The sequence below is a fragment of the Cnephaeus nilssonii genome, assembly GCF_951640355.1.
Source record: "Cnephaeus nilssonii genome assembly, chromosome: 15".
NCBI lineage: Eukaryota > Metazoa > Chordata > Mammalia > Chiroptera > Vespertilionidae > Cnephaeus > Cnephaeus nilssonii.
In genome coordinates, this window is record NC_137086.1 from 58,424,086 (window position 1) to 58,567,852 (window position 143,767).

General features: G+C 50.6%; 1 long non-coding RNA gene across 6 annotated transcripts; it reads right to left on the bottom strand.

Annotated features, from left to right (window-relative positions):
- Nucleotides 1-660: 660 nt before the first annotated feature.
- Nucleotides 661-104,264, bottom strand: LOC307112028. 6 transcript variants are annotated; one of them, XR_013814659.1, is made up of 6 exons: nucleotides 103,701-104,264; nucleotides 102,231-102,414; nucleotides 70,397-70,493; nucleotides 67,819-67,860; nucleotides 36,708-46,575; nucleotides 31,746-36,457 (listed from the first exon to the last, which is right to left on the bottom strand). It is a non-coding gene; the product is annotated as an uncharacterized lncRNA (long non-coding RNA). The 6 variants fall into 6 exon arrangements; XR_013814658.1 differs by lacking the exons at nucleotides 31,746-36,457; nucleotides 36,708-46,575 and adding an exon at nucleotides 661-11,123; XR_013814660.1 differs by lacking the exon at nucleotides 31,746-36,457 and having other exon boundaries at nucleotides 36,503-44,038.
- Between the last annotated feature and the right edge of the window lie 39,503 nt (nucleotides 104,265-143,767).

Below are 143,767 nucleotides of genomic sequence, written 5' to 3' on the forward strand. Positions count from 1 at the left end.
CAGGTTCTTCCTGAGCCTTTTGTTTCTTACTGACCCCCGTGGAATCAGTATCCAGGAGGCAGCTTTGGGGGCAGAACTTGGGTTCCTTCAATAGACCAAGAGCTTCCTTCCTATTTGTTGGCAAAATAATAAATCACGTTGCTCGGGTTTAATCTGCAGGTAATTTTTTCTTTTTTTTCTTTATGAAATGTATAAAAGAATGAGCTCTCAGTGGGAAAAAAAGTGCACCATGAAGCTAAGCAAGAGTCCCTGGGGACCCTCCACTTTCTGTTCGGGTTTTCTGTGACCTGCTGGTCGTTTCCTTCCTCCATTTTTCTCCTGGGTTGTTCCCTTCCCTTCCCTTCCCTTCCCTTCCCTTCCCTTCCCTTCCCTTCCCTTCCCTTCCCTTCCCTTCCCTTCCCTTCCCTCCCTTCCCACCTCTCCCTCCCCTTCCCTTCCCTTCCCTTCCCTTCCCTTCCCTTCCCTTCCCTTCCCTTCCCTTCCCTTCCCTTCCCTTCCCTTCCCTTCCCTTCCCTTCCCTTCCCTTCCCTTCCCTTCCCTTCCCTTCCCTTCCCTTCCCTTCCCTTCCCTTCCCTTCCCTTCCCTTCCCTTCCCTTCCCTTCCCTTCCCTTCCCTTCCCTTCCCTTCCCTTCCTTTTCTTTTCTTTTCTTACCAGTTGATTAAAGTTCTTGCTGGAGCCTGGCTAACAATGCACAGTTTATGTAAACACATGAACGTCTCTGTACACGTGTGTGTGTTACAATATAATGTTGCACACATCTTCCACTCTGGTGCGTGTCGTTTATCTTAGCTTCCAGGGATTTCTGATTTTGAATCAGAAGTGTCACAGTTCAATGATGACCTCACTCTTTCTCTGTGTGCCTTTGTGATTTGTGTCTTGCTTGAGGCCTTGCCCACTGACTCCAAGGTCATAAACGTATTGTCCTACGTTTCCTTTAAAACCTTAGTCTTACTTCAGTGAATAGCCAATTGCCCGGCACAGTCGCTGATGACCCTCCCTCGGTGGAAGCGGACTAGAGGGGCCCATCTGCATCCTGTGTTCTGAAAATTACACAAGGTGACCTGCCAAGTTCAAGGTCACCTTGACCCAGAACCCAGGCTCTCCTTGGCGGCCGGCTTTTGGGCCTCCCCTCCCCACCAAGGTGGAGGTGGAGGGTAACGGAGTTAGTCCAGAGGCTGATCTTGGAACGAAGCTCTACTTTATCTCCAGTTGCTCTTTGCTAACTCACGTGAGCATTTTGCCAGAGATAATGCCAGCAGCTCCTTCTCTGGGTTACGAAGCCCGCTCCTCAGAGAGCAGGCCCTTGCCTTGCTTTTCTGGCATTTCTGAGAGTGACCGCTTTCTGCATGACCTTTTGTCATTGGTGGGTGCCCTCTGTGTCCCCGCCTGTTACCGGTGGAAGTGGAGTTCTTGCGATGTTGCAAGGAAAGGAATTTGCCGAGACTCGCACAGGAGGATGAGTGATCTTTAGTTCCATGAAATTAAACCTCTGGGTTTTCAATGCTGCATTTCCCTCCGTCCCGCTGTGGAAAAAGTCAAATCTTGTCTCCAGCAGGGCAAGAATTAAGGCCACTGCCTAGCCTTGCTCCATGTCAATATTCGGTCCAGTCCAGCATCCTGTACGTCAACTCCCCATGTTCCCCGGCCATTGGTTGCTTAAGGCCACATGGCTTTGAGGAAAGGACCGGTGAGTGCGGGTCACAGAGGAGCAAGTGGGCAAGAGAGAAGCAAGAGAGAGAATTCTTTGTCTGAGGAGTATAACGAGGATCTTAACCAATTAACCTGTCAGGATTTCGCATGCTTGCAGTGGCTCTACCCCCTCAGCCAATTACCTTTCCCCAGGTTAGACTGACAGGCAAGTGAAGTTACCCCGACTTCACTGAGCATGCATCCATCTCCCACTTTGTCCAATCCCCTCCCCCAATGGTCTGCAGGGCGTGGACTGGTGGTCCCCGGGGAGGGTGAAGTGAAGCTTACTGGTGGAGCTGCCCAAAGACCATGCCTACAATGGCTGGCCGCCCCTTTAGTAACATTAACTAGTTAATAATGATGGTACCACTCTCATAGGCCAGGCTCCCTGAAGGGAGACACACCCACCCATGGATAAAGTCACACCCCTTTCTGCGGTGGAAAACACGGCAGAAAACACATCTGATCTTAACGGAGCTTTAAAACAATGGCCTTCATCATTGCTCTCTGCCCCCTCTGAGATTATAACGTCAAGTCCCATGCAGTGTTCACAGCCGAGCCCAGGCTTTCATGTGGACACTCAGTATTGGATGCTGCATCCCTCTCTCCATGAGGGGGACAAGTCAATGCCGCACCCTCCTCCCTCGCCTGGGGGTTTTTAAAACCTGCATCCTCATGAAAAGCAAAGAGCCCCAGTTGCTTCAGAAAAACACATAAAAGGAAAACCCATTTTCAGCTCATGAAGCGGTAACTACAGGTCTAGAAACACAAAGTGGAAACTTTAAGATGCCACTCAGATCCTGACCTGTGAGTGGAAGAGACACCCTCTCCTTTTGGGTCAAAACAGAGCAGGTCATTTCTCCTTGAGGGCAAGGCCAGGCCCACGGAAATGACACGTGGCATGACATTTCTCCACGGAAACATTCTGGAAGGAGGACTGCCATCCCCTGAGGGTTCCATATGGCAAAATGAATAACAGGCCCGGCTCAGTGGTTGAGCATCACCTATGAACCGGGAGGTCACGGTTCCATTCTGGGTCAGGGCACATGCCCGGGTTGGGGTCTCAATCCCCACTGTGGTGCGTGCAGGAGGCAGCTGATCAGTGATTCTCTTTCATCATTGATGTTTCTATCTCTCTCTCCCTCTCTTTCCTCCCTGAAATCAATAAAAAGATAATTTTTAAAAAATGAATAACAGTCAGTGGGGTCAGAAGACAGGTGAGACTCCTCGCTCTGCCCTTCCTCTTGGGCGCCTGGAGAGAGTCCCTTTGCCTCTCTGGGCTGCCGTGTTCTTGTTTCTTGCAAAATGGAGAGGATCCTGTCTACAACCCTGTGTTTGGACAATGACACCAGGTAGCATGAAGACTTGTGACGACGGGAAGATTCGGAATTGCTAGCGGCCCCCTGGTTTGAGGGTCAGACCCCACCCACCCCTGCCCTGGCCGCTCCCTCGGCTCCCAGTGATCTGCCTCCTATGCTATAATATGGACCAGGTTCACCAACTTCACTTTTTAAAATAAAAGTTTGAGGTGTTAACACGATACAGCTTTTATAAGTTTTGAAAACTTGTAAAAAATGTTAGGAGGTAAGCCTAACATGCAGATTTCTGGGAGGAATGTCTCTCAGGGTGAATAGTTTTCTAAAACTGGGTCTGGGGGATATTTACCTCTGAGTTGGCACCTGGGCCCAGAGTCCAGTGAGCGGTGCGGGCGGGGTCCGCAGGGTCAGTGAGCGGTGCGGGCGGGATCCGCAGGGTCAGTGAGCGGTGTGGGTGGGGTCCGCAGGGTCAGTGCCCACACAGGCCCATGGAGGGAGCCACCCGGTAGGCCCGCCCTCCGCCTGGATCCCGTCTCCTCAGGCTTGATGGCCTCAGGAAGCCCAGTCTGATGTTTAGCTCATTAAAGTCGCCAAAACTTGCCCAAACTGTTCCTGCTGGGACCACTGGTCATGAGCTTGTGTGGCGTGGACCTGACTGGGGAGCACGGTTTTAAAGCCACTTCCGCGGTGACTTTGAAACGGAAAGGGGTCATTCTTAGACTCCTGGGAATCACAGGGTCGAGTGGGGCCGGGGACCCGAGGTACAGAGGACCCATGACAGGAGGGTCCTGCCTCCGGATAGAGGGATGGGGCACTGTGGGGAGGAAGCTTCTGGAAGTCCTCTGGGGCCATGCAAATGTCTTTGGCTAAACCAGTGGTAACAGGGCTTCAGTCCTGATGGGGCCCCAGCAAGTCTCCCATCTGAGCACCTGGGCAGGGACTTCACCTCCCACCCCGCTTCCTCTCGCTCTTGCATTCTGTTCCCCCTTCAGGGCCATGTGCAGTCGGACTCCTTCCCCCAAACCCCAGCAGCGCTAATCAAAGGAATTCCCTCCAGGATGGGGAGAAGCCGGCAATGGTGGCTGCAGCCAGCCTGAGGGGCACAGGCCTGTGGCCCAGGTGAGCTGCTCTCCATCAGGCTGGCCCCTCACCTGCACCGTGGGGTCACCAAGGCAGCCCGGCAGCTGTGCTAGGCATTCTACGTGAGAAGCCTGAGGTTAAACCGTTCCCCAAGGTGCTCTCCCAATGAACGTGGGATTGTGCTAAGATGTTACAGTAACCTCTGTTTTTCTGGGAAAGTGAACAGGTGCCCCTCGCTTCTGGGAAACCCCCTCGACAAGGGGGACCCAAAGTACTTAAATGGAGCACGTGGTTGTAGCATTTTCTGTGACTGTATTTCTAAAGCTGCATATCTCCTTCCTTTAGAAGCATGGCCCCAGGGTCAGAGCTAAGTGTTTTTTCAGGACCCCAGGCTTAGTGAGGAGGCTTTATGGATGCACCTCTACCTGGTGTTAAGTGTTATGCAAATGACCCCACCCACTGAGTTTTGGCCTTCACTGGGGCCAAAGGCCTGGCTTCCTTCAAGTTCAGAGATCAGCCTTTTCTCTCTTCGCCCTGTGCCTCCTGCTGCAGCTGGCATCTCCTGCCTCTGCGGGCCTTGAGCCACTCTCCCCTCGGCGGCTGAGTCCTGGGTTCTTGCCCTGTGTGAGGACAGGCTGCAGAGAAGGCCCTGGTTGTATTTGCATAAAACGCCACCGCTTTGTGGCGGGTGTGTCCTTCAGATTTATTTCAGAATAGTCATTTTCTATTTCCTTAGGGAATTGTGTTGCCAGCATGACCAGTTTATTGAAAGGATCCAATAAAAAAAAGCAGTGGGTGGTCTTTTAGATTTGGGTTATAATATAATCACATTATAATAGGGGGTGGCTCGGTTTAGTGGTTCAAAGCTTGGCCGGCTTGGTTTGAATCTCAGTGTTGCCATGACTAAGTCTGTGCACTTTTGGCCTTATTTAATTTAATTTTATTTTATTTTATTTTATTTTATTATTTAGAGAGAGGACGAGAGAGAGAAACATTGATGTGAGAGAGAAACATTGATAGGTTGTGCAACCTGACCAGGGATTGAACTCTTGACCTTTCAGTGTGCAGGACGGACGCTCCAACCAACTAAGCCACAGTGGCCAGAGCAGTCTTGGCTTCTTTAAACAATTTTCTGGGAGGAGAGGAGGAGGAGCAGAGGCGTGCATCTCTGCTGAGCCCCTGTCCAGCCCTCACATCAGGGTCTGCCACAGTTGAGGGGGCAGGGAGGCCTCCAGCTCCTCTCTGGAGAAGGGGAAAGGTGGTGACTGTCCCTAGAAAGCAGGGGACTTGGGAAGTGGTGGGGCCTCTGTCTCAGGGAACAAAGGGATTTAGAGATTCTGGCTCTTCCTCAGACCCATGCCGGTGCCAGATGTCTGCGGTGGTCAGTTACCGCTTGCCCCTCCCATTTCTCCTTTCCTTGACATAAAAGAAGCCTGAACTCTGTACGTTAAGATGGATTTGAGGTACCACTAGGTCTCCCATCTTTTCGATTGGCACCTTCTAGATCAATAAACCTGTCCATACTCCAAACTCTGATGTTTTGAGTTTTGGCCTTTGGAAATGTTGGGCACACGAACTTTGATTGGTGCCAACTGTGCCACCTGGGAAAGCATTTCCAAAATTGTTTTTCCTTTCTTTTTATCGAAGAATGTCCCAATAGCCCAGGCACAGTGGGCACCAGGGTGTTTTTGGTGCAGGCTTCTTAGATGGACTTTCTAGAGCAGCGGTAGTCACCAACCTTTCGGACCTCATGGACCACTAGTGGTCCATGGACCACTGGTTGGCGACCGCTGTTCTAGAGGGGCGCAGGGCGATGCTGGGTGCTGCGCTGCATCAGAGGGATGGATATCAGCGAGGCCCCCCTGTCCATCAGCACATTGTGGGTTTCCCAGCGGTGCAGACAGCACTTTCTCTTCTGTTGGGGAGCAGGCTTGGGCTGTGGTGGAGGTTATGCTTTCCTATGGTTCCCTATATTACCCCAAGAACCTACAATCACCCCCCCGCCCCAAAGAGGTCCTTATACCACAGGGCAAGAGGCAAACCTCTGTGAGACCTTGAAAGAAATACCCAGCAGCACTCTGTCTGCATTTAACAATCTCAATCAGCGTGAGAATTATTTTTAATTTAAGGAGAACCCCGAGTTGGATAGAGCCTGGCCTCATCCACTTAACATGGCTGTGCCACTGGCATCACACGCTTACATGTGGGTGTGGTGCCAGCAAACTAAATATGCCCAGACCCTCATCTGCCTGGACCCCTGAGGGAATGGGTGTCTCTTCTGGGAAGAAGCCTTCGAGCCCAGAGCTTGGCATGCTGCATCCCCTCGCCTGTTGCAGACGCTGATGGCACTCTGGGGCAGTTCCACTCCCCTGCCCTGCGCCCCTCAGGAGAGACACTGAGCAGAGCCTTGCTGTTGTAAGACAGACATGTAGCAGGTGTAAGAGAGCGGCCTGGGCTGGCGCAGACACTGAGTGTTGAATTTATTTATTGGTACCACATAACCAGATGGATACGATCGACAGCCAACCATATTCCCTGATGGCCACATTTTACACAGACCCAAGACGCCTCATAAGCTTGGGGCTCAGAGTCCTATCCCATTGGACAGTTGAGGACACTGAGACTGTGCAGGTCGAGTAAAGCTGATTCAGGTCCCACGCAGCTGCTCAGCCCGGCATGTACCCTCACATCCCACCTCTCAGACTTGCACGACCCCCTTCTGCCCCCAGCAGTCCTCTTTGTTTCTGAGGCAAGAAGAGGCATTTCTCAAGGGAAGAGGGACAGGGAGCAGGAGAGAGGAAATATCCCATCACCTCAATGCAAAGGGGCCAGGTCAGAGGGGTGAGGTCACCCTGTGCCCACCACAGGCCCTTCAGTGCCCAGAATCCTCCCAAAGCAACCTTCTGGCACCAGAAACAACCTCTGGGGAAGGGATAATGGGCTCTTCCCAGATGCCAGGAGCTGTGGGGTGGAATGCCCCCGGGGCATGCTGCTGAGCCAGCAGTCCCTTCAGGCTGCTATAACAAAGCACCTCAGGCAGCATGGTTTACACACAATATATGCTTACTTCTCACAGTAACTGAGAACCAGGCTGGCGAGCAGGGTGCCCGCGTGGTTCGGGTAAGAGCCGCCTTCTGGGTTGCCGGCTGCCATCTTCTTGCTGTGTCCTCACGTGGGAGAAGGGTTGAGAGGACTCTCTGGGGTCTCACCTACAAGGGCACTCATCCCATTGATGGGGGCCCCACCCTCATCACCTACTCACCCCCCAAAGGCCCCCCCCCATCACATGGGGGTTAGGATTTCAACATGTGAATCTGGGGGGACCCAAACATTTAGTCTGACAATGACAAGCAAAGAAAATAGTGGGCAGCGGTATTGATGCGGAAGAAAAGACAGCATGCCCCTCCCCTTAGGGCACTGCTCATCAGCTGAGCAGCCTCAGTGGGAAGACAAACCCGTGTCACCCGTCATCACATTGTCCAAGAGAAGTTGGAAAACACTTTTTTTAAAATGTGAAAGGCTAGCTCCTCATTTTTAAATCTTGGTAAGTCATTAAAAGACTTAAAATTCACGTGTGCCAAGCAAAACACACATCCAGACTGAATGTGGTCCCCAGGCCTTCATCTGTGACCTCTGGAAAGATCTAGAATCTCTTTCCTACTTGAAGGCATGTTCTGTAGGCAGAAACCTCATGTCCAAACAAGCAGCATGCCTGGAGACAGTGCCGCTGCCTGGCCGGTGGTGGAGTTGGCCACCACCCACCCTCGGCATTTCAGAGCCACCGCCTGCAGCCAGCGTCTGACATGCCATCACCGGGACTGAGCCTGGGTTAAACGGATTCACCTTGTCTGACTCTTGACACTCTGCTCGAAGTAAAATGCTCTGAGTCAGAGGATGAGACACTGGAGGAATCCCAGTAGGTGGGATGGAGTGGGAGGTCAGAGAAGTTGGGGTGCACACACCTGGAGGCTAATTTGGCCTATTCCATGGTTCCCATTCTGGCCCACCTGGTCCTCAAAGTTGGACTCAACACATGACCCCAAGTTCCCAGCAGGGCCTGAGAAAGGTCATTGGTCTGCAGAGACACTCCGGATGGGCCAGGGAGCAGGTTCCATGGAGCCCAAAGACCCCGTTTTCCCACTCCATGTGGCTGTGGCCACAAAACGATGCTTGCCCTCCCCTATCCCCACCGGTTTTGACATCAATTTCCAGCAAGTTCTGGAGTAGATAGTGTGTGCTCAGGTAGAAGCCGGACCACCGTCCTCAGCAGCCAGCTCAGGAGCCCCCCCACAGCGCCTACAACACTCAGCCCAACTCCCAGCACCCGGTCACTACCTGACAGCTGCCTATTTTTTGCCTCCACTTCCAAACAGGACCAACAGGGAAAGCTGAACTGTACCGTAACTAGTCACATAGGATGCCCAGCTTCCAGCGAGGCCATCACAGCTTCCCAGGCCATGGCCTCCCGTAGGGCCACCTGGAGCTGTCCCCTTGCCTCCCACACCCCTGCCTGCCCCCAAAAGCGATGCTGGCCGACACCCCTGCTACAGCAAACTCCTAATAAATGTCTTTGCTGGTTCTCATGTGAGGGATTTTGTTCGTTCCTACAGTTCACACATGTTCACATACAGTGTGTTTAAGAATTGGGGTTGCCCAGTCAGGCAGCAACAACTAGAGTCATGGATAAACACACACCGCTGCACATTGACCATGCAGAATAGACTCGGAGGAGCGTTCCCAAGGGATTGACTGGCTGGTCTGACGCCGGTGAAGGGCAAAGAGGCCCCAGATGTTTGCAATCATTGTGACCAAACATCATTAACCTGGAGACAGAGAGGCAGACAAAGCAAAATGCTGCCAAATTGGACAAGCTCGCGTCCTGGGCACCGACACCCACAGCCAATGTGGCAGTGAAGGGGCGGCTCCGAGCACCTGGGAAAGGAGCCCTCAGCAGCTGCGCATGATGAGGTGGGACCCACAGGGGAGCAGCCTTGTCACCTTCTCACGGAGCGAGTCACAGATATTTTTGAAGGCAAGAGGCATCTCATTTTTTGAATCTGAAAATGAACAAACTTTCCACCCTCAAGTCACCTGACCTACAAAAAGCCTGACTAACAGAGATGACACCTTGCCCAGCTGGCAAGGCTCAGTGGTTGAGCACAGACCTATGAGCTAGGAGGTCTCGGTTTGATTCCTGATCAGGGCACATTCCCGGGTTGCGGGCTCCATGCCCAGTAGGGGGCGTGAGGGAGGCAGCTGATTAATGATTCTCTCATCATTGATGTTTCTATCTCTTTCTCCCTTCCTCTCTGAAATCAATAAAAATACATTTTAAAAAAAGAGAGACCACCTTGGGAAGGGGACAGTGTTTTCTTGTATAGGAACAAAATGTCATGGTCGGTGAGCTTTGTGTACCGTATTACAATGGTATTTCGCAGGGAGGAGCCGTTGGAAATTAAAGTAGAAATGTATAATACTAATGAAAAAGGACTGGGGATGGAGCTGAAGCGAATTCCTGGCTCCCTCTCTCACCAGTCTTCGATATCTTAAAGGGCTCAGGGTAACAGCTGTTCTTTGTACACAGCCCCAGTGGGAGCTGCACTGAGGATGCTGCTTGGAGTTCGGCTAAACAGGAGGGAGGCCAGGAGGTGCCACGTTGAGACCCCATCCTGGCCCAGGCCCAGGAATGGGAATCAGCTAACATGTCTCCATTCATTTTGAAGGATATCGGCTGACGACTTAAACTGATGCCTCAGTTCCGCTCCTGGTAACCAGGCTGACTTCGTGGAATCTACCAGAAGAAAAGTGTCTGGAAGCAGCTCTCCCTGACATCACACCGTCTGTGCCGTCAGGTGACTCGGCCATTCCCATGGAGAGTGCTAGTTGTGAGTGGGTTGTCCATAAGTTGAACTTGCATCTGACAAGTCGAATTTGTCTGTTTGGGAAAGTGGAGCGGGTTACTATTTTTTTTCTTGAAGAGACTTCTGGGCTCCTGGCGACGCTCTGGTCCCCTTCCCGCTGGGCAGGCTTTCCCACATTGCACCCTGGGCTGACGAAGGCTGTTGCTCTCCGTGTGTCATGGTGGTCACAAGGCATCTATGCAACCATGCTTTTCTGTGACCATCTCAGGATGAAATCCTGTGGTTCGACTGCAGACCCAATAATGGGGCACCACAGTGTTGTCTCTCTGTGATGGGAATGGCATGCCAGTGACTGGGTCTGCTCTCCACCCGTCGGCGGAACTCTCTTCATCAGCATGAACTGCCCCCCTTAGCACATACTACCCTTGTGTATGCGCGCATGTGTGTACACATCTGCATTGTTGCTCTTTGTTCCTTGGCAGGTAATGACTGTCATGGACCGGCATTTCAGGTTAAAGGTGAAAAGCCACTTGATAAAGGCCGCCCTATCGAGTCAACTGACTAGGGGAGCTGGGATGGAGCCATGAAAAGAAGAGCGGGCAGGCCATCTGCGAGGCTTTTCCTGGAGGATGGGAAGAGAGACTCCCCTGCATTGGATGAGCCTGCCCCCTCTCTGGTTCCTAAACATCTTGTTTCTCATTTCTCCTTTGGTTCAGCTGTGACCAGGCTTAAGATGGCAGGAGCCCTTAGGCAGCCTCTTGCCTGTGATGGATGACTCAGTCGAAGGACCCAAGGTTGAGCTCTGCAAGTCGGTGTGGGTGCAGCTGTCAGACCCACACAATACTCATTAAGACCTTGACCGAAAACAGGTGCCTCTTCTCTTAGAAGCCTTCCTAAACCCACAGAAGAACCCAGGCCAGAACTGGGAGAAACACCATGGCGGAGAGGTATGGGTGCCTGTGCCCTCGCTGCTGGCCCTGTGTGCATTCTTCCTTATCCCTGTGCCCAGGGAGGAGCTCAGGCATCAGCAGATGACTTTAAAGTTCAGGCTTTAAAGTTCTATGGCTAAGAGTCTCTGGAGGATGGAGTCCAAGGCATCAGGAACCATCAGATCAGAGACAGCAAATGCATGACTGGTACCTCAGGGTCCACACAGCTCACACAGTTCGCCATTCGCTGAAGGTGGACAAACATGGGTGGAGAAAGAGACAGACTTTCATTAAGAGGAAATAGAAGGCAGGAAGGCCCTGCTGTGGATGGGGTCACTGTGTTGTCCTAATTAGCTAGTTTATTAATATTAATAAGAGGAAGAGAGCAAAGGGAAGCCAGCCATTATAGGCATGGTGGTCTGGGCAGCTTTACCAGGAAACTATAACTTCACTCTCCCCAGGGAACCACCGGTCCATTCACTGGGGAAGGGATCAAACAAAGGGGCACATGCGCAGTGAAGTTGGGGTGACCTGGGGAAGGTGCTTGCCTGTCCGTCTAGCCTGAGAAAGAGTCATGGGCTAGGAGGGTGGAGCCACTGCAAGTGCCTGAAATGTTGGAAGGGTAAAATCCCAAGCAAAGAGTTCCTCTCTCTCATCTCCCTGTTCCGCCTTTTTCCCTCTTGCTCCTTGACCTGCACTTGCCCCTGCGCTTTTGTGTCTTCTCTCTGTAGCCATGTGGCCCTAAGCAGCTGCCTGTCCGTGGCCATGTGACCCCACACGCAATGGACTGCAGCTGGGAGCACAAGCTGAGCCAGCCAGATGCTGGCCTGGACTTTAATGTGGAGCAGGAACTTGGGGCAGTGGCCTTATCCTGGCCCTGCTGAAGACACAGTGGGACTTCTTCCATGGCGAGATGGACAGAGATGGGACCTCGGAGGGAAACCCCTTAATTTTACATCATCCATAAAGCTTTCCACAAAACCCCATCCTTCTGCGGGGACCTCAGGAAATTCTTTTCCCCGAGGCCCCTGAAGAACTCCACTTCCACCGATAACAGCTGGGGCGGGGACAGGGCCATTTTGCTGCCCTCAGAGGCAGGCAGGCAGGAGAGCACTGAGGCCCTGCACTGCTTCCTGCGGACGCCTCCTCCCACTGCGGGTAGGAAGGTTCTGGGCTCTGACCACGGAGCTCTGAAAACAGGGAGCAGAGTGAATGTGCTGTCCAGGGACAGGGCAAGGCAAGCAGCTCGCTGGTCCACCCACAGCTGACGAGCACTGCCTTGGGGCTGGCCTGTCACTCGCCCTGCAGGTCAGTATTGCATGAAGGAGAACATCACAGTCCTGGGTGGCCCTTTGGTTTCTCCAAGTCTGAAAACCATTTGGAAATCGCACCAGCACGCCCAGCTGCCAACGTGGAGGAGGCCTGCCCCGGAGCCTGGTCCGCCCGGATGGGTGGTCCCTCCCGACCCTGCAGAGCCTGCCTGGAGGCCCCGGAGACCCCACGATGCTTTACATGAAAGCAAGGGCTGATGGTGTGTCCTGGGGGAGGGAATACCTGCTGGAGTGCAGGCCCTTTCTGTCCCCACTTGCCAAGGTGGCTGGGGATCCCTCGGCCCTGCCTGCTGACTGCCACATCCGTACCCATCAATTCAAAAGCCACACTTGAGCATCATCCACGTGCCAGCCTTGGACTAGGTCCCCACATACAAAGGCTGAACGACTGTCCGAGAGCTGAGCCACTGGCCCTATAGAGTGCAGAGACTGGACACACACACAAACGCATTGTTACATGGATGTGTGGCCAACATGCTTCTGGAACGCAGGGGAGGGGATCCCCTGCTGCTCCAGGTGTGAAAAGGCTGCTGTAGACCCTCCAGGTCTCATGATAACGTCTTGTGGGGGACTGCTTTCCATCACGGAGAGTCGGGGGGATCTCAGGTAGGCACATGTGTTCCATGGGGCCTTGACTTTTGTCAGATTCTCCAGAAAAACAGGCCAACAGGACACACACACACACACATACACACGCACACACACGCACACACACACACACACACACACACACACACAGTGATGATGGAAACCGAGTCCCAAGGACCGCAGTTGGCACGCTGGGGACTCAGGAGAGCTGCAGGTTCCGGTCCAAGTCCAAGTCTGAGAGCCAGGAGAGGTGACGGTGTGAGTCCCAGTGCAAAAGCCGCAGGCCCAGGTTCGGGAAGCACCGAGGCTTCTGCTTGAGTCTGGAGGCCAGAGGAGCCCAAGGCCCCAGCCGGAGGCAGGCAGGCAGGAGCAGCCCCTCTTACTCCAGAGAAGGTGGGCTTCTTATTCTACCAGGCCTTCATCTGATTGGACGTGGCCCATCCACATTAGGAAGTGCAATGTTTTCAATGTTAAACTCGTCCAAAAAGCACCCGTGCAGAAACACATGTGAGGAATGTTTGACAAACACCTGGGCACCCTGTGGCCTGTCCAGCTGACAGGAAATGAACCAGCACAGACCTTGAGCCGATCGATTCCCCATCCAGAGGCATTTCCCACAGGCACAGAGAGACCAGCTGGTGTCTGCCCGGCAGGACCTGGGCCCCGGCGGGTAGAAGGCTCTCCTTCCCAGACCTCCTCCCAGGTCCTTCTCCACCCTTGATCCCATTGGCTCCGCCCCCTTCCCCTGAATCTCGACCATGTGCACCCTTGATGCTGCAGTGAGTTGGGCTGAGCTGTTTTTACCTGCACCACCCCCTGCGAACACTGGCTCTTCCTCACCAGGCCGTCTCCTGCCGTGGGGTGACCACGCCCCACTCTCAGGCTTGTAACAATCGGGTTGAACACGGAGGCTGGTTTTCACCTGTGTGCATGCTGTTTTGTCACCAGCCACTCATTCCAGAGACGCTTTGCCATGGAGGCAGATCCTGACCTGCACAGCGGGGCACCTCTGGGGCCCTTCAGTGCAAGTTTGAAAGAGTTTAAAGGACGCACTTGAACTCCCTGCAGGCTGGCGTTTCCTGAAAGGCAAGGGTGGTTGGACATGGGGCTTAAATACAAATTCTAGCTGCTGAGCTTCTCCCTTCCTTAGCCTGGTGCATGCGACAGACCTAAACGCAAAGGTCAGTGAGTGATGATTTAAAGCAAAGCTCTGGCGGCAGCAGGCCTTGGGAAGCCTGCCTCGAGGAAATCTGTGGGAGGATGTGGCCATTGCTCTGCCTTCGCGCCAACAGGAGTATGACCCTGGTCTCAGGCTGCAGCAGGGAGGACCGCCTGCTGTCCACTGTGGGCTGGGGGACCCCTGCTGTCCACTGTGGGCTGGGGGACCCCTGCTGTCCACTGTGGGCTGGGGGACCCCTGCTGTCCACTGAGGGCTGGGGGACCGCCTGCTGTCCACTGAGGGCTGGGGGACCGCCTGCTGTCCACTGAGGGCTGGGGGAAGCGTCTGGCAGGACCCAATCTAACTGCTCATTTGTCAGGCGGGCACATGGGGACCAGGGACCTGGTTTTCTCAAAGCTACTCAGCCAAGCAGCAGGGAGCTGGCTTCACACACAGACAGACACACATTCCAGATGGATTAAAGGCCTAACTGAAAACGTAACCGTAAGAGAAATATATTTATGACCTCATGGTGGGGAAGGAAGGACTCCTTAAGCAAGACACGGAAAGCACAAACCCAGGGACAAAAGACTGGTAAACTCGACCACATTAAAATGAAGAACTTCTCTCCATCTTAAAAGAAAAGGAAAAGCGGATCTTAGCAATTCCTACCGAAGCCATGGGAGGCTCTCACAGGAAAGCAGGCAGTGTTCTCTCGGCGACGGGCAGTGTAGGCCCCTTGAAAACCTACAACCCCCGTAACAGGGCAGTGAGGCGTGAGCGTCCCTGTCACCCAGGGGAAACGAGGCCGAGATGCCAGCAGCCTGTCACCGTGGCCCTCTGTTGAACAACAGGACACTGTCCGTCACCTTCTCTGCAAATACCTCCCATTGATCGGCCAACTCCCTCTCCCTCCAGCCAGTGTGCCTGGCCATGTCACCCCATCAGACCCTTCAGGGGACTCCCCATACACCTCAGGTAGTGCCTGAACTTCTTCCCGGCCTGTGAGGCCCTGGGTGACCGGGGCCCGAACCTCTCATCACCTCTTAGCACCGGGCCCTTCTCTCGTGTTCTGGCAGGTGTCTCCTCACCAGGGGCATTCTCCCTTCCCCGCAGGCAGCGCAGCTCACGCCTAGCACCGCCTCCCAGAGAACCCCCTTGGGCCCCGGCACACATTCTCTCACCAAGGCCGTCATTCGATCTGTGCTTATTTGTTCCAGCCTGTCTGCTGGGATGGACTGAATTCTCTAACAGGGCAAATTGTTAATCAATTGTTCTTGACTGTACCTTAATGCCAGCAGAGGCTGGCACGTGGCACCCGCTCAGGTGAGATGCGTTGATTGAATATGGTGAGTCCATTCTGAAACTTGCGCCCCTAACGAGCTGTGTGGCCTCAGGCAGCTCAGTGCTGCTCTCGTAGCTTTAACATCCCAGCGAGCCACAGAGCCTCCGGCTCTGACATACACTCACCAGCTACTCAAAGAAAAAGAGCCCTACTGTGCACCGGTTACCGCATGGCCTCGCGTGCAGGGAGGGGTGAGGACGGGGGGAGAACAGCTGTGAGCAATGGCCCCTGCCTGTCCTCCGGAATGGGACCCTATCACGGACCTGCAGACACCTGGGAGGTGATCCAGCAAATATTTGTGTGTCCCCCGCCCCCACACGGCAGTTTGGGTTCAGAGTGTCCACCTCACAGACAAGCACTTCAAAGGAAAGTGGTGTCTGATCAGTGGGGTCAACAGCAGCGTCAGGTCCAATGACCTGTTTGCAAAGAAGACCCTGCAGCCTGTCAAGGAGAAGCCACCACATCAGCACCAGGGCAAGGCCGGGCCTGGGCTGAGTGGGAGCACGCTGGAGCGGGTGATCCGAGGAAGCAGAGCTGACGGGTGGAGGAAAGGCCTGAGGGTCGGGGCAAGGACCACAAGGGTCCAGGTCATGGGGGTGTTGATCTCAGCCAGGGATGGCGGGGACGAATCTCCTCTCTGCCCATCAAGGTGGAGCTGAGCAGGTGCCCTGGCTGGGCCATCGTGTCCTCTACCGGGCGTGTCCCTGCCTTTCTGATCAGACCCTCCAGCCGGGACGGAACTCAGGGTGGAGGCGGGTTCCGGACTTGGACACAGAGCTCTCGCTGACACCTTCCTTCAGTTCTATGTTGTGCTGAAAGGTGGGGAGGGTAGAAGACGGGGTGTCCAGAATACCGCCAGGGGACAGTGGCCACAGGCGATGGGGACCAGGACGGGATGCGGCTGGTGGGCAAGGCGGTGGCAGTGCCGGTGTGGGTCCGCCCCCACACAGGCCGGGTCTGGCTGGCTACAGGGAGGTGCCAGGGAGGGGGGGTCCTGGCTTCTTCAAAACGTTCTCTGTTGTGGGACAGCGCACATGCTGTAAAACGTGCCTCAGCGAGGAAGAGTGTGCAGTGTCTGTGAGCATCACACCCAGGGTGAAGCAGTAAAGCAGCCGACAGAGTCCTGGTTCCCTCCCCTCGCCCCCCGCCGGCCCCCCATGCCTCCTCTTCCCTCCGCTAGAGTAGTGCCTCCTGACTCACGTCAGCCATTCTCTTGCTTTTCCTTGTAAATTTTACTATACATGTATGATCTCTAAACAATAACAGTATGCTGCTGTTTTGAGAAAGTTCTAAGAAAGTGAGTAGCGAGCACAGACCCAGAGGGCAGCGATAGGACAGCCGTGGACAGCGGCCCGTGGACAGAGCCCCCCGCCCCCAGAGAGGCCGGGTGGGATGGAGGCGGTGGCAGAGGCGGGCTGCGGCCTCCCCGCTAAGTTACCCGCATCCTGGGAACGGGCCAGGCGGCAGCGTTCTGCCAGAGCACCAGCGCCAGCAGAGAAACCGCGCGACGGGGCCAGCGGGACCGTGGGAAGCAGCTCGTGCCCTGAGAACCCCCTCCTTCTCCTTCAGACACTTCTCCACCTTGCCTCCTGGTGACGGGGTACTGGGGCGTGGGGCTAAGGGAACCCCACACAGACACACCCAGAACCTTTTGGGCCAGGGGAGCAGCAGAGGACTAAGCGACCCTCTGAGGAGTCAGCCAGGCCCCTGGTACCTTCGGGCAGGGAGGCGTGAAGGGGCCAGAGCAGTTGGCAGGGGTGCGGGCTGAAGACAGCTCAGAGCAAGACGTGCTAATGTGCGATCAGTGCTTGTGTGAATATTTACTGACCACCTCCTATGGGCCAGGCACCCCCACCATTCGGTAATGCCTGTCACACACACATGTCTTCCGAGACTGAGCTTTGTGGGTCCTCGGTGAGGGGCTGGCTTGTCCCTGGGCCTGAGGACCAGGCAGCATGGGAGACCATGACAGGGAACAGCCCAGAGGAAGCAAGCCTTGGAGCGGGTGGTGGAGGCTGAGCGCGCGGCCATCCGGCCATCTTATCTGGAGGGGAAGGGGCGGCCTAAGTTCACCAAGGCTGGCTCCCCGTCACCTCCCACCCCGCCCATGTGTCGCTCTGGGTGGCGGTCCCAGCTCAGTGCAGGGACCCGGCTGGTGTGTGTGTTCCCGTCGAGGGGTCAGAGAGAACTTTTTGACATATTTCATCACGAGGCAGTTTTTCTTCAAATGGGACGTTAGTTTAGAACAAACCTTCTGGTTCTTTAGACAAAGCAGGACATTCTAAGAACAAGAACGTCGACAGCAGATGGTTGACATCTTTCTCAGGGGGAATGGTACCATTAGAGAGTGTATTCTTCCAGGATAATTTCCTCAGCTTGTTGTTATGCAAATATGACAGAGGGAAGAGATGAACATTAAATGAGTGCCTAGTGTTTGCGTTATATCTTTGACTCCTGCTGGATTAAGAAGAAAAGCATCATGGGAATCACCACGGCCCTGCCCTGGGGAATTCTCTGGCTGTGGCTGAGCCAGGAGGATAGCGCGGGCAGCACGGACGTCACCTGCTCAAGTCCAGGCCCTTCCTGCGGAGAGAAGGCTGGGCCACGGGGGCCCCTGCTCCAGGGTCTGTGGGGTCTGTGTGCTTCCCTCCCAGGGTGACCCGAGGAAGGAGCGGACCCGCAGGGCCCAGGATGGGCGCCCCGTCCTCACCAGGAGTGAGCGTGAAGATTCAATGGAGGAAAAGCCCTCGGCGGGCAGACACGAAACTCCCCCAGCTCCCCCAAGCGCCAAACAAACCCCAGCAAAAGGCAGAGCGTGTGAATCACTGGCATCTGCTTTCCCATGAGGCTGTGAGTCCAAACTGTCATAGTAACATGAGCGGTTCCCAGGTCTCCCCTCAAACGACGGATTTTACCTCCCAGCCATGAGGTGAGTCTCCAGGTGAATAATGTCATACAGCCGCCCGACGAATGTCAAAGACACTTGAAACCAGCTTGTGAGGCTGGATGCATCCTCCTCGATCGGCAGGGGAAAGTGACCAGCGTGGACAGTCCCGGAGGCCGGACGGGCCTGAGAGCCAGATGTGGCTTCTCTCAGGGACCCCGACGCCACCCCCAGGACTCAGGAATGGCACAAGATCATTCATTACATTAAAACTCCAACACTTTGTGACATGGCTTAGGTGATGAGCAAATATGGCTCACACCTCTACGTCCTTCTTCAGATTCTGGTTTTGGACCCTGGACACAAAATAAATAGAGGCCTTCGCAACCATTGGAGTTTAGTCGGGACGGGAGTTAGCATTTCCTGGGGTGGAGGAAAAAACACACAGACAAAAGTTGCACTAGAAACTGAAATTGGATTTTTAAAAATCAATGAAGTAACCAGGCTATTAAAATGGAAAATAAGTCTGATGTCATTCTGAAAAATAAAAGGGTTGAGTCACCTGCGGAGCCACTTAATTAAGCACAGGAAGTCAGGAGAGAGCTTGAGTGATTTTCCTGTTAATGTCAGTATTTCAAAACGAGCGAGGCATTAGGCTCAGAGCCGGCTTGTAATCAGAGAGCTAAATCGGTTCTTTTGCCCTCAGGACATCTTAATACATTTGAAGTTGATGAAGAGCAAAAAGAAATGTATTAAAAATGATCCCAACTGCACTCAAACAGGGAAAAAAGTGAGCTTTCTACTCCAGCTTCCTGGGGCAGTGTGTGACAAAGGCCCCGGCGGGCAGGGGGCCCTGAGGGGCAGGAAGGCTCTGCAGGGAGGGTGGGGCAGGGTGGGCCACCTTGCCGGGGCCCAGGGAGGCGTGCAGACGTATTGCCAGGCTCCCTTGGGACTGTAGTGGGTTTTACTTCCAGCCTGAGAAGGGTGGCAGCCAGGTTTGGTTTTTTTGTTAATCCTCACTCGAGGATATTTTTCCAGTGATTTTTAGAAAGAGTGAAAAGAACGGGGGGTGGGGGGGGGGGGGAGACAGAGAGAAACATTGATGTGAGAGAGACACATGGATTGGTTGCCTCATGAACACTCTCCAACCAGGGCCAGGGATTGAGCCTGCAACCAATACGTGCCCTTGGCTGGAATCGAACCCTGGACCCTTTAGTCCGTGGGCCAAGGCTCTATCCACTGAGCCAAACTGGCTAGGACCAGGTTTGGGTTTTAACAGAAATGATGCAACAGGACACACTAGGAACTCTGCACAGTGCCTTCTGCCTCCTCTGAGCCTGTGCGTGGTTGGTTCTTCGGGGCCTGCTGGCTGCCCAGTGGTGTTAGGCTGGGTTTTCCCCACCCAGAGCAGCGTGGGAATGCCCGCCCACTCAGGGAAGCCTGGGGACCATCAAGGTGCGTGTGGGAGATATGAGTCCGGGTCCTCTGAGTCACTTGTGAAGAGCCCCTGAGTCACTGCCAGATTCCAAATGACAGTAGACGTGACAAGAACCAGGGTCTGTCGCCTGAGACCCAGTGCTCAGTGCAGGATTCCCACCCACTCCCTCCATCCGGTTCTCAAAGAAAGATGTTTCCTTTTGGCTGTTAGGAATAACGGAGTTCACACTACATCTTTGATGTGGGTTGGTTGTTTTAAGGTTCATTATTATCATAAAAGTAAGATGCAAATTGACCATACTTTCACAACACCCACCAGCCAATCAGGAGTGAGTATGCAAATTAACCCAACAAAGATGGCAGGTTAATTTGCATATGCAGTCGCCAAGCGGCTGGGGGCGGGGCAGGGCGGGGTGCTTGCATCATCGCCGTGGCAACGATGCAGGCATTCTGCACTGCCCCAGCCACTCTGGGCCTCTGGGCAGCATGGGAAGGCAGAAAGGCGGCTCCAGCTGGAGCAAAGGTGGTGCCAGCAGCCAGGGGAAGGAAGGCCCATTCTTGCACAAATCTTCGTGCATCAGGCCTCTAGTTATTATATAATCTTGCTACTAGTGCAAACATTTGGAAACTTTAATGCCTCCCTCTGACTGGTTTGGGTTCAGTTGGTTAGAGGCTGGGCTTATTCAGAAGAGCTGAGCATCAAAACAGAGCATGCTCCAGCTCCATGCCTGCAGAGGGGGGTCCCAGACATGCCAGGAATGGCCTCTCTACCGCAAGTGCAGAGCCAGCTTTCCTGGGTCAAGAAGGCAGTCCCCCCCTGGCCAGTGCTCAGTGGTGAGAGCACCGGGCTGCAGACTGAAGGGTTATGGTTTCAATCCCTGATCAAGGGCATGAACCTTGGTTGCAGGTTCCTCAGCCCCAGTAGGGGTGCATTTGGGAGGCAACCGATTGATGTGTCTCTTTCACATTGATGTTTCTCTCTCTCTCCCCCCATTTCCCCTTCTACTCTCTCTAGAAATCAATGGGAAAATATCCTTGGGTGAGGATTAAAAAGAAAAAAGAAGAAGAAGACGGACCCTTCTGAAAAGCTGAGCTAGCTTAATTAGTGCTTAAACCAAAAACTAGCCACAGCCAGACAGCTCCAGATTGTAGGCAGTGCCCTCAACCTGAGGACAGACAATCAGGGGGTTATACATGGTGATGCTCCGGTCCAGCATCAGCCAAGAGAAGTGACTTCCCCACATGACCTTTCTTTATTCCCTCATCTCCAAATCCACAATGTGCCCTGGGGTCACTGAACTTTCTATGTTTTAATGTTTCTCCCTCTCCCCATCCCACTCCAAATGGGACTGCTCAGCAAACACCCAGCAAATAAATATTTGGTGTAAACACTTATTAACCAGTTACCCAACTGAGAGCCATGTGAGCTAATCCTAACCCTCTTAAGCATTTATCTGATGCCAACAGAGCACTGGGTCACAATTCTAGCGGCTTTGGGAAAAATAGGATGTAATTAATATGTTATGGGCAAAGGTAGAGTGTGACAGTTAGGTGCATCCCCGGAAATATTGATTGCTTTTACTTGAATAGGTGAGACCCTGGGGGTCATGGGTGGGGGTGGAGGGAGGTGGTAGCTTTAAGACCAAGGGACTAGAGCATGGGCTGCAGGTTCATGTCTGAGATGCTGTTTCCGCCACGTGGCCCAGGGCTGGGCTCCTCCCCTTTCTGAGCCTCAGTTTCCTCATCTGTTAAATGGGAACAATGATTGAACCTTTTTTGTAAGCTGGCATGGTCTGTGCAGAACTCTTTTTTGTTAATTTTTATTTTTTAAATTGATTTCAGAGAGGAAGGGAGAGGGAGAGAGAGATAGAAACATCAATGATGAGAGAGAATCATTGATCAGCTGCCTCCTGAACACCCCACACTGGGGATCGAGCCCACACCTGGGCATGTACCCTGATCAGAAATCAAACTGTGTGACCTTCTGGTTTATAGGCTGATGCTCAACCACGGAGCCATGCCGGCTGGGCTGTGCAGAACTCTTAGCAGCTACTGTATCAACATTTGTGTTTTAACGCAGGCTCTTGTTTTCAGATAGTGGGTTGAGAAGGCAAGAGGGGGAATATGGACTGAACTTTGATAGTAGTTAGTGACTTCTGTTCTGGCCTCATCTTTGCATGATTTCAAATATCGAGGGAAAGGGGATATCGTTGCAAGAAGGAAAACATGAGTCCAGGGCAGGCTGGGGACCGTGTAAATGTTCTCTGCAAATTATATCGTGCGCCACTCGGGATAGCAATCCTGACCGAGTGGGGAGCAGGGGCAGCAGGACCAACCACAGGGCACCTCCTCAGACCCTCTGCCCTGGTGGGTGGCATTGGCGTCAGGCACTGTGACTGCACTGTGGGAGCCACCCTCCTGCTGGATGCACACGCAGAGACAAGGCCTGGCTGTGACATGGAGTCAAAGGTCAAAGTTACTGTCAGTCAGTCACTGCAGGAGTGGATGGGAAGGGACTGAGACAGACTCAGGCAGCTGAAACTGGTGTCCCGGGAACAGCCACATCCAGCCCTCGATTCCTAATTCCCAGGAAGGCCTGTCCCCTGTCCCACATTCCCTCTGGTCCCCATTCATGTCCTCTTTGCTGGGTCCTCTGACTGAGGGGGTCCGGGTTCAAGCCCTGCCTCTGCCACTCACTGCCTGCCTCGGGGAGGGGGGTGCTGTGCCCACTTTCTCAGGGACTGTCTGAGGGTTGGCACGTTTCCGAGGGTGACAGGCCTGGACACGGAGACAGCTGTTTCCTTTCTCTCTCTCGATCATTGTCTGGCCTGACCCCTCCTCTGGGACTCTCCCCGTGTGACTGACCTTGGCCCCTTCTCCTATAGCCCTGCTGTGGGTAAGCATGCCTGACCCTGACCTGCTCCCCACACCTACCACCCAGTCCGAATGAATGCCTCTTCCACCAGCTGGCCCTGACCCCCTCTTGGCTTCCTGCCGCCTCCGCCTGGCACCAGCACTATATGCAGGGGGCTGAGACCAGGAGCAGGTTGCACTTGCCAGAGTCATTTTATGTCCCGATCAGCTGCATGAGGAGCAAGGGGGTGACATCACCAGGCTCCCACAGTCTCTGCCCCGGGGGGACCCTCCATGTTCCCCCTGGGAAAGCATGGCCCCTGCACACCCCAGCCTCAGCCCGGAGGATCTGGACCGCTGTGGCTGAGGCTTTGAGAGCAAGGCAGCAGTCGTCATCTGTGTGGGAAAGCTGAGGGAGCTTGGGCTGCTCCGCCAAAGATAGAGACCCAGCATTTTCCATCAGGCACCAGCTACTCCAATGCACAAGCACCCCGAAGAGGCCTGGAGAGGTGGTATTTAAGAACCTGTAGGGCCGAAACCGGTTTGGCTCAGTGGATAGAGCGTCAGCCTGCGGACTGAGAGGTCCCAGGTTCGATTACGGTCAAGGGCATGTACCTTGGTTGCGGGCACATCCCCAGTGGAGGGTGTGCAAGAGGCAGCTGATCGATGTTTCTAACTCTCTATCCCTCTCTCTTCCTCTCTGTAAAAAATCAATAAAATAAAATAAAAAATAAATAAAAAAGAACCTGTAGGGCCCTGGCGCTTGCTCTCAGTCCAGTGGGATCTGATAGTCTCCAGGAGGGGCGTGATTTAATACAACTTGTTACTGGGTGGTGTCTGCCCTCATCCATTCTGCTTCCTGTTGGCCCCAGTGTCCTTTTGGGATGCTTCTCCTCCTGTGTCCTGGGCAGGTGGGGGACTTGTCTCCAGAGCCACCCTCCATCCAGGAGTCTAGGAAGCAAATTCCTTTCTCTCCTTGGCCTGGGCCACTCAGAGGGGTATGTGACCTAACCTGGCTCAGAGGCCCTCACCCTGGGTGTGGCATCCACAGTGAGTGAGGCGGGGACAGAGGGTCAGCAGGTCCCAGTGGGACCTGGGACAGGCAGTCTCGGCCATTAGGAAGGGCTGTGCTTTCTGCTCTCCCAGCACTGGAGCAGCCCAGGTCCCCCTCCCAAGGCCCCTCATCACCTCCCACCGGGTTCTTTCTGAGCTGGCTGTCTCTCTTGCAGTGACGGAGTCCTAGCACCCCGGTCACTGCCTAGCCTGCAATGATCTGCCTTAGCACTCCATGGGGTCCAGGGGCGTGGCTGTCCGTGCCATCGGGGAACCAGGTGGGAAGTCCTAGCCTAAACGCATGCCAGATGGAGAGGAAAGTCATGGCCAATACCTGTAACTGGTGTGTGTGTGTGTGTGTGTGTGTGTGTGTGTGTGTGTGTAAGAGAGATTTTCTTTCTTACCAGCAAACGAATAGAATATAGTTTCCTTTGTGGCTATTCCTCAAAAAGGTGACTATTTTGTGCCTGGAGGACTGTCCCTCCTGGAGCGACACCCGGGGCCAGCAGCTCTGCACTTGCCAGAAATGCACTGGCATTCCACTTTGCCTGAGGGATGTCTGCAGTCACCACATCTGGTGGCACTGAGGACAGGTCCCTGAAGAACCAATGCTCACCCTCACCCAGTCACACGAAGTCCAGGGCCACCTCCGTGGCTGGGACTGTCACTCATACTGGTGTGGGATGAAGCTTTACAAAGGCCGGGGGTTGATCCCACCATGTTTTCTATGACTCATAATGATAGTATAACCTACACAGCTCTCTAAATCTTTCTTTTAAGAAAGCTTACTGCTCAGGGGCATTAAGTACATTGTGTGGTGCAATCACTGCCTCTATTTCCAAAACTTTTTCATCACCTCAAACAGAAACTCTGCCCATTAAACACTCAACCCCACTCCTCCTCCCCCAACCCCTGGTAACCACCATTCTGCTTTCTGTCCCTGTGAGTTCTCCTATTCTGGGGACCTCATCTAAGTGGTGTCAATAATCTTTGTCCTTTTGTGTCTGGCTCATTTATTTTTATTTAATTTTAAAATATTTATTTATTGTTACAGAGAGGGGGGGAAATGGGGGAAGAGAGAGAGAGGGGGGGCATTGATTTGTTGTTTTATTTATTTATACATTCATTGGTTAATTTTTGTATGTGCCCTGGCTGGGGATCAAACCTGCAACCTTGGTGTATTGGGACAACGCTCTAATCAGCTGATCTTTCCCGGCCAGGGCATGTCTGGTTCATTTCAATAAACACAGTGTTTTCAAAGTTCATCTATGTAGTAGCATGTGGCACTCCTTTATAAGGCTGAATAATTTCCCATTGTATATATTCATCACATTGTGTTATTTAGTCATTTGCTGATGGACACTTGAATTGTTTCCATCTTTTACTATTGTGGATAATGCTGTGATGAACACTGACATCCAAGTATCTATTTGAGTCCCTGATTTCAACTCTTTTGGGTATATATCTAGGAGTGAAATTGCTGAGTCATATGGTAATTCTATGTTTTGCTTTTTGAGGAACCACTGAACAGTTTTCCACAGCAGCTGCACCATCTTACATCCCCACCAGCACTGATCAGAACTCTCATTTCACCACTTCGTCTCCAACACTCATTTCCCATTTGTTAATCATTATTATTGCCATCCCGGGGGTGGTGGGGGTGGTGGTGGTGTAAAGTGGCATGTCATTATGGTTTTGATTTGCACTTCTCTAATAACTAATTATTTTGAACATCTTTTTATATGTTGTTGGTCAGTTATATATGCTCTTTAGAGAAATGTCTATTTAAATCCTTTGCACATTTTTAAATTGAGTTGTTTGTCTTTCTGTTGTTGAGTTGTAGAAGTAGTTTATGTATTCTGGATATTAAATCCTTATTAGATATATGATTTGCAAATATTTTCTCCCATTCCATAGATTTGTTTAACTTTCTTGATAATATCCCTTGGTGCACAAGTTTTTAATGTTGATGTCTAATTTATCTATTTTTTCTTTTGTTGCCTATGCCTTTGATGCCAAATCCAAGAGCCTATTGAAGTCATGAAAATTTACCCTTATGGTTTATTCTATAAGTTGTATGGTTTTAGCCTTTGTATTAAGGCCATTAATCTATTTTGAGTTAATTTTGTACATGGTTTGAGGTAGAGGTTCAATGTCACCTTTTGCATGTAGTTTTCCAGTTGTCCTAGCACCATTTATTGAAGAGACTGTTCTTTCCCCACTGGAACTTGGCACCCTTGTCTAAATCAATTCGCCATCGATGTATGAGATTACTTCCAGACTCTCATTTCTATTTCATTGACCCCTCTGTCTCTTCTTATGCCAGTATCACACTGCTTGGATTGCTGTAGGTTGGTAGTAAGTTTTGAAATAGAGAAGTGTAAGTTCTGTGCCTTCTTCTTTTTCAAGGTTGTTTTGGGTATTTGGGGCGCTCGAGCTTCATCTGAATTTGAGAATAGACTTTTTCATTCTGTATTATGTTGAATCTGTAGATTGCTTTGGGTAGAAGTGACATCTTGACAATTAAGTATACCTGCCTGTGAACACGAGATGTCTTTTCTTTCATTCAGGTCTTCTTTTATTTCCTTCAGTGATTTCTAAACTTTCTTGAACCTATTTGCGTCTATGACTTACATGATGTCTCAGGATAATGAGGCCCCTATGTTTCCTTTGCCCACTACACAAATTAGTGTCAAAGCCAATAGAAGATGCTGTCTCTTTCTTTTTTTGCAGGCCCCCTTAATTTCAGTATTTTCAGTTTTGGTAAGCAAACCCCAGTGTGAGCTACTGATAGCCTTCATGGTTTCCTTGATATCATATGCTCTTTCAGCCACCATCTTCACAGATGAAAATTTCTCACTCTTTTTGGTGTTTCCAGAGTTTTACCAGTCACCCTTCTCCCAGTTCTGTTATATTTCTGACCCAATAAGCAAACTTTGATTTCAACCAAGTTTTGTACTGCTCAACCTGTTTTAACCTGTGTGTGTGTGGGTGGAGGGAGGGGGAGGGAAGAAAGGGGGAGACCCAAATGTGTATTGAAAAAGAGACCCAGAATCCCTTATTCCATGAGTCCCATTCAAAACTGGAATGTTGACCACATCTCCAGATGTCATGGCAAGAGGTACTGGGTATCTGTGGCCTTGACCCCTGGGAGTCACAGTGAGGAGCCACAGAGTGAGCCAGGACACCCAAGGCAGGGGAGGGTGGGGGCTGGGGATGGGGGTCGGGAACCGAGGGGGAAATAGGGGAGGAGACCCCAAACTATGGCTTCGGGGTGCAGGTGCTTACACTCATAGTTCATAGTTAATGTCATCAGAAAACAGAGTTGAATTTTCATGAAGGGGTTCTAGGAGGAATCTGAAAATGAATACTAAGCTTTCAAGGAATTAGGATATGTTCATTTTAGGGGGGAAAATCCAGGACTTTCATTAGATTCTTGAAAAGTAGGAGCTGACCTGAGGGCTCACTTCCCACTTGTTGCTGGAAAGCTCCATGTGGACGTGGGGAATTCTTATGTGTACATGGGCCACAGGCTCTTAACTTGGACTCAAGTTGTCACCAGCATCCAAAAACTGTGTGTTTTATGGTTTTATTTTTGTGCATTTTTTTAGGTAATGGTGAGTCATTTTCATTGGATTCTCAGAGGTCACGACCCCAATAACTGAGGACTTGCCTTCTATACAACGCGCATAGTTGGGCCTTTACCACAAGCAGCTGTTTCCCAAAGCTCATGCTGATGAGCATATGTTAAAATAATCGCCTGTTTAGTAATCCACAAATAGTCAGCAATGTTGGCATGTTCCTTTCTGTTTGTCTCTTAATGGGCCTGCTTCTTGGCAATATTAGAAATTTTATGAAATATGAGAAATGTTACGTAAGCAGTTCATGTTACTTTTCTGATCTTTTCATTATATAAGAGCAAATAAACTATTTACACTACAAAAACAAAAGAAAGAACTGGAAAACAAGCTCCCCCGTTGAGAAGACCCAAAGCGAAACTATGGAGAGAGAGGTGGAGACTGCGCAAGGGAGGGAGGCCAAGCAGGGGAGAGGCAGGAGGCTTGATCCCCGAGGACGGTGCCGAGTCCCTGGGCTGCTGGAGGACCAGGTGGAGAACCCAGACTTTGAGACAAGGACAGAAGAAAAGGAATTCAATGGGGGAGCTTCAGACGTGGCTTTCAAAGCTCAGCCTCCTGGAGGGCCTCACCGGAACCCCAGCCTGGTCACAACCAGCCAGGCCAGCCTCTTCTGGGGGCTGACAGCACTCCGGCCACTGTCCTGGGCTCCCTTCAGACCAGGCACACCCCAGGCCAGTTTCAGCCCCAGAGAGGCCCACAGCATCTGTCTAGAGGGGTTGGCCTTCCTCTCTAGGCCTCCCCAAAGGCCGGGGACCCCTCCTTCCCGGCAAGTGACCCGGGAAAGACAGAGTGCCACATTGGTCACAAGAGCATGGTGATTAGCTGGCACTCTCCTCTGTGTGTTTGTGAAAGATAAGCTGTGCCAAACGTTCTTCCTCCACTAACTGGCCACGATGACACACGGACAGAGCTCCCTGGAGCTGGGATCTCCCTGACCTTCCAGATGCTCCGACTCCTGCTGCCTCAGCTCTGCAGTCAATGGGCCTGGGTGGCAGGCTCCCCGTCACTCACCCCACGTGCAGGGCTGCCCAGAGGGGAGGGTTAGGTCCCTGCTGAGACTTCCCCTTTCGCATAACTGCCAGGGGGCCGGGCACTTGTGGCAGAGGAATCTGCGGTGGCGGTGGCGGGAGCAGGCTTGACCTGAGTCGGGTGTCACTCAGCTCCCACAGAGGAGCGTCTTCTGTGGGCAGAAGAGGCCCGGACAGCGCACTGGCCCTGACTGAGGGCCCATCGCACCCAGCTGCTCTGCCTTTTCCTGACCAGCCTTGACCTGGGCCGCCCAAGGAAACAGCAGTTCCCTTTTTGACCAACTTGTTTGGGTCCATTTTGACCAGCTTGTTTGGGGAGTATGACAATCGACACCTGACCAGCGACATACCACTGAAACCATAAAATAAGCACGTCATCCTGTTTTCCTGTGGACAAGCTGCCCTCTTGTTGTCTCTGCTCTTCCACGATGGCATCTGTTGGCTGCTGAGTCACACGGCAGGTGACGCTCAGCCCACCCACCCGGGGGCTCTTAGGCCATTTGCAGCCTGTGGTTCCCCCATGACTCAGTAGAATTGGGACATCACTGAGCAGATGTGAAGGAGGTGACGCAGCCGTTAAAGGCATGTGTCAAGGGCAAGATCTGAATCTTTGAAGAGAACTCACAGCCAAGTTTATCCTGAAGCCGCTGAGTCATGGCTGTGGCAGGACAATGCTCAGCTGTAGACACAATTGGCAAACCTTAAACCTGAGGCCTTGGGGGAAATTCGGAAGTTTGTATAAAATGCTATGCCCAGTAGACCTAGACATTTTTTTTCTGATGAAAATTTATAATTTTCTATAAAATGTTGAGAATCAAAATGTAAAAAAATTAGTTTCTTACTCAGACTCAAATAATGAACAGTGGTTCATATATTTAAAAACTTAAATCAACTTCCAACTTTCCGGTTTGCTCTAAATTCAGTAGAGAAGTGGAGAACAGGGGAGACAGGTGAGAGACTTCATAAAACACTCAACCTGCGATCAAGGCACTGATTCCTTCAGTGTCTGCAATGGTCTCCACACAGTTGGCATGGTTTTGGGCAGAGCATCTTCCTGACATCTCGCAGGAGTCAAATGAAGCGTCTTTTAAGATGCTTTCTGTCCCCTGAAGCATCTCTGCCTTTCCTTTGACCCAGAGTCTCCCGTCCTGGGTGGTGGGTTGGGGTATGTCACAGCTCTGTGGGGGCAGGGAACTGACTCCTGGGGAGTCCCGGGGAAGTGCTCTAAGAAGTCACACAGATGTCTCAGTCCTCCCAGCCGGGGGTGGGGGGGTGGGGGTGGGTGAGGGGGTGGGGGGTGGGGGGGTGGGGAGCCCCCTCCTGGTGATAAATCCCAGCCCTCCACCTCCCAGTCCCTACTTAACCCTTTGGTCTGCTGCTATTTCCCTTCCCTCCTCCCCCCATACTGGTGGGTCTGTTTAGGGGTGGAGGGGGTGGAAGAGCCAGACTTGCCCACAGCTTTTAGAGTCTCTTTGGCCCAGTCTGTGTCTCTGGGAACGCCCTTCCCAGACCCCTTCCTAGACCTCTTCTCCAGCTGCTCCCATCTTCCTTCACTGCCAACTTGGCGACTTAGCTCGGACCATTCTGAGACCACAGGGTCAGGAAAGCCAGCTCCTGAGGCGTCCCACTGGGTGAGCATTCCCCAAGCGCTCCGGATGGATACGTTTTTGGTTTATGGGGCCTCTGACATGGCTCTAGCCAGACAGCAGAACAGAGAACTCCCAGTCACAGTCTTGGTCTTGCCTCTTTTCCTGACCGCTGTCTCACTGGCCTCCAGTCCTGTTCTCTATCCTCTCAGCTTTCCATTTCTTTCTGCCTCCCCTCCTCCTCCCCCTCCCTCCTCTCCCTGCTTCTCTTACCTCCTCTTCCTCCCCTCTCCCTCCTCTCCTCTTCTTCCTCTCCCCCTCCACCTCTCTTCCCCTCTACCTTCTCTTCCTCTCCACCTTCTCCCCCTCCCTTCCCCACCTCTTCTTCCTTTGTTTCCCCTTCCCTCCACTCTCCCCTCCCCTTTCCTTCTCTTTTTTCTTCTTCCCCATCTCTTCCGCTCCCTCTTTTCTTTTTTTCTCTCAGGCATCACTTTTTCAGCTGTGAACCCTGTAGAGTAAGAAGGTAAGAAGGGCTCCCGGTGGCTAACTGGGCTCAAAGAAAAAAAAATAAAGCAGAGCCTGGCAGCCATTTCTGCAGAGGAGGCTTCCACACAAACTGCTCAGTGGCCTCTGCCATAACCAGTCTGCATTGAACTGCCTGCCTGCCTGCACTGTGTTTCTGCCATCTGAGCCAGCCAGCCCTTATAAAGGAGTTCCTGGAATCCTATTTCAACCAATAGGACTGAAGCTCTCCCCAAGAAGCTGCATAGCTCTGACCAACTGGAGAGGCTCTGTTCTGACCAATCCCTGTGGCTGTATTCTGACCAATCAGGGACCAGGGGCGGGGACTTTAGTCTATATAAGCCAGCTCCCCTGGGCTCAGGGATGTGCACTTTCCAAGAGGACTGTAGACTGCCTTTCTGTGACTGGGGCTGAACCACCATCCTGGAGGCGACATTGGTCCGTGGAGATGTTCCACAGCAGTGATTTTCACAGCCATGCTGTGTTACTGTGGAGCTGTTGGCATGGAATAAAGTTTCCATTTTCACCACACCCCAAATTGGAGATTCCTATTGGCATTTGAAAGGGCAGCAACCACCATTGGTTGACACAGCCTTGAGCTGCTCTAGGACCCAGAACCTCCAGAAGCCGGAGCTCAGTCCTCAAACCTCACTGGCTCCCCAGGCTCCGTTTCTCCCAGAGGCCCAGGGCTGCTTTCTTGGCTTTGGTGCAATGCTGACCACTTATTCTGACCGTGACAACTCCCCGCTTTCAGCTGGCCCAGGCTAAGGAGCAAGCTCTGTCTTCCTGGCTCCCCATTGGCAGTTGTCCCTAAGGATCAGCATAGGCCCTTTGGATGAGGCAAACAGTATAAATGAATGGTGAAGTGACAGGTACGTGGTCTGTCGTAGCCCTGACCTCCACTTTGAGTCTGGGGGCACCTCCCCAGCCCCCTTCCTCCTACACAGGGCATCCTCTGATCACCCACAGCACCTTCCTCCCGGGCCCTGGACCACCTGGCGGCCTGGCCTGGCCCTTTTCTGAGGGCATGACTGGAGTTTCCAAGGCCCCTTGAGTTTCCCAACACAAGGATGTCCCCCTGGGGTGTCTGTCACATAAATTCTTCCAAGAATTGTTGCCAGGAAAAAAGAAGTTCCCTGAAGAATTGGCATATTTTCTCATAGTGGCAATAGGAGCTGCTGCCTCTGTTTTCCTTCCTTACCAGGAAGTTCGAACCGTACTAGTGCCCATTACTGATGCTATCACCAGCCCCCTTGTCTGCTCCCTTCCCTCTGCCTTCTGTCCAGTTATGCTCAGCATGTCCCCGTGGGGTCAGTGTGAGCCAAGGGCAAGAGTGCAAGCTGAGTGACCCTGGGAGGCCATCCAGGTGGGCTGTGCCCTGACCCCCTGCCCTTCCCCTCCCCTCATTCACACCCCCCTCAGGCCCCTCTCCGGAATGGGTTTGGGGTCCTGCCCCCTGCAGGCTCTGGCTTTGGGATCATGGCACCATCCAGAACAACTCTTGGTCCCCTTCTCCCCCTGAAATGGGAGCTTTCCAAAGAGAGCGAAAGCATTTGCCTGGGAGAGCATGCCTGCAGAGCTCCTGGCCAGTGGACCAAGCTTCTCCCCTCCCGGCAGCTCCCAGTTCCCACGCTGTCACGGGGAGAAGTGAGCAAGAGAGGACTCAGAGGTTGTTGAATCAGGGTCAGGGGGCATAGCCCCCTGGAGGTTCCTATTCCATCGAATGGGTCTGCACCCAGCAGGTCGGGGTGCAGTGGGCAATGGATGGGGACAGTTTGTCACCAGGCCCGAGAACAGAGGGTTTGGAGCCATCTCTGTCTTCCCAGACTTCTAAATGGAACAATAAACAAGAGGGAAACGTGCAGGGACAGGAAACGGCTCTGCCTTGCCCCACACCGACTGCAGGCCAAGGGCTCACACCTGGGGGAAGACTGCTCCCGGTGAGCCGATCATATTCAGCAGTGATGGGTGGAGCTTCCCCTTACATGATAACTTGTGTCCGGGTGTTTCATGTAAAACACTGTCTTTTCTCATGCATTGCACACCCCGAGGAAGATAGAGGTGATTTTAAAGTCAGTGTAGGCGTGGCATTGGGGCCACTCACACAGCCAGAAAAGCGCTTCAAATAAAGTGCAAAGTTGACAGCCTGAGGCTGTGGCCTCCACGGGCTCAATCAAATACAAGAGGGAACAGACATCAAGGCGTTTGACCTCCAGACATCACGTGTCTCACTGGCTTGTTGGGTAAGAGTATGAGTTGGCCAAAGAGTCTTCCTGTAATCCCAGGCTTGGCATCAAAGCCTCCATTGTCTGCAGCCCAAGCCTCTGCCGCAGCACCGGTCCACTGGCCACTGTCAGCTACACCCAAGGGCAGGCTTGGTGTCTGGCCACCAAATGGGCCAGCGTCTGAAATGGCCTTAAAAATAAACACGGGTGCAGAGGTTTGTGCACACACAGTTGCTGAGCAGGGCTCTCTCTGCCCAGGCCCCCAGGGGTGGCTGGCGAGATCTGAAAGGGGAAAGAGGCCACCCAGCATGAGTCCCCTGCCTACTGTCACCCACCAAAAGAGACGTTTACACACAGGATGGACACACAGGATGGACGGAGGACTGGCCCACCATCCATCCTGGCTTGCCTGCCTTTCCAGGGACACTTACGCCCTAGATCAGGAATGGCATGTGGGAGGAGGCCTGCCTCTTCCGGGACAGCTGCTGCCCTTATTCCTTTGGTCCCTGCCCTTTGATTCCCTTCAGATCCCTGCTGAGGCCGGGACCTCGCGTGTTCTGGCTCCTTTGCTGATGGTGGGACTCATTTTGCTCCACCAGACAGACACATATCGGTGCATGTGCAGTGCTTTATTCTAGGAATTTGCTCACATCGTCACAGAGGCTGAGAAGTCCCCTGACCTGCTGTCTGCTGGCTGGAGGCTCAGAAAAGCGGGTGCTGAAGTCCCGCCTCATCCACAGAATTCAGAGTCAGAGGCCTGATGGTGTCATGTCCGTCTGAGTTTGAAAGGCCCAGAACCAGGGGCCACGTCGGGCAGCAGAGGATGGCTGTCGTGGCTGTAGCACAGAGCAGATTCATGCGTTGGCTGCCTTTGTTCTAGTTGGGGTTGGCTAGGTGATGCCCACACACACTGGGGAGGCCACGTGCTTCCCTCAGTCACTGATTCACATCTAATCTCTCTGGAAACACCCTGACACACACCAGAGATGATGTCTGGCCAGCCTTCTGGGGGTTCCTCAGCCCAGGCGAGTTGAAGCATAAAATAAACCACCACAGGCTGTCTGCTCCTCTACCCTTCCTACCCCAGCCTGGGGGTCTTCTCCTGCCCCTAGGGCTGCGTTGGGACCTCCTCCATGCTCCCCACACCCCCACAATTACATTCCCTCCTCGTCTGAGTCATTGGTATGTTATTCACGCCCCTTATAGAGTCTGGCATTGGCAGACTCTCAAAAATACGTACAACATGAGAAAACCCTGGGTTTATTGCATATGACTTTCATAAGGCCACATAAACTAAAGCAGGAGGCCGAGAACTCCGATCTGAGGACTGTTCTCAAATAAGTCTTCCATGCATTGGAGGTTGGACTGGGTTGCCATTGTTTTTCTGGCCCTAGAACATCTCACAAAACCCGCTGGCCGATGTGGAAATGGGCCTGTGCAGGCGTTACTGGGGGAGGGAATGCGATAGGGAGGAAGGTGGGGGCATGGTGGCGCGGCCTCTTTGCATCTGGTTTGCTGAGCACACCAAGCTAGAACTGGACCCACATGGGCTGGGCCAACTCCCAAACTGCCAAGGAATAAGACAGATTTTCCAACAGTGGGAGGCCCCCTGACCCACATTTTGCAGGATGACCCTCCCATCTTGTAAAGAGCAAACGAAGGTAACCTGTCACATTGCCAAAGGGTTGCCTGGGGCATCCTGGGTGAGTCTGACCTCCCGTCCTGAGCGCGCCCCCCCTGGACCTTCCCCCTCAGGACTGGAAGGAAAGGAGGCTGTGAGGGTGGAACAGCAGCTGGTGAGGCCTTGGTTCCCTCTCGTCTGTGTGGGGCTGTTGTGAGGATTACGTGCGATAACGTCTGTCAGGTTCCTGGGATGGCGCTCAGCACGTGGCAAGAGCTCCGGAAACTATTGCCATCGGTGCCATCTTTATTGCGAGAGGCTAGGAGCTGCTCTCCTTCCTTTAGTCTCTTAAAAAAAATCATGCCAAGCCTTGGAAGCAAACGCAGAAATGCTGCAGATGAACACTAATCACAGACTTGAAATGTCACTCCATTAAAACGAAGCATAACGCCATCCCTGAATAGCTTCTCGGCCACACAAATGAGTTACTTTGCCATTTAACTGAAAACTGTGTTTGTCTTTTAGGTATTTTATCCATGTTTGTCTTTTAGGTACTTTAGGTCCCACTGAAGCCTTTGTAGAAGGGCCCACGTAACCTGTTACTAAGGACAGAGTGGTTAGAATTGGGCAGTGTATGCCCCTCCGACACCTCCCACAGTGTCAGTGTGGGGTGTGACAGGAGAAATGGCTCACTTTACTCATCATGTACCCATCCACCCATCCATCCATCCACCCATCCACCCATTCACCCATTCCTCAGTCATCTACTGAACACCTGCCCCACGCCGGGTACTGCTTCAGGTGCTAGGATACTGTGACATTGAGACAAAGAAGAACTGGCCTGCTAGTGATGGGGACAAACTGCAGACAGAACCCATCAGAAGCACTGATGAAAATTAGGGTGCAAGGCAGAGGGTGACCGTGTGGTGCTGGAGGTCTCTCTGAGGAGTGACTGCTGAGAGCTGAGGTGTCCATGGCGTCTGGCCGAGCAAAGGCAAGTCTCTGAGGCAGGAGCCCCCGTTCACTACACGGGTCAGAGTTGCTAACCAGATTTCAGAATGCAGCTCACCACATCCCAGCTCTCCAGGTGGGCAGACCGTTCTCACATCCATCAGCCTGGCCTCCAGGGGCCCCTTCCCTTCCCTCCTTGTCCCCTCTCCCCGCCAGCCCCATGCCTCCGGGCCCAGGAGCCCCCATCTGCTAGCACTGGCTGCTCTGCTCCCTGGAATAGGAGTGGCCTCTGTTTCCCGTCTGTAAAGTGCTTCACAGGAATGCTCAGAGATGCATCGGAGACAGAGAGGAGGCAGTGTGCAAAACGAGGAACCGCTTAGCACAGCCCTTCTGAAATGGGGCCGGCCCAGAAAACCAAGTGGCCTCTGTAGCTGTGTTCTCATTGCTATTTGCTTTCAGACATGAGGCAACCTTAAAGCTTTCTCCCCTCGCTTCTTTAAAACCCGCTTACTTGCAACTCTGAGTTAGGAATTGAGGAGAATTACTCTTTTTCTCTGTGAGCAAGGACTCTGCCTTGTAACAGAGATCCACGTTTAAGCCAAAGAAATGGCTCTCTAACAGTGGACCTTTCACCAGTGGGAATGGTTTCCAGAGAAAGACTACGCAGCTGTTAGAGCACCTCAGGCTGCCCCTACCCATTCCACAGAGAGGCTGTTGTCCAGCCCCTGCCCAGGCCGGGTGTTGTTCAAAATTGTCACTAGAGGCTGACCAGACAAGGGGGTGACATTGTTCTTCCTTTAGCATCTCTCCCACACCCAATCAAGGCTGCGTGATAAGATTCTCCTTTCTCTGCCCACCGAGGTGGTCCTTCCCAGGGGCCAGGTAGTGCTTAGCTTGGGCAATTGACAGGCTCTGCCTCATGGGCAAGTACCAAGAACTGCCTTTGCCTCCTTTTCTCACCTAAGGAATTGGGAGAATGGCCCTGCCTTTTTGAGTGTCACCTACCCTCACCACACGCAGTGCTTGTGACCTGGGTATTGTTCTGAGCCCTTCACTTGCTATTTGCTGCTCCCAGCAGCCCCACACAGTGGTCATAACCACCATCCCTGCTTCAGGGGAATGGAAACTGGGGTCCGGAGAAGTTAAGAGGTGCAGGTGGGCCTTGAACCATGCACTTCCAGAGGCCAAGGTCCTTACTCCTCCTACGTGCTCTACGAGCAGGCACAAGAATGAGAGTTTTTCTGGAATAGCCCTTCCACACAGCTGCCTCTCTCCTCTACCCACCCCAGGTGGGGCTGGGAGCCATTGGCTCCTTCAGGCGGTGCAGACAGCTCTCCCCCTCCTCGGGAGGCAGTGGAACCTGACTTTTTTTTCTTTTCTTTTTTTTTTTTTTAAATATATTTTATTGATTTTCCACAGAGAGGAAGGGAGAGGGATAGAGAGCTAGAAACATCAATGAGAGAGAAACATCGACCAGCTGCCTCCTGCACACCCCCCACCGGGGATGTGCCCGCAACCAATGTACATGCCCTTGACCGGAATCGAACCTGGGACCTTTCAGTCCGCAGACCGACGCTCTATCCACTGAGCCAAACCGGTTTCGGCGGAACCTGACTTTGATAGTAGAAGCAAAGCGAAGGCACCAACGGGAGGAGGTGACTACTAACTCTGGATCAACAGGCCTTGCTCTGTCCTCAAACCCCAGGTGTGGGTCACGGCCAGGTTTCTCTGTGCTTTTGCTGCTCAAGTTGCAAATCTGTTCCCTCCCAGGCCTGGGTGTCCTCCTTGGCAACCAGGGCCTATGCTGGGTGTTCTCCAAGGCCCCACCCACCCTCACATAACTTCAGCAACTACTCGGGAGGGAGCAATACATCGTGATGCCTGCACAAAGATGGTTCTGAAAATGTCCAGCTGGTTATACCAACACTTCTCACCTGCTGGTCAGTGGGAGTTGGGACTGGAAAGCCCTAAGCCTCTCACAATGGAATCTATCTGGGTTTCTGGGTTTAAGGGCCCTTCCTCTCACCAGAGACACCTTCCAAATTAGAGCCCCTTTCTCATTAAAAAGACCAAGATGATATTAGCCATGTTGCTCAGTAGAGGCTCCTAGCATCTTTGGTATCTTAGCAAAAATTCTCTAGATATTTCAGAGAGAGGGAGAGGAAGTTCCCATAGAATTCGGCACCCAATTCTATCTGCCATGGGGAATAGGCAAGGGGTGACAACACAGGTCACCGGTGTCCCAACAAGGGAAGGCTGACAGTGCCCAGCCTGCCTTGTCCCTGGTCAAGGTGCTGGCTGAACAGCTGGGAGGACCAGTGTAAGGGCTGAGAGGCCGGAGTCAGGGCTCAGTGACCAAACTCCTAGGGCTCAATGGGCTGCCCGGGGAGCCGGCCAGCTGCTGAAAGGAAGGATGCAAGAGATCGGGACACTCGGTGCAGACTGTCTATGAGCAAGTCATTTGTGAACCCACTTCCTTTTGGATTATTTTGTTTCTTTTTTGGCTCAGAGTGAGAGGACATCTTGGTTTCTAATGGTTTTGAACACCCTATAAAATACTCTTTGTGATGTAATGAGGATTTTGTGGTTGTTTTCCACTTTGCAAACCCAAGTATGTGCTTTCAAGTAAACGATTGAAGTAAAACAAGAAAAGCGTGCAAATGAGAAGCAGGAGAGCTTGACGGATTTTCACAAAAGGTCCAAACCCATGAAATCACTAGCCAGGTCACAAATAGGACATTCCTGACTCCCAGCAGCCCCCTGTGCCTCCTTCCAGTCACGTTCCCCAAATAACTACACCTTGACTTCTGTCCTCATTGATGAGCTTGGTCTGTTCTTGAACTTCATGAAGATAGAACTGTCCAGTGTACTTCTTGGTTGTCTGGTTTCTTTCACTGACCATGAAGATTTCAGTTCTGTGTTGCTGTGTGTTGTGTTACTGTTCAATATCAGTGCTAAGTACACAACGTATTTATCCATTCCACTGTTGCTGGAAATGTGGCTTGTTCCGGGCTTTGGCTACTGTAGGCAGCTACAAACAGTGTATACAGGTCTCCAGTGCACCTATGGATGTGTTTAGGTTGGGTGTGGAATTACTGAGTCATGATATGCAGTGCTCAGCTGTAGGAAGTTCTGTCAAACAATTCTCCAAAGTGATTGTGCCAATTTACACCCTGCCGGTTGGTGGATGGCCGTGGCGGTGGCCCACCTCCTCTCCAGCGCTTGGGATGATTAGTCTGTTGGTGGGTGTGGAGTCCTGTCTCCTTGTGACTTTACTTTGCACCCCTGCTCACATTTACTGGTAAACTCTCTCACCTCTGTTGTAAAGCGCTTGGTCAAGACTTTTGCTCATTTTCTTTCTATTGGGCTATTAATGATTTATGTAAAAAATTGTAAACATTCTAGAGATGAGTCTTTTATCAAACTTAGGATTTACAAATATCTTCTCCCACTGTGGCTTACCTTTTCACTCTCTTAATGGTGTCTTTTGATGAACAGAAGGTTTTAGTTTTAATGAAGTCCAATTTATCTATCTTTTTCCTTTGGGCTTAGTGCTTTTTGTACTGGATTTGAGAAAATTTTTTTCATGTCCAACATCATGCAATTATTCTCTTATGCTATCATTTGGAAGTGTTGTTAATTTAGCTTTCACATTTACATCCACTATCTACCCGATTTGATTTTTGTGTCTGGCGTGAGGGGGGATTTGTTTTTAAATGTGAATGTCCAATTGACTCAGCAGAGTTTATGAAAAAAACACACATCCTGTCCTCACTGCACAGCAGTGTCCTCACCACAGACCTCGGCCTCTCTCTTCTGTCCCATTGGTCACTTTGTCTGGCTTATACAAATCTCACACTGTCTTGTTCACTAAAGCTTCAGAATTAGTCTTGACAAATGTTCTTACTCAAGGTTGATTCGGTCTTTAAATTTTCTAAGTAATTATAAAATAAAGTTTATTTTTAAAATAAAGTAAAATTCTACTGAAATTTGTATTAAAATTCCACTGGTTCTATACATCAATTTGGAGATAATTTCTCTCAATAATACTCTCACAGTTTTCAGTTAAATTTCATTGGACTTATTTCTCTGTATTTTTTATAGACATTTTAGAGCAGATAGGGGTTTACAGCAAAGTTGAGAGGAAGGAACAGAGATTTCCCTTATACTCCCTGCCCCCACACATGCACAGCCTTCTCTGTGATCATCCTCCACCACCAAAGAGATGCATTGGTTACAACTTATGAACCTACACTGACATGTCATATCACCCCAAGTCCATGGTTACATTAGGGTTCACTCTTGGTGTGTCCATCCTATGGGTTTGGACAATGTATACTGACATGTATCCACCATTATGGTTTCATAGAGTATTTTCACCATGCTGACAGTCTTCTGTGCCCCATTTATTCCCTGCATTTTTTATGCTGTTATTCACGGTGTCATTTAAATATTTTTCAATTATTTGTCACTATTTAAAACTATTAGTTCTCTTAAGTTGATTAACAACCCTTCTCCAGTGTGGTTAATGACACTAATTTGTTATTCAAAGTCCTCATTCACAGTAGAGAATTTTTTCAGTCTATTTTCTCTCTGTTATTCAGAATCCGTGGTTTCTATTGTTCTTTCCTTAATTTCATTGATTCTATCTTCGGTCATATCCATTGTACTATTGAGCTCATCCAGTGAGGTTGTTTTCTGTTATTGTATTTTTCAGTTTTATAATTTCCATTTGATTTTTTTCCTATAACCTTTTTCTTTCCTGAGATTTTTCTACATTTTCATTTGTTTCAGGAGAATTTGAATTGCTTTCTGATCCATTTTTGCGATGGCTACTTTAAAGCCTTTTTCAAATACTTCCATATCTTGAGTTGGTGTCAGCTGGTTATTTTTTCACATTTAAGTTATTTTCCTAGTTCTTGGTATAATGTATACTTTTTTTTGGTTTTTGTTAATCCTCACCTGATGATATTTTTTTCCATTGATTTTTAGAGAGAATGGAAGGGAGGGGGGAGAGAGAGAGACATTAATGTGAGAGAGACACGTGGATTGGTTGCCTCCTGCAAGCACCTTGACCGGGGCTGGGGATCCACCTGCAACCCAGGTACACGCCTTTGACCAGGATTCAAACCTGTGACCCTTTGGTGCACCAGCCAACGTGCCAACCACTGGGCCACACCAGATAGGGCTGATGTGTATTTTTTTAAAATATATTTTATTGATTTTTTACAGAGAGGAAGGGAGAGGGATAGAGTTAGAAACATTGATGAGAGAGAAACATCAATCAGCCGTCTCTACTGGGGATGTGCCCGCAACCAAGGTACATGCCCTTGACTGGAGTCGCACCCAGGACCCTTCAATCCGCAGGCTGATGCTCTATCCACTGAGCCAAACCGGTTAGGGAGTATTTTTTAAAATTGTATCTGGACATCACCTTGCCTTTTATGTTAGGAGACTCTGGGTCCTATTTCAATTTTTATTCTTCTTTCTTTCTTTTAAATCTTTATTGTTGGAAGTATTACATGTGTCCCCTTTTCCTCCCATTGCCCTCTCCCATGTTCCTCCCACCCCCAGGCCTTCACCACCCTGTTGTCTGTTTCCATGGGTTTTGCATATACGCATATGAGTTCATTGGTTGATCTCTTCCCCCCACTTATTTTCATTTCTTAAGCAGGCCATCAGCCTATTTAGCTTTAGCAAGCAGGTCCTGGCCTAGTGTAGTGGGCTGTGGGCCCAATGACAATTTAACTTCAGATCCTTTGTCATACCATTCGTCCCCTGGGGCTCTCACTGGTCCTTCCTGCTGCTGTCTAAGGGGCTGAAAGAGACTCCTCAGTGGTCCTCCTGGTGCCTCTGGGTCGGGGAAGGGAATCTCAGGCCTCTGGAGACCAAGAGTGCTTCTTCCCAGGCTGGGCTGTTGTTGTGACGTAAGCCCCTTTGCTGGTGCCACCCAGTCACTCCAGGTGCCTGTCAGGGAGGGAGGAGAACCTCACGCCCACCAGGAAGGGGCGACGAAGGAATCTGCTTTGGCATCTTGAGGTGCTGTATTGGGCAGCAGGAAATGCCAGGCTTCCATCACCTTCTCCTGTGAGAATGGGTAGAAGACACCCTGCTGCTATGCTGTTCCTCCAGTTCTAGGGTCCCTAACTGGTTCTCCTTTCTCTTCTCCTCCTTCAGAGTTTTCCTTTAGGTTATCTAGCCAGGAGGGGAGATGGGAGAAACACGTTTATGCGATCTTGTCTGGATCAGAACTCATTTCAATAACTTTTTCATGAAATAATTCACTGAGTAAATCAGTGATGAGTCCATCTCCAATACAATTCATTGATCTAAATATAGCCAGGCTATAAAAAAGGCAATACATCATAGACTCTTAGACCCTAGTTCACCCTCCTTCACAAAGGAGACAGCTTTTCATAGACGTAACCCACATGGAGACAGCCCATTTCCTCCCATGGGATCATGGGAATTGCCCAGATGGCTTCCTCGTTACACTCTGCGCAGGGATATTCCAAGAAAACTTTATGGATCCATTGTACAGATGTAGGGAGAAAGAGGCAGCATTGCCTGTTTCCATTTCTGTAACTAGCATATTTCAGAACAATACATGAACAGCCAGTAAAGATGAATGCAGATTAGGGATGAAAGGAACACATGGAGAAGAGAGGAAGCAAAGGATATGGGCTTTTCAGACACGCATTTCACCCCCTCTCCGCTCAAAAGAGAGGCAGAGACCTGCTGTCCAAAGCAGGAACTACCAGGAAACACCAGCTGAGAACCTTGGCACCCATGAGTCCAGCTGGCCCTCTGACCCTGCTCCTATTTTAAGTCCATGAGCTTTTTTTATTTTCTGCACCTGAGAGAATGACTTCAGTGCAGACGGAGTTCTTATAGAAGCGAGGAGTTATTTTAGACCTGTGCACGTGGTGGCCTCGCCTAATCTCTGATCCTTCAAGGAAATGGAAGGATGATTCCCTGATTAGCATCCACCTGGTGTCCTAGCAGAGGGAACCTGATTTCTCAGACAGCTTGCTAATTTGGAGCCAGTTGACACTGCCAAGGGTGATTTCTGGCTGCCCCATTGCCTGTCACACCAGATTATACCCACTTTACCAGTGGAAGTATGCTGTGCCAACCCAGTCCTGCCCTCACTAACTTTCTTTCTCTGGAAAGCACAAGAACACAGCCAGATCCTGAGAGTCCAAATCTAGTCTCTCGCTTACAAGCTGTGTCTTAGGACAAATTATTTTGGGGACCTTGTTTCCCAATCTACTTAAGTGAGACTAATAGCTCATGGCTATAAGGATTAAGCAAACGGTTGTAGGTAAAAATGAGGCCAGGGTCCTGGCAATAGGAGGTGCTCAATAAATTGTAGTTATCATCATCATCATCATCATCATCATCATCATCATCATCATCACCATGCTCCAAGCACTTTTATGTGTTGTTTCATATGGTCTTAACAAGAATCTTATGAGAGAGGGTTACGGTCCCCACCTTATAAATGAAAGCAGTGAGGCTCAGGTTGGTTGGGTGAGTTGATAAGTCCCAGGGGAATTCTGGTCTCTTGGCTCCAGTGATGGTACCTGGGGGCAGCGCAGCAGATAGCTCATTATCACGTAAGACAGCAGCAACAAGGACCCGCAACAGTACAGTACTTGTCATTTAACACTCACAACTATAGACTCTGGGTTCTGTCATTGACCCCAGGCTGGGGTCATGCCAGCCAGGCTGGGGTCATGTTTTTAAACCAATCTGCCAATCTCTACCTTTTATTTGGTGTATTTAGACCATTTACTCTTAAGGTAATTATGGATTTATTAGGGCTAAGTCTGACATTTTATTATTTGTTTTCTGTTTGTTATTCTTCTGTTTCTTTTTTATTGATTTCCTGTGGGTGACTTGAACATTTTTTTAGAGTTCCATTTTGATTTAATTGTTTTTCAGTATATCACTTTGTATTGTTTTGTTAATAATGATTATATTTGGATAGCCTGTTGCTAGGCAACCTTTGGGAGTGGGAAAGAAACTGGTGGGCCTGGGCCTCCTTATGCCACTGGGTAGAGACCAAGGAGACACGGGGCTTCACTGCTGCTGTGGCTGTGGGTGCATCAGATGGCCCACTGGTATGTCAGTTTGGACCAGGAGCCAGAACTGCCCCTGGCTTTGCTGCTGTCAGGGGGGTGGATTCTCTGGGTTGTAAATGGGGACTGGAACTTCTGTCTCTGTTGGGTTTCCCCTTCCCCAGACTTTGGCAGAGGGAGCTGGATATTCTTGAGTTGTTTGTTTTTCCTTTGTCTGTGCCTTTTGGTGCTTCCAGGTTGCAATCTTCTCCTGAGCCTCAGTCAGGTACATGGGAGATTCAAAAAAACTCTGAAACCTCAGCACATTGTTGTTTCTCAAGTTTGAGGTTTCTTGCCAGTCTCCCTTCTTTTCCCCAACTTTCAGAGTTCTTTTATCATTGTCTGTTGGATAGTTTCCAGGGTATTGAGTTGTATTTACAGAAATGGAATAGGGAAAGGTGAGTGTGCAGCACCTAGTTCCAGAACCAACTACTTTTTAAATGTTTCAGACATAGTTTTGCTGCCGGTGGAAATGGGGTCTTTTCACAGAGTCGTAAAGAAAGCATTCCAGGGACCCACGAACAGGGGGATAAGGCTTAGTGGTAAGATTTATTGGGGTTGAATGGAAGGCTGCCCCCAGATTCCCAGTGTCTCATCTCTGTCTGTGTCCTTGTAGAAAAAGCTTTGTCTCCATCAAGCCTAGAACAAAGGCCAGTGTCCACCATTCGGTGCCATCAAAGCTTAGTCCAGTTCAGCCACTATCAACATCCCGCTAGCTTAGATGCACTGCACCTTGGCGGGCGCCGTGTGCTGTACCCAGGCTTGTGCTTGGAGCCTGCACTTGGAGTGCACGTGGCTGCTAGGGCTGCATGGCTGCCCTGGAGAGAACACGCAAAAGAACAGGGTGAGTGGGTGTTACCGAGGAAGAAAGCATGAGAAAGACAGAGAGCTCGCCTTTGTTAGGCTGATTATATTATCTCGGACTTGGGAAGGAACAGGTGCTTTTTATAACCAATCAACTTCCTAATTCTTCAAGGGTTCCTCCCCCTAACCAACCCTTTTCCTAGATCTTCTGGGGTTCGGTGTCCCTAATGCAATCTGATCCTTTCCCCAGGCCAGACGGATGGGCCTTTACGGTTGTCCTCTTGGCTCCTACTTCCCATGCCTGAGTGTTAGCACCTCCCCCTGAACCATCTTGGCTTCTACGGGGCATGCGCCCAGCAGAGGAATTTCCCCTTTATGGTTTTATTCCTCCCTCGGTGTGACCCCTAGGGTTCCCCCTGCAGCGGTCCCCTGGGGAGTATGTGAAGTGTCGCCTCTTAGTGAAGCAGGCTTATTGCCCATTCAGCTCCTTAGTTTATTATGCTTAATAGTGCTCCCTTTCTTTATTTATATCTGGCTACCTATGCTAACAGTTTCCTTCCTGGTTGATTTCCCAGAAAGCAGAAGAAAATACTATCAGTGGTGCTTCCTATGATCAATTCCCCACCCTCTGCTTTCTTGGAAGAAATCAACCGTAGTCACAATTATTCAAGACTGTAGTCACAATTCTCTGCGGCCGGTCTGTGTTTCATTAAGAGGATATTGGGTTCCTTCTGAAAACCCAAACAGGTTATCACTTCTTTCCGGCAGCAAAAGGTAATTAGCAAGGTAAATACTGGTTTCTGTGAGCTCTTCCCATCCCCACCCAGGGTCTGGAATGACAAGGTTTTCTTTTGGTGCTAAAAACTATGACTACATTTATCTAGAAGTAGATGACCTACCCTGGAAGTTCCAGAGCTTCCTCATTTGCAGATGTGTAGCTGCTTGAGTAAAGACATCCCCTCTCTCTAGTATCATTGGTGGGCTGCCTCCTGCATGTTTTACTTGTTTTACTCTCTCTGTTTTACTTGTTTCTCACCTTGGGCCTTTGCCCAGCAATACAGGATGGGCTTTTTGGGTCCCAGTGATATGCAGGAAAGTTAAAACTTGCAACTAGTGTTTTAAATTTACCAGCAAAGATACAATAGGCAGAACACTGTGCCAACCGATAGAACCCTGAGCCTCCTTAAAATAATACTGCCTCCTATAGCCTTTCCCTCACCATAAAGATAATCCTCTGGTTTCTCTTAAGTAACCAGAGAGCAGAGAGAAAAAAACATCCAATGGCTTGAATATCTTTTACCTTAAAGGCGTAGTTTAGGGAAAAGTAGATTGGATTTAACATGATTTATGTCACTCTTTTTTCGGTGCCATAAATTACCTTTTCCCAAGATTTTGAAAACTCCTATAAAATGAATGTATGAAATATTCATGTACATAGCAAAAATTTTTCATTTACATGATTTTAGGCTTAGAATATGGTAAATTACAGATACCATTAAAATGGAATATTTATATCCTGATGATGAAATTGAATGTTCACGTGTGAAGTAACATGTTCAAGTATATATTTTTTCTGAATTCCCTTTATTTACATGAATTCTATTTAAAAAAAATTTTTTTCAAAACATATACCACCTTTGGGAACTCCACGGAGAGTTTATTGTCTGAGTTCAAGGTTAGAAAGCAGCCAATAAATTAAGATGTTATATTTGATATGGGCACTGTTCACTCCAAATTTTCAAAAGACCCAGAGAAATGTACAACCAACCAGCCTATTAAAACTGCTTTAAAAATTATTTTAAAATTCTGTGTTGAAGCACACCTAATTTTTTTTTAAATTTCTGAAAATGGGACAATTTGAGCAATTTTAATTTACAACATAAATGGAAGACTTCCAAAGTCAGCTAAAACCTAAACAGAAAATGCAATTATAAACGTTTACACAAAACTCCAATTTCCCATAGACTTGTGTGAAATGAGCAGAGCCGAGAACATATTCTGGGAACATATTCTATCAGTCTCTTAAAATATTTGTCCTCTTCACTGATAAGACTACAGAGGAGGAAAAAAGTAACAGCCTTTGCCTACCTTCAACAAACCTGTTAAAAAAACACACACAAACGAAACAAAACAATACTAAACCAATGGACTCACAAAAACAACAGCTTTTCCCTAGTTTCTTTGAAGTGAGCCTCCTTTTATTTTTTATTTTTGGAAACCTACAAATGAAGGCTTCCTTGGAAACAGATGAATTTTGTAGTTTCCAGACTCCGAAGATAAACAAAGCATTTCTCTTTCCTCCCCGCCCCCACCCATTAAATAACCTCAGGCCACTGTCTGGGCTCCCTCTCCTCCCCAGTTCGGAGCAGGGTGGGGGGTGGGGGGAACTGGGCTGAGGCCTGAGGGTAAGGAAGGCCAGTGAGGCAGGCGTGGGGGAGGGGGTTGGAGGGGAGGGTCAGAGGGGAGGGTTGTTAACTGCAGAGGCGTCAGGTAGAGAATTTCACATGCATGCCCGCACACACAAAATGTCCAGTGGAACCAGGCAAGAGAACTGTTAAAAGAGAAAGAAAGAAAAGTACTGCTTCATCAGCTAAAAAGCAGCCGTGTTCTTTCCTGGTTTGATGTCAGCTCGAAGTGCTGGCTTGGAATTGCCCGCAGCACTGTTGGGCCCCTGCCCACGCAGCAGGCAGACAGCTTTCCCTGCCAGCAACTGGCTTTTAATAAAACAGGCTGCTGTCCCCCGCTACGGCCACAGAGGACGCTCTTGAAAATGGGTCCCAATCCACAGGCACTCCCTCCCCCAAAGCAGCAGTTGTCTGTTCCTTATGGGGCACCCGGCACCAGTGAGTGTTCACTGGCAGCCACCCAGTCCCTGGAGCGGCTTTGGCTGGGTTCTCGCCATTCGTGAGGTGAGCAGCTTTCTGAGGGCTCCGACCTTGACAGTCCAACAGGATGGATTTTGGAAGAAGGAGCTGGCTTTTGCAGGAAGGATGAAGATACTCGGTCCCCAGCTTCCCACAGCGGGCTCTAAGGAGTCACGCCAGGTCTGGATTTGGACCTGACTTCCTTCTTAAGTGTGATGAGTTTAGCATTTGGGGGAGGTTCCCCCAACTCTCTGTCGTCTCCCCACCTGGATTCCACTTGGGAAAGCAGTTTCTGAAGTTTTTCGACCGCAACCTAATACAAACTGTGAAGCCCAGGCGAGACCCCAGGGTGCCCTCCCGGCCAGTCCCGCCTGGATGCCCAGGGTGCCTTTCCTGGGCTCCACACCACCTCGTGCCCGAGGTATCAGCACGACTTTGAAAGCCCTCCAGGAGTGTTACCCTGGTCCGCCCAGTCGGCTCCTCTTCAGGCCCTGCTGTCATGTACACTGGGGGGTGAGCACAGGATCAGCACCAGGATGGAGGCATGCCTGCCATTAGCAGGTGGACTTGATGAACTCCAGCATGAAGGGGAAGTAATTGCCATTGGTAGGAAAGGCATGACAAGTTAGACTCCAGACAACTTAGATTCTATCCCCAAATCTGCCCTGTCTTTCTGAATAGCTTTAGACAGCTGATAGGTGTGTGATGTAGTTTCCTCATTTGTAAACTGGAGCACTGGAGTGCAGTAATCAGCTCCACTGCTGTTGGCTCCCAGACCACACCCATGCAGACATTGCAAATCCCTCACAGCACCTCTCCTTGCTCCCAGATGGGAAGCCCAGCCAGCCACAACCAATCGATCAGAGATGGCACCGAGCAAAGATCTAGGATGGTTTCTAAGTTTTCTTCCAGGTGTGATGAGTCTAAATCCAATATATTCCTGTTTGCTTTGAAGTTCTGGGGAGGAAATGGTGTTACAGGTGTGCTTTCATTCCTTCTTTCACTTGAAATTGGTGACTTTGGAAGAGAAAGGAGGAGGGAAGTATACAGAGGGAACATCTGGGCGTGTGGATGGTGTCAGAGTGGAGAGTTGTGTCTCCTGGACCACAGCCCGGATCCATCCCAGCACAGCGGGGTCCTGGCAGAAAGAGTATGTACTAACCAAATCCAAGAGGAACATGCTGCAGGAGGCTTGCCAGTGTGACCAGAAAGGGTTTCGATGGAAACTTCAGAGGGAGAAAGCAAAAAGCCCAAGTAAATCTATAAAAGCCGGCAGCTGCAGCACAGCACAGACTATCAGCCAGCTCTGGACAGCAAAAGAAATGACTCTTGCTGACTCAGGCAAAAGGGGAGGGCGTGCATTGGGTGCTGCAGAGATGCTCATGGAGTGCACAGGAGAGCTGGGTTCTGAGCTGGAGAAGCAGGCTCAGCCCCAGACAGGAGTCCTTGGACTGTCAGGTGCCTCTGTGGGGAATAAAAGGGCTGCCTCGCTGCTTCGGAGGCTGCTGCGCTCAGCTCAGCTGGGGACTGCTCTGGGCAGGGGATGAGGTGCTGGGGACAGCAGAGTGCCCACCTTCCCATGTCCGTGCAGGGCACAGAGGGAATGGGCATGGATTCCCATTCCATGGAGACTGTACCATGACGGAAGCCTGCCACAAGGGGACATGGAGTTGCAAAAAGGAAGGGGCCATGGAATTTGGCCACTAAAAATATAGTTCCCAGCACCAAAGTGTCACCCCACAACCGCAGTGAGTGACCAGACCTGTACTAGGACAGGGCAAGTGTCCATCTCTCAGAAATAGAAGCAAGCATCCAGTTCAAAACAGCAGGCCTGCTGGGCAGAGTGGAAGGGTGCTGCAAGGTCTGTCACCAGGTGTGGAAGCTCGTCTAGGAGGCTGGGAGGGTCAAGGGTAAATGCCGACAGTTAACTACCCGCCCTCAGGACCGTGCTGCGAGCAGCACAGGAAGGTGCCTAGCGATGTCAGACAAGAGTCACGGCTGGGAATGTCAGACCTGCAGATGAGGCTCAGGGTCATCCATTTCCACACGGGGGGTGGGGGGTGGGTATGTCTGTCTTACTGCTCAGAGCTGCATCTAAAGGTCCGCTGCAGAGTGGAGGACAGGCCCCGGAGTGTCAGCGATGTCATCACGGCCGGGAAGGCTCGAAAGCTCTTCCCTTGAGGAAAGAAAATCTCCCAAGTTCAGAGTGGGGCTCCCCCTCATCTGGGCCCGGCGCCAGTTCCCAGAGATAGGAGCCAAGTCCATGCTGAGGTCTGCCTCCTCACCACGGTTCTGCCCGGCTGGGGGCTGAGGGCACGGCTGGGTGCTGCCACCACCACCTCCCTTCCAGGCAGAGCAGCAGTGGAGCAGGGGAGACCTGAGTCCCGGTGACCTTGACAGAGTTCGGAGCCTTTTGCTTGGCGGCCAGCCCTTGGGGAAAATTCTCTGAGCCAATAGATTCTCTTTCTGTGTTGAAGCCAGTTTGAGTTGAGTTTCTATCACTGGTAACCAGAAACAGTTCCAATAATAGGTAGATAATAATGCTGATATTAATAATAACTACACACTATTTCCTTGATAACAACTCCAGGGAATAAATGCTGCTACCATGCTCAGGATGACAAGACGAAACTGAGGCCAGAAAGATTGGGCGCCATCTCCCGATGTTCACCTGAAGGACTGGGGCCCAAGTGCACACAGATCCCGAGTGAGAGAAGGGATGGGGGAAGCTCCAAATTCCGCTTGTCTAATGGGGACTAAGCCCAGTGAGGGACAAAGAGAGAAAACACCTAGAAAAAACCAATGTGGCCACCAGGTACGCCTGACAATAAGTCATGGTACATTTATAAGATGAAATACCACACAGACACTAAGCACGTGTAGAAGATTATTTCCTAACGAAAACTACTGTGGAGATAGTGATCCCAATAGGAAAGGAAAATCCACACGTGTACAGAAAAAAGGTTCACATTTTGTTTTTACTTTCTAGTGGTTATCTCTAGGCGATGAGACGATTAAAAAAAAAAAAAGCCATAAGGACAAGACACATGCAAAAGATGATACTGAGACTTAACGAAGTGAAATGGAGAAAATACTCTGTATGGTGTCCTGAGCGGGTGACCTGCCCGGCACGCTCCGGTCCTGGGAACCTCGGATTACATGACACAGTTGGAGAAGGTGATGATGTGTGTCCTGGAAGAGATAAGGTTTGTGGGGGCTGTGGCATCTGTCTGCGCACATTCGATGGATGTCACATCAGGGTGTGCCCCAATTTTTGTCCTCTGGAACAGCACGTCCCCCCGGCGCTCAGTGACACACCTTATGGGAAGAAGACTAGGACTCTTACGTCCAAAGGAACTTGGGGCCACACGTGGGCCCTGGGGGAGACCCTCCCAGCTGCTGGTGGGCATCTTGGCCCCGGTGACAGGCATGGACCCCCCTCTTCTGGGGGTTCCACGGAGAGGTCTCTGGCTCTGCATGGGGTCTGGATTTGATAACTTCTTTTTTTCTCTCTCTCTTTGAGATGAAAACCTATAAAATGCTTAATTCTGGGACAAAGTGGAAGTGCCAATGCGACCATCCACAGACTCAGGGTTCGCAAGGGGGGTTAACACCGTCCTTGGGGTATGCTGCCTCACACGGGAAAAGGAACACCCGGTTTATTTCTGAGCCCTCCCCGCTGCGGCTCTGTGCCACGTGTAGCAGAGACAAATGGACTCAAAAGCTGCTCAGTCGGTTTAAGTACCTTCTCAGGGGACAGCTCTGTAAACGCTGGTTCAGAAGAAGGAGCCCAGCAACACAGATCAGATCTGCGTGGAGGGGGGTTTGCCAGTGGGAGCTGATTTGTCGTCGATGAGGATAGTGACAGTCAGTGTGTGCCCGTGAGGAAAACACTGTGGCCGTCCGCTACCTGGGCTGCTGAGGGGACAGGCTGGGAGCCGAGCTGCTGGCATGTGGAGCCCCCTGGAGCACTGAAGGAGACTGGGAGGCAGAGCAGAGGGTGGGTGACTGAGACACAGCCCTTTCCATGTCATGGATTTGGCCAGTCCAGGTGTTGACCAGGAAATGTCTTTCTGAGCTACTCCGGGCCAGCTTCTTCCCCGCGCAGCCCAAATGCCTGCACTGCTTCCTGCTCGCCCTCAAACCACTGGGCCTGCTGCAGGGGCGGGTGATGGTGGAAGGCTGAAAATGGGATGGAATGGGAAGCTAACAGGAGGGTTATGTTTTTAAAGTGAGGAGCATATTTTTTACATTTAAAACCATAGATAAAAGGAAGCCTTTGGGGATGCTTCCTGGTCTGAGCTTCTGAACTGTGCATACGTGTGGCTTATTTAAAAGCACTTCTGCTCCTCTGAGTGGAAACCCCAGAGAAGGCCATGTGCCAACCAGGCCTCAGGGGAGGGGATCAAGGTGGCATTTCACATCAGTGGGGAGAGAGGGTCTCTCAGGAAATAGTATTGGGACAATAGGCAGGGCGGCATCTGGATAAACACCACATGAATCTACACTTCAGTTATATATCTGAACAAAACCTGCATAGCTCAGATATTTAAATGTAAAAATAAGACTATGAAAGTTCTATCAGAAAATGATCATTATTTTTTCACTTCAGTGGAGGAATGCCTTTATTAGTATATACACAAACTACAAAACCAAAAGGGAAAAACACTTGTTGAAAATGACTACCTAGCAATCATGTTTTCTCTATACACCACACAGACCACGAACAAACCCAAAATGCAAATATCAAACTGAGAGAAACTATTTTAATCAAGATCACAAAGTGCAACCATCCCTAATATATGAAGCCGCCTAGAAATCAATGAGAGACCAATAGAAAAATGGGACAGTATGGGAACTGGGCAGACCTGGGAACGGGGTTACCAAGGGCCCCTGAGCATTTGAGGAAACACCCAACACCATTCATGAAAAAAGAAAGGGATTACATTTACACCAAACCCATTGTTCATCTTTCACACAGCCCCATTGTGGCCACGTGGCACGTTCGAAAAGATATTCGGAAGCAGGTGCTTTTATTCATCCCGGGTGTTTGTAGAATAGCACAGTTTTGATGGAGGACAATTTGTCAACATCTATCACAACCACAAACACGTTTTATCTCTTTACCTGGGCACTTTGCCTCTGAGAATTTGTCCACAGCTAGTCTCACACAAGTGTGAGCAGTGAAACGTAGAAAAACCTTTAGGCATCACTTGTATTTGCCAAAGATAGGCTGCAACACTAATATCTAACACTCTGCAACCCGTTAAATAAACCATGGCACAGCCTGCTACCCTTAATGTAACCAAATATAGTCATCTTGGCACTCAGAGCCATCCGACTGCTTGTGGATGTGAAGAGCAGATGTGTGCAGCTGCTGGGGGAGGGAGAAAGCTGTACGTGCCTAGTGTCCATGTCTACATGGTGCACACATGTGCATATTCACACATGTACAACCATAGCACATGTGCACACACATGCACAACCACAGCACGTGTGCATGCATGCACACATGTGAGCATACTCATTCATGCACACTCACAGCACCTGTGCACACTCACACATGCACAATCAGCACATGTGCATGCATTCACACATGCATGCACACCCATACATGCACACTCACAGCACATGTGCACACTCACACATGCACAATCAGTATAGCACATGCGCATACTCACACATACATGCACACTCACACATGCATGCATACTCACACATGCACAACCACAGTATGTGTGTATGCATTCACACATGTGCACACACTCATACATACATATTCACAACACCTGTGCACACTCACACATGCACAATCAGTATAGCACATGCGCATACTCACACATGCATGCACACTCACACATGCATGCATACTCACACATGCACAAACACAGCATGTGTGCATGCATTCACACATGCGCACACACACATACATACACATTCACAACACATGTGCACACTCACACATGCACAATCAGTATAGCATGTGTGCATGCATTCACACAGCACACATCCTCACACATGCATAGCCACAGCGTGTATGCACACACACACTCGCTCACCCACAGGTAAGCTCTTTCACAGAGGAGTCCCTCAAGGCCTCTCACTCAGCACTTGTTGAACCATCTACAAACAGTCTCTGCCAGGCCGTTTGTACTGGTAAGAGCAGCCAGTCTGTGGCCACGCTCACACGGGCCAGGGCCACCCGCTACTGGGACCCGCTGACAGCCAGCCTCTGGTGGGACCTACGGGAGGCCTAGCAGGGCCCAGACCCTTCCAGACGGGCCGGGACAGTCTTCAGCGCCTGCACCCAGAGAACCCGCTCTTAGCACCCTGTGGTCTGACTACAATCCCTTCCACACGCACTGCCTGGTGGACTTTTTACCCAGGAAAGACGAGAGGAAACGGCCCTGCCGTGTGAGATCAAAGCGGCCGGCGCCCAGAGTGGCCGCAGGGCTGACTCTTGGGGCAGAGACACTGTCCGGTGGCGAGATGGCGATGCGGCTGCCCTGTCAGGGGGTGGGGAACAGAGCTGTTTCCTCCGCCTTTGGTGCTGGGCCTGAGGGCCTGGCCTGGGCACCCATTCTGTGCCCACCTCCCCGCTCAGAGGAGGATTCTGTAGGCCCCGGTGGGCAGGAAGTGAAGCTGACGGCATTTCTGGGTAAGGGCAAATGCGGAGGACTTTGTAAAAGGAAGAAGGAGAGAGAGAGAGAGAGAAACACACACACACACACACACACACACACACATACACACACGGAGAGGGAGGGACTATAAACACGGACAGGAGGGAAGGGGAGCCTGGTGGGACTTGGGAAAGGGAAGGAGGGGACTATTAAAGTATTTTTTTCTGAGGGGAAGAGTTTGTAAGCAAAAGCCAGAGTGACTTTATTGAATGTGAACTATTTGGTGGCCCCCAAAGGACTTTTTCTGAAAAGCCAAAATACTGCCTCCATCATGGTAGCAGGTACTGCACTCCCAACATACATACATAGAAAGGGGGTCAGTGGGCCCACTACTGGCAGGACTGAAGGCGAGTGTGTGTGTGAGTGTGTGTGTGAGAGAGTGTATGTGTGTGAGTGTGTGTATGTGTGTGTGTGAGTGTATGTGTGAGTGTGTGTGTGAGAGAGAGAGTATGTGTGTGTGTGAGTGTGTGTGTGAGTGAGAGAGAGTGTGTGAGTGTGTGTGTGTGTGTGTGTCACTGTGTGTTGGGGTTAAGGGAAACTGGAAGGAACCCCAAGTCACGTATGGAAAGTAAAAGTACTGAACACCCAGCTCAAGCAATTGTTTTCTCCTGAAGGCTAAAATTCACGGGCAGGTGGCCAACAGCCACATTAGGATAAGAATGTAATCTGTTTATAATAAGTTTGCAAAATCCATCTCAGTGGTGCCGTGAGTGTGCAGTGCCCACAGCCCGCGCGTCGCTGGCCTTGGCCTGGTGTCCACGGCACGCGCACGGGAGCTAACAGGCCAGTGTTTGTGAAACTGTCCTGCCTCCCTTCTCCACCCCCACTTCCCTCTGGGCGGAAAAACACATTCCCGAGACAGCAGCTGGGTGTCTGAGAGCCTGCGGAGGCCGCTGCTCCCTCTGGCTGAGCCGCTGCAGCTCCTGGAGCACAGGCTTCGAGTGACTTCCCCAAGGAAGGCACCCAGAGGCCACTCAGGCCCCTGATGAGGAAGCCCAGGTCCCTGCAAACGTCTTCCCGGGAGGTCCTGGGCTCTGCTGGGTTCCCATTCCAGACAAACGGGCCTGCCTGCCACACCGTGGTGTGTCCACTCACGTCAGGATTCTGGGTCTGCAGTGCCCACCGATTTTCAGAACAATGACAAAGATGCATGGGCACTTCCTGTGAGCTGGGCACCATCTGAGCACTTCTCACGCAGGACCTCAGTGTACCCACCCGCAACCTTCCAGGGAGCCACCATTGCTACCTCATCGCACAGATGTGGAAAGGAAGCAGGAGCTTAAACAACTTCCCCAACTCCCGCCATCAGTGGGGTTAGGGTGGAGCCTGGGTTTGAACTCAGGTTTTGCCAATCCCCAAATCCCAGCTCCTTCCCATCAAGCCCGCCATTCTCTCCCTCCCACGTATACACCCATGGAAGCTCCTCTCTCAGAGCCCTGCAAGTCCCCCCCCGCCCCCCGCCACTCCCCACAACCTCATACCCCAAAGGGCACTCGTCCCCTCTATGCAGAATTGAATAAATGATAAACCGTGATGGCTAAAAGCAAGGGCCGAGGATCAGCCAGACCTGCTGGGAATTCTGCTTCTGCCTCGCTCTAACCCTGGGAGGCAGGGCAGGGAGAGAGGTAAAGGAGATAAAACAGAAACAGCCAGTGTGAGCGTGTGAGCAGCTCCGTGAGAGCCTGTGGTGGCAAATGTGATAAGATGAAGAGGACATGTGTTGGGTGTCCCACCTCCAGCTTCACTCCCTCCCCATCTTCTGACTTCTCCCACACAGGGTGTGTGTGAGCACCCAGAGCCTCAGGGACCGGGTGGGGTGAAGGGGGCTATGATAAAAGTCTAAATTCTGTGACATTGGAGTTCTGAAAAGAGAGGAAAAGAGGGCAGAAAAGTACTGAATTTAAATAATGACTTAAAACTTCCCATATTTGGCAAAAAACATGAACTCATAGCCTGGCTGGTGTGGCTCAGGAGATCACAGTTCAATTCCCAGTCAGGGCACATGCCAGGGTTAGGGGCTCGATCCCCAGTGTGGGGCATGCAGGAGACAGCCCATCAATGATTCTCTCTCATCTTTGATGTTTCTATCTATCTCTTTCTCTCCCTTCCTCTCTGAAATCAATAAAAATACATAAAAATAAACCCAAAAAATATGAACTTACAGATTTAAGAAGCTGAGCAAATCTCACACAGAATAAACCCAACGAAATGCATATCAAGACACAGCATAGTCAAACCTCTGAAAAACAAGAAGAAAAAAAATGTATTGAAAACAGAGAGAAATGACACTTTATCTGGGGGGAGTTTGAATGACAGCATATTGTCATTAGAAACTGGAGAGGCCAGTATTTTTATTTTATTTTATTTTATTTATTTTTTGAGGCCAGAGTATTTTTAAATGCTGAAAGAAAATCAAGATGTTCTCAGAAAAAGAAAACCTAAGAATGTTTGTCATCAGCTGATGTACTATATGAAAATGGTTAAAGGAAGTTTTCTAAAAAGAAAGGAAACAATAAAACAAAGACTTCTGGGACACCAGTAAGGAAGAAAGAACATGATAAGCAAAAATATTGGTAAATATGGTACTTTCATTTTCCTTGTGAGTTTTCTACATTATGATGATGGTTGAGGCAAAAACCATAACACTCTAATGGGATTCTAAATGTATGTAGAAGAAATATTTAAGACAATTATATTATAAGCAGAGAGGGTAAAGGGATATAAAAAGAGGTAAGCATTCCACACTTCACTCAAACTTGTAAAGTGATGACAAAAGTAAACTGTGGTCTCAACAGATACAGAAAAATCAATTAATAATAGCCAACAAATATTTCTGATAAGAACTCTCAGCAAATTAAGAATTGATGGGAAGTTCCTCAACCTGTAAGGGGCATTTACTAAAAACCTACAGCTAGCACCATTCTTAGTGGCAGAAGAACAAGTACTCCTCTCCTAGGATCAGAAACCCTCAAGGTCCTATGCATAACTTATGATTCTATCCAGCACAAAACAGCAAGAACTAGAAAGAAAAGAGACCTGGTTTGGAAACCGAGTGGTATAGCTGTCCTTATTTGCAGATAACATGAGAGTTTCTATAGAAAATCCTATAGAACCAAAAGCTACTAGAGTTGTAAAAGAATGACTTTAGTAAAGATTTAAGAAACAAATTAACATAAAATCGCCGGTATTTCTGTATACTTGCAATGAAGAATGGAAATTGAAAACTTAAAAATACCATTTTCAATAGTATCAAAAAGTGTAAAATATTTACGAGGACACTGACAAAAGATGGACAAGATCTAGACATTGAAAATTACAAAACACTGCTGAGAGAAATGAAAGAGAACCTGAGTAGAAAGTGTTAGGGTCACTGAAGGAGGAATGCATGAGGCTGAATGTGGTAAAGAATTATATATTTATTATATCATCTGGAAACTCAGATGGGCTGAGTCCCAAAATGGCTCCAACACTCAGGGATGGGGAGTCAGAGGTTTTAAAGGACTCTGGGTGGTCTTTTTCTGGGTGGAGAATTCTCTGGGTGAGTCCGGATCTTGGGAAGTTTAATGGTCTTAGCAAGTGGAATATGGTCTAAGCAAAAGGGAATGTTGGTTGTGAAGTGGTCTAAAGGTCCGTTCCCAGGGGAGATGGTATGGAGTCAATTATTTGATCAGACCTAACATTCCAGCCTTTTTGTTTTATGAAATAGGGATGGAAGTCATATCTTCTGTAGTTACTTCCTGCTGATGTGGGACATTGAGATCATAGGGGGATGGACTTTGATTGTAGTTGGCTGGAACACTGTATAAATTCCTTATGATTGGAGCGAGGGGTTGCAGCAGCATGATTCCCTAAGAGACTGGTTGGTGAAGGCTTGGAAGCAGTCCAGAAGGAAAGATGACAAATGATGCAGAATACATGGGCCAAAAACGAGGATGAGGAATAGGAATATTATTGGTCCTATGAAGGGAACTAGCAAGGTATGCCAATTTATATCCTTTAGCCAGTAGTCCCATGAATTTGATGGATGTTCTCTGATTTTTGTGGCCCATTTTGTTAATTTTGGGGCAGCATTTCTGACTAGGCCAGACTGATTGACATGAAAACAGCATTCTTCCAAAAAGAGGCATAGACTCCCTTTCCCTGCAGTTAGGATGTCTAGTCCTCTCTGATTTTGGAGGGTGATAGCCGCTAGTGAGTCTATTTGATCCTGAATTTGAACTAAACTTTTGGCAATGTCATCTAAGCTTTCTTGTAGGTCCTGGGACAGGATTTCAAAATATGATAGAGCAGTGGTTGAGTCCCCTATGCCAGTTCCAACCCCTGCTGTGATGCCAAGGGTTATGAGGGGAGGGATTATCTGGACTGTCCTTTTGTGTCAGTTATGATGAGTTACAGGGACAGGTAAGACTGATTATTGGGGACTACGTCTACATTGGGTGAGAGATAGACCAGAGAACAGGTTCCGCCCAGTTGGTTGGGAGGCAGATGTATGTATGTGTTTTCCCCAGAGAGGAAGAAAAATCCCTGATCATGGAGACAAGCTGAAAGGTGTAAGGAGAAGAGGTGGACTAAAGGGTATGAGGGTCCTTTTCCCGTTCTGCACTCCAAATCAAGAGGGTAGTCACCATGGCACTACCAATAAGAGGTGACAGATGAGTGGTTGAGATTCTATTGCAGTGAAAGTAGGCAGGAACACTAGAATGGGCTGATATCAAAGGGAAAAGTGAAAGGGAAGGAAAGAAGCAGTTGAAACCTTGGGCCTGAATGGTTGGATAACAAAATAAAAGGGACCGGTTGTAGGAAACAATCATTGGCTTCTGGGGAGACCTGGTAGTCAGCCCACTGGGACCAGTGGCATTCGGTAGTTCTAGGTTAACTGTGGTGTTGCAAGCTAACAATGGGAGATGGCATATTATTATGTTGCCCTGTGACCTTGTAAAGCATTAAGGGGCTTAGGTGATTAGTGGGGTGTGTAGAGCAATAGGATCTGTGACTGGGGTGGAGGAAGGAGCTATCTTAGTAAGAGATAGAACATGAGTACAGAAAAGGAGGGAGGCTTGATTTGCGTGGGTTGTAGGATAATTACCTAGAAGGGTGTCTGCCTTTTCTAGAAATATAGTACCTTTTCCTTTGTATAAGCTAGAATGACTTTTGCCTGATTCCATCTCTTGATTGGTATAGGGATGTTGTATACACTGAAGAGGAGAGGGAAAGGCAGAGTCTGCAATTCCTGACTAAGGCTGGATTGGTCTGGTTTAGGAGGGGATGGGTAAGGTTAAGTGTTCGTTTGAGATAAGTGGAGGTGAGAAAGTTCCTTATGGGTGTAGGAGAGGAGGATTGGAATAGGATGAAGAAGGAGAGCTAATTCCCACTTCCAGGGTCAGGATTGTCCCAAGGAGGGGAAAGGGTATGTTTGGGATCTAGAAAGATGGAAATCTCATCCCATGGGTAAGTCCCAAAGAAAGGTGAGAATCCTGATGTGAAGAGAGAGGGAGGCAGTAGCTAGGGCCTGGAGGATTTGTACTGGGAGAGGAAGTGGGCTTTCAGGGAAGTCAGGGTCGATAGGGGCAGTACATAGGGGGCACATTCAGGGGTGTTCACTCACTTATCATCTTCTGGGATGTGGGTAAGGCAGAGTCTGGTAGGACTGATCAGGTGGCTGTGATACTTAGGGAACTCCAGCTCATGCGATGGTGGTATTCCGAGGACAGGTTTTAATCTGGAAAGGTGGAACCATGGGGTGTGCCTGATAGGTTAGCTGCAGTTGGAGTAGTTTGGAGTACCTGACAAGGGCCTTGCCACCGGGGCTATACATTATTTGGTGGATGGATTTCCTTTAAGAGGACCCAGTCCCCAGGCTGTAGAGGAGTAGGGGGGATGTCTCCCATAAAAGGTTTAGGGAGGACCTGATCAGCATGTTCTCTCAGTAATTGTTGGATGAGATTTAAAATGGGGACATAGTCTCCTAGAAGGGTCTCTGGGGAAGGAAAGTTTCCTAATAAGAAGGGTCTTCCATACATGAGTTCAAAGGGACTAAGAAAGGAGGGGTATGTGGGGTTGCTCTGATGCACATAAGGGCTAGAGTAGTCCAAGGTTCTTTAGTTTTTTGTTTTTGTTTTTTTAATTTAATAAATCTTTAATGTTCAGATTATTACAATTGTTCCTCTTTTTTTCCCCCATAGCTCCCCTCAACCCAGTTCCCACCCTACCCTCTGCCTTTACCCTCTCCCCGCCCCACTCTCCTCATCCATAGGTGTACGATTTTTGTCCAGTCTCTTCCCGCACCTCCCACACCCCTTTTCCCCCGAGAATTGTCAGTCCACTCCCTTTCTATGCCCCTGATTCTATTATATTCACCAGTTCATTCTATTCATCAGATTTTTTTATTCACTTGATTTTTAGATTCACTTGTTGATAGATATGTAATTGTTGTTCATAATTTTTATCTTTATCTTTTTCTTCTTCTTCCTCTTCTTAACCTTTTGCACTTGGATGTTGAGTGTGACTCGACAGGGTTAGCATCGGTAGCAGCTCGAGAAAAAAGCAAGCGAGTGCAAAGGGTTAAAGAATGCCTTTCAGCATTTCATATAATACTGGTTTGGTGGTGATGAACTCCTTCAGCTTTTTCTTATCTGTGAAGCTCTTTATCTGACCTTAAATTCTGAATGATAGCTTTGCTAGGTATAGTAATCTTGGTTGTAGTTTCTTGCTATTCATCACTTTGAATATTTCTTGCCACTCCCATCTGGCCTGCATAGTTTCTGTTGAGAAATCAGCTGACAGTCATATGGGTGCTCCCGTGTAGGTAACTAACTGTTTTTCTCTTGCTGCTTTTAATATTCTCTCTTTGTCTTTTGCTCTTGGCATTTTAATTATGATGTGTCTTGGTGTGGTCCTCTTTGGATTTCTTTTGTTTGGGGTTCTCTGCGCTTTGTGGACTGGTAAGTCTATTTCTTTCACCAGGTGGGGGAAGTTTTCAGTCATTATTTCTTCAAATAGGTTTTCAGTATCTTGCTCTCTCTCTTCTTCTGGCACCCCCATAATTCTGATGTTGGTATGCTTGAAGTTGTCCCAGAGGCTCCTTACACTATCTTCATATTTTTGGATTCTTTTTTCTTTTTGCTTTTCTGGTTGAGTGTTTTTTGCTTCTTTGTATTTCAAATCTTTGACTTGATTCTTGTGATCCTCTAGTCTGCTGTTAGATTTCTGTATAATATTTTTTATTTCAGTCATTGTATGCTTAATTTCTAGTTGGTCCTTTTTCATATCCTCAAGGGTCTCACTAAATATATCGGCCTTTTCTAGGAAATTCTTGAAAAACCTTATAACCGTGGTTTTGAACTCTATATCCAGTCATTTGCTTTCCTCCATTTCTTTCATTTGTGATCTGTTTCTTTGTCTCCACATTTTGGCTGCTTCCCTGAGTTGATAGATTGGCTTTGTGTGCTAGGTGTCTTATAGGGCTCAGTGGCTCAGTCTTCCCATTTACCTGAGGTGGACACTCTTGGTGCACCCCTTTGTGGACTGTGTGCACAGTCTTGTTGTAGTTAAGCCTTGATTGTTGTTGGTATCACTGGGAGGAATTGACCTCCAGGCCAATTGGCTGTGAGGATCAGCTGTGTCTACACTGGGAGAACTTCTGTGCTGGAGACACCCTGATGAGACAAGACTTGCAAAAGCCTCTGTGCTCAGCTTGGATGGGGCAGAGTCTCAGGGCGGTGCAGACAGCATTGGTTTCCCATTAGCCCTGCCCTAATAGGCCCCTGTGTCTCAGTGTCCCGTGGTAATCACTGCAAGAACCTCTGAGAGAAAGCCGCCTTCGAGTTCCATCCGCTGCCAGACAGTCCAGTTTCTCCCCTAATGAGTCTGGGTCCCCAAAGTCTCACCCGGAACTGGAGTTCAGAGCAGTTGGGAGCTTTTGTCTCCCTCCTGCTTGAGAAAGCCAGCCGTGTACTCAGTTGCCCTCCCTCTCCACGTGCACATGCCTTGATACCTCTGCCTTCCGCAGTTCCTCTGAGTCTCAGTGTTCTTTTCTCTTTCCTGACAGTCCAATTTCACCCCGCATGAGTCTGGGTCCCCAGAGTCTCACCCGGAACTGGAGTTCAGCGCAGTCAGGAGCTTTTGTCTCCCTCCTGCTTGAGAAAGCCAACCGCGCACTCAGTTGCCAGTCCTCTCCGCACGTGCGCATCTCAGTACCTCTGCCTCCTGCAGCTCCTCTGAGTCTCAGTGTGCTTTTCTCTTTCCTTCTAGTTGTAGAATTTCCACTCAGCCAGCGTTCCTGTGGTTCTAGATGATGTCTGTTTTGTCTTTTAGTTGTAGTGTTGAAATTGTTGTGTGAGGCAGCAGTTTAGGTGTTTACCTATGCCGCCATCTTGGTTTCTCCCAAGGTTCTTTAGTTTTGAGAGTTAATTTAGTTAGGTGAGAATTAAGGAATTCACCTTTTTACTCTAACTTATAAAAAACAGTCTGTATCCTTGCCTGAAGACTGGGGCCAGTAGACTTGTGTAGGAGACTGTTGAGCTATTTGAGACATGAAAGCAGGTTCATTATCTGATTATAATGAGGTGGGTAGACTGAATCTGGGAATGATATGCTGAATAAGAGCTGTGTGACCTCGGAGGACTTTTCAGACCCAGTGGGGAATGCTTCTACCCAGGCTGAGAAGGTATGTACTTTGGTTAAGAGATATTTGGTTCTTTTAATAGGAGGAATGTGAGTGAAGTCAACTTGCCAGTCTTGTGTAGGGATTTGGCCCCTTGCCTGATGAGTGGGGAAAGAAGGAGATCTAACCTGTCCCTGGGGAGATACTGAGTAACAAGTAGAACAGGTTTGGGTGATATCTTGCATGAGGGAGGCTAGGCTAGGACATGTGATAAGGGGTTGTAGGAGTTGTAGAAGCAATCTACTAGTATGTCCTATATGTAGGTAATTGTGAATAGCCCGTAAGATATTGTGGATCTGTCCCTGGGGAAGGATATATTTTCCCTGAAATTTTAACCATGCATCTTCCTGAGTGGCCCCAAGAGCTAAGAGGGGCAGAAACGTATTTGGGAGCTACATGAGGTAGAGCTAAGAGTTCGGAGATGGAGGTTTCCTCTTAGCCACTGCATTGGCCTCCTGGTCTGCTTTGTTATTTCCCTATATTACGGGATCATTCCTGACTCGGTATCCTTTGCAGTGTATGACTTTTTAAAAGGCTAGAAAAGGGGAGAGAGATTCCTAAATGCCAACAGGGAAGACCTGTTGAGACTTTCAGTGATAGCGGTGGAAATAAAGAAAGTCTAGGCTTCAATCTAAGGATGCAAGCAATAGGAGAGAGCCTGGGTGGGGCTGCTTTAGCTTACTAAGAGAGAAGAGGTCCCTTCAGACATCAGGGGTGATCAGGTCCTGACTCACTGGACAAACTTTTCTACAACTTCCACAAACCTTTTTATCCATTCAGAAACCTTAATTTCTGATGATAACCAAAGTAAACAACCAGCATTTTTTAAATTGTCATTTATGAACACATTTTAAACATACTCTTATTTCAAGAAAATATACCTTCAACAAAGTACAAGACCTTCTGTAATAAAAGCTAAGAGCAGATGAATTTAAAACTTGTCTAGCAATTAATGTTGAATATTATATGTTATTTTAAAATATTTAGATGTTTATCATTTAACCTAGCAATGCCCCAAAGCCTTTTAGTTACCAAGACTTTGGAAAATTATGTAGAGGCATATGAGGCTGGAGAAAAGGTGGGAAGTGGGGGAAGTGAAGAAGCATGCCTCACAGCCTGTTCCCAGGCCTCTAGTTGCTTGGATTTAAAACTGCCACGTTTCCCTTAGAGATAACATGCTAAGATTTGGGTGATAATGAGTTGAGCTTCTGATAGTAGCAGGATTGTTAAGTAAACTTTCACAGTTTTGCAGTAAAGAAAGTTGTTATTGCCCTAACTGGTTTGGATCAGTGGATAGAGCGTTGGCCTGTAGTCTCAAGGGTCCCAGGATTGATTCTGGTCAAGGGCATGTACCTTGGTTGTGGGCACATACACAGTAGGGAGTATGCAGGAGGCAGCTGATGGATCTTTCTCTCTCAATGATGTTTCTAACTCGCTATACCTCTCCTTTCCTCTCTGTAAAAAATCAATAAAATATATTAAAAAAGAAAGTTGTTATTTGAGAAGGGGGGTGTGAGAAGGTGCTGAGGTGAGAGCAAGTTTCAGAACATTAAAGGGATGAGAATGCTGGCCTTAGGGTCTAAAGGCTCAGTAAAGGGTCTTTCACTACATCATAGAGGGGCTTTGCAAGAAGTTGGGAACCAGAGGTGAAAGTATCCAGCAAGCCCAAGAAAGGTGAGTATTTCTTGTCTAGAGGAGGGGACAGTCATGGAGGAGGTAAGGCATTTATGATCTAAGGCAAGCAAGTCAAACTCGTGGCCTGTGAGCCGCATGCCTTGTTTATTTGGCCTATGTTGGCCTTTGAGTTTGACATGCTTGGTCTAAGGTAATGGTTAGACTTTGTGGGGTGAGAGTGAAACCAAGGTAGGTGACTATGGTTCAGGACAACTGGGCTTTATGAGGGGATGCAAGGTAGTCCCGGTCAGGCACCAAGGTAGAAAGAGAAAAGAGTGCATAAAGGGATGTCTAGTAAGATGCAGTATAGAGGTGAAGTGGCTAATGGCTATGAGATTAGTCCGTCAACCCCCATAATAGAGAATGAAGAGGGGACAAGGGTCCCAGCAAATTCGGGGTGGGCAGAATAAGTGGCCCCAGTGTCAATTATAAAAGAGATCAGCGTACCTGCCACCACAATCATTAACTGAGGCTCTGTCCTGGTGATGTAAGTCTTTGGAGCCTTGTCAGGACCTGGGCAGCTTCAGTCTTTGGTGGCCAGTCCAAGGTCTGAGAGCTCCAAACCAGTTACAGAGGGAGGTCTTGCTGGACTGGCTGAGGTCTGACCTGGAGGGGCCAGACTACAGCCTGATTTCCAGTGGCCTTCCCTTCTGCACCTTGGACAGGGCCCAGGCAGGGCTCTCGGGTTTGGGCAGGTCTTGGTCCAGTGCCCTTCCTCATTGCATTTGAAACATGGGCCCAGAGGACACTTAGCCCTGCCTTACCCTTGGCTGGAGGACTAGCACTTCATTTGTGGTTCGTGAGAGCAGTGGCTAGGAGCTGAAAGGCGTCCTTCTGGGCCTCAGCCTTGGCCTGATCTCACCTTTGTTTTTGGATTTGAGTCTCCTCCTCTCTATTATTAAAGATCTTAAAGGCCAAATTAATGAGATCTTTTTGAGGGGTTTGTGAACCTAGGTCTATTTTTCAAAGTTTACAATGTATGTCGAGGGCTGATTGGGATATAAAATGGGTGTTCAGAAGAAGGGTTCCCTCTGGGGAGGTGGAGTCTAAGGTGGTCAATTTCTGTAAGGCCTCCATGAGGCAGGAGCGGAAGAGAGCTGGGTTTTCATCAGAGCCCTGAGTGATTTTAAGTTTGTCATGGTTGACTGCCTTATGGGCAAACTTTTTGAGTTCAGGAATGAGATAGGCTATCATATGGCTATGGAGCCAGTGCCCTGGAGAAGTAACCTGATAGTTCCATCTGGGGTCAGTTCAGGGGAGCAAGGTAGCACCAACTGGGTTGGCCACTGCGTCCTGTCTATGGAGGGCATTGACATGGTCCTGAGCTACTAGCCAAATGTGCTCCTTCTCCTCTGGGGTGAGAGAGGAGGACAGGATGATGAAGATGTTATACCAGGTCAGGGCATAGGACTGGGTCAGATACTCAATTCCTTAGTAAAGGCAATCGGGTTGGCGGAAAAAGACCCAACACACCCCTCAATCTGCGTGAGGACGGACATGGAAAATGGTATGTGTACCCTTGACCCCGGCCACCTCTCAGAGGGGAAGGACAGGGGCTGGAGGCTGGGCTGTTCGGGAACGAGTAAGAGGGGGCTTGGTAAGGAGGTTGAGGAGATGGACGAAGAGGTGGGGTCAGAAGACAGGGGGGCAGTCAGAGGAGGGACATAAGGAGGTGGGTTTGGGAGACATGGAGGGGAATGGAGAATCAAGTGATCAGAAGGGTCGAAGGGAGGGTCTGAAGGACCTGATGTGTTGGGGAAGGGAGGATCAGAAGGCTCAGGGGTAAAGGTCTGGGGTTGGCAGAGGGGGCTTTGAGTGGAGAGTAGGATTTGATAAGTATAGCAAGTTTGACAGAGAGAGGGACGATTACGCAGTGTAAAGAAGGCCTGGACATAAGGGATCTCTGACCACTTCCCATTGTGGTGACAGAAATTATCTTAAGTCCTGGGGAATGTTAAAATCAAAAGTTCCATTCTCGGGCAAATGTGAATAATTTACATTGTGGCCAGGCAGTAATAGAAGATAAGGCACTGCAGCTGGGAAGGCCGAGTGTGTTAAGATTCTGGAGGAGACATGCCAGAGGAGTGTTTTTGGGGGGACAGAAAAAGAATCCCCCATGATGTAAATTAGGAAGAGGATTAAGAAGCAACAAAGGGAGGCCCAGGAAGCCATCGTCTAGTCAGGCTCCGGAGGAGGAAGACAGTCTGATCCACATGGCAGACGTCCCTGCAAAGCAACGAGGAAGACTGTGGACCTGGTCCTGGGGCCGAGGCCGGACTGGAGAGGATTTCTGGCCTAGCGCCATGTCTTTTGTCTGAGACTGAAAATGGCAAATCAGGAATCCAGAGGGGTGATCCAATTGAAATGAGCCAGTGATGAGTGGAGGGCCAGCAACGGGAAGGAGAGGTCCTGGATCCGGTGTCCTCCTTGGCCGTAAGGAAGGGAGGCCAGCGATCGCTCCCTTTCCCCATGGAACTCTCCTGAGTTTTGGAGACCAAATGTTAGGGTCCCCAAACGAGGTACGCACGAGGCTGAAAGTGGTAAAGAATCATAAATGTATTCGATCATCTGGAAACTCAGATGAGCTCAGCCCCCAAATGGCACCAGTACCCAGGGACAGGGAGCCAGAGGTTTTAAAGGACTCTAGGCGGGCTTTTTCTTGGTGGAGAATTCTCTGGGCGGGTACATTCCTGGGACGGTCCGGAGGGGAAGGTTAAGGTCTAAGCAAGTGGAATGAGGTCTTAGTAAGTGGAATGTGGTCTAATAGGGAATGTGGGTTGTGAAGTGGTCTAAGGTCAGTTCCCAGGGGAGGAGGTATGGGTTCCATTATGTGATCAGACCTAATCGGCAGACACTGTGTCCAGGGGTCAGAAGGCTCCATATTGTTGAGGTGTAAATCTTTACCACTTGATCTATAGAATCCATGCAATTCTGAGCGACATCTCAGAAGAGTTTTTGTAGAAATTGGCAAATTGATCCTAAAACTCCTATGGAATTGCGAAGGACTTAGAGTGATCAAAACAACGTTGCAAAAGAAACTCTTATAACATTACAATCATCAGGACAGTGGCATAAAGATACGCACAAATGTCACTGGATCTTCAGAATCGAGAGTCCAAAACAGACCCACTCATGTGCGGACAACTGGTTTCTGGCAAAGGTGCTAAACAAGGCAACGAAGAAATGAGTCTTTTCAACAAATGTTAAGGGAACACTTAGGATGTCCGTAGGCAAAAAAGTGAACTTCAATCCACACCTTATATCATATACAAAAATTAACTAAAAAACGGATCAGCATAGAGTAAAATATCTATAGCTTCTAGAAGAAAATATCTGACCTTGGGCTAGGCAGAGAGCTCTCAGATATAACACCAAAAGCATACTCCATAAAAAAACACACACACTGATATACTGGCCTCCTTCAAAACAAACAAACAAACAAAAATAAAGCACTTGTTAGAAAATGGAAAGATAAGTTATAAACTGGGAGAAATATTTGTAAGTCATATAAACAATAAGGGGCTTGTGTCCATAATATATGAAGAACTCCCCAATCTCAATCAGAAATCAAACAACCCAATTTAAAATTGGACAGAATAAAAAAGGGATTGCCAGTTATAAAAATAGTCGCAGGAATATTTTTACAGCATGAGGAATATAGTCGATAATCCTATCTAATAAAAGAGAAACATGCAAATTGACCGCACCTCTGCTAGGCCAACCAGCCAATAAGAGCGAGTATGCAAATTAACCCAACCAAGATGGCAGCAGCCACAGGGCTGGATGAGCAGGAGGCTTGGGTTGCCCCCGGCGATGGAGGAAGCCAAGCTTCCCACCCTCCCTGGCCGGCCCTGGCCTCTGCTCAAGGCTATAAAGTTTCAATTATAGAAGATAAAATAAATTCCAGATACCTGCTTCCAGCTGGCCTTGGCCTCTGACTGCTCAAGGAGGTGCTGAAAAAAAAAAAAAAAGAAAAAAGGAGGGGCTGGGAGTTTGGGTTGCCGGGGGGGGGGGGGGGGAGGGGGCGTGGCCAGCCTGCAAACAGCCATCAGCTCCTCACCCAGGCTGGCCAGGCACCCCAGCAGGACACCCTCCCTGATCCAGGACACCCTTCAGGGCAAACCAGCCGGCCCCCACCCATGCACCAGGCCTCTATCTATACTAATAAAAGGGTAATATGCTAATTAGACTAGGAGACCTTCCAGGAGACCTTCTGGATGTTCTTCTGGACAAAGCCATAGTGGCAGGGCTGAGGTAGAGGCAATTAGAGGCCAAGAGGTGAGGGCAGTTGTGGGTGATCAGGCCAGGATGGGATGGCAGTTGTGGTGATCAGGCTGGTGGGGGGCGGGGCCATTGGGGGTAAGCAGACCAGCAGGGGGGGCAGTTGAGGGTGATCAGGCTGGCGGGGGGGGGGCATTTGGGGGCAAGCAGGCCAGCGGCAGGGGGCAGTTGGGGGTGAGCAGGCCAGCAGGCAGAGTGGTTAGGGGCAATCAGGCAGGCAGGCAGGCAGGCAGGCGAACAATTAGGAGCCAGCAGTCCCGGATTTTGAGAGGGATGTCGGACTGCTGGTTTAGGCCTGATCCCTGTAAACCGGCAGTAGGACATCCTTCGAGGGGTCCCAGATTGGAGAGGGTGCAGGCCGGGCTGAGGAACACCCCCTCCCCCCATGCACAAATTTTGTGCACCGGGCCACTAGTATTATAATAGGGTGTCAGATTTACTGGGGGATCATGCTGTAAGGTATATAAATGTCTAATCACTATGCTATATACCTGAAACTAATATGATATTGTATATCAACTATAACTGAAAAATAAATTTAAAAAATAATTTCAAAATGGGCAAAACATTTAAACTGACATATCATCAAAGAAGATATCTGAGTGACAAACAAGTGTATGCAAAGATGCTCATCATTATTAGCCATTAGGGAGATGGAAATTAAATCACAGAGATGTCATTATGCACCTATTAGCATGAGTGCAACAGAAAGACTGACCATAGTAAGCAAGCGTGAGGATGTGGAGCGACTGGAACCTTCACACACACTGCTAATGGGTGTTCAGAAACAATGGGGCTGTCCTTAACCAAATCTTTCCAAACCCCGTTCAAGGAATCGCTGTGTTAATTTCTTCCCTGCCCAATTTCCTCTTTACAGGGCCATCTCCCACTAGCTTTCCAGTGTCACACAGGCCACCTCCAGCAATCTGGAGGCGGTCTAGCTTAGAACCATCTTTCCAGTGTTTTCTTTGAGGCCTCGGACTATGGAGTTAGCCTGCATGGTGTGTTCAAGACGGCCAGCCCTTTTAGGTTTGCTTGTTGCTGGTTTGAGGGGTCTTGAAAGGGGACAATGTTCGTGCCCAGCTAAACAAAAGAGAAGGACGGAATGAACTCAGCTCATTTGGACAGGGTTTTGAGGACTGAACACTGCCCAGGTGTCTGCTGCAGAGCGCTTTCTGCTTGTGTTTCTGTTCCCGGCAGAGGAGGGCCTGGCAGGAAGGACCTGCGCTCAGCTGATAAAGCCAGGCCCTCGTGCCGGGAGCCCTGCGGTTTTTCTGTCTTTGGAAGTTCTCCCCGTTGGGCCTCAGAGGAGAAGACCCCCTCAAGGAGGAAGTGTTTCCCCAAAGTATCTAACGGGGCCAACCCAGGGGAGCAGTTCCCACTCATCTGGATGTGAAACTCCCGCACCAAGACAGGCGCGCAGTCCGGTCCCTGCCTGGCGCGGGGGGGGGGGGGGGGGGGGGGGGGCGGGGGCGGGAGGGGGGCGCGCGGTTCCCTCTTGGGTGCACCTCGTGGTAACCATCCCTGCGCCCCAGCCGGCACTTGGGGGAACTCAGGCTGCCACCTCTTCTCTGCTGCTTGTTACTTCTCCTAAAATAATCCTGAGGAGTTTCAGACCCTCTGAAATGACCAGTGAAAATTCTCTAGCGCTAAAACCAATCATCGCGGGATTATTGTTTGTTATTTTGAACCCACAGTTGGTGCCCTTAGCCTGGAAGCCGGGGCGGGCGTGAATCTGACCGCTGAGATTCGGGCGGTGGCCAGAGCGCTCCTACATCCCCCAGCGCAAGTGGCTCTGCGGGACATGACGCAACCCCAACCCAAGGTGGCTGCACAGATGCACCGCCAAGCTGTGTGCTGAGAAGTTCAGAGATGCTCACGAGGGCTACTCGCTGAACTTGGTCTAATTTCACTTTTAAAAAACTCTCAACAGGTTCAGATGCCATTTGGGATAGGGGAACAGGGATTTATCCAAGATTTATAAGGAGAACAATCCACTAGTAAAAATAAAAATCATCACATGGTCTCACTGGGTAGCAGGATATTTTGTTTTCCTTTGGCGGTGATGCATGATTGACTTGTTAATTAAACTGTACCCCGCGAAATAGATCACTATGAATATCTCCCTAAGTATTTGCTGGCCCTCATACACCTCCCTTGGGGCCTAACCTCTTCATCTGTAAAGTGGGACCAGGGTGCTGGTCTTACCTTCCTGAGTCTCCTTGTGAGGATCCAGTTCAGTAAGGATGCTGCCGACGGTGGACGACAGCCAAGTCCTTCCCCTCCTGCGCCTCACTTTGCCCATCTATGAAATAAAGAAAAAGGTGCACTTTACTAGTAATGCTTCAGTTATTTTACGTTAAAAACGGAGTCTCATTATGAAATATTGACACTTGCTAATTCTGGAACATGGGCATGAGGATTTTGTTATATTATTTTCTGTATTCTTCTGTTGTCTTCAAAGTCTCTTGTCCCAATGAAAGAAAAGAAGAAGGAAGAAAAAAATTTAAGCCCGAGCCGGCTCCGTGGATAGAGTGTTGGCCTGCAGACCCAAGGGTCCCGGTTTGATTCCAGTCAAGGGCATGTACCTCGGTTGCAGGTTCCTCCCTGGCTCGGGCCCTGGTCAGGGCATGTGCAGGTGGCAACCAATCGATGTGTTTCTCACACATTGATATTTCTCTCTGTCTTTCCCTCTAAAAATCAATGGAAAAATATCCTTTGGTGAGGATTTAAAAAAAATAAAAAATAAATGTTAAGACCCTATGAAATCTGGTCTCCTCCAGTTGGGCTTTCTCTGATTATGTGGACCGGAAAATTTTCAGCAAACCCCAGCGCTCTAGGAGCCAGGGGCATTACTGTCGTTCATCGTGGTTGCTCCACCCCACCCCCACCCTTACCCCCAGCTGTCTACCCCGCCCCCATCCCCAGCTGTCCAGGCAGCTGCTGCTCAACCAGCCTGAGGACTTGCTGGTGGGATAGGAGTTTTCTAGTTGAAGGCAGGTGAGTCAAGCTGATGTCCTTTATAGTATAGTTCTGATTCCATTTCATCCTTCCCCCCAGCAGTCCCCACCTGTACCAAACAGAAACATACACCTGTACAAAGAGGAACCCCTATCTATAATCATTAGAGACTTGCTTTGTGTAACAAAATCCCAAACTTTCTTGGGCTTTAACCAAACCACATTGCTAGAGAAAGCTCACATCAACGTTTCCACTCCTCTGACTTAAAAACAGCCGAACTAAATTAAGTAACAACAACAACAAAAAGTTGTTCCACACACAGTGTGCTGTGCTCTTAGCGCCACTTTCAGCCTGAAACAATTTCATGCTTGAGTTATTAGCTTATGAAAATAGGCACAAAGGGGAAAATGTGCACCGATCCCGGCTGTATTATTAGTCAGAGCCACAGCTGAGTGCGTCCCGCACAAAGGCGTGCTATTCAGCCCCGGTTTCTCGGTTTTGAACAAAATGCAGCTCACTAATGGGTTATGCCTCATAGAGCTTTTTGTAATCATTACGTTGCCAGTCTCTGTAATGTATCCTGTTTGTCATTAGGAGTGTGTGCTTGCAGGCACGCAAGTGTGCTCACACACACAGGCAACACACACATAGACACACACATCTTTGAAGTCCCCTTTTGTTGGTGGCTGAAAAGGAAGGTCATGGAACTGTCAGTCATTTTAGGAAAACCCCGCGGTATTGATAAAGATACTATCTGGAAATCAGAGAGGCGGGTGGACATGAACGCAGAGTGAAAATGGTGCATTGGGGGCAGCGACCCGAGTGAATGAAGGGCTCTGGTGCAATCTGAAGGTGGGGACAGAGCGGGGGGAGGGGAGGGTCTGACCCACACCTGGCCTCCTCATTTGGGAGGCAGTGCTGGGCTAAACTCCCCTGGGTGGAGGCATGGGCTCACTTGCTGAGTGCTCTCAGATCCCAGGATTAAGACAAGATTCCAGCAACCTCCACCCACACCCAGTTTGGGAGGTTTCTCGCCTGGGCTCAGAGGTGTTGCCCCAAACCAGTGGCCACAAGTGAAGTAAGAAATAAAGGAGCCAAGTCTGGGCCTGCTGGGTTTTGCTTCTGTAAAGTCCAGACTCAGTTCTAGAAATCAAGGCCTTTGAGTGTTAACTTCTAAAAAAAGCGGGGGGTGGGGGGGTGGGGGCCGGGCAGGCAGGCAAGACAATAATCAGGTGAAAGAATCAGGGAGGAGACATGAAAAGCTTGGGGAAGATGGTGGTTTTCTAAACAAGGGTGAATGAATCACTAGCAGGGTCAGCAGGGTCCGGGATGGGAAACTGGCCCCCAGAGCGGGAGCCTCCCGCAGTGCAGTTCTCAGCAGCTGGGGAAGCCTGGGCTCGCCCCCTGGATTAGGGTAATGGGATTCGCCCCCAGACACTGCGGACCAGGAGGGCAGTAATTGGGAACCAAATGTGCTCTTTTAACCTCTTTGAAGTGTTAATGAATGCTTTGATTGTGTTCTTTCCTCCTCTGTAAGACAAAGTGGTGCACTTTGCCAGGGAGCTCTCCTGCTGGATGCCCGCCTTGCAAAGACCATTCCTCAGGCTCTGCCTCACAGGTGCCTCCCAGGGCTGGGGGCCCAGAGTGAAGCCAGGGGCCAGCTCCCCGTGAAAACACAAAGGTGCCTGTGGTAACCCTCAGCCCCAGTGTCCTGTTCCGTGCTGAGCTGCACAGGCATGTAAAGCTGCCGCTGCTGGATCCTGCAGAGGTCACCAGGCTGGACGTCATTCAGGAACAGAGTCCCCAGCAGATCTGCCTAAGTCTGCCTTCACCCTCCTTTTACTGGTGACACCCTGGGGCAAAGTGGTTCGCCTAGGCCCTCATGGTCAGGTGTGTAGATTCTCCCAGCTGACATTGAACCCTGAGGCTCATCTGTCATAATACGCCCCCCTCCCCTGCCTGGCTCCCAGTGCCAAGGCTGGTCAGTGGGATGGAAACCTGCAGACTGGAGGGAGGTGGCTCAGAGGCCACTGAGGTGGAACCTGGGGCCATCCAGTGCGACAGCTCTGGACTCCAGAGGCCAAGATGTCCAGAGGGGACACTCCCAAAGAGGCTGTAGGCTGTGACAGAGACCTAGGCGGCCTGTTGAACTCTGTCAGGTGGGAAGTGGGTTGTGGAGAGAGGAGCATGCTCGAGAACAGAAATTCAAACCTGGGAAGCACCCCATCTTACCCCCCTCATTAGCATCTCCACAAGCGTCCGACCAAGTGTGCGTTCTCTCACTGAGTCCTCGCCATGAAATCCGTGGGAGAACTCCTCCCACTTTCATTTTCACCATCTTCATCACTCCCAGGGTGCAGCTCAGGGGAGCTGAGCAGGTGAACATCGCTGTGTAACAGATCCCCAGAACTCTTCATCTTGCAAAACGGAAACTGTCCCCATTAAACATGAACTCCCCGTCTCACCTGCCCCCAGCCCCTGGCACCCACTGTGCTACCTTCTGTCTCGATGAGTGTGACTACTCTAGGCCCCTCGTGTAAGTGAACTACACAGTTGTCTTTTTGTGCCTGTTTTATTTAGCATAATGTCCTCAAGATTCATCCAGGTTGTCCCATGTACCAGAATTGCCTTCCTTTATATATATTGATTTCAGAGAGGAAGGAAGAGGGAGAGAGAGTCAGAAACATCAATGATGAGAGAGAGCCATTGATCGGCTGCCTCCTGAACACCCCACACTTGGGGATCAAGCTCACAAGCTGGGCATATGCCCTGATTGGGAATCAAACCGTGACCTCCTGGTTCACAGGTCAATGCTCAACCACTGAGCCACGCTGGCCGGACTGCCTTCCTTTTTAAGGCTGAATAATATTCCATTGTATGTGCAGACCACATTTTATGTATCCACTCAGTTGTGGGTGGACATTGGGTTGCTTCCACCTTTTGGCTGTTGTGAATAAGGCTGCTATGAACAAGTATCTCTTCGCGATCTTGCTTTTTATTCTGTTGGCTAATACCCAGAGAGGAATTGCTGGATCATATGGTAGTTCTATTTTTAACTTTTTGAGGAACTACCAGACTGTTTTCCACAGCAGCTGCACCATTTTACATTCCCATTAACAGTGCACGAAGTTCCCAATTTCTCCACATCCTCACCGACCGAGGCTCGTTCTCTGTTTTGTTATTATAGTAGCCATCCTCATGGGCGGGAGGAGCATCTCATTGTGGTTTTCTTTTGCATTTCCCTCCTTCTTCATGATGCTGACCATCTTCATATGCCTGCTGGTCATTTGTATATATATCATATTTGGAGAAATGTCTATTTAAGTACTTTGCCCATTTTCAAATCAGGTTTTTGTTGTTGTTGAGTTGTAGGAGTTCCTTTTAACAACCCACCCCCCCCCCTTTTTTTTCCCAACTGAAAAAACAAAAACAAAACACGAACAGGTCAAAGATGTGGGTAACTTACTTGCTGGGCTTTGGCCAGGGCAGGGAAAGGTGGCGGCGAGATGGAGCTACAGCCCGTCCTCCCGGCCACACGTCTCGGAGCAAACACTGCGATCAAACGCACCCTCTGTGTTCACAGCCTCACGGGCCAAGTAGCTATTGGAAAACCAGCGCCGAGCGCCGGCAACAGAGAACTCTGAAGCGTGTAATATCCACTTCACTGACAGCCCCACTTTTTTCTTCTTGCCCCTGCTAAGAAGGGCAGAGTGAAAAGGCTGTTCATGGAAAAATAAACTTAAACGGATCAGTGCTGGGCAACCATGTGCACATCTGTTCTTAACAGGTTTCAGCTGAAACTACTGAAAATATACACAGATCTGTTTATGTGGAACCAGTTAAATATGATAAGATTACAACTTGGAGGGTAACTCTGGACTTGGTGGGGAAAAACCACCCTCTCCTCGGTGTCCACAGATGCTCCTCGCGTCTTACCACAGATGTTGCTGAGGGACCCGGGTTTGCTGCGAGTTAAAAAGATCTGCATTATTTGAGATTAGTTACAAACAAACTCAAGGTGTCCCAGCAGCCTCTCTGCCGCACAGAACTCCCGCCTGGCCTCCACTCTGGGCCAAGTCCTTTGTTATCAGAGAGGGGACGGCAGCTGGGGAATCACTTGTTTCTGAGTAATTCTGTCTTCACTCCCCCGACAAGCCACTTAGGAGGAACACAGTACGCAGGCTGCTTGCACACGGGGCCCAGTCGTCTGCTCTGTGGTTTGCGAAGATGCCTAAGGACGCAGTGTCCCCTGAGGACGTGCAGGCGGAGGCAGCGACGGCCGTGGGCCTGTTTCTGTGGGCACTGTGCCCTTTGGTGAGCCTCTCTCACAGAGCACTTACCGCCCCGGCGAGGCCACGCTGTCCTTCCAGTCCAGAGAAGAGAAGACTGAGGCTCCCGGGGGCTCTGTCCAGGGCCACACAGACAGCAAGGAACGAGCTTCTTTCTCTAAAGGAACAAGGCTTTTCCTCATGTCTGAATATCCCATGGGGCAAGGCCACGGCTCAGGCACCCACTGTCCCGCAGAAAGGGAAGGAGTGGGGGCGGGGCACAGTTAATCAGCAGCTTTGGCTATTGATGCTGGGGGTGGGGTGCAGACACTGTGGGCCCAGATCTTTTGGGTTTTGTAAAGAGAGCCAGGAATTGCTAGATTTTAACATGGTGGCTCAGGTATTAAAAACAAACAAAATAAAACAAAGCAAGAGAACTCACTGTGGGGCCTTTGGGGGGGCTGGAGGTGGGAGGAGGGGATTGCATTGGCTTGGCTGTCTCTCCAGGTAGCGACTTGGGGGGTCTGACTATCAGGGTACTTGTCTCCCAGTGCAGAGGCCTCTGTCCCAGGCAACAAGCCCACAGCTCAGCACCCTGGTCCCCATCTCCCTTCTAGAGCCCCGCCTCACACTGTGAACGCGCATTCACCTGTAAGCATTTACCTAACAATTTATCTTTACGAAGAGGCATCCGTCTATAAAACACACCACAGGACATAAGGATAGCCTCAGGAGCAGCCCAAGTCCTCATCTGACAACGTCGCCCCACCCCCAGGGGCTGGGCTGTGATTGGGAAGGTTCTCATTCTGTGGACCCCACTCTATGAAAATACACCCATGTTTGTTCATTGAAAACAATTTTTAAAAATATACATATTTTATTGATTTTTTTACAGAGGAAGGAAGAGGGATAGAGAGTTAGAAACATCAATGAGAGAGAAACATCAATCAGCTGCCTCCTGCACACTCCCCACTGGGGATGTGCCCACAACCGAGGTACATGCCCTTGACCGGAATCAAACCTGGGACCCTTCAGTCCGCAGGCCAACGCTCTATCCACTGAGCCAAACCGGTTAGGGCAAAAACAATCCTATATAATAAAAACCTAAAATGCAAATCCACAATGACCAGTCACTACGACGTGCACTGACCACCAGGGGGCTGATGCTCAATGCAGGAGCTGCCCCCAGCCCGCAGGCCCCAGGCCAGTCAAGGTGGGCGCCAGCAAGGGCCCCCTGATCACCCCACCAGTCGCCTCCCGCAGATCAGCCCTGATCACCGGCCAGGCCTAGGGACCCTACCCATGCACGGATTTCATGCACCGGGCCTCTATTTTTTAATAAGCGGCCCGGTGGACAGTAATTGTGAGTGGCAACTTGATTACATGGGGATTTTTAGAACAAGCAGTATATTGCTCAAAATCTATGACCTGTTTGATGACAGTGAATTTTAATTAAAAATGTTAACCATTAAATTGATGACAAGCATGGTATGACACTGGGGCTGTAAGAGAAATCAGGATAGCCCTGGCCGATTGCTCAGTGGTTAGAGCACCAGCCTGCGGACCAAGCACCAGCCTGCGGTCTGGGGTTTGATTAACAGTCAGAGGCACATACCTGGGTTTAAGGTTTGATCCTTGGCCCTGGTCAGTACCCGTGCGGGAGGCAAGCAATGTGCCTCTCTCACATCGATGTGTCTCTCTCTTACTCTCTTTCTCCCTTCCACTCTCTCTAAAAATCACTAGAGGAGGCCCTCTGGGAGCCCTACATCCCATCCTACACAAAGGATCCATGTTATCTCAAAGGCCCCTTGGAGTGTCTATTGTCCCAGGACACCTAGGGAGCCCTTTGAAAGGGTCAGCTTTTCTGAGCAACACGTGTGGGGCTGCCTTCGTGTGATTGGTTCAAGGTCATCTTTGTGGGCCTCATACTGGGAACATATGATTTTGAAGCAATCGGGTTTTTGGGCCGGCACCGAATATCAAACCCAGCCAAAGGTTCACCAATTAGAAGGCTTTTCTTCTGAGATGACTCTATAATTGAATAGAAAAATACAATTGTGTTAGTGCGTTGGCTCAAGAAAGGTCATCTAAAGCAGGCAAAGTGGTCTGCTCCCTGTCAGACAGGTCTCTGCCCCGCAATCCGCGAGGGCTGTCCTGCCTCAATCACAGCCCCGGGGTCCGGCCACCGGGCCCGGTGCAAGAAGGAAGCCGCTGCCCTGAGTCTCGGGAGCCTGACTCATCCCTGGGGCAGAGGAGCGGCGACAGGGCACGGGTGGGCTGGGGTCTTGGGGATGGTGGGACCAGCCTCCCGGTGGGGCACCAAGGATGTCTGTTTCCTCCCCGAGAGAACAGCTTGCGGGAGTGGGCGTGAGCCAGAGTTACCCGTGAGCCAGAGCAGTGCCACGCTGCTCCCCTAGAAGGAGACCCGAATGCAAAGTCCAGGCTTCAAACCAGGGTCACAGAACAGCAAATGGCAAAGGCCTTGAGGTGAACCAGGACCGTGCAGGTGGGTGGGCCCCAGCTGTGACACAGGGGAGGGCTGGCTGTGCCAGGGCAGAGGCAGAATTCTGTATTAAAAGCAAGAGGAAGCCACTGTTGGGTTCCAAGCAGGAGAGAGACGTGGCTCAGTGAGCATTTTCAAAGGTCCCTTGCTGCTAAGTAGAGTCTAGAGTGGGGAGGCTGGGCTGTGGGCCAAGGGGGGCAATGGATGGGAGACTGCGGGGGGGGGGGGGGGCGCGGGGCGGGGGAGGGTGGACCCATGATGGACCCAGGCAGAACCGACTGGGTGAGGAGGTGAGGACTCAGCAATCCCTGCTGCCAGTGTGAAGGTAGGAAGTGCGCGTCTGCCTATCCACAGCGGGTGCCATGGCCCCGAGGCAGGGCTGCCCTCCCTTTGCTCCTTGGTCCCCGGCACAGGGAACAGGCGTCTGCCTCCAGCAGACCTCCTTCGGCCGGGCCGCCAGGGAAGTGGGAAGTAGGGCTGGGCGGGATGGCGGCGGGCGGGCAGGCGGGGGCCCACGGTTCTTTCTGAGAAATCACGAGCAGATCCCTAGCAACACGGTGACTCAACAGACTCAGGTTCCTAGCAAGGGTTGATGGCGACGAAAAGGAAGTTCACAGGGTGCTGCTGATGTGGACCCGCTGAAGTCTCCGCTGTGGTCACATGACTCCCGGAGTGCAGCAGGTGAGCTGGCCCAGATCCTGTGCCCACTCCCTGCTGCGCCATCCGGTCCCCCAGCGCTCACACCTCGAGAAGCAGAAGGAGCGGGTGGAGGTACAGCGTTCCCACTTCGGGAGGCACCGCACTTCTGAGCTCCCTCCTGGCCTGGCACACACTGCACGACCCCCATGACCCCACAAGTTTATCACCAGGGGAACCGGGCCCTACCCTGTGGGGTCTTCCCACGGCTGGAAGGGCTCCGGGCGGTGGGAAGGGAGGGGGTGGGGTTCCCAGCTCAGGGTGCAGTTTGGAGAAGGGCACAGGACCGGCTTTCTCTGCGCCAGCACATTTTCAGTCTAAGTATAGCCCGGGATGACCCAAGGCCTCTTCCCCGGCAGGAGACCTGCGGTTCTGTCTCGTCCGGGATTTTGGTGATTTCTGAAAGAGGCTCTTCATTCACAGCCCTGATCCCGTGGACCCTGGTCCTCACGGGTGACATCAACCCCCTTGTGGGGGTGGCTCTGCCCGTGCGTGAGGAGTGCCCTCTGGCCACCACCCAAGGAGATCCTGGCATCTGCTGCCAGGCTGCCCTCTCCGGCCAGCGAGTGCCTCAGGCCTCTGCCTCCCCAGGAAGGTCCCTGCACCCATGTTGGCAGTGAGTGACGCTTGTCCCACCTCTGGCACCCACGCTTTTCACTGGACCGCGGGCCCCCAGCCCCCGGCACCCAGCTGCAGGGGAGGAGGCCATGCTCTGTCACATGTCAGGGAGGTCCATGGCCAAGCCTCTTGGAAAGCGGGGCCTGTGGGGGCCTCGGCACCATGGTGACTCTGGGCTCGCCTTCGCTGCTTGTTTTCGAGGGCGGGGAGAGTTTCCCGTGTCTGAGGGGCCTTGCTAATTGCCGCACGCACCCTCCAGGAGAAGTTCACGGGTCCAGAGGCCTTGCTAACTCCACCGGCGCCTCACAGACAGGGCCTCCGCGGGGACACACCACGGGACACACACGGCGGTGCTTGTCTCCAAAGCGCTCATGACCGAGAGGAGGACAGTCTCCTTAAGTCGTGTTCAGCGGACAGTGAGCAAACCAGGCAAGGAAGACAAAAGGAGGACAGAGAGAAAACACCCATGGACACACAGCCCCCCCCCCACCTCACCCCCCGACCCCTCCCCTGCGCAGTCCCTCCAACCGACCGAACAACGCTGTGCACACAGACCACAGATCCGGGCATGGTGAAATCTGGCACAGACACGGCAGCAAAGAAAGAAAACATATCAGGTTACGGAGAGTCCTGTCGGGCCTGGGCCTGGCCCCGCGCACAACGCTGTGGAGGAGAAGGCGGGTCGGTCCAAGCACACACCCACCCGCTTGCTTTCCCTCCAGCCCTGGGCTGGCCAGCTGGGCAGCAGGCGAGCTCCCTCTCCGCAGGTGGAGACAGGAAACAGGCCCAGAGGGTGTCGTGCTGGCGGGAAGCCTTTCTGTTAAAAGCTGACCCACCTCTAGAGAGGACACATGCACGGACTTCGCACTGGATGGCAGTGTGCCTGCTCAGGGCAGCAGAGAGGCCTGGCGGCCTGGGTGAAGACAGCAGCGCAAGACTGTTGGCAAGCAGAGCTGAGGGCAGGGTTGAAAGACCACTTCCTACCCGCTGCTCCACCCTCCACCCAGGAGAGGGCTGCCAGTCTTGCAGGCTGGAGGCACTAGAGAGAAGAGAGGGGGCCGCAAGGGAGGAACCTCCACCACAGGTGCATGCAGCTGGCCCCTCCCCCTCAGCCCGCTCACCTGGCCTGCACCCAGCCCGAAAGGCTGCACCCTCAAAGCTCGCAAGTAGGGAGGGCAGGCCTGGACGTCCAAAGCGCAGGCCTGGTGGGTTTCAGCCTCTGCTTCCAGCAGTGGGACAGGCGGACAGGCGCGGACAGGCTGCCAGGAGCCTGGCGGAGGCTCCACGGTGTGTGGAGCCGGCCCGGGAAGGCCAGGCATGTTTCAGTCATCAGACGCGGTCCCTGCCAGCAGGCACCGAGGACGCCCAGGCGATGAGACTGCACAGAGCTTCCGCAGTCAGAGTGACAGTCCCTTTGTCACCGTAGCTGGGCGGGTGGGGTAGCCTCACCCCCATGTCCCATGGAGGAGGTGGAGCGCCAGGTCACACCTTGCGCAGGGGAATAGGGCTGGTTAGAGAGCAGCCCATTAGCTGGGACAGGCTCACTCGCCCAGGGCTTCACCACACAGTGAGGGGCCAGCACACTTCATCCCTGTCCTGGCCTGGGCCTTGATGGGCCTCAACTCGAGTTTCTGTGCAGAAAGGGTGCTGCTATCCGTTGAGTTGTGTCCCCTGAGAATTCCTATGCCGCAGTCCCAGCCCCAGGACCGCAGAACGTGACCTAACTGGAACAGTGCTGGGCAGGTGTAATTACTTAGCTTAATTAAGGTGCTGCCCGAATAGAGTGGGTCTCTAACCCAACGTGGCTGGTGTCCTTACACGAAGAGGACGCTTGGCCACAGGAAGACACCGTGTGGACATGGAGGCAGGGATCGGGTGAGGAGCAGCGAAGATGGGGCCACCCTCATAAGCTGGGAGGAGGCATGAGGGGCCCCCTCCCCTCCAGGCCTCAGGAGTAACCCTCCCCATGCCTCGATCTCAGACTCCCAGCCCCAGAGCCGAGACCGTCCGCTCCTGTTCTAGCCCAGGGTGGGCGCTCTGTAGCCTGGCGAAGGTACAGGCGCTGAGAGGGCCAGGACAGGGACTGGTGTCTGAGGTCAGTTTTCCTTTAAAACCGACGCTGAAGCCCTTCAGCTGGGCTCTGCAGACATAAGTTCTGTGGTCCAAACAGGAAGTGAAGCGGCAGGTCCAAGCATAGTCCCTTGATTCTCTGCTCCAGACTGTCCCTCTTCCTTCTCGAAATCCTACACTACTTTGTCCTCGGCGGAAGTGATATTTTGCCTAATTCTCTACAAATATCTCCCAGCAGGACCAGCACCCTTCCTCTTCTGGGTGCAGGTGGGGCCCTCTGGGAATCACGGGGGGGAATCTCCGTCCCATCCACCTGGAGACCCAGCCTCTTGCTAACTTCCCACTCTTCCCACGAAGGACTAAAGTCCTAATAATGGGCAGGAGCTGAGAGCGTTGCTCACCCAGGGACAGGAGGAGGGGCACAGAGCACCTGCGGAACCCCATTCCCGGCTCTCGGTGTCTTCGCAGCCCAGTGACACCAAGTCCCCTCAGCCTAGGGAGTCCTCACAGAACACGCCACCATCCCCAGAAGCCTGCAGCCCTCCTAGTGACGGCATCTTGAACAGGTGGTACCTGGGCTCAATGCTGGAGTCCCTAGGGGGACCGTCCCGGGGGCCAGCACTGGACTTGGAGCTCAGAGGCCGCCTGCTCTCCCTTGCTCTTCACCTTAAATCTATCTCTTGCTCTCTTTCTCCTCCCAACATCCCTCTTGTAGCCTCACTGTCCCCACATTGTTCTACTGTTTACACAAGTTCTGGGCAATTTTTCCTCCACCAAGCCTTCCTGAATGCATCCGTTAGGATGTAGGGTATTTAGAGAATCACGCCTTTGTCCTCCCCCATCTTACAGTTTAGTGACTTCCTGGTAGCAGGTACTCAGAATTGTCGAAGGTTGATTCAACTGATTTTCTTCAGTTCACTCACTCCTGTACCTGCTTTGGTCCCAAATCCTTCCCGCTTCAGAATTCAGTCGGCTCATCACTAAATGTGGCTGTCTCCTAACAGACCAACGGTGAGGAGTGCTCAGCGTAGCTCATTTCCCACGAGCTCAGAGACAAAAGAACGTGTGGACATGAAAAGCTGGGAGGGTCTTTAGGAAGTATTCAGTCCCTTTCTTTAATGAGAGAGGCCCTGTGCCCCGTCCAGGGTTGCACGGCTGATGAAGCGGCAGAAGAGGGCCATGAGGCTCTGAAGTGGGGCTGTTCATCACGCAGGTGAAGGCGCCGTCTGCACGGCTGGTGTGGGGTGAGGGTGCCACGTCACACACCTGTTCAGGGAGGCTCCCTGCGCCAGCCCTGGACATTCCAGTGGGACCTTCACACCCTTGCACATAAGTCCAGACACCTTGGTCCACCTTCTCCCAGGGCTCCAGGCAAGCAGCTGCAAGAGGAATCTCCCCCAGCACAACGGGGCACACAGACTGCTCCGGATCCGAGTTGCAGAGACACCGCCCCGTTCCATCTTGCAAGTGTAAGGATGTGACTGACAGGAGCGACTCCCATTTACATGTCGTGCACGTCTCAGAGACGGGTCTGCGTCCAGGACAGGAAACATGGAGCGAGGCAACCTTGGCACTGTGTAGAGTCTGGGCACAGGTTGTACATCAAGAAAGGGCTGGTGGTCGGGATCCGGGAGCTGAAGGGAGACTCAGAGGCCCCTCAGCTCTCAAAGATCACCACCTTTTCCAAGTTCCAACCCTCCCCCGTGTAACGGTGTCCTCCCACTCAGCTCTGCCCACGCTCCCGGGTGCCAGAGCAGGTGTGGGGGCGCGGCTGTGGTCCAGAGGACCGAGAAGGGGATGGGATGGTCTTCCCACTGCGGATATTTTCCACAGAGGGTGTACTTTCTCCTGTGGGGTTTGGTACACTCCCTCAGGCACATTCCCGTGCGGAACAGTGATGTCTGTCTGCTCAGAGGCCACGTCAGGACATGTGTGGAGGTGGGTGTCCATGAGCAGCTTCTCCCTGGGTCCTCAGGCAGGCAGGTGCCAGTCCAAGCCAGGGCCGGTGTGGACGGGGGATCGGGAAAAAGGGAAGTGATCATCATAATCACTCTTTAGCCTCAGTGTTCTCATCTGCAAACTGGGCACAACGATAACTTCCTTCCATGATAGTTCTGGGGCTCACCAAATGAGGTGCTTGGCACAGAGAGATGAGGGACAGGAAAAGCAAGTCAAGTTGGGGTGGACACGTGTGTGCAACTCACCCTGGGCCCCAGGTGGTCTGTGATCGGAGGGACAAGTGGAAAGAGGCGAGGCAGGGTGACGGGTGGGGCCAGCAGAGCCCGGAGCCGCCTGGGAGTCACTGCGCACATTCTGCTCCCCGGGACAGGTGGCTTCACCCCTCTGACCCCACATGGGCCTCTGTCAATCGGAGCAGACTGCACCCAGCACGGGTGCAGGGCTCCGGCACTGACACAGGAGGAGAGCCGGAATGCCGAGGTGCTGGACACATGCGTGGTGTTACTCCTGGTCCCAGAAGAAGGAAACGGGAAGGAAGAGGGCAGCGAGGAAGAGAGCGAAGGGAATGGCCTTTACTTTAAAAAGAAACTATTTATTTTAGAATAATTTTCAATTCCCAGGAAAGTTGAGAGTCCAAAGGCCTCCCACGAACCTCACACCCAGTCTCCCCTGCGGTTACTATCTTAGGTCAGTGTGGTGCACTGTCACAGCTAATGCCCGCTGCTGATGCAGTTTTGTTAGCTAAAGTCTACACTTTATTCAGATTTCCTCAGTTTTTATCTGTTCTTCTGTCCCAGAATCCCATGGGGGACATGGCATGGCATTGAGGGCCATGTCTCTTGGCTGTGACAGTTTCTCAGACTTTCCTTGTTTTTGCTGACCTTGATGGTTTTCAGGAGTTCTGGTCAAGTATTTTGTAGAATGTCCCTAGATTGGGATTTTTCTGGCGTTTTTGTCATGATTAGGTTGAGATTATGGGTTTTTGGAGGAAGAAGTCAGGTTCCATTCTCATCACGTGTTCAACAGGAGTTCTCACTCTTGATGGTGACTTTGAACCCATGGCTGAGGTGGTGTTGGCCGGGTCTCCCCACTCTAACGTTCCCTTTTCTCCCTTTCCACACCCTATTCTTTGTAAGGAAGTCACTGTCCGAAGCCCACACTTAAGGAGTGGGAGTGATGCTTCCCTCCTTGGGGCCACATAGCTACGTCAGTTATTTGAATCGTACAGCATAGCAGACCTGCCTGTTCTCTCCCATGCACGTGTTCATGTTGTCAGTACAGAACCTTATCATATTCATCTATGTCAGTATGAACTCATACACAGTTACTTTATGCTTCTACTATTCACAGTCCAACACTTCTTTCTTTTCTTGTCCCAATGATTTCAGTTTTGGGAGCTCTTTCAGATGGCTGTGTGGTCTTTGACCGCCCCCCCCCCCCCCCCCCACACACACACACACACACCGCTGTGCTGTTGTTTGCATTTCTGAGCACTCCCTTACTTTCTGGCCCTGCACAGTGTCCAGGCTCATCTTGCATACTCCCCACCCACGCCAGAATCAGCCATTTCTCCAGGAGTCCTGGTTCCTAGGATTGGAGGATGGGACGAAAACCTAAGACCTGGCTACCAGGTGTGCTCATCGCTACGGGGCTGTCATTTCTTTCAGGTGCTCTCAGCTCACAGAGCAAGGGCATCCATGTGTCCATACCTACCCAAACCTACAAATATTTTGTGTGCATCATCATCTGTATCTCTGTGGAGCTAAACTCGAGTCCCTGTTGATGTCTCGATGCTAATCCATCACCACATGGGTCATTCCAGCCTTCTCTCCTTCCTCGGCTATAACCTCCCACTCCAAAGATGGCAAGCTTGGCTTCCACCATCACCATCCATTTATAGAACTCTTCAGTTCCAGGATTCATGACTGGGGGCTGCACAACTAATCCCCACTCCCACGGGAAACAACTTTATCAACTAGAATGCAGTGCGTGCACAACCCCTTTTGCTTCTGGTCTTACGGTCTCCACTCATTTCCAGTGCTACTTAGGTGGGCACCTTTGACCCCCGCCCATTCACTGGCTACTTCCTGCATTTGTAAGTCACTTAGATTCCTTTGTCACATTAGGCACTCCATTCCAGAGTCCCCCCATCTTACATTTTCAGACATTTAAAACTTTCCTAAGATGAGAACTTGACTGACTGATTTTAGACCTTTCTCTTTTCCTCAGATATGCATGTGACACTATTAATTCCCACTGTCCTCCTGTCATTATAGATGAGTCTGAATTTTCTAAACTTCTGTGTAAATGGAATCACACAGTTTGCATCTCTTTCCTCCGCCTTCTTCCGCCAGGTGCAGGCCTGTTCAGATGCATCCTCCTTCCTCCTTATCGCTCAGCGGGGCCTGTGGGGTGGATGTGCCGCTGCTTTGCTTATCCATTTGCTCCTTACTATGCGTTTGAATTGTCTCCAGTTTTAAGCATAGAAAACAAACCTGCTGTTACCATGTACGTGCGAGTCTCTGTGTGGACGCGTCCTTTCCTTTCTCTTGGGTAGACAGGTCCGAGTGGAATGGCCGAGTCACAGGGGAAGCATAGGTTTAACTCGTAAGAAATGGCCCATCTGCGTTCCAGAGTGGATGCACCCTGTGATTCCCACCAGCAGTGTGTTACGTTTCCAGTTCCTCCACATTTCAGTATAGTCAGTAATTCTAGTAGGTGTGCAGTGGTATCTATCTCACTGTTTAAATTTGCATTTTCCTTATTACTAACTAGTAGCCCGTTTGCACGAAGATTCGTGCAATAGACCTTCATTCACCTGGCTGCCTGCACCAGTTATCTGCCGGCACCAGGGACCCAGGCCTTGGCTGTGGCCATCGCCTTCTGCCTTTTTCAGGGTCGGGGCTTGGCCCTGGGCGGTGGCCTTGGGCTCGGCGGCACCCAACATCCTTGCTAAGGATCGCAGGAGCCGACCCCCAGTGGTTTCCTGCGATCCATGCAGGCTGCCCACTGGTGCCCAAGGCCCGGAAAGCCTCCGCCCCAGGCTTTCCTGGCCTTGGGCTCGCCGCACCCAGCGTCCCTGCTACCTATCACAGGAGCCGACCCCCAGTGGTTTCCTGCGATCGGTGCAGGCTCCCCGCTGGTGCCCAAGGCCCGGAAAGCCTCAGCCCCTGGGACCCCCGGGAGGGGCGGGAGGGGTGGGAAGGGCCCGGCCACGCCCCCCTAGGTGGCCGATCGCCCCAGGCACCCACGGGAGCGGCGGCATGGGCCCGGCCATGCCCCCCCAGGGTGCCGATCGCCCCAGGCACCCCGGGGAGCGGCGGCATGGGTCCGGCCACGCCCCCCGGGGTGCCGATCGCCCCAGGCACCCCCTGGAGCGGCAGCATGGGCCCGGCCACTGGGCACCGCCATCTTGATCTTCTCAACGGCGGATATGCCACCCGGAGTCCCGCCCCCAGCCTCCCGCCAGCCCAATCGTGGGCATAGCGGAGGTGCGGTCAATTTGCATGTTTCTCTATTATAAGGTAAGATGATTTTGTGCTCATTTGCCATTCATGCGTCTTCACTGGTGAGCTATATGCTCAATTTTCCTCCCATTTATGAAATTGGGTTGTTTGTTTTACTGTTCATTTTGAGAGTTAAAAAAAATATCCTGGCCCTGGCTGGTTGCTCAGTGGTTAGAGCGTCAGCCTGCAACTGAAGGGTCAAGGGCATGTACCTCAGTTGCAGGTTTGATCCCTGGTTGGGGCACGTTCGGGAGGCAATCAATCCATGTGTCTCTCTCATGTCAATGTTTCTCTTTCTCCCACTCCTCCCTCCCTTCTACCCTCTCTAAAAAAATAAATGAAAAAATGTCCTCAGATGAGGATTAAAAAAAAAAAAAAAGGAAAAAAACATTCTGGATTCAAGTGCATTGTCATATATGTGGTCTGCAAATATGTCCTCCTCATCTGCAACTTGCCTTTCCTTCCTCTCACGTTGCTCTCACAGAGCAGAAGGTCTTCAGTTTTATGGGGTCCAACTTACCAACTGTTTTACACTCACGCATTTGTTGTCATGTCTAACGCAGAGTTTCAGCTTCAGTTTCAGGGTCTCTCTGACCTCCCCTGTTGTCTAGGGTTTTCTCCTTCATTTTCTTGTAGAACTTATATCGCTACAGGTTTTTGAATGAGGCCTATGAATCATTTTGAGTTAAAGCTTGTAAAGGGGGTGAGGCATTTTATTTTTCGAAACTCAATTTTTCATGCAGGCGGAGAGTCAACTGTTCCAACGCCACTTGTCCACAGAGCCTCCTTTTTCTGTTGAGCTGCCTGCCTCTTTGTCAAGAATCAGTTATCCACATTCACGTAGGTCTATTTCTGAGATACATGTAGTTTGCTTTCTTGATCTATGTGTCCATCTGTATGCCACCACCTCACTGCTTTATTTTGTAACTTTATAATAAGATCTGAAATCGTGTAAATGTTAGTCCTCCAAATTCGTTATTCCTTTTCTAAGCCATTTGGTTATCTCAGGTCAACTGTGCTTTCTTTTGAAACTTAGGATCAGTTTATTAATGTCTACAGAAACAAAAGGCTTAGGGGATTTTACAAAATTTTTTTTTATTGATTTCAGAGAGGAAGGGAGAGGGAGAGAGAGAGACAGAAACATCAAGGATGAGAGAGAATTATCGATTGGCTGCCTCCTGCACGCCCCCCACTGGGGACCGAGCTCACAAGCCGGGCATGTGCCCTGGACCAGAATCAAATCCGGGACCCTTCAGTCCACAGGCCAATGCTCTATCCACTGAGCCAAACCAGCCAGGGCAGGGATTTTTGACCAGGACTGTCTTGAATCTATTTGTCAATTTGGGGAAAATCACCATCTTAACAATAATGTCTTTGGACCCAGAACATGGCACATCTTTCAATTTACTTAGGTTTTGCTTAGTTCATCTCGGCAACACTTTATAGTTTTCCAAATACAGGCCTTTCACAACCGTTGTCAGATTTATGTCTAAGTATTTCCTATTTTTTTCGGTTACTCTATATGGCATTTTTAATTTCAATTTCTGATTGCTCATTGCTAGTCCACAGAAATGCAACTGATTGATAATCTTTATTCCTCTTACATCCTGCACCTTTTCTAAACTCACTGACATTTTAAATCGCCTTTGGTGGATTCATATATTTTTTTGCCATTTTTTGTTTGTTTCATGTGAGAGGATAAATCTAGTCCCTGCTACTGCATTTGGCCATAGCCGAAGTTTGGAGGATCTGCTTGTAAATAGTGTATGTGCTAAGGAGAGTGAGGGCGTGTGGGGTTGTTGTTCTAAGGCAGAGCACGGAGTCAGCAAGACTGGCACACGGCGGAAACAGTGAGTCTCGTCTGCGCGGCTGTGGCTCATGAATGGGGGCGGAGTGGGCTGCTTCTTAGAACCCTTTGCCCCAGCGAGTGAGTGAGAGGCATGGGCACCTGGGGTGGGAGCCCCACCTGCAAACATGTGTGTCCATCATCAAAGGACCTCTCACCAGAGCATGGGACATACGTGTGAGAGACTATCTGTAGCTGCTAAAATATGTCAAATCAGTTCACAGGCATGGAAAATGCTTGTGGTTGATCACTACATTCATTTTCTAATGCTGCTTAACAATTTAGCACAACTTCAGCAGTTTAAAACAACACCCATCTGTTATCTCACAGCTCTGAAGGTCAGAAGTCCAGGTGCACTGAACCCAAGGGGTCAGCTAACCCAGGCTTTCCCGGAGGCTCTGGGGGAAGGACCCATGGACGGGTTCATTAAATTATTGGCAGAATGCAATTCCCTGTGAGGGTAGGACTGAGGTCCCCAGCCACTTGCTGGCTGTCAGCCAAGAGTCATTCTCAGCTTCCAGAGGCTTCACACATTTCCGTGGCTTATGGCCCCTTCTTCAAAGACAGCGGTGGTACATCAAATCCCCTTAGGCTTCGGGGGAGCCTCTGACCTCCCCTTCTGCCTTTAGGGACACCTGGGATTACCTCAGACCCACCTAGGTGATCCAGGGTCCTCTCCTTATATCAAGTCAACTAATTAATAACCTAAGTGAATCTACCAAGTTCCTTTTGCCACATCAAGTAACATACCGGTATCCATGGGCAGAGCATGTCAGCATATTCATAGGTCCTGGGAGTTAGGTATAGCTTGGGGGCCACATTTCTGCCTTAGATAGTTCATACAGGCTCTCTCTCTCTCTTATTTTTATTGTTTGGTGGGGGCTCCTTCTCCAACCTCTCTAGGACCATTTTCTCCTGGCCCAAAGCTGGAAACAGTCCAGATGTCCTTCGGTGATGAATGCTCACATGAACAGATCATGGTACGTTTACACCTCTACACCTTGGAACACCACTCAGCAATCAAGAGGGGTGGTGCGTACTGATGTACTGGAAGCATGGATGAATCTCAGAGCACTATAGTGAGCAAAAAAGGCATATATTCCAGATCCCATCTATACTAATAAAAGGGTAATATGCTAATTAGACCGGATAAACCAGAGTCTTCCGAACGACCTTCCAGACATCCTTCCTGACAAAGTGGGGCCCAGGTGGCACCACCCAGGGTCCCGGGTGCCTGCGGCCAGCCCAGGTGAAGCCGGCCAGGGGCCCAGATGCCTGCAGCTGGCTGGAGGAGGGAAGCCTGGATCCTGGGTGTGGAGGCCGAGGCAGAGGCAGTTAGGGGCGATCAGGCAGGCAGGTGGGCAAGCGGTTAGGAGCCAGTGGTCCCAGATTGCGAGAGGGATGTCCGGACAGTCGAACATCCCTTGAAGGGTCCTGGATTGTGAGAGGGTGCAAGCAGGGCTGAGGGACCCCCTGCCCCCATGCATGAATTTTGTGCACTGGGCCTCTAGTGTGTATAATATTTGTGAAGTGACAAAATTATGAAAGCAGAGGATAGTCTATTTGTTGCCAGGAGTTAAGGAAAGCAGTGAAGAATGGAGGGAGGGAAGTGAGATTATAAGAGGGAAAAATGGAGGGAGGGAAGTGAGATTATATGAGAGATCCTCGTGGAAATAAATGTATTTTGACTGTGGTGACAAATACATGAACCTACATGTGGGATAAAGTCACATGGAACTGAATACACACACACCAATGAGTAGATGTAAAAGTGCAGTCATGCACTATTCTGGTTCTGATATGACACTAGAGTTTCGCAAGACATTATTTTTTGGGGAAACTGAGTAAAGGGTGTGCAGAATTTCTCTGATTTATTTTTTACAACACACATGAATTTTCAATTATCTATATATTAGAGGCCCGATGCATGAAATCCGTGCAGGGGGCTTGGCCCTCGCAGCCCTGGATTCATCTGGAAGGTCATCTGGACAGTCATTCTGCTGTTAGGTCTAATTCGCATATTAGCTCTTTATTATATACTAGAGGCCTGATGCACAAAATTCGTGCAAGGGGCTAGGTCCCCACCACCACAGCAGCTGCCTTGGCCCCCGCCCACCGTGGCTTCATCCTGAAGGTCATCCGGAAGGACATCTGGTCTAATTAGCATATTATGCTTTTATTTTTATAAAGGATATAAAAGCCTAATATGCAAATTGCCCCCTTGGGAGTTTGACCAGGAGACCGGGAGTTCAATCACTCGCTATGATGTGTGCTGACCACCAGGGGGCGGCACGGAATGAAGGGAGGCCCCGGCCGGCAGCTAGAAGGCCCCGATTGTCCCTGATCACCGGCTAGGCCTAGGGACCCTACCTGTGCATGAATTTTGTGCACCGGACCTCTAGTTTCAAAATAAGAAATTTAATTGAAAAAGTGAAGAAGGAATGAAGATTTTTTCAGACAGACAAAAACGGAGGGTATTTGTTGCCAGAAGAGCTGCCCTGCAGGAAATGTTTGCAGACATTTTTCAGGCAGAAGGAAAATGATGTAGATCAGAAACATGGGTCTGCATGAGGCAGTGATGAGTATAGAGAGAAAGGCATTAAGGCAAAATAGAATCTCTCATTTTTCATTTTTCTTATTCTTAGTTCATCTAAATCACGGGTTGTTGTCTTACATCTTTCTTCTCACATTTGGAGCTAATTTTTTGTTCAAATGTCAAGCCTCACCCAGCCATCCTCAGCCTCTCTAAGGAAGTGTGACAGCTTTTATGGAAGGGGAACCACTGACACCTCAGTACATAGGTGTTGTCCAAAGCCACGGTGGTGAGTGACAAAAGCAAGGGCATCGGAGTCAGGCAGACTCGAGTTCAAATCCCAGTCTGCCTCTTAGTAGCTGTGTGATCTTGGGCAAGTTACTTAACTTCTCTGGTCCTGGGTCTTATATTTAACAGGACTTTTCGGGGGTGGGGTGGGGTGGGAGAGGAGGCAGTTACAAGACCTAACACATGGGACAGAGGCTGCCACATCAGAGGTGCTGAAATATGCTCATGTCCTTCTCCATGAGGGGACAGCTTCTGACTGTCTATCCCGCCGAGTAGACGGTCGGCACAGTCACACAGGAGACTTCATCCTTGATGAAACCTACAACGCCCTGTGGTCTTTGAAGCTTCTCAGCTGTCCTCAACACTTACACTGGGGATGAGTCCTGTTGGAGGCCTACAGATAAAGGAAGCAGCTCTTGATCCCAACAATCTGAAGACAGTACCTCCCCTCCCCCCACCTCCCATAGTAGGAGGATTGTGCTGCCCTCCCGAGGCTCCCAAAATGTGGCATCTTGTTTTTAACACAATTCTATACGCCCTTCTCTACGCAGTAGCCAGAATGGTGGCTTTTGGATGAAAATCAATTCTCCTCAAGCTCCACTCCCTAAATACCCCCCGTGGCTCTCATTGCACTTAAAATAAGAACTGTTCATTGGGGAAGTTCCCAAAACTCCAGAGATGATCCAACCTCATTTCCCTGTCCTTCCCCTGCTCACACCCACCAGCAGTTCCCTGAGTGCCTTCTGCCCCAGGGCCTTTGCATGGCTGGTCCTCCATCTGGACTGCTCTTCCCCTGACCTGAGTGAGCACGTGGCTCTCCACCTTCCCATTCACTTCAGTGTCGCCTCAGCAGGCAGTCTTCCCCAACCTAAAGCGAAGGCCCTTTCTCCCCTCGGCACCCCTCTCTTTTCTCCCTGTGTGTCCCACACGACTCGCCACAATCTGACATCAACACACACATTTACATGTTTACTTGATTTTTGCCTGTTTCCTCCCTCAAGAACATCAGCTCCTTGTGACAAGGGACCATGACTTCGAGATCCCTGGTGCCTGATCTGGCCTGGCACATAGTGTGGGTGGTTTCTGATACCTATGTGTAAGTGAATAGTCTTCCTTCCCATCCTGGTCCTTGGTTCCAGTCTCACACCTGCAGAGGCAGCCCTGGCCCCGACCCCGGAAAGCCCTCTGCAGATGGCAGGTCATCCCCAGCCCACACTTTGAGGGCTCACCCAAAGAACCATGCAAACGGTCCAGTAGGGTGCTAGGCCCGAGGACAAAGGCTTCTGAGGCCAGGCTGGGGGCCGGGGCAGGAGGTGCTGAGTAAGGGGTAACGGAGCTTGTCGCCCTCAGGCCCCTGCAGTCAGGCAGCTGGATCGCTTGGGGTTGGGGAGCCTCTGGCACTCATTCCGCTGACATCAAGGCAGAGCTATTGTACCTGGCCAATATTTACTTCCCCTCGTCCTTATCACAGGCCGCCCCACTCCCCCTGGCTGAGCTGCGCCCCACTCCCCAGTGGTCCCCTGGCTGCGATAATAGCCAACTCAGCGCTGCCACTCAGCCTCCGGGCTCCGGCCCAGCCGAGCAGGCCGCCCCGCCCCCACCATTCCCTCTCTATGAATCTCTATCCACGGAGGCTCCAGAAGAGAAATGACTTTTCCATAAAGATTTCATTTTTGTTGGAGCCTATCCATGTCTCTCTATTGTCATAAAAATTCAATAGGAAACTTCTATAAAAGAAGAGGCATAATTAAAAAGACAGAGGGACAGCGCCAGCAGAGGTTGAAGATTAAAGACCAAGAGGCTGGCGCAGGCGGGGGAGATTTTATGAGCTACCGAAGAAAGGAAAACGCGGCGCAGAAAATGTGCCCAGGGCACACCGTCCCGGCTGCCTGAGGAGAGGCGCGCCGTGCAGGCTGGGGCACTGGTCCCCGAAGCGGGGGACAGGCACTGGGGGCCCCTGCCCTGCCGGCTCCGTGGCTGTCCTGCTCAGCGTGAGGCTGTGCACAGGCGCTGGCTGGAGAGGGGATCAGACCCCCACAAAACGTTGCCGCGGCAGCCGTGGGAAGCCTGATGCAGGAACACCCAAGGCAGGAGAGCCCTGGCCATGTTGGAGTCAGCACGCTGGGGACAGGACAGGCCCCTACAGTTTCCGGAACCGGGGGGTGGCACCTGCAGCTCCCGGGGCCTCAGGTCCATGCAGAGGGTCTGGGCCGTGGGAAGGGACAGGATAGCCCAGAGGCCATTCCCATCCAGGCCTGACACCCAGACTCTTCCCACAGCTGCAGCCACGGCCGGGCCGGCAGGCCGTGAAAGCAACATCCTGCCAGGACCGGACTGGAAACCCGCACTGATTACCTCAAGGGAAGGAAATCGGCCTCCGACAGGAAGCGTCGGGCGGCTTTGGTACTTGAAGTTTCTTGCCATGAACATATATTGATTTTAAAAAAACTATGACAAAATGATTCTGTTGTTGAAAACGATGGTGACAAAGTTCTGCAGACACTTCATAAATGGGAAGCTAACACAGGGGCCCAAACCACAGCCTAGTGCATCCATGTGCCACAAGGATTTTTAAAACATACAATACCTGACTTCTTAGTCAGGGCTCTGACCTCTTTTCCTTAGATTGTCAAATAAAAGAATGACAACAGCCAACACAACAATAGCCGTCCAGTGTGAATGAATCAAAATTATACCCACCTTTTCTGGCAGATCGGCAAAATATGTATTTTTTGGTGTGCTACAGAGTTTTAGTGATTAGTTTATGTGCCGTGAGATGAAAAGGTGGAAAATCGCTGGACTAGCAGATACATCTGCTCTATACCCAGCACCCTTAGGGACAGTGACAGAATTGTGTGTCTTTAACTCCAGCAAGAAAAGCAAGGGAGTGAGGTATGTGCAGGCCTGGGCTGGGAGGTGGGAGGTGAATCTAGGCTTTCCTCTCATCTCAATAATAAAGAATTGGGACCTCTTTCAGAAATTAGAGATGTACAATGAAGAAAAAGAAATGAATCAAAATAATAGTTATAAAAACAACGATGGCTCACACGTATAGTATTTTCTACATGTCAGGAACTGTTTAAGAATTTCATATATAACTAGAGACCTGGTGCACAAAATTCCTGCACAGGTGGGGTCCCTAGGCCTGGCCAGCGATCAGGGCCGATCAGGTTCCCTGCCTCCCCTCCTCCTCCTTACCTCGCCACCCGCATGCCACTGCGGGTCACCCGCCATGTTCTGTGCCGCCCCCTGGTGGTCAGTGCATGTCATAGTGAGCGATCATACTCCCAGTCTCCCAGTTAAACTCCCAAGGGGACACTTTGCATATTAGCTTTTTATATATATAGACTAGAGGCCCGGTGCACGAAATTCATGCGTGGAGGTGTGTGTCCCTCAGCCCAGCCTGCACCCTCTCCAATCTGGGACATCCCTCTCACAATGCAGGACTGCTGGCTCCCAACTGCTCACCTGCCTGCCTTCCTGATTGCCCCTAACCGCTTCTGCCTGCCAGCCTGATCACCCCCTAACCACTCCCCTGCCAGCCTGATTGATGCCTAACTGCTCCCCTGCTAGCCTGTTGCCCCTAACTGCCCTCCCCTGCAGGCCTGGTCACCCCTAACTGCCCTCCCTTGCAGACCTGGTCCCTCCCAACTGCCCTCCCCTGCTGGCCATCTTGTGGTGGCCATCTTGTGTCCACATGGGGCAGCCATCTTTGACCACATGGGGGCAGCCATCTTGTGTGTTGGAGTGATGGTCAATTTGCATATTACTCTTTTATTAGATAGGATAGCTAATATAATCCTAATAACAACACTATGAAATAGATGCCATCATGGCTTATTTTACAGGTGAGGAAATTGATGCCCAGAGAGGTTAAGTAATTTGCTCCAGTCACACAGCTAGTACATGTTTGCACTGGGATTGAAGGAAGCCGCCTGGCTACAGAGTCCACACATTTCTATACCTCTATGATATGTGTCCAAAGCATTCAGAGTCTCAAATTCTTTTATTTGAAAAGCTCAGATGACAGTAGAGAAAATATAATCCACAGATCCTAATGGATACATGTGAAGTCTCAGGACTCCCCTGGTCCTGTTCTCCCCACACATAAAACTCCTTCAACTGTTAACATGGTGACAAGGACAAAGCAGAGACAAAACACAAGGTTCGCTCAGTTTAAGCTGCAGGAGAATGTGAAAGGGCAAGAACGAGGGTCAGCCAGAGCGATGGGATGTCATGCTTCAGCTGGAAACATGCATCTGGGCCCAGTGCTGCAGGGCCTGGGACAGGACCATGCCCACTCACACCTGCCTACCAGACGCAGTGCTCTACCTTTACCAGCCTGGCCCCACCCTCAGGATCAGCATTGACAATTAGAGGGGACCCTGGCACTGCTCCCTGCTCAGTGTACTGGACCCTTCATCAAAGATGGCTGACCACCTCCCCCTTCCCCAGGCTCTGGTCCCTCCCCTGGGAAGGCTTCCTGGCTGCCTCCATCTGCAGCCAGTCTCTGCGGATCCATCCCCCTCACTGCATCCTGGCACGGCACCATGCTGTCCTCTGGAACACTGGTCCCGGCTGCACCACCAGGATATGGGGCCCTTGGGTCTTCCCTCTTTCTACCTGGCTGGCTGGAAAAGAGGTGGGAAAGACATTGTTCCTGAGTAGGAGGAGTAAAAGCCTGTAGCCGTCCTGGAGGCAAGGGGCCTTTCCACTCCCTAGGGCAGTGATGGTGAACCTATGACACGCGTGTCAGCACTAAATATTTAGTTTTTGGTTTATTAAATACAATTATATATAACAATTATACATTTATGTTATTTAAACTATAAATATCGTGAAATAGTATTTTTTCCTCAAAGTGACACACTACCCGAGTTATGCTCAGTTTTTTGGCGAAGTTTGACACACCAAGCTCAAAAGGTTGCCCATCACTGCCCTAGGGGCTGACTGGCTTCTTCTTCCTGTGCAACAGCTTCCTTGCCTCTCAAAGGACCTAGTCAGCCCAGCCCCAGGCCTCTGAGGTGGGTCTGAACTGAGTCCCGGGTTCCTGGAGACAAACCCCCTGGGGACACCAGACAGGTATGCCTGGCCTTATCTTACCTGCTTAGCCATCAGTCTTCCTAGAGGAAGCAGAAGACATGTAGGGTAACTCACACACGCACACGCGCAGCAATAATACTGTGCTCACCCAGGTATCTCCAGGTGCAAGTGATACAGGTTTATGGCAGTCCTTTGAACATTTAAGCATCCATGGTTTCCTGATTGCTGCTTCAAATGGACACTGACTTTTCTGGGGGCGGGGGATGTGGTGAAATAAACTTAAGTTTTACTACAGAAAATAAATACTAAGGAATATTAACACTTGCCTGGATGTTGGAGAAAATATGAAAGGAAAGCAATCCGTGAGTTTACCTGGCTTCAGTTAACTCCCTCATGATCATAAAAGGCGGGAAGTGTTTGCCTTTGGGAATGGGGTAGACCGGTTGACACAAATGCACAAACAGGAGTCCAAATCCAACAACCAAATACAAGACATGAACATGTAGACAAACAAAGGAACACCTGACGAGATACAATGGGCCTATGCGTCTATGCTCAACTGAAGCCATTTGCTGGATTCCGACTGGTTCTTTCTTGCCTGAGAAAGTGAACGCACCTGGAATCAGAGGCACTTCAAGAGCATGACTGTCCCCCAGTAGCAACATTCTTCCACGTGGCGCTCTAAAACACTTCCCTATTTACCCTGTCCTATTTTTCTCTCGGTACCACGGTAGATTTTAGAATTACTCCTTCACACTCCGCATGCATCCCTGCATTCGGAACAAGGTCTGATCCTGGGTTCTGATCTTTGTATCCACAGTGAGAGTAAGTCTGTGTGACTCCGGCAGTCACTCATCTTCTTGGGCCTCAATAAATAAAGTGGTTAAAGCGACGGCCAGCAAAGCGATACAGACTAATCCAATGACCAAGTCCAAGTTCATCAACAAGAAACACCCATCACTGCTCAAGGTGCCCAGGGCCACAAGCAAGTCCCCTAATTATCTTTCTCCCCAAGGTTCCTCTGTCTTAAAAGCCACACTTCACTTATCGATAGTAATGCATTTTGCCGGTGTGGGTTGGCCAAAAACATACTTAACCATCAAGCAGTGGTCCTGACTAGCAAGGGAAAACCAATGAATGCCTCCATGAAAAATATGATGTAATTCCAACCAAAGCAATGGAATTTAAGGTTTCAGCTATGGGCAACTGTATAGTTTGTATTTGGAAATAGTGTTTATAACATAAAAATTGTCCTTCAGTCTTATACTAGCTTCATGAATCTGTTTGGTACCTAGGGGTCTTGAACTGAGATTTGCTGAACCTGGTGGGCTCCAAGGTTCTGGCATTTCATGTCTTTAGCCTAAGAAATTCTGGCTGTGGTGTCAGAAGACAGAGTTCAGGGCTGTCAGCATGGCTGGAAATTAGGGGGTAAATTCTAAAAGGGGCTAAAAGTTAAAAAGGCTGAGTATAGAGTTCAACTGCTACCCATTTAATGGGAGACAGAGTTTGGAGTTTGAATCCTACCAATTTTGCCAAGCAAGATCTGGTAAACACCTTGGGCATTCCACTGAAATCCTAGGGCAGGGGTTGGGGTGGGGTGGGGGCAGGGGACGAGCAGGTCCTATCTAGGAGCAAAGATTATATCCCAGGATTAAAGATTTTCCCCCAGACTAAGGAAAAATCTAAAAAGATTCATCCTAAAGGAATAAAACCAAGCTTTTACAACTTCAAGGTGATATGCCATAACTAACTGCCTGCTATTGTCAAAGAAAGACAACAGAATACAAAATCTTTAAATCTATTGTTCACAAAACCCAGTATATAATAAAAAATTTAGAGATACAAAGAAACAGAAAAATATGACCCATACTCAAGAAAAAAAATACAGCAGTAACAAGCCCTAAGGTAACTCAGATATTAGAATCAGCATTCAAGAACTTAATAGTTAAAAAAAGAACTTTATAGCCATGGATGGTGTTGCTAAGTGGTTAGAGCATGGCTCCACACACTGAAGGTTCTCAGGTTCAATTCCTGGTCAAGGGCACATACCTGGATTGCAAGTTTGATCCCTGGCCTGGTTGGGGTGCTTGCGGGAGGTAACCAATCTATGTGTCTCTCTCACATAGATGTTTCTCTCTCTCTCTTTCTTTTCATCTCTAAAAAAAAAAATCAATGAAATAATAATCCTTGGGTGAGGATTTAACAAAAAAAGAACTTTATAGTAGTAGTTATAACTATATTTAAGGACTTAAAGGAAAAATTTTCACAATGAGTGAACAGATGGGGAATCTCAGCAAAGCTACAGAAACATTTAAAAAAAAATAAAATAATCAAATAGAAGTTCTAGAACTGACAAGACTCAGAAATAAAAAATTCAGTGGATAGGCCTAACATAAGGTTGGAAGCAACAGAAGAAAGGATCAGTGAAGACAGGTCAATATAAATCATTCAATCTTAAGAACACAAAGTGGAAAAGACTTAAAAATGAAAGTGCTTCAGTGACACTTGGTATAATATCAAATAATCTAACATATACCATCCCTCAGGGAATTTCAGAAGGACAAGAGAGAGAATGGCATAAAAAGTATTTGAAAGAATATGACCGAAAATGTCCAAAATTTGATGAAAAACACTAACTTATAAACCCCAAAATCTCAATAAGTTCCAAAGAAGATATACACACACAGACACAGACAGACACGCACACACAGACACACACACACGCACACACACACGCACACTATAGTTAAACTGCTGAAAAATAAAGAGGAAAATCTTGAGCAATCAGAGAAGAAAACATGAAACAGATACCAGGGACCAATAATGTGAATCATACCTGATGTTTAATCAGAAGTAGTGAGGCCATAGATTATGGAATGATATGATCATGAAGTGATAAATACTGAAATTCTGCATCCTAAAATATATCCTTCCAAAAAGTCATGTAGACATTTTTAGTTAAATGAAGCTGAGAGAATTTTTCATTAGTAAATGTGAAAGGAAGTTATTCAGCTTGAAGAAAAATAACACATTGGGTCTTCAACATGGGAAGAAGATTCCAGAAATGGCAAGTATGTGGGTAACGCAAAAGACTACTCTTTTTGTCCTATAATTTATTAAAAGATAACTGTCAATCGTTTTGGCCTGTTGTCTATATGATATCACACAGAGTGTATTCTCTTACCATGTAGGTATTAGAAGTTAACAATAAAATTTTTAGAAAATCTTCAAATAAAAGTCAGGTAACATACTTTTAGGCTTATCAATTATAGACTTAAAAGTAAAAGCCTGAAAATGTGGAAGATCTTTACAATCTTGGGGTGAGCAAAGATTTCTTAGGCAGTACACAAAAAAAGCACTAATCACATAAGTGTTTTAAATGATATATTGGTCTTCATCAAATTCCTTGAGAGAAAAGAAAATGAAAACGAAAGAGACAGACCACAGACCCGGGGGAGATATTCTAAATGGATGTAGCTGGAAAAGGACTTGGATCCAGAATATATAAAGGATTCCTATAAATCCATAATAAAAGAGACACAACTCGATATGAAAAATTGGCAACAAATTAGAACGGATACTTTACAAATGGCCAGGAAGCTCATGCAAAGGTCCTCAGCATGATTAGTAATTAGGGAAATGCACATTGAAACTTTAAGAGACAGCATTTCTCATGTACTAGGGTGCCTACAGTTGTAAAGACTGACCACGCCAAATGCTGGTGCTGATGTGAAGCAACTGGGACTTTCATACTTTGCTGGTGGGAAAATACGATCACTTTGGAGAATGGCTTGGCAATTACTTACAAATTAAACACACACGTACAGTGTGGCCTAGCAATACTTCTGCCAGGTGTTTTTCCAAGAAAAAAATATTAGTCTACAACATGACTTGTACATGTTCTGAACAGCTTGTTCATAATATTTCAAAACTGGAAATAGTCCAAATGGCCATCAATGAGTGAACGGACAGACAAATTGTGGTAGAATTGATTACCTCTCAGCCAGTCCGAGGTTAGACACAGTCACAGCAGACCTCAGTGCTGTGCCTGAGGGGAGACAGGTGACAGTAACCCTAGATGTAGATGCCAAGGCAGGGGGACACGGTGTGGTCAGAGGCCAACACCTGACAACTAGGAATGAGGAGCTCTACTTCCTTGTGAGGCCAGACCCTCCTCTCTGAAGGCCACAGGGCACACAGATCCACTCCTGGCACCTGGACTGCACTTTGGAAAAGAAAGGGGTTAGGGGCAGAACCTTGGGCAGCATGAGAAGCTTAGACCTCACTGGGTCTAAGTTTAAAACAGTAGAAACTGAGAAATCTCCAGTTTGTAAAATGAAAACCTGGTTGCTACCAATAGGAAAAGGGCCTAGAGTGCAAGATGAGCTAAGATATAAACAAAAAAGATGAAAGATATATTTTTTGCACTTCTGACACACAGTTGAGGTACTCCTGTATTTATAGAAGATATAAATATAGGAGAGGGGCCAGGAGGGCAGCAGCCTGTGAGAAGAGAGAAGAGGAAGGGACACAGTGGCTGAGACCTCAAGGACTCCAGATCCAGGATTTGGGGTTTCCGCACTAAGGGGCACCCTGGTAATAACACGCTACAGTAGCTTCACTCAGCTGTGTTAGCTTAATATAACCTGCCTTCCCTTTTACTTTTTATCCTCACCCGAAGATATGTTTATTGATTTTAGAGAAAGAGGAAGCTGAGGGTTTGGAAGGGAGAGAGAAAGAGAGAAAGAGAGAGTCAGAGAGAGAGAGAGAGAGAGAGAGAGAGAGAGAGAGAGAGAGAGAGATTGATTGCCCCCAGTCTTGCCGAGACTGGCGATAGAACCCACAACCTAGGGATGTGTCCTGACTGGGAATTGAACCTGCAACCCTTTGGTGCATGAGCTGACGCTCCAACCCCCTGAGCCACCAGCCAGGGCAACCTGCTCCCCCTTTGAAGTTCCGGTGAAATCCAGTGCAGTTTCACCTCTGGAGAAAGAATATTTCCCACAATAACGTGGTACCGTCTTTGAGAAATGCATCTCTATTTTGTCGAATTTTAAAATTTATCGTTAACATAAAATCTTATTGCTCTCATGAAATCCTAACGGTGTTGAAGGGCCCAGCGTCCACTTCGGAGTCCAGGCCCTGGGAAAGCGTGTGCTTTTGCTCCAGGAGGCAAAGGTGGGAGGGCCTTCCCTCCTCCCTGCCTGCCCCACCCCCAAGCATGAGAGGGGCATCCCCGTGGCCCCAGGGGCCAACGTCCTTTCGTTGCCAGAGAATTCTAGAGACAGGTTGGAACTCGAGTGACCAGGCCCCAGTCAGCGGGGACTGTCCCGGGGTTAGCACCGCAAGTCCCACATGGCAGGACTCTCAGTTCCGGGAAAACGATGCTTTGGTCACTGAGCCAGGAGGTCAGGAGTTGTATGTCAGAGGCACTCCCTCCCACTGGACAGCTGTCTCTTGTTCTAGAAGCTTCTGTAGGAAAGGCTTCCTGATTCTGCCTCAGCACGTTCTCCTGGCGTTGTTCACGCCAGCCAAGTCCTCCCTGGATTTCAGCTGCAACCTGTCTGTCCTGGCTCTTCTTGGTGCCTCCAGCTCCAGGACGCCCAGGAGGACCCAGAGTTTAAAAGGTTTTAAAGCACACGCCTATGAGTTACCTAGTTATCCATTCTGATGGTAAAGAACATGTTTTATTTGTTTCATTTAGAGCTATGTAATTCAAAATTGCTTAAAACATGTGGCAGCAACACGCACTTCACTGTGTGGAGTCCTCTTATCCTTAGTAGAAGCCCGATTTGGGGGTTTGAGTTTTAATGTTTCCAGAGCATGTGATCCGCTGCATGTTAACGAAAAGAAGAAGAAAATGGACTGTGCTCACGGCTCTTCAGCTGCGTTTCAGGGGTTCATCTCAGAGGCATGACTGCAGCTCCGGCGGGACCTAGAAACCGGAGCAGTTTGCATGAGAAAAGCGGGAAGGCAAGGGTAGGGGTGGGGGAAGGAGAGGGGGCTGACTGTTCACATCCCAGGACCCCAGACCCCCCTCCTGCTGGGGAAGTTCCTCTTGGCTGCCTCTTGGCTGCACCATAGGAAGGTGCTCCAGGCTCAGGGGTCTTCTCCCTGCCCTCAGCCTCCAGCAGGTGGGAGGGGCATCTGTGGTGGCTCTGAATCCAGTGCGGCTTCCAGCCCTCGTGCAGTAGCCAGAGCCCTGACAGCTGAGCGTGTGCAGGGCGTGCGTGCACCGCTGTGCACGGTCGGTGAGTCACAACTGGCTCACAGATTGCAGAAACACATTTGTACTGGAAACTTCCAGATCAGAGGAGGAGCTGCTAAAGGCCTGGAAGGGAGACCGAGGTGCTGCTCTTAGAGGGATGGTGACCACAGAGCCTCAGGGACGCAGGACCGGGTCATAGGTATCTTTCAAAAGGTGCACAGAGAAGCCCAGGTGACAGAAACGCTTCCTGCGGGTCCTTTCTGTCCCAGCCCTGGGCCCAAGGGTATGCATCTGCTCATTTCTCATGGCAGCCCAGTGTGGAGGGGGAGGGACCACTTGAGCGACTCGCCAGGGGAGGGAGGGTGGCATGGTCACAGGGCCTGTTTACTGAAATGGCTTTCCAGTGACACAGAAAAAGTCCCCAAGTCTAGGGGCCTGCATTGTTTGCTTCCTTTTGCTTTTTCAGTGACGACAGTAAAACTGTCCTTCAAGCACAGTCCCAACAGACATCAGAGCTTGACAATGACGAATGGGGAACAGATGTTTCTGGCCCGTCAGAGTGGCAGCTTCCTTCTGGACGTGTGGGCTCCGGGACCCAGGGTGTGGGTCACCGTCCCCCTGGAGTCACACGGGCAGGCCCCCGGACCAGCACTGGGCTCTGAGGGTGTGAGGACCTGGGGCCGGGCTCCCCGCACCAGGTTGGACAAGTCGGGGCTTTCGGCAGCCTTGGGAGTGAGGTTGTGCTCCCCAATGAGGAACTAGTGCTGCCCAATTTCCCAGCAAGGGTCCCGCCCAGCTTCCAGAGTTCTCTCCCTCCCGGGCCATGAGGCGAGGAGAGAGGAAGGTCTGCTTTTCGCAGGACCTGTCCCAGCACTCGCTCACTGTCCTACATCCCTCAAACCTCCCCTTAACCTCCCCCCCAGAACCCCACCCGCCAGTTCCTGCTTCTACCCCTGCTTCCCCCACCCCACTCAGTCCCTGCTCCCCCTGCGCCTGCCTTCCTAAGAGCTCACCCTCCAGTTCTCCAGACCTCCGCACAGGCACCATGGCTCTTGCTGCCACTGCCTTGGGGGCGTTCAGTGGGAGTTGGGGGTGCAGGGCCCCAGCAGGTGCAGTGGACATGGCCAGGACTGCTCCCAGAGCAGCTGGAACAGGGGCTTGGGGGCACCCCAGGGAGTCAGACGGGCCCCACTGAGACAGGCTGGTAAGCCAGGGCAAGAGAAATAGGAAAACAGACAGACAGTTAAACAGCAATGTGCAGCCACCTAGTAAATCTTATCTTCCCTAAATCAAGGACACTTAAGAGTAAATGGTTCGCACTTCTCCCCAGCCAGAGGGTAAATAACCTAAAGCACCCTACTCAGGGAGACGGAGAGCAGACACGGAATTAGTGCCATTTGCCCACCACACCCAAGGACAGATGCAGTTAAGAGAATGAATCTCACTTTGGTACATCAGCATAAAGCTGATGAATATTCTATTGATCCTCCCTAAGACCTCCCTACACCCCAGCCTTTAAAACCCCTCAAACCAAAGTTGCCAGTGCTTGCTCTCCCTGTCGGAAGCATGCCCGCACCTTCCCCCGTGGGCATGTATCTGCTCATCTCTAAGGTCCCCACCAGCTAGCAACCAGGGAGCTGTGGGCAGCGGCTGTTCATCCAAGGCAAACCCTCTGAGCCGGTCCCAAAGGCCCCCTTCCTCCGACTTCTTAGTGAGCCAAAGTGGCCCAGCCTGGGTTCTGCCCCAGTTCCAATAAACGTCCTCTAAAACCCACCTGGACTGATGCTGTGGTTCTTTCCTGCACCAACTCAAGAACCCACACGCTACCGCCGGCCCTAGGCACCTGCTCAGGGCCAGGGCCCCTTTCTGGTAACTCCCCCAGAGCCCGGGTTCCTCCACACGCAGCATCTCCCCTGCCCTCGGGGAGCAGCGGGCTGAGAGCCCACTTCTCTTCCCCCCCACAGTCACGGCACCCCACACTCACAGCACCCCTCACTCACAGCACCCCACACTCTTTTAGGAACCTCCGAGCCCTACTGTGTACCAGCAGTGAGGAGGCAGGCTCTGAGCACAGCTCCCCGGCTCCCCTCTGTGTGCCCCAGCATTTTCCAGCCTGTGGGTGCCTCAGTTTCCCCATCCTTAATGATGAGAAGTTCAGTGCTTTGCTGAAGAGCTGCTTGTGAGGATTAAGTGACACAGGGCCTGTCAGTGCCCAGCGCTGGCCTGGCGCGGAGTGCCAGCTACAGATGAAGAAAAGAGGCTCCTAGAGCCGAGTCCCTGCCCGAGCGGGGGAGGGGATAGGAACCCAGGCCCGTGTCCTGCGCCCCATGTTGGGGATGTGCCCCAGGATGCGGGAGGGAGAGCTGCTGGGCCATGTCCTTCCCCAGACAGTAGCGCGGGCAGGGGCCCGGGCGGTGGGAGCCGCGTGCTCTGGCGAGCGCTTCCTGAGCTGCACACGCATCACCACAGAATGAGTCAAGGTCCCTTTCAAGTGGCGGCTGTGCCTCCCTCTGATCTGCGTAGCCTCCCAGGATGGCCGGCAGCAGCTCTCCAGCGGGCCCCTACAACACCCCACAGGGCAGGGTCTGCTCACCCCCATTTTTCTAGTGGGGGCACTGAGGCCCAGAGAGGTCCACTGAGTTGCTTTGCATCAGGCAGCCAGTCAGGGTCAAGCTTGGCCTGTGAGCTCACAGTGCCCTGCTCTCCCCAGCCCGGCTCCAGCCTTGGCTCCCCAGCTTGGCTCCCCCTGGCTACCGCCTGGCTCCCCTGACTCTCCCTGGCTCCCGCCTGGCTCGCTTTGGGAGAGGAGGCCACGCTCATCCTACCTGCCTGGTGAGGCATAGGCCTGGGCGCTTCTCTGGGCCTGCTGGCAAGCTGGGGCTGGGAGGCGAGACTGGAGCTGGAAGGATTAAAACCAATTTCTCACATCTCAGGAGGAAACAGGCCTGTGATCTCTGGGCTGGATGCCAGGCCCCCTGATGCGGCAGTGCCCCGTGGACCGAGTCCTGATAAGAGAGGGGTCACAGTGCCCGCAGGGGCCTCATCTCACAGCCAGCGGTGCCCTGGGCGAGGGGGCCTCCCAGAAGGCTCCCTGAAGCCTGGCTGCAGGACCAGGCACGCGGTGGGGGAGGGGCGCAGCCTCAGTCTGGAAGTGGGGAGGAGGGGGGTGGGTGGGGGAGGAAAGAGGCCTCTCCCTGGAATGTACCGCCCAAGACCCACATGGGTCGCCCCTAGACTAGAAGGAGGAATTCTCGGAGGGAAGTGAGAGGGAAAGGAAGCAGGTGTGCTCTGAAACACAAACACAGCTTCGGAGCGGCCCGGCCCGGGAGGTCTGCATTGTGCTGGGTGATTCGCTTCTGGTTTTGCTTTGTCATTGTTGTTTTGGTTCAGTTTAGGCGTTTTCTTAGTAATCACTACTAGGAAACAGAGGGCCACAAAAATGGGGGGGAAAACAACAAAACAGGGTGATGACGACAGCTCCGCAAATCGGACAGGGTGTCCGCAGACGTGCCCATCTTGTCGAAATGGAGGCGTCTGGGCCCAAAGGCCTCACATCTTTTCCTTGAGGCCCTTTGTCGTTCTTTTTGTCTGTTTGTTTGTTTTTAGGTAACTTTCAGAGAGAGAAAGAATGCGCAGCCTCCCTGTAAAGTCCACACCACGATAAACCAGGCTCAAGGACCCCTGGCCACCGCAGAGCGTCCCATCCGGGCCAAGGGCCACCGGTCTGTTTGCTGGAGGTCTTTGCCAGTTGGGTGGAGCTTAGAGTGGGCTTAGTGCTGGGGGCTAAAGCACATGGTTAAAGAAGGGTGTCCCATCAGTCAACCCCCAAACTTGGCCACATGCCTCTCTCTTTAGAAGGACCCAGAAAGGTCAGAATGACCCCCAAACTCTTCCTCCAGGCAGGACCTCAGTCTCCGCTGCCAGCTCTCTGCACATCTTCGTCCACCCCACACCCCCACCCGGCTGGCGGCAACGGCATCTCCATTTCACTGGTAATGGACCCTGGCTCCTCAGAGTCAAGAGTCTTGCACAAAACCACCCTCGCTGCGGCTTTTCCACTGTCCCGGCAACTCTGTGCCTCCAAGTCCTGCCTTCTCACCAAGGTCTCATTCTACAGTGAATGCCCCCACCTGTGCTCCCATCCAAGTCCCTAAGTCCCCACCTGCCCCTGCCTCCAGCTTCATGAAGCTCCGGGCCTGTGTTCTTGTTGTGGGGAGGCCTGTCGATCTAGGCTCCCAAACCATTCTAAAGGCCCTAACCACCAGCCTTCAAGCAGCAGGCTGCTGAAGCAAAGGAAGAGATCCCAGCCCTGTCTTTCCCACGCCTCCCAGGCTGAGCACATTCACACGGGGTCCTGAGAGGCAGGACCCCCAAAGTCCCCGACTGGCCTGCTCCGTGGCGCTGAGGATGAAGTGGGCTATTGCATGGGTATGCTCCAGTGGGAGCAGTGGCGAAGAGGTGGGAATCAGACAAAATAATGCACTTTAGGAGCTGAGGTCCAGAGCATTCTTCCCGAAGAATATTGTGTAGACATCGTCTGTCCACAAGGCCTGGCAAGCTCGGGAGACTTGGCCCAGAGATGAAATGTGTTCATCGGCACAGGAAAGGCCCTGAGAAGTCCTGCAGTAAAGCAAACAGTTCAATATCTAACCACATTTCCCCAAACTGACTAGTCCAGAAATATCTTTTCTGGCAGGATGCCTGTTGCTGTCTCCCTGTGGGTCACATGTGGAAATCTGTTGGTCTGACCTCAAGGGCACCCAGTCTTGCCCTCAGACAGGTTAGACAGGCCCAATGTCTAAAATCCTAGGGGGTCGGTAGCACTTGTAATGATGACTTGCTTTAAAACGACAAGGTCTCAAACTGGCGCCCGTGGGCCAAATCTGGCCCACTGCCTGTCTTTGCGAATAAAGTTTTATTGGAACACAGCCATGCTCATTCATTTCCAGATTGCCCGTGGCTGCTCTGTGCCACAGCAGGGGAGTGAGATAGTCACGACAAAGGCCACATGGCCTGAGAAGCCTAAAATGTTGACCATCGGGCCCTTGAGAAGAAAAGTTAGCCGATCGCTGGTTTAAAGGGAAATTGAATCTCACTTAAAACACTGACTCCATCAAACCTCAATATCATGGGCGCTTTAGATTCTAAATGCCTGTGATCTGGACCAATGCAGGTGGTGGCCCTGGGGTGTGTGTGTGTGTGTGTGTGTGTGTGTGTGTGTAAATGAAGTGGATGAGAGTAAGAACAGGGATGGGGCAGAGAGAAGTTTTACAATTAAGAATACTGAATTTGGGGTCAGGGTAGGGCTCAGATTCCAGCTCCATGACGTGGCCTCACTGGAATATGTTTGAGAGACGTGGAGATAATGTCAGCGGCTGCACAGGGTTGCGTGCACAGGGTTGCGTGCACAGGGTTGAGTGCACATACGTGCAGAGCCCTCTGCCGCCTCACAGAGTACTCAGCATTTCTTGTTATGTGTGCTCAGCAGAGAGTGCATGCTAAACAATGTGGCCTATTCAGGAGTTATTCAGGAACCCCCTAAGCATATTTGGGGGGCAGGTAGTATCTGGGAAGGACAAAGCCCCCTTCCTTCCTAGATGGATGTGAGGTGCTAATTTGGGCCACCTGTGTGTGACCTCCAGCACCTTCGAAAAGGCGAGTGTGGGCCTTGATCATCCCACACGGAACCATGGGTAGGGCACATGGCCACCGGGAAGCAGGTGGGCCTGTGAGTGTCGCCCACGGACCAAGGACCACCCCCGGGGCGAATAGCGAGGTGTGCACGACTTTTACGCTGGAGTCCATGACGGGGCGTGCGGGGCTGTGGGCACAGCAGAGCTGACTGCTGTCAGCCTGCAGAGACCAGGTATTTGTCTGCCACATCCTTCAGTTTTTTATTGCACTCAGTCGCCGTGTATATTTAATGGGGAATCTTGCTGAAGTGGCTACTAAGCCACAGGGTAAAAAAGAAGGGGTGGGGAGCGCCCTCCACCCCCGAGGCCAGCAGAGCGGCCTCATGGATCAGATGGGTGCTGGATACATGTTATTTTGCTGAGTTAACCTTATAGCAGGAGGTCATTTGTGATTGGTGATGCTCACTCCACAATAGATGGGACTTGCAGGAAAAGAGGGATTCTCCTCCCTCTTTTTAAAATACTTGTCAGCCCACGGTGACCAAGTTCCCAGTTTTGGGGTGAGTGTGCCGAGCAGAGCCGCGCTTGATCTCCACCTTTCTGAGCTCAGTGGAAGCAGGGTTGGAAGGGGCCGCCTGCGAGACAGGTGGTGATTGACACCAGGACGGCGTTGCTCTGCCCAGATGGTGTATGTCCACCTTCCCAGGCCCCAGTGTGAATCAGGAAGGGCTGGCCCCCGTGTCACCCACAGGCACTCGGCGAACTCCGGTGCAAGCCCAGGTTCCCTGCCGAGGGCTTGCTGTTGGGCATCGTGGTGATAACTTCCTGGAGTGGATGGCTGGTGAGTTAGAAAAGTGAGGCCGCTCGCACCTCCTTTCCCTGATGAAACCAGAGAGGAGAGCCCATTCGGGAGGCTCTTCATGATGCCACTCAGGCCTGCACCGGGCAAGGACCAGCAAAAGGCACGACTTGGCAGGAGCCGGGCGGGGTGGGAACAACAGGGACGTCTAACTGCCATGGGGGCGGGGCGGGGGGGCTTGCTGATAAATCGGGGACAGTGATGTGACACCAGCCAGATAGGGTTGTTTCACAAACTAAGTTCACCTTTATAAACAACTTGGTGAAATAAACCCACTTGGATTACCAGCTTCGCCACTTCCCACGTGGGTCGTTCTGGGCAAGCTGCTCGCTCACTCTGAGTCTTCATTTCTGTCTTCAAATGGGGAGAAAGCTCTTAGTTTCAAGAAATATCGGACTCTGCCTCAATCTGAAGGAAAGATGCATTTTTCTTCTCCTCAAATTTAGGGGGGAATCAGATATTGTATTTTATGTCAAAGTCACAAACTCTGGCATAAATCAAGCTAAAAATCTTTCCATTTATACAGGCATTCGGGGATCCAAATGGCATCCCAACAGGTTGCTCTTAGAAACAGGACCCCAACGTCCTGCCTAGAGTGAACCCTACCATTTCACAACTTGTTCTCGGAGAGGGTCTCCAGCTTCCAGAACTGGTGTGTGTGCTTGTTTTGTCTTTAAGCCAGGGGCTGAAACCGATTTAAAGTCGGCACCACTTTTTATTTTTCCAGTAAACACTAGAATTTCCTGGTTTGAAATACAAGAAATGCAATGTTAGACGCAAAGATACAGCCCCCCGACCCTGCCACTTGCTACCTAGGGGAGCCTTCCTGTAACAGAGGGTGAAGGAGTCTCCAATGTGACAAGCAGTGTGGGGGTGCATTGTTGGGGTAGACCCTTGTCCACGGAAGGATCACTTTCCAATCTACCCTGTCATAATGGCCACATGCACGTGCACACGTAACTTACGAGTATTTGTGCAATTTTGCAAAGAACTTGCAAAATAGCAAAGCGTGAGTCCAGTACCACTAGCCACGTGGTCTTTGCCTTAGAAACCCGATGTCATCCTCTGGCGGGAGAACCGTCAGCCTCGTCACCCAGCAGCCCGGGGAGGACGGGCCTTTGGAAACCGGACCCAGCCGACCCAGGAGAGTGGGGCACCGCACCACCACGGAGTGACCTTCTCAAGGTTAAAGTGCACCTTGAGACAGCACATGACTTTCCAGTTTAATTTCCCATTGTAAAAGTTTGGAATGAGTCAAGGAACGAAAAGTAACACAGCATTAACCACAAGCAACTGAATTGCTAAAAAAAAAAAAACCCTTTTGTTGACACAGCCTTACGAGCGAATCCTGAAACTCGCCAGCCTCAACACAGTGCGCTGACGGATGCTCCTGTCAACTAGCAAATGAATGAACCTCCCTCCTCTGGTATTTACCTGCTGTCTCACTGTGTTTGCTGTGGGAGAGAGGCTGTTTGCCGAGCGGTTGGAATGTGTGCAGCCGTTTGCTAACACCAGCTCGGCCTTCCAGAACGAAACGAGACCTCCCAACGCACGCAGAGAATCGGGGACCTTGAGTCATGTTTTTCCGCAGAGCAGACGCCGGTGTGTGCTCACGGCACTTACAGTGGCAAGGAGCCAGGGGAGCAGGAAAGGCTGCTTTACCGGCGAAGATGAGACAGGATCCCGAGTACAGGCTGATCAGAGAGAGCTCCCACCCACACGATGTGGATTTTAGCCAATTCAGTCATTTATTCTGAAAGGAAAAGAAGGAGTCGACTCCCCTCGAGCCTCTGTGATCACACTTTGTGGCGAGTTTCCCTCCCTCTTTAGAAAAGGCGGGGCGGCTTGTTTCACCTTCTCCGCCTCCTCCTCTTCCTCTTCTTCTTCTCAGGAGGCAGGGAGACACTTTCGTAGAAGTCCTGTCAGCACTGCCCTTAGAAGACTCGAAATGTTCGTTCTCAGTGTCCTCAGTTTCCCTTGCGGGGGCGGGGGGACGGGGAACGGGAGCATTCTTTGAAAGAGATTCCCAGCATTCACCTGAACAGACAAGTGTTGTGGGGACAGGGGGCATGATCCGAGGCCGGACTGCCATCAGCCTCAGGGACCCGAGCACTTGCCATCACTGCTACCTGCCAAGGAGGCTCCGTCACAGGTTGGCATGGAGATGGCTTCTCCCCCACCCCCGACTATTTTGAAGCAAGTTATGGATCTTGGGTTTTGACAACCCTCCATGAGGCTTGAAGGCCAGAAAGCCCTGTCTCCACTTAACCGTTCAGGCAGTGACAGGGCAGAGATGAGGTGACACCTTCAGGTGAGCAGCTCGGGCTCGGATGCAAGTCTTCCTGGCCCAGGTTCCCCGTCGTTGTCCTCATTTATCACAGCACAGGCTTGCACAGTCCGTTGGCAGGGCCGGTGTTTGCACACACAGGTGGCTCTGCAGCCACCTGCCTGGGGATGGAAAGTAGCACCTGGGATGTGACAAGTGTGTCTCAAGGCTCAAGCTCTGTGGCCAGGACGCCAGATGCCTCCTCACTCCCATCGCAATATCTCAGGGTGACGATGATGGGAGTGGAGGCCCAGCATCCACAGGGAAATGGTCCAGGGAGTATCCAATTAGAAGGACAAATGGGAGTTTGAATGGGCTGTTTTCTTGTCTCAGAAACCTCCTACAGAACGACTTTCCTCCCTCTTACTGTCTTTGCCAGTTTTCCTATTTGGAATGGGTATATTTATACATTTTAAAGTGTTTTTATAAATTAAAATAAAGTGATTTTTTGGTGGCCAAGTGTCTGCAGAAGCAGAGTTAAAAGCAGAGAAATGAAGTGGTCAATCATGCACAAGACTGACAATTAGCTAATTAAATTTTGGGGTTTTTCCTATTTCCTTAAAAGTCAGTTCTCAGAAAAACCACTCATTTACTGTAGGTCCCCTGTTTACCAGCAAGGGGAAAAGTTCAGGAAAAGAAAGACACCAAAATATTTACATTAAAGCAAATCCGTGCTCCTACAGCATGTCACACTTGTCACGGTCAGAGCAAGTGGGGCTCCGGCCACTGTGAGCTGCCTTTACCTACACCCACACCACACACATGCCACACCCATGCCAGTCACATACACACCACACATGTACACACCGCATGCAACGTACACATACCATATTACACATGTACCGTTGGCCCCACACTCACATCCACCCACACCCCCCACATACCACCACCACACACACACCACACATACACACACACCACACATATACACACCACGCACACCTCACACGTATACACGCCACATATACACAGACACACAACCACACATGCACCCCATGATGCTCATGTGACACGTGTGTGCACACACGTACTAATGTGCATTCACACACACACACACCCATTGCTGGCTCTGTGGTCCGGTGTAGTCCTGCCCGACCTGCAGGTGACATGCCAACACCTTTCCACCTTAGAAGAGAAGATGGGGTGAGAAGAAGTTAGTATTTGGGAAGCAACTTCTTGGGAAAATAAAAAAGCAGATATAAGGTGACCGGAAAACAGGGTGGACATACCATTTATTGCCCAAACTGGGAAATGCCTGAGAGTGAAAGGCAGAGCGGGAAGGAATGAACGGACACGGACTGACTCCTAACAGTCATAATGGCACCACCTGAGCAAACCAGGGACGCGCTCCCTCGCTGAAGGGGCCCGGACAGTCCCCGGAGTCGAGATCTGCTGCCTCCGGAGGCTCCCAAGAGAAAACAACAGTGAGGACTGGGGAGGGCCAGGCACAGGACACTCCCGTTCGGGCTGATCTCCTTCCCTCACCTTCGCTTTTCCTGCTCCAGTGGCCGGTTCCACTGGGGTGACTGTCCTCACGGTGTCCCAGCTCTTCCCTCCCATCTCGCTGACCCTCCGTTAGCCGGGGTGAGGGGTGAGGGTGGGGAGCTCTGCACCCTCCCGTCCTCCTGACTAGCTTCCCAGAAGAGCAAAGACCGATCCACTTTACCAACACCTACTCCCCGGCGCCAGGTGGACACGTGGGGCCGTGGAGGGGAAGGTGTGAGCAGAGCTCTGACTCCAGGGCCCAGAGAGAGCCAGCAGCTGTGCTCGCCCGGGTCTCGTTGAAATGCAGCTTCCGGGGCCCCTGCCGTTCTGACCCTCTGCCCGCACTTGGAGTAGCAGGCAGTTTGCAGAGAGCCACATCTGTCCTCAGCTCGGCCTTCCCACAGGGACCCCCCAGGCCTCTGACGGGGCGGGGCCACAGCCACTGCAGCGAGTGGGGGGCCCGGAGCCCGACATTGTCATTTGCCTCCCGTTGCCTCTTGCTTTCAGCTGCTTCCTTCTGACTGCATTCACCATTCACAGCCCACTTGAAGGGGAAAAGGATTGGCTTTGGGGTCTTTATGAAATGCACAGTGGCAGCCTGATGGAGAGCGAGGAGGCCAGACCGCTGGGGGTTTAAATCCAGCGGCATCACCACATTCCCAGCTCTGTGATCTGGGTCCAATTTCTTAACTGAGATGAAAGGGTGATGACCCCACCTCTGGAGCCTGTTGTGAGGACTGGAAATACTATAATGACTCCCCTCCCCACTCCGAGATCCTGTCCGAGCAGGCAGAGCCCCGGGTGGTAGCTGGGATTACCCTCTCAGAGCCAGGCCCTCCTCCCAGCAGCCACCCCTGAGAACCAGGTACCGTGCACCTCCGGAGAGGGGCCCGGACACCAGGGAAAGGAGAGCGCTAGGGCGCAGGGGGGCTTTGGGGTCCTGCCGAGTCACGTAAAAGGAGAAGCGGGCCGCGATTACAGAAGTGAGAGCGTTGCGCACAAGCTACCTCCGGGCCACCTCCGGGGGGTACCCACGTCTCGCATGTGGAGACACCTGAAGCCAAGGCTACAGGTGCCCCAGCTTGACTCTCCTCCACCCGAGAAGCAAGTGTGGCTCCGAAGCGCCTTTAAACTAGAAAGTAGAAGCGGGGACGTTTGTCCGAAAGCTCAGCACCGATAAGCGTGGTGCCGAGCCCTGGACCGTGACCTCGCTGAGTCAGAGAACCCCCTGTGGGGACTCCGCGAATGGAGCCAGGGCAGCTGTCATCAGGGCGCACTCTGGCCAGACGCTGACCTGAGGATCGGGAAAGCCGGCTGTTCTCACTGCTCCCACCTCGCCGGAGCAGTTTCCTCGTGCCGGCATCTCTGCTGCCGAGGGACATGTGGACCACGCGGCATGAGGAGGGAGCCACCTGCCCTCGAGGGGAGCGTGTGTGTGAGCCCCTCGGCCTCGGGACCTGCATGAGCCCTCCCTCAACGACATGACATCTTTTCGGCGCTTGAAGTACGTGTGGATCTGACTTCAGAGCAAACGCCTTCAAGATACTGGAGCGACAGGGAGCGGGTCGGGAGGCTGAGAATGAGAGAATATCAACGCGTTTTCCAAAGCCATGGTTCCTAACAGCCACAGAAGCGGCGCTCCCCCGCTTCCGGGCAAGCCCAGAAGAGGCGCCGCGGGGCGCGCAGTGTGGGGAGGAAAGTGGTGGTCTCTCGGAGGCCATGCGTCTCTGAGAGAAAGTCATTCCATGCTAACCTCATTTCCTGTTTTGACGAGCTTCACCAGCACAGTCGATTAGGGGAATGCCCCAGAAAGTGTGTCTTGCTTTCAGTAAGCATCTGAAAGCCGCTCATTGTGTCCCGCGTACACACAAGATGGGTGGGTGGAGGTGTGACCAGGAGAATCCACAGCTGGTAGGACAGCCATCCCGAAGAGTCAGCTCGTGCCCGGCGCCCGCCCGGCTGCCCCTGTGCCCTCGCCCTGCAGGTGGCCGGGCGGCCGGGGCCCCCGTGAGCTCTCAGGTGGACAGACCGGCCATGTTTCTCCCTCCAGGCCCCCCCCCCCCCGCCCCCGGCAGGTCTGCTTTCAGATGGTTCTCGGCAACGCCACCCCTGGAGGTGGAGGTCTCCGAGGTGGCAGTGTCGGCCTGTGGTTGGTGTGCACCGTGTGTCCTTTGAATGTGTCCATGGAGAGTCACAGGGCCTTGCCCTGTGTCCTGTCCGCTCGCCATGTTGAAAATAAGTTGGAGGAAGAGGCACAGAAAGTATGTTGATCAAATTTGCAAATCACACAAACCGCTGAGGAAAATGGCTTCAGGTAACCGGCGCCCAGAGAGCTGGGATGAAACCAGGCGGAACAAGTGGGAAGTTTCCTTTTACAACAGGATCCTCTGAGGAGCACGCATCCGGGGCGCTCGGTCCTGGGTACACGGCACGTGCTCAGTGTGGCCCCCCGGACACACAGCACCAGACCTCGCCTCTCCTTCTCTTCTTTCCACAATATTGAGCCTTTTCTCCGGCCGCCAGGCACTAAAATCCCTTCCCTGGTCAGGTACGGCCTTGCTGTGAGGACGAAATAAGTCAGAGGGGTAAAGTGTTTTGAGAAAGGGAAAGCTCTGAAATTCAAAATAGTATTATTCTTTGCTGTAAGGTGCTTTCCCTACGAAAAAAGAAAAAAATCCGACAGTCTGCGAGCAAAAAGCAGAAAATGATTCAGCTCGGCTTCTGTTTCTCCAGCTTTAACCCCACGCTGGCTCAGCTTGCTGAGTGGGTGCAGGGAACCCACAGAGAGCCTGGCTCCTCTGCTCCAAATCTCCCTCCCCCCTGCAGTCTGCTTTGCCACAGGTCCTCCCTGGAGGGCCTGCTCCCAGGGGCCTCGAAACACTGAACTCCGGGACTGCAGTCATTCCACAGTCACTCGGAGAGCTCCCTTCCCAGGGCTGGGTCTTCAGTGGCCCGGCTGGAGCGAAAGTCAGATGACCAAGGTCAGGGCCTTAGACTCTTCCAGCACTTTAGCTTCTTTCCATCCCACCGGCACACTCTGAAAGCACGCCTGCCTTGCTGCTGCTCAAGCCTTGGCTCAAAACGTAGATGAAAAATACATGCATCGCCTTAAACTCCTCTCGGGCCCAGTGAAGACTTCCCTGGGCAGGTGCAGGCTCAGAGATCCCCTGGGCCGAGCTGTCCAGGAGAACTTCCTGTGACAACATACGTGTTCTCCGTCCACCACGGGAGCCACATCCACGTGTGCATGGTTACATTTCATTTAATTACAATAAAACTTCGGTTCCTCGGTCACACCAGCCACATTTTAAGTTTTCAATGGACATGTGCGGCTAGTGGGGACTGTATCAAACAATACAGCCCAGACAGCAGTTGTCAGCCTTGGCTCTGTGATGGGATGACTGGGAGAACAAGGATGTCTGGCCTCCATCCCCAATTCTGATGTGATCGCTCCTGGGGGAGCCTGGCCACTTGGATTTTTTAAAAGTTCTGGGCAATCGAATGTCTGCCAGGGTTCAGAATCACCTAGAATTGTGTGGTCAGATCGCTCTGTTCTCTCCCTGGTGATCCCTGGGAGCTAATTGTCCTGCAATCCCTGTGTGAGCTGTGCCTGTTTCTCCCTGAGCCTGTGACTCCCATCTCTGCCAGGTTACACGTGCCTTCGTGGGTAGTTTCTGGAATGCTCAAAGCATAGGTGAGGAGTGACCAGGTGGGAAGAGATGTCTTTCCCAACAGAATCCCCCTGTTCCAGGGCAGGGGGATGTCCAGAGGGGCTGACTTAGGCCTGTGTGGCACCCATGGGTCATGTCCACAAATCCACGGCCGGGTGGACTCCTGCAATCTCAGGGCTTTGCCTTGCTGTCCTCAACACCCTCCGCATTGCCTCCTCTTCTTCCAGAACCAGCAGACATAGAACCACCAGAGGGGTAACATAAAAGAACATCTCGCCCGGTCCCCAGTGTGGTGCTGAGGGACGACACATCCAGAGAAGTCAGGTGGCTCACGAGGGACAAGAGCTGACAGAGCGAGGACGAGAGCCCACCCTCTAGACCTCCCAGGACATGTCCTCCAGCAATGGTTGCCTTTATTCTTCCAGGAATGCAAGTGAGTGAGATCTGACTGAGCACATTTATACACAAGGCAGAGCTTGGTTCAGCTGAGAGTCTGGTTACTGACAGCATGCGGTTCACCGTCAGCCTTTTCTGCTGGGTGGTCTCCGGCAGAAAGCCTGGCTCCTCCCTCCGGCGGCTCTGTTCACCGCGCTGCTTCCTCGAGGTCCATGCGTGCAGTTTCCTCATCCACCAAGCAGTGGCGAGACTCCTGGGCTGGCCACACCACCGAGCTGTGATGAGAAGTGATAAGATAATGGATCTGGTCAACACGTGATTAATGCACAGAATGCCAGGTGCTGGGGGCAGACTGACAGTGGGCAGACTAGGATCTGCCTGTGCAGAACTGCAGTGGGGGCAGGTGAGAGGCAGACAGCTAAGTAATAAATGCGCAGTCAAGATAATGTTGATAGTAGTATGTTCTTTGGAGAAATGAGGTATCGAGAAATAGAAGCACGGGTCCAGGCCAGGACATGATGGTCATCTGGAGAGGGGACATAGATGTGCATGGCAGTACCTAGTATGGCAGGCACATGGGGGGCTGAGATGTTCATTACGGTCTACTGATAAACTAACTCTGGGACGTGTAAACGGTGCACCGGTCATTTAAATTGTTCATCGATGTCTGCGAGTGTAAAAGTGAAGACAGGAGGTGCCGGGAGAACTTCCAATGGCCTCTGAGTGTCTCCCCAGGAGGTCCGAGCCGTCTACTCAGTTGGAGAAGAGCGTGGGGCCCACGGAGGAATGCTTTGACCTTTATCCATTCTTAAGGAATATTTAGTTGCCAATTCCAGGGGCTCAGATTTAAGAAGCCAGGACATCTGAATGAAATGACCATGCGGTCCATCGCGATGACTGCCCAGCCACCTGCACCTCGTGACGAACCCTAGCAAAGTCCACTCACTCACATGTAGGCTAGAGGAGTCGGGGGGCCAGGCAGAGCGGGTCCCACCCACTGCTCTGTCCTCAGAACACGGCCCAGAGTAGGCCCCACAGACACCCGTGTGAAATGAAGAAGTGAATGGTGACTGATGGAGGGAGAGGGGAGGCAGCTGAGCAGACAGGCCTCCCGGGGAAAGCTCAAGGTGATGATTCTGAGGTCACCACTGACAGGCCAGTATCAGATGCGCCCACTTCCAAACGTCTCCCAGTGTTTTCCTCAAATGCCAACACGTCAATACTGACTTGAGAGAGGCCTTCCAGAGAGGCAGAAGAGAAGGCTGAGTAATATGAGACTCGAGTTCCACACGCTTCTAAAGCGGTCATGATGCTCTGTGTGGTTATGGTGATGGCAGGGTTGACTTATGGGCCTATAGAAATGACTCTCAAACATGATTTGGTCTCCTTTAAATGAGTGTGTAAATAGAGCTAATAAGCAAACAACTCATTTTTTTAAAAAAATTTGCTTTTAATGAAGAAAAAGGGATTAAGACACATAGAGACAGCCAGATGAATAGGAAACCACCCAGACGAGACCATGACATAATACTGCAGACACGTATCAGCAAACGCAGAGGCCCTTGAAGTCCGCACTGCCAGTCAGGTCCAGGGCAGACCTGCCCCCGCATCCCGGCGTGGGCAGCAGGCAGCAGGTTGAGGCGCTGGAAGGGGGCTGAGTCCTGATTTTTTTTTTTTTTTTTTGGTCTGTGTCATTTTCGATCAAGTGTGTCATAGAGCTTCCTGTTTCATCTCCCAGTTATTCTGAAACAAAAACATGTATGAAAAACACAGGTCACTGCCAACCACACTGAGAGATAGCCACTCCAGTACGTGGAAACCGAAAAGGGAAAGAGATTGTAAATGCCACAGTGAGCTGGGGGATCAAATTTATCAGCATCTGTTCAAATAGTGACAATCGACCAAAATTGCGGGTGGTGATGGAGGGCGGGGCATCGTTTAAAAATAATTCAGAAGGGACTGAAAAGGCAGAAGTTCCCAGAAGCCCACTGCCTACTTACTGACAAGTTGAGGCCAGACTCTGGGTCAAGGTCTATCCTGGGGCAACTGAGGCTCCTCCCCTTGTGTCCTTGTCGGCCTCGTGCAGAGTCACACTGGACTTTCAGGATGACCTGTTTGCCCAGATGATGCCCGAGCCTCCTCCCAGGTACAGAGAGAGTGAAAGGAGGTCCCTGTGGAATTGCTACCCCCTGAGGGTGAGCTAGGAGGATGGCCCTGACTTTCCATTCCCGTCCTCTCCCCATCCCAGGAGAGATGGCTCCCGGGTGTCCATCATGAAAGCATCCAGCAGACACGCTGTGTCCTCAGCCCCAGCGAGGCTGGGACGCTCCTGACGAAGCAAAGACCCCGAGGACCATACAGCCTGAGAACAGATCCAAGGACCACGGTGCTGGTAAACCCCGCTTTGCCACCAGCTAACTCTCCCAAACAAGTGGAGGGACGCTTCCAGAGACACACAGGTGGGCGACTGAAATGCAGGCAGCCTCATCAACCCAAAGCCCACGCTGTGACGGACCAGCCAGCCTTGTGCTTCCGTCTGCTCCTCAGAGGCCTCCGGGGAGGGGGACAGCACTGTCCTGGGAGGGGGGCCCACCCAAGCCTGTCCGCTGCTCTTGCCATGTTCTCTCTGCAGAAACTCCTGATGGCCAGGGAGGGGACCAGCTCTGCCCTGACTACTCTGAGCTCCCTGGGGGGCCTGGCGGTCTTCTCCACATGCAACCTGCCCAGAGGCCGCCCTGAGATCACCAGGAAAACCAGCTCCGCCTCCTCCCCCATTTCCTGACTTTTGTTAATGGCACAAAACTCTGTGAAAAGGGAGAGGGGTGCATGATCTTGGAAGCACTCCCTCCCTCCCTAAGAGATAATGCACCGTGCAAAAGACCCCGAGACGTTAGGAAATAAGGAAAGCCATTTACACAGGGTATTGTGTGCACCCCAAACACTCCTGGAGTAGAGCCCTTTCTTAGGCTGTAGGAATGCTGCTCAGGGCAGCCCCGCCCGGCCCGTCTCCATAGGGCTGTCCGTGGGCTGCAGGCTGCTAGAGCAAAGCTTGTCTTACACACAGTCCTTGTTGTTCCGACACTCTCGGACACTGGGGACCGTCTGTATTTATTTCTTCAAACTCTGTATTGTTTTATCCAGTATCTTTCCCCCGATGTCCTGTAGACAGCAGCTAGTCCATCACAAGTGCCTGCAGCTTTTATTAGTTTTCTCAAAGGCTTCATTTGCTAGTGGCAGTGAAATACTGGGCTTTCCAAGAGGCGATGCCCCGTGGACTCAAACATCCCGGGGAGAACGTCGCCCAGGCGAGGCAGTTGGAAAGCCAGCTTCCTGGTGTGTGCTTGCATTTAACAATCCAGATGTGGGCCCAAGATTTCATATGCAGAGCCTTCCTGGGTGGGCAAAGAGAAACAGGAACTAAGAAACACATCAGTGGCCGGCATGGGAGGAAGGGGAAGCCTCGTTCCTTCAGCTTCACCACCGAATAGAGAGGCACTGCTCTCCAGTTCCCCCACTTGTGAGTGAGACGAAAAGCCAAGGGCAGCAGCCCCGGCTTCAGTACGGAGCTCTGGGCAACGTGGACTTCACCTAAGCACAGAGTGAGAGGAGCGGGGCCCTAGGGGTCATCTGGCCACCTTCACGTTGCAGGTGCACAGAGGAAGGAAGCTGGCACCTTCCTCAGGTCCCACGGGACGGACACTGCTGGATGGAGTCCTGAGTCACTCCTACCCGGTCCTAGATTCCCAAATATCTGCTTCCCCGGCAAGGCCTGCGCTCGCTTGAGTTTGTCTGGGGCTTTGGCGCGGGTGAGGCAATCCCTCAGGATTCTGTGTTGGCCTGGCTACCTATTTATCACTAAAGAAACCCATCCACACACTTTAAGAGGTTTGCCCCCAATTCAGAGCCCATCACACTTATGGCGTCCTCTCTGCCAGCGCACACTGGGAGGCGTGGAGACCAGTAGTGTCTCCCAGTGTCCTGGTGCGGGGGAGGGGGGCTCCTGATCACACGTCACTCCCTTATCTTACTCCAGCTTGGCTGGGCTAAGCTATTCCTTCCCTCTTTAGTATGCAAGGGGCCCCACCCCAATTATGTCTCCCCACGGTGTCCCTTGGATCTGAGGAATGGCCTCGGGGTCCCACACATCACACTGAGGGAGGTCCCTCTCATGTAGCCCGGAGCCCTCTGGATGCTCCAAAGCAGGCCGCCTCTGAACTGAGGACAGGACGTGGGGAAGGGGAGAGAAACAGCAGCTTGGACACCCACCCCAGATGGACGCTTCCTGGGCAGGTGCTTCGCCCCTCAGCGCCATCTGCTCCCCAGGCAGTACACACCAGGCAGAGGACCTCACTTTGCTGAGAGGCCACATGAGAGCCCGGCCACGCCAAGCCGGCCCTGCACCAGGTCTTCGCCAGCCCCGGGAAGACGACCAGCCGGCACGCATCCTGACCGCGGTGACTCGTGTTGGGTTCTGACTGTGTGGAATGACCACTTTTTAAAAAATATATATTTCTTTTATTGATTTCAGAGGAAGGGAGAGGGAGAGAGAGAGAAACATCAATGATGAGGGAGAAGCGTTGATTGGAAGCCCCCTTTCTGAGACTTTAATGATTTCCCAGGAGGGAGCGCACTGCATTCCCCTCGCGCACCGTTAGAACCTGGAGGGCCGCTCAGAAACGTGTCACCGGTCATCACAGACGCATTCTCGGGAGAAGTGATGCGGGCCTCCGGGAAACAACGAGGCTGTGGTGCTGCTGGAGGTGCCCACAGGGGAGGGGCCCGCACGCCAGGCTCTCTCCTCCTTTCTCAGGGGAACCCCACCTGAGGCTGAGCAGACTTAGAAGCTTTCCTGAGGGGACCTCCCCGAGAAGCAGTTTTTGTGAAGTGCTCCACGCATCACTACAGACCTGCACGTGGCTCAGGAAGACTCCGCGTCCCTCAGCAGCCCCGTGGGCAGCTGGGGCGCCGGCCCCGGAACACACGCAGGGCCCCGGCCAGTTCCTGAGCACATCCTGGCACCAGGCACTGCTCCCGGGGCGCCCAGCTCAGCAACCCCTCTCCCCCCACCACCACCCCCCCCCCCCCCGGGCCCTAGGCCGCTGTTAGGGTCGTCTCTCTCACCCAGGCGCAGGGGAATTGGCCAATGAGCTGTCATGGTTCCCGGCCAGCATCCTGACAGTGATGCTCGGCCACCTGCAGGGAGGAAGGGGCGCACATCGTTGACCGCGACCCCCTGACCCAGGGAGGACCTGGGAAGCTCGCCCACCTTCCGGTACAAAGGGGCCCCTCCCTCCATCTGAACCAAAGGTGGAAATAGAGACAAGCGTGGGTGACACAGGCCCCCTCGCCGGGTTATTTCCTGGCCCAGCACCCCTCCTCACCATGGTCACTTTCTCTATCCATAAGATAAAACCCTCCCTTCAAAGAACTGAACCACAAACACGTTTTAGCAAACCTGTGGTCCGGTTGGCCCTGGGACAGGTAACCTTGTGTACAGTTATCGAGAGATGCAGGGGCCTTCTGAGGCCGGTTTCATATCCAAGGTTGTGCTCAGACACAGGAAGGGACCTCAGCATCAGAGGGAAAAGCAGGCAGTCAGCGGCTCCAGGGGGCTTTCAGGCACTCAACCACCCGCAGCCACGGCCCTCAGAGTTCCCGCGTGGGCCCTGGACCAGCAGCATCACATACCCGCACTTCGTTAGAAATGCAGATCCCCAGGCCCTTCCCATAACGTCTGCGTTGGGAACTCTGGCGCAAGGACCGGGACCTGTTTTCACGTGCCCCCTGGTGATGTGGACCCATGCCCAGGGCCACCTTGGCGAATGGTGCTGGCTCCCGTGACTCCTATACACTGGCATGGGCCCCGCCCCTCATGGCTGTGGGTGAGCGCAGGTGAGGCCATCTATTGATGTTCTTACTTTGGTGCCCTCGCTCCTCACCAACGGCTCTCTTCTGAGACCCCACAGCCCAAAAGCCATGCAGATGGTCAACAAATTATTGGGGTGACCTGGGGAGGAGTGTCAGCTGGATTCATCCCTATCTCCTCTTCCAGGTGCTGCAGGGCCAGGAGGGCATCATACCCTCCACTGGCCCAGTGCACGCTCCCTGGGCCTGCCTTCCCCAGGCCAATTTGCCTGAGGAGATACTTGAGCCCTGAGGTCTACTGGCATTTCCCTCAAACTGGAGAATAGTGTGCTCACCACCTTGACCTGCCACCCTGAGGGGGACAAGGACACTCACTTGGCACCTGATCATGCCCAGGTGGGAGCACAGCAAAATGCTCCCCACTGGACAGGTAGAGGCAGCCTATGACCAGGCCAAAGGAAAGTAAAAAAAAATAGGTTGTTTATCACTTAAAAAAAAAAAAACTAACCTCATACAGGAAGTATGCAAAGAGAAAGAGGAGGAGGAGGAGGGAGAGGAGGAGGAGGGAGAGGAGGAGGAGGAGGAGATGGAGGAGACAGAGGGGAAGAAGAAAAAACAGACCTGCTGCCATGCTGACAGGGGCACTTCCAGGGCACACATTTGGTGCGGGCAGACCTGCTGCTCAGTTTCCATTCCCCGATTGTGGGGGTGTTGGGAACGGGTGGGGCTTTCAAATGATGGGACAGAGCAAGGAAGGGGGCCGAGGCACAGCCTGGCAGACAGGGCGGTGTAGGTGTGCGACTGTCCCAGCCAGACGTGGAGAAGAAGATGCCTAAGATGGAAACAGCCCGCGGGGATCATCCCGCACACCTGCCTCTCCCGCCCCGCGTCTGTCTTCCTGTGTGCTTCAGGTTGAAGACACAGGAGTTGCAAGACCGTGATCCTCTCCCACCCGCCCCCTCCAGGATGCACCCAACAGCAGTGAGCAGGGAGACACCACATCCCTAGGGAGACACCCCATCCTGGCCTCACAGCCCGGGGCCCTGCAGCCCCGCAGGACAACCAGCTCTCAGTGGGTTTGCTTTAAGGACACGGAGGTAACCAAGGCAGGCAGGCAGGAGCCGAGCAGGTGCAGCCATTGGCCCTCTCTGAGATGTGGCTCAGCTGGACTTTAAAAAGAATTCTTGTCCACCAAGAGTGAGAAGGAGGAAAACAGGGAGGCTGGGGACATTTCCTCTTTCACCGCAGGGACAGGAGGAGGGCGGGAACAGGAGTCCTATAGAGTGTGCTCACACCGCCAGGCATTTCAGATCGTACATCGTGATCAAAGAAAGCCAAGGTCTTAAAAAAGGAAGAAAGAAAGAAAGAAAAGAAAAAAGAAAAAAAAAATCGCACACCAAAATCTCAAAATAGAACCAAAACCTGCAAATCATATTCAGGAGTGGCCGGGGAGCCCAGGCTGAAGCACCGTGTTGAAAGGTTAATAATTTTCCTACCGAAACTGAATGTGGGTTGTGAAAGAACATTAAAATGAAGAAAATTTCCCCGTGGCTGCTATTTTATTATCACCAAAGCCATCAGGTTTCAGTTTGAATTATTTGTATTTATTTGTGAAAACAAAGATTAAATAAGTAAAAACATAGACCTCATCCTAATTATTGCTCAGGGGTATCTCATTTTTAAGAACAAAAACAAAAACACACACACACAAAAACAACAAGACCATCTCACACACACTCGAGGCAGAAGTCACAGCAGCAGAGGAGGGAGGATGCTGTCTCCTTCTGTCCTTTGAAAAGCTGCATTGTCTCATGTAAAACCTAATATTTGTTTCCAGCCTGTGAGGATAATATGAGACTCAGTGTGTACTTTTAGTTATTAAAATTTTTGTCAACTGTGTGCTCAGGTAGAGAAGTGTTTGGTTTGTTTTTAAACTGCAAACTGTAATTTTTGTTTTACATTTGCAAAAATGCAGTAACAGCCTTATAATTCCATGCTGAACACTTGAACAATGGAATTTCAGTGCTGCTTTAAAAGATCAAATTATGAGCTGGGAGACAGTGCCAGGGGGAGCCTGGGTGAAACGTGGGCTGTAGGTGCAAAGCTGGGTTTTAACCCAAACTTGTCTCACATGCCAGGTGAGCAGCTTGCTTTCTGAACTGTGAAAAGACTTCCACTAGATGAAATGGTTAATCAGAATCTACGGGTGAGCACAGCTTCTCTTCATGTACTTCCAGCACAACATAAACACCAGAATGAAAAAAAAATAACATGCAAAAAGCCCTTCAGTGGTCTCACATCACCGAACAAACTGTTTTTCTACCTATTTTGTGTTGCTGGCTTTTGTTATCAGCCCAATCGGCAAATTGTGGCCAATTTTGTCATGGGTTAAGCAGACATTTTGTTCCCAAAACTGCTTTCAACATTTTAGCTACCAAATACAGTTTATGAGAAATTGAACAAGCCACAACACAAATAGAAAAGGTACCCCTTCTTACCAAATTAACCCCTTTTTAAGCAAATTGACACACTCACATAAAATATTTTTTAAAAAGAATTCTAGTAAATTGAAATTCTGAGACAATCTAATTAGACTTTCCTGGAAAAAAAATAATAATGAATGATTAACCTACTGACTGGCTTTTGAAACTAACTACCTTATATTCCCTCCATTCTGACCACCACGACAACATGAAACTTGCTTTGAATGAGTGTAATTTTTATTTTACATACACACACATCAAATATTGTTTGAACCCTGCAGAGCAAAATTCTAAAGGAGTCAATTGAATTGTGCTAAGGTAAAATAACCGGTGAAGCAGTTATTTACGACTGAAAATAAACGACACCCACGTCGTTCATCTTATATATTAATATTGAAACCAAATGGCAGTCTTATACCACAAATCATTTCATCAAAAAAAATAATGAAACTAGTTAAAATGAAAACACGGGGTTTTATTTTATGAAACATTTAAATGTGAAGGTCAAAATGATAGAAAGCTTACAGAGCATTTAAAATTTGTTTCTGCTTAATTACAACAACAAATTGAAAATGAAAAAAGAATGAAAGAATCCTCGCTAAAAATCCAAGAACTACTCCTCGGGAGAAGAGCAGAATTTCAGACAGAAGACTGAAGAAAACCCTTCTCTTTGCAATCCCACCTCATATTTGAAGGCACAGCGATGTGTACAACACTTTTAGCCTTTTAAAATACCAGCATGCCCACACACTATATCTCAGATTAAACCAAGGAGAAAATGACACATTCTGAAACCATTTTCTAAAGCGTCTTTTCCTGATAACACTCAGGCTCGTACAATCAAATTAATGAGTTTCTAAAAAGCCCAAACAACTCTCCATAAAGAGACAGAATTATTCACAACAGCCCACGGACATTTCTGGATTCTTCAGGCGACACTCAGAGCATTAGTCCTTGCTATCTACAGTTAGAAAAGTCAAACAGTTTTTCACGCATCTGTTAGAAAGAAATGCTACTCAGTGCTTTGGCTAAATTGAGGAACAATTTGAAAAACACCAGTAGATTTAGCCCAGTATTTCCCTGATCTCAAACAATTTAAAAAGTTAGTTAATTCTTCTCCCCCCACATTCTTTACACCAATAGGTATTCTCATAATCTATTCACATTTTTTAAACTATTTTAAAGTACTAAAGGAAACACACCACAGAGAAGAAGTCCTGGTTTCTGAAAAGGGATTTATTTCTAAAACACAGACTACCAAAGAAGCAGTGAAAAGAACCAAAAACCAGTAGCAAAATTCAGGGAGAACCCTGCAAATATATATTGATTGACAGGGATCTTAGCATGAGGAATTTTAAATTCTGGAGGAGACTAGTTACATCTGTGCTCAGTGCAAAACATTCTCAGTGAGGTAGCCCTGCTCTTGGTAACCTTGAACTGATGACAGTAACAGTAACAGCATCTGCTATCCCAGGTGATGTGTTAGACTGTTTAATACCAGACCTGAAGCATGGGTTCAGAATTCACTCTTCATGTCTTTATGTTCCAGTTCTCCTTACAGTATGTGACTATTCTGATGCTTTAAAGCAAGAAGCCTGACATGTAAGAGCAAGCAAACCAGAAAACCTTGAATGAACACTACAATAAAAGATGACAGGGCATAAGAGGACCCTGGTAGTCACCTGAGTTGTCACTTTAAGACAGGTTCTGTAGGAGCAGTTCACCCCGGCATACCCGCCCTGACCCCTACCCACCACACAATCGAACTCTCACGTTCAGCAGAAGCCTGACCTCCACTAATACTTGCCACTCTCTCAGACCACACATCTCCCCTTTCCCCGACAGAGGACTTGGGAAATGAGGGTGACTTTAGTCATCTGGAAAGAGTGAAACACGACATGGTCTTGAAGCACTTTCTTCAGAACCGTTGTCATTCGCACTCTGTTTCACCACAATCAAAAAGGCCATGGTCACGGAACAAATTCAAGTTCACCCTGCATCGTATCTGTAACCCGGGAATTTCTTAAGAGCAGAGCGGCGCCGTGCAAAACTTTCACTAAAAGAAATGTTCAACGCATTGGGAAAAAAATACACATTTTTTTGCAAGTATATAAATCAAAATGTGAACTCTTCCACATGAAAAATGGTTTTTAGCACAATCACTTCACAAGCAACTAGCTAACTTGTGCTTCCCTTTTTCCCCCACAAAATGCATTTGTTAACACCAAGATGTTAAAATAATATTGTTAAATTTAGAGGCATTCCTCAGTGTAAGTAAAATAGAGTTTTCCTCTCATTTACCAGAGAGAGCTTCTGTATGAAATAATGACAACAATTTTCTCAGAGCTATCTGGCTTTAAGGGTTAGGGCAGGTTTAACTGTAAAATTAGAAAGACAAACTTTAAAAAAAAATCAAGTAATAATTTAAAGAATCTAGAAATAGCCACAACTGTAAATAAAATAAAATAAAATAAAATAAAATAAAATAAAATAAAATAAAATAAAATAAAATAAGACAGACAGACAAGGGTGAGAGAAGCCCAGGAAACTCCTAATTGCTTGACCTGGAAACAAGGGTCTCTTGCATTTCATTTTCTATTCTGCACAGAGAAAAAGCAAATAGCTTTCTAGCCACACAGTGAAACATGTAGCAGGTGTAGGAGATTTGTAATATAGTCAATGCTAATAGGTGTAAGTGAACGCAGAAACATGAACTGCATTTCTTGTGAGTCTGAACCCGACTCACTGTGTTGACAATGTGGTGAGCTGACAAAGCTCAGACACTGGACCTACGGTTTGGGCTGTGAGCTCGGGTTTGAGCCACGAATTCTCCTCTGGCCGGTCTGTGAACACAACGAGGAAGCACCGTGGCTACCCCCTGGGCCATGCCGAGTGCAGTATATTTCTGAGTCCAGAAGCTTTCATTGATGTTGACTTGCAAGCTGTTTAATTAGCTGTAGAATGCCAATCTCTTCATCAAAACCAGCTGAAAACAAAACTGAGAGGAACAGCTTGTGGTTTCACAAAAAATGTATTTACATGAAGTATATTTTAAAGGGAGTTCGATCATTAGGTCCAATGTCATCTGTGATGTGCGGGTGGATTTGACATTTAAAGATGTCAGAGGTTGTCAGATTTATCTCCAGTCTATACTTAGTTTAGATGTAACCACTTCTGTGAGCACATCTTGTTTTGTTGCTTTCCAGCCTAGAAATCTGAGCAGATTTAACCCTCATTTACTGAACACAGACGGTCTCCGTCTCCATGCCCTCTCACTTCCTTCCCTAAGGCCGACGGAGAAGAAAGTGGCGCCGTGGGTGACGAGGGGAGTGGAAGCCCCTCACACCCGGGCTCCAGGAGTGGCCGAGGCAGGCGACCACCTGGGGTCAGGGGGTGGGGGCAGTTATTGATAAACAAGCCTGACGTTTCCTGAAACAGAGGCGGGTCCGGACCTTCAGGCCACGGCTTCACGGCCACTTGGAAAGAACATTCTGACAGGGCGGACTTTCCCTCGCTTAACACGTAGCGTTGCCAACAGCAAGGAAAACCCAGTGACAGCAAGCCTTTACCACGCGTGCGGCTGTCTGGATAGAAGTCACATCAGAGAAGCAGTGAAAGAAAAAAATCCCAGGTAAACACCTGCCCTCAGGTGTCTTCCACCAGAAGCCGGTTCAGTCGTTTGTTGCTGTGTGTAGCAGCTAAGAATGAATGACTTACATTTTATGAGAGATGGCTAAGCGATTCACCACCTGTTAACTCTCACAGGAGTGATGTTTGCTGAACGGGGTAGTCACTCACTCACTCTTTTCCAAATGTCATTCTCTGTGTTGCTGAATTTGCTGGGAAAGGAAATTAAACCCTAAGACAAATGAAGGTGAAGGCGACCACGGGGAAGCAGCCCTCTGCAGCCCACAGCGCCCCGACCACAGAAGCCCCTGCGCGGGACCGCACCGGCCTCTCAAACAGAAAGGGAAATGGTGTGATGTGACAACACTGTACATTCAAACGGGAACTCTGCTCCTTCCACCTTAGCTCACATTGCAGGGGTCAGGGGCCACCCCAGCCCATGAATGCAGGGGTTATGCAAAGTTAGCAGCACCGTTCTGAAAGGGCTACAGGAAAAAAAAAAATCTTGTCTAAAACTGCGTTACTCATCAATTGCTTTCCATAGTTTGCTGTAAAAAGGGCTTCTCCCCAAACACTATTCTTTCATTGTTAATCATTTTGTTTCTAAAAAAGAAAAAAAGAGTAGCATAAAGTCTGTTCATAGAGGTTACGGTTCAACCCCAGGACAGCTCAGCCAGGGGACACCCTCCCCCTCCCCGGGACTCCTACCAGAGCAGCTGGAGAGGCAAGCAGTGCAGAGGCCCGGGGACACCAGGGGGCAATAGCGACGGCCACCTACGCCCAGCTCCACCACTGTCATCAGTGGGAAATGGCAACTGGGATTTCTTTAATAAACTCAAAGGCACCTGGACTTCGGAAATGTGTGTGGTTTGTTTATTAAGAGCTCTCCCCACCCCCCTTGCCTGTGCTGTGGCATTTGTTTGAGGGGTTATAAAGACCAGGAAATACCAGGGAAGCTGGTCTCCAAGGAGGGGTGCGGCGAAGGGGCTCACCCTCCCGCCAGTGCCACGGGCTCTGCTTCTAGACCCCAGGCCGCGTTCGGCCAGCCCCTGTGCTAGTAAACCAGCCTGGGGCTCCGAGCCAGCACGCGAAGGTCCCAGGGCAGCTGGTCAGCCAATCTGCCTCATGGATTGGTTTTGCAAAGGACAAATAAAGAAAATAGAGTTACAGCAGAGCAGGGAAGCCCTGGTGATGGGACCAATCCAGAATGGCAACGCGAGCCTGCAAAAGAAAATGGGAAACCTCCCACGGCCCCAAACCAAAGGGACTTCCGAATGGTCTGCACCTCCTCCCGCTGCCTGGGCCCCAGCACAGGCGAGAAGCGCCCCCCCTGACCCCCCCGACCCCCCCAGGCCTCGTGCTGCCTCGTGTCCCTCCCCCAGTGGCTGCCTTTGCTGTTGACACTGTTCCCACTGTGTTGTCAGGGGGCGCTGCTCACAGAGCTCCTCTCTCTGCCGCTACAGAAGGTGCCCTGGTCCTCCAGGAGACGGGGCAGCGATCCTCCCTTGGCAACGGGCACCAGCAACTCAGTTTGGTGACAAAGCAGGAATCGTCCTTAGCATCCGTGTGGGCCTTTCCCTCCGAGGGGATGTGCCTTCGCTTCCTCTCCGCGTCGGGCTGCTGCCTTTGGCGCCGTGCTCAGGGCCCTCTGGATGTCTGTCCTTCCTCGCCAGCCCTCATGCCCCCGGTGACCGGGCTCTCGAACAGCGTAGCTGTGGGTCTCGCTCACGTGTCTGTCTTTATTTACTTTTTTTCTTTCTTTCTTGGAGAGAAAGGCAAACCACATCATCAGAGCATTTAAAGACACAAGCCGGAGGAAACTGGGTTTCCAGGCTTTAAGCAGATGGTCCTTACCCACAATTTATTTCCAAGACGTGACTTGGAAACCATCGTCATCTCCATGAGGATTTATTGAGAAGTGTGACATCATAGTTGCACCAATGACCTGTATTTGCTTCTTGCCAGTGATCAGCAAACAGCAACCTTGGTCCTTAAACCCAGACTCACCTGGGTTTTCCACGTGGCTCCCCAGCCCTTTCCTGTGGCTTCCACAGGTGGCCACTGTCTGGCCCGCGGCCTCCAGGACCAGGAGGCTGGTGGAGGGGGAGGGAGCTGCCCTCCCCTAGCCGTGACCACCCCCAGCCGACCAAGTCCCAGGTCATGTGTGTGGTTTGAAAGGCGCCTCCTCGTTCCTCTCCCTGCAGGACGGGCTTGTTTCCAGGCAACGGTGGCCTCTTGTCTGGCTGTGTCCATGTGTGCGCTCATGAAACTCTAACAGCGGGAGTCCAGGCCCCGGTTCGGCCAAGCTTCGGGGGTGCGGGAGGGGAGGGATGCTTGGAGACAGGCCTATCCCGGCGGCGTCAGGCAGCTTAAAGGTTTCTCCCAGGGGAGCCGGGGCTGTTTCTCCCTAATCAGGGTCTTCTCCTGCCTGGCCCGCCGCCCCACTTGGAGAGCAGACGGCCACATTGGAAAATTAAAGTTGGGTTTCTGTTATTTGCTGCTTATCTGAGCCTTCTTTTCTTCCTGTGGAGCAAGCATGGCAAACTCGCGGCCTCGTTTATGTAACCAATAGAGTGACTAATATATGAAGAGGTGGTTTCACTGTTGAAGTCATGCCTACTTATTTTAGAAAAAGTATATAAAAATACCTTTCTTTCTTTTTTTTTTTTTAAAAAGCAACTTATAGATTTTTTAAAATGCCAAGAAAAGAGGCTGTGAGGACCAGACGAACACACAAGGGGGAAAGAGGAGAAGGAACAGAAGTTTGGGAAGAAAGGAAGGACCCGGGGAGGGAAATCACACAGAGCCGACCGCATCCAGAGACAACCCGGAGGAAGCCCAGCTCCGTGTCCTTCCGATACCCACTCCCCCGGGTCTGGCAGGCATTTTTGGAAACAAAGGGGCAAGGGGCTTTGGTCACAGACAGTCAAGGTTTTATGGAGCCGGTGCTTCTACGTTGGGAAGTCGCTCTTGCCTCGTTGTAGAAATATTCCTTTGCCCACCCAGCACGGTGACAGCCAGTGCACCACCGAGAATGCCCTGGGGACTGTGCACAGGACGCGGAGAGCCTGCTGTGAGGTCGCCCTCTCTGCCTGCAGGGAAGAGCGGGTCCGAGGGTGAGCGCGATGCCGGGAGGCCGCCGGGGCCCTTCTGGGCACTTTGAATGCCCTGCAGTTTTCATGGAAAATGTTTCTATATTCATAACAATTATTCGGGAATCTGGAAATTACTTAGAAAATGAAAAGATTGCAATAAAATGTACCGCCCTTATGACTGTGTGTGCAGTTCCCAGCTGTGGCCCCTGGCACCACTGCACAGTGTCCCAGGCTCTCCCAGGCACACTGACCCCAGGCGGGGAAGCCCTGTCTTAACTTCAGGAACAGAGGTGTGGAGGGGCCGCCTGCACACCCAGCAGCTCCCAGCCCCGGGTTAGATCTGGGGGCGTCGAATGCCTGGAGGGGGCCCTGTACAAAGCCACCACTGTCCCCAGGCCAGCAGCTGGGCCTGGCCCAACGCTCCACCAACACACCCCCGTTTGCTAGTTCTTCCTGCTCAGTAGCTTTTCGCTGTCACCTTCCTTGCAATGTCACTGAAACTGGCCTGCCAGTTTGTTCTGCTGATAAGCCCATTTCACACGCTGATGGACACACCCTGTTTGGAAGTGTATTTCTGATATTAAATGCCAGGACGTCCTCCCTCGGTTTCGCCCCATTACTCTGGTTACTTTACACCACGGTAAACCCTTCTCCTAGCTCCGGGGTGTCAGTCACCTTCACACATGTGACAGTGACATTCTTTTCCCGGCCCAAGCTCCATGTGGCTGGCTCAGTCTCTCGCCCTCACCTGTTCTCAGTGACTGTCCTGCAGCCACTCAGGGTCTCTGCCTTTCTCTTCCCTCCATTGAAGTGTCCCCAACTGAATGTGTGTGGCCCATTCAGAAAATGTATCAGATTAGGAGAAATATACCCAAGCCTACAATCTCCAGATAGTTCGTCACAAAACTAACACCAGAAATAGCCTGCAACCACCCTGACATGGAGGGTGATATTTCAGGCTTCCCAGGAGGGTGGCGTGCCATCGCCCAGGAGAAATCCACAGAGGTACTGCCCGCCACGCGTTTGCCGGGGCAGTGGTGGGACTGAGCATCCGTCTTCTCCCCGCAGGATGTATATCAGAAAGTGAAAGGCAAGCGGGCTTGTGATTTGCAGAGCTGCCTCGCTTGGAAAGAAAAAGTATGTCATGTTTTTGCTTCACAGAGGTGCCTGTGTCACCTTAGGTACAGTGGTCCCTGGCTCACACCATTTCTTCCTTCTCCTACGGCTCCACCCAGAATGCTTACTGCTGACACTGGGCACAGTGTGTTACAATAAAGCCCTGCACGGAGCGGTGTTTGCTGCTAGGAGTAGGTGCTTGTGTGGAATTAAATATAATTAGTGTTAATTCTACTGAGGTGGAATTTTAAAATCATATCTAATGTGGCTCAAGAATTTGTTTAATGATGAGAACTCCATGCTGGAATAAAAACTAAATGTGTACCATGCTAAGTGCTTGGGAATTATATTCCCAGGCCATGACGTGATTATTAAAATTTGTTTCATGAGGGGTGAGCTCCCGAGCTAATTAAAACACCAAAAGTCATCGCATGCACAGTTCCCACAATTTTCTTGGTAGAAAGGCACAGCAGGGGCAGTGGTGTAAGCTGGATACAGGCTGAGGCTGGAGGGCATGTAGACCCGATCACAGCCGAAGCTCACAAGTGGTGTCCGTGTCCACATGCCGGGAGAGTCTGTGGCTGCAAACTGCTACCCAGAGCCACGTTGGTTTCCAGTTTGACGGCTCCACGAAATGAAAGCCTCTAAGGACATCGAGGTCACAGGGCTCGGGGGACCAGCCTCGAGTCTGAACCCTCCACAGAGGCTAACTCAGGAACCGTCTAGATCAAAGGCTATAGGATTAAAACGTCCTCAGTCAGGTCCTTATCTGGAAGCCAATCTCATCGCCGGCATCGGTTCAGTGAATGGGAAGAAGGAGTGAGCATGCTGGGGGAGGCAGCCAGGGTATTCCTGTCTGAGCTCTGCGCTGGCCCCTGCAGTCTAGGCTCAGCACCACTCAGGGCAGTCCCACCCCGACAGCCTCGGGTCCGGGACCAGTGGAACCGGAGGTCTAGACTCCATGCAGGCTCCTGAGATTCCCCCTGTCATCCATAATTTCTACAATTCCTTAAAAATCCTATGTAGCATCTAACTTTATTTCACATAGTAATTCAAATGCCCTCTTTCCATTCCATGCATGCATGTTTTTTTAAACTGGGGCAAAATATGCATAACATAAAATTTACCACTTTAACCAACTTTTTAAACCCACAACTCAAGGGCATTAAGCACATTCCCAATGTTGGGTAACCATCACCACCATCCTTCTCTAGAATTGTTTCATCATCCCAAACAGGAAGTCTGCCCCCATTAAGCACTAACCCCCTTTCCCTCCCACCCCCAGTCCCTGGTAACCTCCATCGCACTTTCTTTCTCATAAGTGGAACTATACCTTTTTTTTTTGGTATTCAAAACATTCTCAGCACCCCAAGGACTGAGAATCCCAGTTTCTTTGATAGTGTCTCCTTTCTGTCCTGCTACATGTACCTTACACAAACACCGAGTTAGCCTGAGCAAGCCTTTCACAGGTTTGAACAGTGGAAGTGGAGTCCAAATATGTAACTGCACATAAAGGGTATGAGAAATGCCAGGGACTTGCTGTTCTGGTTTGGTAAAATATACTTTTAAAACTGCTATTTTAAGTCATTTCAGAAGTAACGTAAGCCAGCCTGCTTTCTCATACCCCTCTGAGCACTCAGCACACTCTTTCTCACCACTGAGCAAAGTTACCCGAAACAACAGGAAACTCACGGTGGACTCCACAATAGTCCCCGGTGACCGTGACCGTAGCAGAAAATACAGTGAGTAATTCCTCTGAGGACAGGGCCGCTGAAGTTGATTATTTAGTGTTTAAAAAATAAAAAGGAACCAACAAAAAAGAGAAGGAAGAGAGAAAAAGAAAAAGTTTTCTTTGTTGATAAAAAAGGCAAGTTTTAGTTTTAAAATTCATCTATTAATACCAAATATTGTTAATAAAGCTAGCATGTGGTTTGTACAATAAGGAACTATGTGCATCTTGCTAATTTTCTTGACTTGTATACTACAAGATGAGCTGCAGCATCACAGAAAAATTAATAGCATAGGCAAGCAAACATATAATATTCATTTAACAGGTAAGCAAGTATAAAATATTAATATCATGAAATACGAGTGCACATGCATATAAAAATCACTGACCCAGAATGGGAGTTATTGATTAAAGAGCATTATTCACTATATCATGACAATAGCAAAACATGGGAGTGGCCACATGACAGTTCTAATTTGAAATATAATTCTATATAGTTTTTGCTTATTTAGACTGATATGCAAAAACAATTAGGGCTGAACATAGAAGAAAAAAATAAAAGCCAAATGCCGCATTTTAATTCAGAACTGGGCAATGTCAGCTTGTTTTAATTTCTGAACCCTCTCCTGTTGGGGTTATTATTACACAATGCCCTTCTGACATTGAAAAGAAATGAAAAGTAATCAACTGACATTATTTCTCTTTTTGAAAAAAAAGCCTCAGATAGTTTATATATTTATATATATGCTATATAAATATATATATAACATATTAGCTATATAAAATATATAACATGTAAATATATTATATATCAATATATTACAATAACCAAGAAGATTTACTAGGTTTCCTAGGAAGAAGGGAAGAATCTATAAAAGCACATGCTTGATGGGGCACAATTAATTATAGGCTCTATTAATGATCTAGAAGGAGAGGTTAGAGAGGATATACATTTTTATGGGAGAGAATGGATTTCCTGGACCAACAACCAAAACAGTAAATTACACCACCGAGGTCCCCACTGCTTCTTCCTTTTGGACAGAAGTCAGCAGCCCTGAGGCCCCGCGGCCCTGCCTGGGGATGAACAAGCAGCCCGGCCACCCCGGGGGCAGGATCTGCATCGAAGCCGTTCGCCCCGTAGGATTTTGAAATCACTGAGTCACTAGACCACATACCCCGAGCCAGGCGAGCTTCCTAACAGAGAAAATAGCTCTGCTTAAAATGAAAGCATCGCCAACCTGGCTCTAAAGCTGATCAAATGACCTTTGGAGACAATTTAAACTGCAACAGAAAGAATTAGTTTCCATCCCTCCAAAAATGTAAAATGTCAAAAATACAATGTGCTGATCAGGTTCGGCGCATGCATGGAAATCCCAGCAATTTCACAACAGGGCCATTGCGAATGGGTGTTAGTCACGTTGCATTTCTTGGTAATACTGTCCACGCTTTCATGTCCCAGTGGCAGACTCTAGGCATGTGTGACCTTCAAAGACCCTGGGGTGGGTATCTTATCTCACACATCCCTCCCCACCAAACATGGACTGCGTGGGGGTGAGCGTGTTTCAAAAATAATAATTGATCCCAGATGCAGCTGAAAGCCACTGTGGGGGACGTGCGTCTAAAATGTCTGGGGGAGAAGGCGGGGGGGGGGGTGCTCTAGAACCCTGGCATCTGTGGGTGAGTACAATATTTTCTCATGAGTAAGACTGAAATCAGTGAAAATGCTCAGCATTCAAGAGCAAAGTAACTTATCTGCTCTGTAACCACAGAGCTCAGTCATCTAAGAAAAGACTTAATAATTCATGAAAACTGAGCCCAAATAGACAAAAGTACCCCGATGCTTTTTTGCAGAATATTTAAACCTGACTTCACTTTTGGAGTTTCATCAAAATCTGTCCACAGGCAGGGCAGGGCTCTAGCTTAGGAAGCATTTAGCTGCCTCATTGCTGGAACAGGGGCCAAGCGCCATGGATACACTTCTTGACTCTGAACAGAAAATAAAATGTTAAAAATAGTGATGAGAGTGCTGAACGACTATGCACTCAAGTCTAGAATGTGCGATGTTAGTGCAGCCAACTGTCTCCGGGAACCAGGACAGCTGCACCCCTAAAGGCAGGGTGGTCAGGCCTCTAAGAGCCAGGCTTGCTTTCAGCTCTGCCGTGAAATGTCCTTACCACAGGGAGCTCAGCATGCAAACCTGTCCCCCGTGGCACCTCTGCCCGAACCTGGGTGAGTGCTCCCCCACCTGACATAGCCCAGATCTTCCCAAACAGGGCTAATCTCCACATGGCAGGATGCCAGGGCTTTCTCTTCTCCGGGGCAAAGTACCAGAGGAGGGGCTGGCCCACTCTCCCACTTTCGACATTAATGACAACTTTTTAAAAATGGCCTCGGAGCTCAATCCCGGAGCCCTGGGGCAGGGTCCACACAGTTGGCCACAGCATGCCCCTGTCACTTCTGCCCGGGCTCAGGCTCTCCGGCCATTGCATCCCCACCTCCTGCTTCTCAACACTGAGCCTCACTTAGTGATAAACACAGCAACCAAAGAGACGGGAACTGCCCAGGACAGGCACAACTGTCTGGGGGGTGCAGGTGCCACCCAGAGGCCCCGGCTTGTTGGGAGCAGAGGCTGGGAGGCAGAGGGTCTGAGTGGTGAGCATTACACATGGTGGAGGGGAAACTGCCTCTGGTGACTGGTGTGTCTGCCTCCTGTCAGGACCTGTGTACACTTGAGACAGCGCCTGGCCCTGCTCCCTCCCTAGCCCTTCTATTTCCTCGGCTCCCCCTTTCTGCCACTCTACACCCCTGTTTCCTGCTTGGTAGCCCTGCTATGGTTCTGTGAGTCCTCACACAGGTGGGAGCCACGGAGGGCAGAACCACCCTCCTGCGCAGGGTCAGAGCCACCACCACGGGCATCTGGCTGAGCCTGGCACGCGCTCCTCCGGAGTCAGCTCTCCCAGCGCGCCCTGGCCCCTTCCTGGCTGCTGGAGCTTTCAAACCCAGCTCACACGGCCAGGACTCACTGGGGCTCAGGGCCTGGGGAGGTGGGGGATTTTAGGAGCATCTCCTCTTGCCCGTTATCTTGTCATGGATCATGAAACCAAGTAACGGCTGCTGTGATTATGAAAGTCATTCTTTGCAAAAAAGAGAATAAGGTCCAGATTTTTTTTGACAACTTGTTCAAATGGCAACAGACCAGGGTTGTAGCTAATTAACTGCCCTGAAGATAAATAGAGGTTTGCACATTCTGATTCAATGGTCTGCTCCTGGTTCTTTCACATACACACACACACACACACACACACACACACACACACACACACACACACAGTCTCGTGTACTCAGCATGAGGAGCAAAGAAGAAAACACATCTTCATTGGAATGGCCTTATTTTCTCCTTAAAATTCTACAACTTGGTTCAGGACAAATGAAGAGAAGTGCTGGAATGTCTGGGCAGGCCCCAGGGCGCTGCGGGCTGAGGCCTGGGGAGGTAGGGCTGCACAGCGGCTCGGCCTCCTCATTTCTTTATTAACACCACCACCTACAGGGGCTGCTTTGAATAGGATGGTGCAGTGTGGCCCATAAAGCCTTACAAGAAAAACAACATTCAGAACAATTGCACCACGTTTTTTTCAACTTCCTGTTTATTGGCGTTGTATCTAAGAGCAGAACAAAAGTCTGCATAAACGTGGGGGGGAAAGAAAACAAAAGCACACATTACATTAGAACGTCTTTCATACATTCACACACATCTTGTCAAATGCTACTTAGTTTTCATTTTTAAAACTGAACCTCCTTCGGGTCTTCAAATGTCACTGAGAACAGAGGTTAAGATGAAATAAGTAGAGTTATCTTATCAAGATTATGACTTAAGAGTTTTTACAGAGTTTTCTGCACATCTGTCCGATGCTAGTCATTTCTACCCAGGAAAAATCCACATTTTATCAGTAGGATTTTGCTAGACATGCCCACGAATGCAATGAAAATACAAATGTCTCGCATAACATTTGTTGCAGAGCCCGAGCTCGGTGGTGTTAGAGAAGGGGGAGGGTGTGTGATCAAGGTGAAGGCCATCCATTGAGGTTCCCAGACTCAGAAGAGGACAAAGGGCTGAGACACCTGTATTTCTCCTCAGGGCAACAGGGCCTGGCTCAGGTCATCTAGTCGAGGTCACTGCTGAGTCACCAGTGACTTCTGTAAACTCCGCCTTCATTCTCAGTCTGGCCCCATGTTCTCCAGGCTCCTTTCCTGTGCACATTTTGTACGGGGCTCAAGGTCAGTGAGGTTGAAGAAACAGAGGTGGATGGCCATAGAATTTAAAACTTGATGCCATATTTTCTCTTGAGAACAGCCTGGGGTGTACAGTCTATCCTTGTCGATGTGTGTTCATTAAAGGCCCAGCTTCATGGAACCCTTTCAAAAAATTCTCTTATCTTAAACTTCATGGAGTCTCGTTTGTTTCGAGTAGTTTTAATATCATGTTTTCCGTACTCAAGAAGGATATTTCAAATTTGGCATCATCAACTAGAAGAGCTGCCCAAGAGTTTTCTTCTCTACTCCAGTAATCAGGAATTTTATTATTATTTTCCCTCTGTGTCTGCTTCTCTGGTGTCATTAGCAGATAGGGCCTTGCCTCCGTATTCCTGGGACTAGTGACCTTGTTCCTATGACAACGAGAAGAACTAACTAAGAAGAGGCCTCCTATTGTGTGGAGTGTCAAGAAACTTGTCTGCAGATAGGGGACGCATGCATCAAAGCAGAACTTAGCACTGATCAAGACCACTTTAATCAGAGGCAGACCGCAAATGCTCTAGCACAAATAAGAATTTATCGGGATGACTGAACGTGCAGTGAGGGGCTGAAAGTGGACTGGACAGTCACCGTAAATGATGAAGTTCACCAAATCACATGGCAGCCACTATTGCCTGCTGGCTGTAATCACTGGGGACTCACTGGATAGGCCTCGACCTGGAAGACAAAGAAACGTGCTCTTGCTTCACCAAGTGGCCTCGATGAACCCTCTCAGTGGTCAGATCTGGGAAAGGAGACTCTACTGGAGAGAACATGCCTCTGGCATTCTTGACTGGTAGCACCTTCTGCTGAGGGAGGAGTTACTTCTTGGGCACAAGAGTAGACACATTTCATCAGCATCAGAAAATATTTTGGAAGTAATTCATTGGCTCTAGCTAAGTGACACACAGGAAAAGGCAGAAAGATAAAACTCTTTTCTGCTTCACCGACAGAAAATGTGCGTGTGTGATATAAGAAAGTCCTCTACAAACACAAAGACAGCTTTTCGGGCCAGGGAGGAGGGAGCTGGAGGCCTGGCACCAGGAGCTGAGGTTGCAGGGAGGGAGGTGGAGAAAAGACAAGCGCAGACAACCTGGGAATAGGAACTGTCCAGCCACCAACTTCACACTGGGTTTGGGGATAATGGACATGATGTTCAATTTTTAAGTGGGCTCCCAGCCAGCCTACAAAGGGATAGCCATTGAACAGACAAGTGATATATCAGTGGCCATTTTGAAAGTCAAGAAAAATGGCACCTTTGCACAAAAATAAGCTTAAATTAGTGAATCACCCATGTCACTGAGTAAAATCTAGTGGTCATCTGTGGTTTGCTTCCCTGTGCCCGATACTTAACCTTCATAACTCTACCCCCAGGAGAGGGTAAGGCAGGTAAATCAATTAGCAAATTACAGTCACCTCCTACTCTAATTGGCTCAGGGAGAGACTCCTGACTTCAACTGGTCCAATAAGAGTGCCTCTCAGCACTTTTGCAGGCAGTGCTATAACAGAGGTCTCTTCTGCTGGATCTGGACCTAGAAGGACTAATAGCAGCCAGCCACCATGAGGCCATGAGACTGAGTCTGTTTGAGAAGGAAGTTAGCACAAGAGAAACTGAGCCATGAGGAGCAGAAAAAGACAGATGTCTTGACTCCATTTGAGCAGTATTTATGCCAACCCCATTCTGAGATTGCTTACCAATATGAGATGGTAAGCTATGGATTTTGCTTAAACCACTTTGAGTTGGGTTTTCTGTCACTTTTAACCAAAATACCCTTAATTAAATCAGGAATGCCACTGCAATTATATACTATCCACCCCTACAGGAGAGGGTTCACAGTATATAGTCACCTTGCCGCTTAGAGACTTCAGAAGATGAACAATATATATATATTACTAATAATCTACACTAATAAAAGAGAAACATGCAAATTGACTGTACTTCTGCTATGCCCACAAGCCACACCCACCAGCCAATCAGGAGCGAGTATGCAAATTAACCCAACCAAGATGGCTGTGGCCACGGAGGGAGAAGGAGGCTTGGGTTTTCCCAGCGATGGAGGAAGCCAAGCATCCCACCTGCTCTGGCTGGCCCTGGCCTCTGCTCAAGGCTACAAAGTTTCAATTATAGAAGATAAATAAATCCCAGATACCAGGGACTCTGCTTGGGTCTCTGGGGGGGTGTGGCTGGCCTTCAAACCACCACAGGCCCCTCTCCCAGGCTGCCCCATGCTCCAAGGGAACCCCCACTGGCCCGGGACACCCTTCAGGTCAAACCAGCTGGACTCCACCCATGCACCAGGCCTCTATTCTATCTAATAAAAGAGTAATATGCAAATTGACCATCACTCCAACACACAAGATGGCTGCCCCCATGTGGTCAAAGATGGCTGCTCCCATGTGGACCCAAGATGGCCAGCAGGGGAGGGCAGTTGGGACAGGCCTGCAAGGGAGGGCAGTTGTGGGCGATCAAGCCTGCAGGGGAGAAAAGTTAGGGGTGACCAGGCCAGCAGAAGAGGGAAGTTGGGGGCAACCGGGCCTGCAGGGAAGGGCAGTTGGGGGAGACCCAGACCTGCAGGGGAGAGCAGTTGGTGGGGACCAGGCCTGCAGGGGAGGGCAGTTGGGGGGGACCAGGCCTGCAGGGGAGGGCAGTTAGGGGTGACCAGGCCTGCAGGGAGGACAGTTAGGGGCAATTGGGCTGGCAGGGGAGCAGTTAGGCATCAATCAGGCTGGCAGGGGACTGGTTAGGGGGTGATCAGGCTGGCAAGCAGAAGCGGTTAGGGGCAATCAGGAAAGCAGGCAGGTGAGCAGTTGGGAGTCAGCAGTCCTGAATTGTGAGAGGGACGTCCCTCGAGGGGTCCCAGATTGGAGAGGGTGCAGGCTGGGCTGAGGGACACACACACCCGCCCCAGTGCACAAATTCCATGCACCAGGCCTCTAATATAATATAATACTGGTGTTTAGTCAATAGTCATCCCACTTAACTAAAGACACAGAAATGTGAACCAGAAGATCCAATAAAATCCAATGGAGAGCAGCTCTCTTAGCGCCTCTGAGCCACAGCATGAAGAGGGACCCTACTCCCAGGGATGACACCAGGCTTCCAGATCGGTCCTCAGAGACACCTTTACAATTGCAGGTCAGTAATAAAGGACCTTAAAGTGGAAGTAAAAACATACAGAAAATAGTAGAAAGCCAGATGAAATGATTTTTTTTTAAAACAAAGAAGACAAAGAAGTGACATGATATCATCAGTAGACTTCTATTTTCAACATTCTTTCTCTTCCAGCCATTTTATAAAATACCAATTCTCTTTAAACCAGAACTTTTATTTTCTTTTGGGCTCAATATTCTTTGCTGTGGAGTCTGACCAAGTAAGACAGGTGAGGGGAACTGGTCTCTGTCCAGTCAGATCAGAGCCTTTGTGGGCTTGTCTCCAGGTAGAATTCCAATTTCCTGGCCCATCAGAGCTCCTTATCTGCCCCTCCAGGAGAGAATACTGACACAAAGGGAAGGACAGACCCCTGCATTTTGCTGGTGCCATCAGTGTCTCCCCTGGCCCTTGTCAAGACGCCCTGGGTCCCTTTGCTGGCCCAGAGCTCCAGAGCCCACATCATCACTGTCCCAGAGCACTGCTTCAGCTGTGGACACCCCCTGCTCTGGGACCCTTTCCAGTGCTCCCTCATGCCTCCAACACGGAATTTAAATTATCCACTCAGGTTAAGAAAGACCATGATGGATTGCTCCCACCCTAGCTATGCGATGTTTTCTTCCTCCCATCCATCTATCCATGTTTTATTCAACAAAAATGCATTGGGCATTTATATTTGTTTACAAAGGCTGCCATAACGAAGTGCTACACACTGGAGGGCTTAAACAGCAAACATTTATCTCCCCACAATTCTGGAGTCTAGAAGTGTGAGATCAAGGTATTGGCAAGCTTAGTTTCTCCCCAGGCCTCTCTCCTTGGCTGTTAGGTGGCCATGCTCTCTCTGTGTCCTCACTGGTCTTCCCTCCAGGTGCCTCTGTGTCCTAACCGTCTCTTCTCAGAAGGACACCAGTTTATGGATGAGCATCCAGTTGAATAATCTCATTGAAACTTAATTACTTCTTTAAAGACCCTCTCTCCAAGGGCAGTCACATTCTAAGGTAGAGTCATCCCCTTCTGTACGTGGTTTTGCTTTCCGTGGTTTCAGTTACCCATGGTCAACTGAGGTCCAAAAATATTAAATGGAAAGTTCCAGAAATAAACAACTCACGAGTTTTAAACTGTGCACCATTCTGAGTGGTCTGATGAAATCTCTTGACGACCCGCTCCATCCCACCTGGAACCTGAAACCTCCCTTTGTACGGCGTCTCCGCACTCACTGTATGAGTTCCCTGCCTGTTATCAGTGGGAACATAGTGCTTGTGTTCAAGTCCCCTATCCTACTTCATATGGTCTCACAGCACAAAAGTGGGGATGCCAGCAATTTGAATGCGCCAAAGAGAAGCCACAAATTGTTTCT